This window comes from Cyprinus carpio, chromosome A21 (assembly GCF_018340385.1).
Source record: "Cyprinus carpio isolate SPL01 chromosome A21, ASM1834038v1, whole genome shotgun sequence".
Taxonomy (NCBI): domain Eukaryota; kingdom Metazoa; phylum Chordata; class Actinopteri; order Cypriniformes; family Cyprinidae; genus Cyprinus; species Cyprinus carpio.
This window is the reverse complement of record NC_056592.1, coordinates 9697763-9841941: the sequence shown is the minus strand read 5'-3', so window position 1 is coordinate 9841941 and position 144179 is coordinate 9697763. Positions and strand designations below refer to the sequence as shown.

General features: G+C 36.6%; 9 protein-coding genes and 2 non-coding genes across 14 annotated transcripts; 3 read left to right on the top strand and 8 right to left on the bottom strand.

Moving 5' to 3' along the window:
- Positions 1–56060: 56060 nt before the first annotated feature.
- On the bottom strand, positions 56061–59381 carry LOC109091869 (homeobox protein Nkx-6.1-like). The gene is made up of 3 exons (XM_019105645.2): positions 58049–59381; positions 57758–57930; positions 56061–57095 (listed from the first exon to the last, which is right to left on the bottom strand). Exons 1-3 carry the CDS (start codon positions 58578–58580, stop codon positions 56850–56852), a joined length of 951 nt encoding a protein of 316 aa, XP_018961190.2. The 5' UTR covers positions 58581–59381; the 3' UTR covers positions 56061–56849.
- Positions 59382–60816: 1435 nt separating this feature from the next.
- Positions 60817–63717, bottom strand: LOC109091746 (60S ribosomal protein L17-like). 2 transcript variants are annotated; one of them, XM_019105532.2, is made up of 7 exons: positions 63654–63717; positions 63170–63219; positions 63051–63091; positions 61983–62117; positions 61455–61553; positions 61113–61304; positions 60817–60894 (listed from the first exon to the last, which is right to left on the bottom strand). In XM_019105532.2, exons 2-7 carry the CDS (start codon positions 63207–63209, stop codon positions 60847–60849), a joined length of 555 nt encoding a protein of 184 aa, XP_018961077.2. In that variant the 5' UTR covers positions 63210–63219; positions 63654–63717; the 3' UTR covers positions 60817–60846. The 2 variants fall into 2 exon arrangements, with proteins under 2 accessions (XP_018961077.2, XP_042634841.1); XM_042778907.1 differs by lacking the exon at positions 63654–63717 and adding an exon at positions 63624–63642.
- Positions 60986–61050, bottom strand: LOC122134815. The gene has a single exon (XR_006153111.1). It is a non-coding gene; the product is annotated as a small nucleolar RNA SNORD58 (small nucleolar RNA).
- On the bottom strand, positions 61865–61931 carry LOC122134816. Its single transcript, XR_006153112.1, has one exon. It is a non-coding gene; the product is annotated as a small nucleolar RNA SNORD58 (small nucleolar RNA).
- A 16110-nt stretch (positions 63718–79827) lies between the features above and the next one.
- On the top strand, positions 79828–85156 carry LOC109069465 (neurofilament medium polypeptide-like). The gene is made up of 3 exons (XM_042778906.1): positions 79828–81642; positions 82472–82596; positions 82996–85156. Exons 1-3 carry the CDS (start codon positions 80614–80616, stop codon positions 84350–84352), a joined length of 2511 nt encoding a protein of 836 aa, XP_042634840.1. The 5' UTR covers positions 79828–80613; the 3' UTR covers positions 84353–85156.
- A 2637-nt stretch (positions 85157–87793) lies between these two features.
- Positions 87794–90602, bottom strand: LOC109060708 (neurofilament light polypeptide-like). Its single transcript, XM_042778905.1, has 4 exons — positions 89433–90602; positions 89233–89357; positions 88829–89148; positions 87794–88731 (listed from the first exon to the last, which is right to left on the bottom strand). The coding sequence occupies exons 1-4, from the start codon at positions 90474–90476 to the stop codon at positions 88109–88111; spliced, it is 2112 nt and encodes a 703-aa protein (XP_042634839.1). The 5' UTR covers positions 90477–90602; the 3' UTR covers positions 87794–88108.
- Positions 90603–91840: 1238 nt separating this feature from the next.
- On the top strand, positions 91841–93610 carry LOC122149288 (phosphoglycerate mutase 2-like). Its single transcript, XM_042778903.1, has 3 exons — positions 91841–92373; positions 92647–92827; positions 93215–93610. Exons 1-3 carry the CDS (start codon positions 91957–91959, stop codon positions 93382–93384), a joined length of 768 nt encoding a protein of 255 aa, XP_042634837.1. The 5' UTR covers positions 91841–91956; the 3' UTR covers positions 93385–93610.
- Positions 93611–100618: 7008 nt separating this feature from the next.
- On the bottom strand, positions 100619–106730 carry LOC109060735 (crk-like protein). The gene is made up of 3 exons (XM_019077887.2): positions 105559–106730; positions 103817–104279; positions 100619–102341 (listed from the first exon to the last, which is right to left on the bottom strand). The coding sequence occupies exons 1-3, from the start codon at positions 105867–105869 to the stop codon at positions 102207–102209; spliced, it is 909 nt and encodes a 302-aa protein (XP_018933432.2). The 5' UTR covers positions 105870–106730; the 3' UTR covers positions 100619–102206.
- A 4015-nt stretch (positions 106731–110745) lies between these two features.
- Positions 110746–127899, top strand: med15 (mediator complex subunit 15). The gene is made up of 18 exons (XM_042778902.1): positions 110746–110913; positions 112568–112655; positions 112760–112811; positions 112913–112936; positions 113036–113200; positions 113296–113525; positions 114540–115049; positions 115211–115369; positions 124468–124575; positions 125033–125151; positions 125229–125362; positions 125895–126029; positions 126118–126181; positions 126267–126333; positions 126416–126576; positions 127075–127241; positions 127334–127432; positions 127582–127899. The coding sequence occupies exons 1-18, from the start codon at positions 110846–110848 to the stop codon at positions 127716–127718; spliced, it is 2487 nt and encodes an 828-aa protein (XP_042634836.1). The 5' UTR covers positions 110746–110845; the 3' UTR covers positions 127719–127899.
- Positions 127900–127961: 62 nt separating this feature from the next.
- On the bottom strand, positions 127962–132085 carry LOC109054398 (coiled-coil domain-containing protein 74B-like). 2 transcript variants are annotated; one of them, XM_042778900.1, is made up of 7 exons: positions 131499–132085; positions 130225–130272; positions 130011–130128; positions 129657–129867; positions 129488–129588; positions 128219–128275; positions 127962–128100 (listed from the first exon to the last, which is right to left on the bottom strand). In XM_042778900.1, exons 1-7 carry the CDS (start codon positions 131701–131703, stop codon positions 127968–127970), a joined length of 873 nt encoding a protein of 290 aa, XP_042634834.1. In that variant the 5' UTR covers positions 131704–132085; the 3' UTR covers positions 127962–127967. The 2 variants fall into 2 exon arrangements, with proteins under 2 accessions (XP_042634834.1, XP_042634835.1); XM_042778901.1 differs by having other exon boundaries at positions 129657–129864.
- A 44-nt stretch (positions 132086–132129) lies between these two features.
- On the bottom strand, positions 132130–141808 carry smpd4 (sphingomyelin phosphodiesterase 4). 2 transcript variants are annotated; one of them, XM_042778898.1, is made up of 20 exons: positions 141688–141808; positions 141247–141321; positions 141077–141163; positions 140429–140565; positions 139534–139609; positions 139332–139428; positions 139149–139201; positions 138860–139011; positions 138646–138778; positions 138483–138554; positions 136077–136166; positions 135087–135235; positions 134806–134896; positions 134565–134665; positions 134038–134201; positions 133759–133964; positions 133408–133638; positions 132954–133085; positions 132736–132864; positions 132130–132605 (listed from the first exon to the last, which is right to left on the bottom strand). In XM_042778898.1, the coding sequence occupies exons 2-20, from the start codon at positions 141283–141285 to the stop codon at positions 132282–132284; spliced, it is 2463 nt and encodes an 820-aa protein (XP_042634832.1). In that variant the 5' UTR covers positions 141286–141321; positions 141688–141808; the 3' UTR covers positions 132130–132281. The 2 variants fall into 2 exon arrangements, with proteins under 2 accessions (XP_042634832.1, XP_042634833.1); XM_042778899.1 differs by lacking the exon at positions 136077–136166.
- Positions 141809–144179: the final 2371 nt, after the last annotated feature.

The window sequence follows — 144179 nt, the reverse complement described above, 5'->3', positions numbered from 1 at the left end:
ACACCGAAGTCAGAATAAGACTGTAAGTTAATTCTTCAACTGTCTGATGAAGAAAGCAAAAATTCCAATGAGGAAATAATGAAGTTGCTTAATGCTCATCAAGTTTGTATAATATTACTGGCCTTCATTCATCTTTGTCTTCTCTTTCTGAACTGACATTAATTATGTTATCTAGATGCTCTACACTACAGCAGGCACCAAAACCAGTAGAATACAGCATGGGAGCCTGTCACAGACATATTCAACACATAAAGATTCATTTGAAACATCAGTCAAGCTGAATTTGAAAGTAATCAACAAATGAACCATCATAGTTGCAATGAAGATGTCTGTTGACTGTCCTTTAGTTTCCAGGGAGCTGACGTCTTGGCCTCCGTGGTTGGTTTTATTTAAATGAAAGCTCATCTGTCAACTGTCAAGACCTTTACAATGTAGATTTCCCATAATGCATCACTCTTCTAACAATTTCCTCATCTCATTTTGGTTGGCATATTCTTATTTTAGTAGGTCTGGAACACTGGGAAATGGTTGCACAATAGCTATAGGATGGCAATGCATTACTTGCAAAATGCAAAGTTAACTTCCTTAGACTGGTACAACTGCTGACATTTTCTGTGCCATTATCTAAAACCAAATGGCTGCACATTTCTTTCCAATGGTTATCTACACCTTTGAGCACCTGACCTGTGCATCAGCCTGGCAGAAATGTTTATCACACTTTGGGCATTTATAAACTGAGGGAGTGCATTAAATAGAGGAGGGTGTCACTGCATGCTGATGGAGGGAACTGCTTTGTTTTCTAAGCTGTATGTAGATCGGCAATGGGGTCAGCCAGCCTATACACTCTCCTGGACACATGGTACATACTAATACAGGGCACGGAATAAAACACATATAAGACCTGCACTGAAACAGGCATTAAAATATGCTTTGGAATTCATTTAAATTGCTATAATGTCTATTTCTTGAGGGACAACAGAATTACTTGATGATGCTCTTACATTTTTAATTAGTAAATTATTATAAAGCGTATATATATATACTCAAGCTATGAATAAAAAATAATCAAGGTGATTTGCAGATTACCATTTTTCCCCTCAAATCTTAATTTTCTCCACAGAGCAGCTGGAGACCTTCATATATGGCAGTCCATAATTCCATAATTGTTCAGTACAAAGAGTTAATATACACAGTGATGCTAATGAAGTGAAACTCACCGGCCCCTTGGCAGGAGGAGACCTGCTGTTTAATTACCTTTTAAAAAGTCGTTTGATAGTTGCATGTGGGGAGTCGCTTTTTCAAAGAGAACAATGATGAGCCTGTTGAGAGCAGGGGTTTGTCTTTCAATTCAAACTCCAGTCGAAGTCTTTTGGGACCGAGGAAAACATGTGTAAAGACTTTCTGAGCAGCGTGAGTCGGGTTGGCCGTAACCTTTTCTTGTTCTCTCCCTCTCTCGGTGATCTTTGCGGGTCACATTTAATGCTTCCAATTAAAAAGGATAAACTCCAGGTTGGAATTAAATATGAATCTGAAAGGAACGATCATAATGAAGCACTTAGAGGGCCATTGGCATAATCGGACAAAAACTAGATCCCATTTCCATCCGTGACCTCCAGACACTGACACTTATTTATAATAATGGCCGCCACACGGGGTGATGACATAATAAACCTGTGACCCTGTGGCCGGGTTTGTCACGGATGTGTCCTTTAATGGCAAGTACACTCTCTAATTGGTTTCTCTACCTCGATAGTTCCCCAAAAGAAATGGCGAGACATGGTTTGTCCCGAACTGATGGGTGCACTCACGTCCTTCCAGGGATGGTGACAGAGATATATCTTCCTCATGTGCCCCATGGGGGTGTCTGATGGCTTAAAAGCAAGGTACGAACACAAGAACCCCATCGACCTCAGGACGGGAGATGGGAGCATATGTGATGGGACTCCAAGGAGGTGGAGGGGAGAAACGAGTAATGGATGGGGAATGGTGTAGGTGAGGCGCCCGGAGCTGTCTGAACAGTCCTGACAGCGGATCCCTCCGAGGGCCTTTTCGCAATGACTGTTGCTTTAATTAAGGGCAGTGCAAAGAGAGGTACTCTCCTACCTTAGCGCTTTCAGAAAACGGCACTATGTGCTTGTCTGCAGTCATGTAAGTGTTTGTATTTTCGATAAAGCGCGCAGAGCACAGTCTAGCATATTTGCTTCAGTTCTAGCTCCCTCGCTGTGGAGGAAAGACTCAGCTGGTGCAGGCATGTTTGTGGAGCGCTCAAAAGAAGCTTGTAGCTGTGTGATAATGTCAACGCTAATGTTATGATTACTTGGGCCGGGAGCCTTTGATGACACGGTTAATGAGAAGTCTCGGGGTCCGACCCAGCAGGGTGAAGTTAAGACCTCCCACATCAAACAGTCATACTGCTGGCCAGCCATCCACCCACATCTTCCATCTCAGTGGAGTACTCTGGAAAAATCACATTTCTCTGGAGAAATTCCCTCCCTCCCTCAAGCCATTTAGGCCCCTATTATAGGGGATTCATACCAGTGGAGGTTCATGGTTGGTTTTGCACATAACATACTTTAGTATTTATCATGTGAAACGATTCGTTTGGTTTAGCGGATTTTGTTTTGTTTTGTTGATTTGGGATTGAATTGTTATTTTGGAGTGAATGTTTATTTTGGGATTAAATTATTATTACTAACTTGAAACTTAAGTTGTATTTTTTTTTTACTAACTTGAAACTTAAGTTGTTATAAAGTGTGTTTTATCTCTACAGGTGCAATCCATTTTATGAACTTAATGTTAATAATTTTATAGAGAAAACTGTATGTTATTTTGTATAAATTAAATGAAGCACAAAAAACTTAACGTAATCATTGGGCATTATTGGTATTGGTTTTTATGTGATATTGGGAATTTTTTGGGAATTATAATTAAATAAAATGAAAGTGATTTTGTGAAGATTATATTTAACGATATTAATAAATCATTTGATATACCCTCATGCACAATTAAATATGAAATAAATAAATAAATTGCCACATAACCAATATGGCACTACAGACTTCCCAAAATGTCATTTTTACATTGGTGCGGTGTCTGCATTCAAACCAACTACTGGTAACACCTCTAGTTGGCGTTATGGGGTAATTGTTGTTGAGCTATCACCTATACAATAAAGCAATGCAGATTGATTTCAAAGTACTTGGTCATTCCGATGAGTGTCTTGGCTTCTAAACACATCTGTTAAATTTTTTTTTCATTAAACGTTATTCATAAAATGCCCTCTTTTCACACAATATAAAATTTGATCATGGCAAGACTAGCAACTATTAAACTTAACATATTTCACATAATTTTGAAAATCCCATGTTTAGTTGATCCTGATAAGCGCTCATTGTCACAGTTGTAAAAACTTAACATATTTCAAATAATTTTGAAAGTCTTGTTTTAATTCAACCAATCCGATCAAGACTTTGAAACTCCTGAAGTGTTTCTAATTTTGTGTGCCGTGTATATCTATACACACACAAACAAAAAATATATATATAGTTGTATGATGTTATATTATAAAGCACTGTTATATTCTAATATGTTTATTATACTAATTTTATTGTCATATATAATATCAATATATATTAATTCTAAAACACTATTATAACAAGGTAATATTTATTTTATTCTAATATATTTATTACCTCAAATAAGAAAGGCATTAGGTTAATCAACCTGAGAGTTTAGGGTACATGTGACCGTAAGTTAACCTTGCTTTCTGGTAGAAGCCCCAGAATACTCTATTCCAACAAGCAAAGTTTAGATATCACTACAGAGCCATTTCTACTAAATCAACCTACAAATGGCATTCTTTAAAAATGACACTCTTCAGCTGTTATAGACACACAAGAGTTTAGTATATGTGAACTGATGTGATTCCACACTACCAAAAATGATTGTGTGACATTCCTCCAAGGTGTTGTATGACATAATGATCATGCTACTAATTGCATCTATAATTGCATTTAACTCACAGCTGTCCCTGCTGATGACAAAGATGCTCTATCTCATGGGGCCGGTTAGGAGAGTGAGCAAAAGCGTGTTCGTCTTGTCACTCTGATGTGTGCCTCACGTGTCCCCTTCCTGGAGCAGTACACCTCCTGGGATGCGCTAAGCTCCACATAGGGATTCATCCCACTGAAGGCAAGAAAGTCAAGGAGCGCAAATAATGTGGGTGGGAAGAGGTGGAGGCAGAACAAATGTCCGAGCCTAACCGTGATCTAAGCCCCTAGATGAGCCTCTACAGATAAGCAATGCCATGTCACTGCCGCAGCACTGTCAAGAGGGTCTCTCAAACACACACACACATACACACACATTCAAACACACACTCTGACGGAGATCGTGCCCTTTTGTTATGTCTTTTGTTTTTATCCAACCTCCTCTACGAAAAAGTTTACTCAGCTTTGGATTCACATCTCGCAGATGGCCGCTCCATGCAGGAAAGAACCATCATCGCACAGGGAAAATATTATTGCAGGCCTGACCTCCGCTTGAAAGTGTTCCCATTGAGTGTTTTTATGATTCCCGGAGAAGTACACCCCTCCCTGAGAAATTATCATCTTCATCAAAGTCCATGATCTTCAATGGCCATGCTGAGTAAACATGCTCTTAGTCGCTCATCGCACTTCTACAATAATCAACATGACACATTTCGTCCCATATACATAATAAACAAATGCACAAAATGAACAGATTTTTTCGTCACGTGCGTCTCTTGGGATTCAAAAGTGACCCGCTTTTGACATTCACTGATAAATGAACTGCCTTATTTGAAGACATAAAAGGCCCTACAATATTTGCTCAGAGACGAAAATGTCCTCTGTTGTTTGCTTTAGACGGTGCTCAAGTGATGAACATCCGTCCACAAATTTACATCAAAGTCAGTTTTCAAATGGCGTGGCTTGGGATGTCTATTTGAATACCCAGTATGACAATCCCGTCTCCCTCTGAACTGAACCACACAGGGGGGCGTCTCTGTTTGGGCCTTCCTCACTTTTTATTACCGAGTTCTGCTCCACATTTGTGACTGAAACCAGACAGAGAGACAGAATAAATATAGGATTTTCTCTGTGGTGTGGGTGATAGGACTGCTGGCTAAGATTACGCGGCTGATCTGTCTTTGCGTTATGTCTCTTGACGGCTCTGGAGGCAAAGGTGTGCTTGAAAACAGCAAATATCTCTTTAAATGCCTGGCCTGAAGAGGATAAAATTGCTTCACATGTTACATAATGTCTGGTGCAAGTGCTGATCTTATAACAAGGTAGGAGTTTAAATTACCACAGACAATTTAGACAATTTGCATCTTACCCTGACAAAATAAACAAATAGATAAATAGATAAATAGATAAATAAATAAATAAATAAATAAATAAATAAATAAATACAAATAATAATAATTATTATTTGGAAAAAAACTGAATGTGTTTATGAAAATGTGTTACTTATATTATTATTATTATTATTAATAATAATAATCAATAAAATATTTTATTATGTTGTTAATATAATAATAATAATAATAATAATAATAATAATAATAAATTTTATTTTCCAGAATATAAATCAATAATGAAATCTTGTAACAGTACCAAAAGCAATCAATTATCCAAATATAAAACATAATAATAATCATTTCTACAATGCTAACATCCTAAATACTTCACTAGAGTTCTGTATTAGGCTTTGTCTCTCATGATTGCATGCACAACATGAAAATGTCATGCAACAGTCAATATGTTAATTCCTTGAGTGACTCAGCTTCCCAAAGAAACAGTCTGAAGTGCTCTGTAAGGAATTTACTTTCAAAGACAACACTGGCTAATCGCCTGACCTGCCCTCAGGGGCTCAATTGATTTACACAGATCAAACCTTAAATCACGCAATTTAGTCTGCTGTCACATGGCATAAACTTATGACATTTTAAAATGAAAAACACACAACTGAGGAGGTTCAATGACAACATCTGCCATACACAGATTTACCACTCAAGAAGAAAAAACTAATTTAGTTTGCTCTTTTAGAATCTTCAAATGTTGAAGAAATATTTGGACAAACAGTATCCAGTAAGCTATAATGGACTATTCAATTAAGTTTCTATACAATAATAACAATAACACAATGTAGTATTATAGCTAATATTTGTATATTTATGTATTACACTTTTCTTAGACATTTTATTCTTAATAAATAAAGTAGTTGCAAACACATTTTTTAGGATTTAACTAAATTAAAGTGATTTTATTGTAACTGCATTCTGATTGACAAATATGATCAAAATGCATTCATTCTGTACAGAATCATAATGTCAGGAAAAATCAGCTTGTAATTTCCTCTGTAAACTACAGATGGCAGTGTAAGGAACGTAAACTGTTTATTCCACCACAATCTGAGATTGTACTGGGTGCATATTCTGTATTTTGGCACAATGTCAAGATAAATGCACAGATTTCATATGCCATTACAAAAAACACCATAGCAAATTATCTCAAATGGTATTTACTGACTGACCAAAAATAAACATATTGGCTCATAATGACATCAGTCCAGGAAAATACAAGTGCTCAAACCCAAAACCGACATAAGATTTTAAAAACATAAAATAAAATTAAATTAAATTAAACAAAAATTAAAAAAACAATAAAATTAATTTAATATAAAATTATTAAAAATAAAATTATACAATTATCAAATTTTTTTTTTTTATGTTATTGATTGTGATGATAATAATTATAATAACAGTAATAATAATAAATCACAAAATGCCATATGTTACTGATCTGATTTTGCATGTTTTATTATTTTTATTATTTATTTATTTATTAATTAATTAACTATAACCATAAAATATGGTCACGCAATCTGTCAGAAACTGACTAAACATAAACAGCCTGCTAGTCTATTATTTTAAATCAGTAACAAATGTGTTTTGGGATACATATTTCACTGCATATTTTACTCTGAAAAGCATATATGCTGCATTTGGTGCTCTTGGTTAAACAACCTGCATTTGAAGACACATTTTGTGGGGGCCTATTAACCTCCATTTAAATTCTTTTTACCCTCCCCTTTGAAAAGCCTCATGCAATTGATTTAACTCCCATGCATGCAGTGCTTGTCCCCCCCAGTTAAATAAATGGCAAACAGTTTAAGTCTTAATTGATTTTCCTCTTCTGCCTTACACTCATCAGTCGCCTGGCACTGTATGTAAATCCTGTTTCAGAAAATGTAATAAATTAATTAAAGCGCAAGGTGACTTATAAGATTTTAAGTGTCTGACCAAAATGAGACTTGGTATAATTAGTTGAATGTTTAGGCTAATGATATTAAGGACAATCCATCAGGAGGACGTGGAGGGGAGGTATGAATGGGCAAGAGGGTGATATGTATGGGGAGGGTGAGCAGCTGCCATGCCATGGCTTGACTTAACCTCTGTCACTTTGATGGCCTTTGTGTTTGGCTGCCACGCCAAAGGAAGAGCAGATGTCCCCAAGCCCCCTCCACACCCACTCACACAGCTCTGATTTTATAATAAAATTAAAGAGAGCGGACACTCTAATGTATGTATGCACAGTCATGAACCCACATCCAACAACCTCTGTACAATATGCTCAGGATTACGGAGAAACCGGAGTGCAGCAGGTCTATCGATACAGCCTTTTAAATGAAGTCTGGGTTGTCTGGTGGCCGCAGATATTGTATGTTATTTCTTTGGCTGAATTAAGACAGTGTAATGAATGGGACACATTAAACTGTCCTTTTTTCTCTCCGCCCCTCTGCCCTCCCCATCCCCTTCACCCATCAATGAAAAAGAAATCCTGTGGTAATGAATGTTAACCAGTCATGAAATTATAGTATCTAAACAGTGGCTTTAACAAGAGCTGGATCATGTGGAGGTCCACTCATGCAAATCATAATTTGACCAAAATAATTTTTAGTAACTCATTGGATTTGCCTTAATGAATAAGGTGTACGCATGTGCCAGCTTAAATTTCCGCACAGGCTGTTGAATGCAAACAAGAAAAAACAACAATTTTTTTTTTGATTTTACTTTTTAATTTCTTATTTATTAATTAAATAAAAATACAATAAAATAAAATAAACTTAAACATCAGTCTGGTTTTCTTTTCTATTTTAAAGAAATATCTCATCTATCATTTATTCTTCTCAATAATAAAAATAATGCAAAAAAATAAATGCATACAAAAATGACAAGAAAATAAAATAAAAAATGAGTCGTTTCAGAATTATTATTTTTTTTTGTAATGTTTTTATTTTTTTCCCTATTTCTCATGTATTTACTTTTTAATAATAAAAATAATAGTAAAAAAAAATCAATAATTACAATAAATAATAAAATATAAGTCTGATATTTCAGGATTATATTTTTAATGTGAAAAATAATAATGAATGTTAAATAATACTATAAAAAATACTTTCAATAAAAAAAATGGCAGATGTTTTTTTTTTTTGTTTTTTGTTTTTTGTCATGTAAAAAATAGAAATTGACTAATTAAAATCCATATACTTTTTTGAAATCAACCTATTTAACATTTCAGAAAGTTTAAATTCATTTTTAGCATTGCAAGAGAAAAAATGTAACTAAATGAAATGAAGCCACAACATACTCAGTCCTAAAAAAAGAGTCCTGAAAGCCCTATTCTAAAACCTCTAGCTACGGCTTTTAACCAAAAGGGTTGTCCAAATAAAACACCTCTCTCCAAACTCTGGCAGAGGTTCAGAAGTCAATTTTTATTCAACTACTAGAGGAAGGATGAGCTGACTTAATGGAATATGTTAATACTTCTGATAGTGGATCACAAGTGCCTCTCTTATTATTCTAAACTAGACAACAATGATGGTCCTAGAGTCCAGTCAAGCTGCTCCAGATAGTGTGAACTTCTGAACCCCAGACAATGCCACTGTACCTGCCTCCGAGGCCCTCTTGGGTGGTCCATGTGCAGGGAGGGCACATAGAGGGGGTTGCCTCAGAGACAAAAGAGGTGGAAGCATTCATTAAGTAAATTAGCCTTACAGTGCAGACATTTGAAGAGATCCACCATCTCTTTTTTTCTCTCTCTGCCACACAAAATGAGGACGAATTGTTGCATCTTCTCATTGCAGTCATATAATTTCCTGCAAGCCTTTGGTCATTCAGCTCACTCAGTGGTCAGTGTTATTCTCCCGGGTGATGTCCCTGAGCTTTCAGTCAGGAATGCTGTGCTGTGGATTGAGTGTGCTGCCTGGCCATTGGCTTGTAAATGATTTCAGCTGAGAAGAGAGCAATGATAATTTGCAACTCTGAGTGCTATGATGGATTCAATTGTGTGGTGTAATGACCTGTGCTTGGATTTGGGATCACAGAATATCATACTCTTTAGAGCTCACACTACCAACTTATACACTATGGTCAAACATTTGAGGTTCATATTGACATACTGGTAGACAATGTTTCATTCTAATGTCAAATAGAAGTACATAAAATGTATCATTTAACTTACAATATACGAAGGAGTGGAAAAATGTGTTCAAATTCTTTGTCAAAATGTCTTATTAAATAAATAAGCTTTTTTCACAAAATGTGCCATTTCTTCTGGTGATAAAGGGTTAATACAAGACTTCTTATCTTATAGAAATGGGTGTCAAAAAAAGGACATGCACATCATTTTTTTTTTTTTTGTGAGAACAATTTCAAAGTGGGCAGCCAAGTTAAACCAAATATTATTGTTCATTCTGTTGCCTTTTTGTCCTTCTTATGGATACAACAAATAGTTCACTCTGGCTTTACACTGACATAACCTGCACAGCATGTGACAATATTAAATGATAAATTACATGGCTGCCACATTTGATTAATCGTGGGTTTAACAAACATGTTAAATGCAACAATAAAAGAGCCCATTATTCACTTTTCCGTTGCAACCCTCATAAAACCATCCAGCGTATAAATCCTCATAGGAAACCCATTTGAATTGAAATCAATTACTTTCCTCACCGGGAAGAGATCCCTTAGATGCCCACAGAGCGATACAGCTGATCCACTGAGTTTAACACAAGAGTCGTGTCATCACGTATCCCCGATATGAGCCTCTGTCGTTGGTTGTTTTATTGACCCCCGTTCCCCACCCCCTCATGAAAAGCTAAAGTAAATGACAGCATTTTAAATAATCTGTGAAATTGCTGCATTAAGATAATTAAAGCCTTTAGAGGAGTTTATCCAGCTTTAAATGTCTTGAGAGGGCTTTGCTGTTTGCAGAGCGAAGTTGGCAGGGCATTTTGCTAAAGTGGCCCTATAAAAATTACCATGTTAAAAGAACCAAGACAAAATCTTGAACGGAGGGAGGAAAAGGATTCCATTATTGTGCATGGGGGCTCAGTGTTTATAACAAGAAACTTTTTTTTGTATTTATTTATTTGTATTTTAATTGTATTTTTAGCCTTTTTTGTTTTTCAAATAAATTATATAACATGTTTGTAGTATGCATCAAAGGTTTGGGGTCTTTTTACATTATAAAAATATATATATATTCTGAACAATTTAATATAACCTTACTGATTAAAAGTGACAAATAAAGAATTACATTGTTACAAAAGATTTCTATTTCAAATAAATGCTGTTTTTTAAATTTTCTATTCATCAAAGTATACTAAAAATATATCATGGTTTCCACAAAAATATTAAGCAGCACAACTGTTTTCAATGCTGATAATACTGAGAAATGTTTCTTGAGCACAAAATCTGATTTCTGAAGGATCTGGAGACTGGAGTAATTTAACATAACTATTTAAACATAGCAAACAGTTATTTTATGTTTTAAATATATTTTAAATATTACTGTTTTTTATTTACTTTTATTTACATTTTTAAAAATCTTACTGTCCTCAAAATTTGAAATCGTAGTGTATAATTTTTTATAGGTTTTAATTGTAATGCTAAAAAGCACAACCAACTGGAGAAAAAACAACAAAAACACTTTCTGCATATTTCTTATTTTTGCACTTTTATAACCACAAAGTTCAAACTCATTTTTGTTTCTCAGCGTGCACTCCCACAGTCTCAGGGTTACTCTATCATCTTATCAAAACAGAGATGAAAAACAAGGAATGACTCAACAATCTGACACCTCATTAAAATACCAAACACTCACAATTATAAACTCTTCAGTTTGTGTTAGTTGATAAGGCTCAAAAGGTTGGAATAGCCCCTCTTACTACTTGAACTAATATTATTGTAATATGACGTGTTCGTATGGGCTAAGATGGTAACAGAATATGCATTTGTGGTAAAGCATCACCATAATGTGTCTATTATGAAGATGGCATGCATTATAGACACTGATAAATATCACTAAATCAGATATCACTAAATATTTATATCAAATATTATTTTGTGACTGTACACCAGAGAGACTTAGATTTAATAAGCACATTTATTCATGCATTTTATGCATAATAGAATTGCACATTTTTACACTGCGGGAGTCTCATAAAACCTGACAAAAATGATCTACTGCCTCTCATTGTGAAATTACACTCTTTGATCATTTGTAAAAGGAAGTGCTAAAGTGAAATGACTCAATTAGGTTACAATATACAGATTTCAGCAGCTGGGGAATTAATTGCCTAAGTGCTCATTAGGCATTCAGTTTAGGCAATTAGATTCCTTTTAGTCTGACAGAATAAATGACTTCCCAGTAATTGGACTTGCAGACAGCTAGCACCTGAAATGAACTGTATTGCAAAGTCTTATTAAAATAAAAACATCAAATAAAAATTAAATGGAAAATAAATGAGCTGGAAGTGTGCAATAGGTATTGTGAGGTTGTTGCTCTCTTTTATTTGCAATTTTCTCTTTCTTTGTCTTCCACTTTTCTTTGTGAGAACATTTCATTTACAAATACAAGTTTATGCTGATAATATGCTGATTATTACTGGTTGCGTTGGTTAAAAAACAAAAGTCCCGCCCCATTGGATGAGTTCCTGTGTCATTCGAAAATAAATAGTTTGATAGTCAACTTACAAATGGCTGGGAGAAAGTATTTTAATGCTGAAAAAAATCTTTAAGCTTTAAAGGATGGACAGACAGATTAATTGGACACTGCTAAAGATCATTTGATAGAGGGTAAAACCCTCCCTCTTTTACCTTGAACTATGTAAAAGAATGTGTGCTTGAAACATTTTTCCCGGAACTGATAGTGAACTGATTTATGGCCCTTATGGTTCGGTATAATTAATTTTATGCATATGACTTCTGTTACAATTACCATGTAGGGCGATTTTAGAAGTTCACTGCTTATATGAAACCATCGATAATTGTGGATTCATCACTGAGAGGTCTTCTCATCTGGATGGAGAGAGATAAAATCTTTTCTCAGGACAGGACAATTGTCTCAGGTTGACTAAATCCCTTAAAGAACTGAGAGTCAAAAATTTGAAGGATATTGTAAAAATATGTGAGCAAGCAGAGGATGGAGCTGAACTGCTGAACTTTCTTAACTTTCTTTTTCTGGTGTGATTATGTCCATCATTAGTTTCTTCTTGAGAATTTAAAAAAGTTTTCTCAATCAATGACACAAAAAATACATTAGGAATACATGGTATTTATAGTCAACTAAACATCAAAAAGCATATTTATTGACCTTGGATACATCTAAGTTTAAACATTGAATTATGATCGTGAAATGTACAGAATAACTTAAAAGCTATTAAAAGTTGACTCAACAATTTAGCCTAAAAGTTGAGTAAATAAATATAATAAATAATTAAAATAATATTTGGACTTGGCTCTGCATGTTAAAAGAAATACTGAATTGAAACATATTGAATTATAATCAAAAGCACACAATAAATTAGCTGTTATAATAAATAAAATGATTTTGAAATTAAAATATTTGAATAATTAGATCTATAATTTTAAAAATATAGAATTGTGTTAAAAGTACACAAGAACTTAAAACTGTTAAAATGTGATACAGTAATTTACTATAAAGTTGAGTAAATAAATATAACAAATAATACAAATAATATTTAAATTATTTAAACTACACGTTAAAATAGTATGATTGAATTTAAAAATACTGAATTATAATAAAAAGTAGTTAAAAGATAATACAACAATCTACCCTAAAAATATAATATAAATAATTTTAATTACTATTATTTTAATTTTTAATGTATCTTTCTGTCTATCAATCTATCTTTGTTATTATTATTATTATTATTATTATTATTATTATTTTTTTGTAATGGTATTGGATGTAATCAAAAGCAATGCTGCAATAGTACAGTTCTAAATTTTTTTGTTATGGTATTGGATGTATTTAAGTGATATGTTGCTTTTAGTCTTTAAATGTCAATGTTACTACTGTCAACAATTGAATCCATTTCAAGCTACTTTTAAGGACGAAATGACACCTGTAATTGTGTGGGGAAAGGCTTTTGGTCCCACAGGAGTGAAAGAAAGAAACAGAGACAGGGCGACTCAGTCAGTGGACAGGTGAGACTGACACGCTGAGTTTCTCCCTTCAGGTGTCTGTCATGCTTACGGGCCAGATAATTGGATCAGAAACACATCACAACCAGAGCGCGAGGAGCACAGTCAGGACCAATTCTGGGCTTGTTTTACTAAGTGACTGATGACCAAACTGGGGTCAGGAGTAATGAAGACTACAGACGTTGCTGGAGATCTGCAGGACACTTGTCCAGCAGGGAGGGGAGCGGCTCAGTCTGTAGGGAGATAAATTCAGCGGGGGCAAAGAGGACGAAAAGAGCTGACAGAATCCCACTCTGACACCAGGAGTAGATTCACAGAGATCTATTAAGCTCCGGGGCATAGGGCTGGATGACATGAATGACGCGCATGGGAACCTGAACCGGCAAGTCGGAAAACACATTTGCCTCCCACCCGTTAACACCATAATGATCTAATCTATTTCCTCCTCAGAAATTCATAGTTCCCAGTTATTTGCTCACATGTTAAAAATCAAGGTGTCAGTAACAGAGTTTATTCCCCCTACAGAAACATCTTGATCTACCGGGGAACGTCAACAGCTATATTTATGTGGCAATGAAGATAAGGAACGATGGCACACTGCCTGGGATTTACGTGCACTATCTTTGCTTTTAAAGTCTTAATCAATTCCACCACATAGAGAGAGAGAATATTCAGCCAGAGACAATAAATTACCCACACAATCTAACCGTTTTAAAGTAAAACAAACATTTATAGTATAACATAGTTTTTTTTAATACTTCCATGTCTATTCAAATGACATACTCTATGTTGAACCATTAAACTTTGTTTATTATCCCGTTACATTGATCTAACTCACAGGTTCGAATTGCCATCACCTCACATTACACCCGATTTAAACGATTCACCCCATTAGACATCATCTCTTTGCAAATAAGTCCTCTACCCAACTGCTTTCATTCATGTCTATCAAACGTAACCGAAACCTCTTAGGGTCTTTCTCTACTCAACAACCGTCACCTCGTGTGTTTGCAAAACAAAGACGTATGCAGTGTATCCACATATCGATGTCAACACAACCACAGATCATTTAGAAACAGCTCTGGCGTGCTCTGTATTACAGTGAAATGAAGGTTAGAGGAAAAGCCCCTGTTAGATGCACGACCTCCATCACAGAACACATTTTGACTGAATTGATCTGGATGATATGAATAATTTAGGAGACACCAAAGGAGGCAATATAAATGCACACATATATTCTAATCTCTCAAACTGTGTTGCGTAAATGCTCTGTTTTCTTGGAGCCATGGAGAACTGCTGCCTGCCCCTGGTCTAAATGAATCCCGAAATGGATCCTCCTCCTTTATTCCACATTCAGAGTTATTCACACACAGGTGCATAATCATTATTCTGAGATTAAACTCAGGAAGGTATTTGTTTCTGGTCTCTATATTTGGGGTGCAATGAAAAAAAGTCAACTTTCTGTCTTAATCCCACTGACACCAGAAACTTTTTGTTAAATACAGCTACAAATGTTTTCCTGGGAAATAATTTTTTTTTTTGGCAGACCCCACATGACACTCAGAAATGGAGAAATAATTCTACAAAACAGGTGCCTTTTGTGTCCCTCAAATACAGATATCTCTAAAACTTTAACAATAAATAGAAATTAATAAGAACATTTTTCTAATAATAATAATAATAAAGTGAAGATGATAATGGGGGGAAAACTCATTAAAACATTAAATTTACTTCTAATTCATACTTTTGACAAGAAGTGAAGAATTCAAAACTAATCATTTTTCACTTTTTTTTTAACACCCATCATCATATTATATTTGTCAGTAAAGGATCAGCTTAGAGATAATTCATCCAAAAATTAAATTGCTCTAACCATGTCACAAAATCTGCTAAATAAAAAGTGGACATTTGTAGAAATATCAGCATTAGATTCTCAAAGAATCTTGAAGTTGCAAAACCCAAGCACGAGGCTTATTATACCGCCAACATCAACATGGTAGAAAATCAACATATATTAAAATGTATTAATGATTTTTTTTAATAGCAATACAATTTAGCAACACATAAAACACATTATTTGTCTAGTAGAACATTTTAAATGTAATAATAATGTACATTAAAAATCAGCTTATCAGTTTTATGGAATGATCCTTTTCATTACAGCTATACTGAATTGTTCCTTTGAATCTATTTACCATAATATGACAATACGGCACATCCTGCAGCAATCATAACTGTACGTTTAGTAAACTATTAACAGTGGAGCATGGTCTGGAGAACATTAAATCTGTAATGACTCTATGGTGATGAGGAGATGGAGCCAAGCCATGCATGGTTCAGCAGTTTCAGCAGTCTGAGGAGAAAATAGATTGGACCCAAGTAACAGATGGCCCATAGAAGTGTGTTCATCTGGACACAAACAAAGACCCTAGGAATGATTTAATGAACATTTTGGACCTTAGTAATGATTTAATGATCATTCTGGCCTCACCTATTATTTATATGGACATACAATCAACTGAAAAACCATATTTCAACTGAACAACGAATGTCAAATACAGACCTCGTCAGTCATGAAACCCTGTCAACAACAATCCCGACCAATCATTTATTCCCACTGAGACAGTTTGTTTGTATACCGTGCTCCTTCTCTAATATTTACAAATGCAGCTGTTTTACTAATACATCCATAACAGGAAACTGTATCTCTATTGAAATGTTTTAAATCAAAATCCTCATAAAAATGACATGTAGCTGCTGTAATGTAAATTACACACATAATTTGCATGGCTCATTAGACTCTTTTGATAAATATTAGCACAATAATGCATTCACTGAATCATGTTTACACCTGTTTGTGGTAAACAAGGGAGGATGAAAATTAAAACGGTTAAATTGGAAGTTAATGAGTGGCGTGAGTGTCACACGCGCCGCGGGCCGTGACGCGTAAAGTGAATTCCGGGGGGGTGGAGGGGATTGTGGGGTGACCGAGACCGCAGGTTAATTAATGGACTGAATCACGCGTAGATAGGAAAGCACAAGGCTCAAGTTTAACTAGAGCAGCAGGGTATAACACTGACAGATGCCCTATTACAATGTTAATGATATCAGAACCCTGGACAAATAATTACATTCAAAGCTTTCCCTTGTAAAGCCACAATGAGCAGCACACCAAAGATGACTTTCTTGATGAGAGGGCAACGCAGCTGGGGACATATGTGGCACGAGTCTGGGGATTCCCTCAGCAACACCTCAAGAGCCATTGTCTGACATCCGGCGTGCGCTCGGGGCCGCTGTGCCTCATGAAGAGGCTGTTTTAGGCCCTGATAAGGGAGAGACTGCTCCATTTAGCTGTGCCATGTGGTCTCATCAAAGGATCATTGCAAACCTTTTAATTTACCTCTGGCCCTGATTGTCCTACTCCTCCCATTGTTCTGCGCTGGATAGGCTTGCCCTCAATCTGTGGTAACAGGTGCTGTGTTCATCAACATCAGCGTGGTATTGCACAGGCATCTGAACTGGATTTTTGTAAACATCAGTGTAATTTAATGCCAATGGAAGAGTGCATTGGATATCAAAGCAAAATGTGTTTTATACATTTGTATTTTTATGCATTTAGCAGGTGCTAAAAACAAAACATAATATTAAGTTTTAATATTAACTCTTGCACTGACAAAAATATATCGGTGTTATTGTTTTGTCTCAAGATGCACACTAGTAATGTTTTATTTTTATTTTCTAAGTCACGTTATAAAAAAAGATACTTATATGTCTTAATTGAACTATGTGCTATTTTCTATGTGTACCTTGTAAAGCACTTTGGGCAACTTTGTTGTATAACTAGTGCTATATAAATAAATACAAAATAAATAAAAAAATAAAAACTATGACCTAATCCTGGCTTAACCATAAACCCTGTCTATGAAACCAGGCACAAAAGAAGATATTTTGAAAAATTATTTAGTGTTTTGTTTTTGTTCCATATAAGTCAGTTGTTGTAGAGCCCACTAGCTTTAACTGCATGGATAGATAAAAAAAAATAAATAAATAAAAAAAAGGGGTGTTTTCTACAGAAGAAAGGAAGCTTGGCATGAAATGAGGGTGAGTAAAAAAAAAATTTCATTATTATTTGAACTATCCCATCAAGAATTTTAGTACTATGTGTATATTAGTACCTTAGGTTACTAATGTGGCCGCTTTAGGAGAAGATAAGGTAATGTGTGAGAGGGTTATGAAAGAGCTGCAACTTTAGTTTAAAATAAATCAGTCTGGCTACATACTTTTTAAATCAGAAGTGAGTGCTCTAAACCATATTTCTGTCTGTGAATACAAGAGTCTCTCCAAGAACTGCAATTGTATAATGTGATAAACCATCATAGGTGATGTTTGGCAGCTCGCTGCTTTGAAAATGACACACAGAGGAACATATTTGTGAAGGAATTAGGATATTAAAAAGATGCATTAACATCTAGTTGTTCAGTTCAGTTGTGTACACATCATGTGGATTTGATGCCATTTTTGCGCCTTTTCGACAGAGCAGCTTTTCCACTGTCATCTCAACATATTTTCTATACTGTTACATGTCAAATGCAGGAATAATTTCACATTATCTGACCCGTCCCGTGTGATGTAGACATACATCATACAGGCATCAAGACAGAAGCAGCAGACAGACATCAGGAGGCTGATCAGAGAAAAGCGCTTCACATGTAGATCACAAGATCAGTGCTTTGGGTCACCTTTGAAAGGCTGCCGTCATAATTCATCTGACCTCCACGTACCGTCGCTTCACATCCTGCAAGAACTAATCAACAAAAGGTAAAGAATGGGGTGGGGAGGCCAATGGCGTAAGATGTGGAAAAATGAAGAGAGCAGAGAAAACCAAAGAGCCAGAACATGAGTGAAATTTATTTTTTAACCCCTGTCCATACGGCGTATTAATCTTCTCGTGACCTCCTGTTCAGTGAAGTGTCATAGAGTGATTTTCTCCATCTCAGGCCTCTCACTCTCCACACTCTTCCGAAACATTAAATATCACCTGCCATGATTAATCCAAACTTAATTAAATCGATCAGCGAAACAATGGCAAGGCAATGAGGTATGTAATCATTGAAATAGTAAATTAAATGATGTAAGGGGCCACAGTTTGCCTTATTGACAGTGATGGAGAGGAAACGGGGGGTCCTGGGAAGGCTGTGCTGTCCGTTCCGGCTGACCACATTGGCACGGCCCCCTTCAGCAAGCTGGGGAACTTTCCAATCTGCGCCGCCACGCCGGACACATTTGAATTAATCAGAGCCCTCTGCTGGCCCTCCCCAATGGCCCCTGGTTTCTTATGGATGACTTCCATTTAAAAGCTGTTACTAGAGTGTGAAGAGCATATCTGTGTCACTGAGCTAACCACATGGATACTATACACATGTGCCACAGATAATTTTCCAAATCTGAGATTTATGTGTAAAGTGTGTACATCATGTTCATGAGATATTCCAAGTGAAAACCATGTAATGTGTGAACCTGTGATTCATTAATAGATGTAAAAAAAACACAATGCCAGAGATAATAATAATGTAATGTACTTTATTTCACCAAAACTCATAAGTAAAAATTCATGAAGGACCTTGTGCTTGAAATCCACTGGTGAATAAGCAGCTCAAACTGAGCTGGATTTTGTAAACAAATGAGAATAAATATGATAAATAAACAACTGTAATTCCTTAATGGTTTTATTAAGAGTTATTTCAGTTCTTTAAAGGAATAAATATTAGGGGAAAAAGAAATGGAAAACAATATTTGTGTAACATACTATTGATTCACTAAAACTGAACCAACCTTTCAGGAAATGGTCTCAGAGAACAGTGGTTGCACTATATGTTTCTGATTTACCAAAAATAACCTACTCATTAAAATCATTTAATCAGTAATCAAACTCAAAGTCATTCATTGGGAAATCAAACAACACCGTTTGTAATATATATATTTTTTGGATAAAAAAAAAAAAAGAACTGACTCATTAGAATCACTTGATCTGGAATCAGACTACATTGGTTGTGTTGTTGGTTGCAAATTCACTACAAAGAACTAACTTTGGAGTCATTCATTCAAGAAACGGACTACGTTGTATGTTTTTGATTCCTAAAAAGAACCAGCTGCATGGACTGCATGTTATAGATTCAAGCTCTAGATTCAGTCACAGTTTTTCGCTGTTGTTATTTTGCTTCAAAATCTCGACCACCATTCACTGCCATTATAAAGCTTGGAAGAGAAGTCAATTCTGATTGTATTCGTCTGAAAAAATAAAGTCATATACACCTAGGATGGCTTGAGGGTGAGTAAATCATGGGGTCATTTTTATTTGTGGGTGAACTATCCCTTTAATAAGACTAAGATACTCTGGTATCCAAACCTGTCTCAAGCCTGGAACCGCAAAGGATTAACAGATGTTTAAGGGTGAATGACTAGTAGGTGATGCAATCAAATGCTTGAGAGAAGTATGTGTGCACTTCCTATTACTACAAAAGCAAGTACAAACATTTTGTCATAATGGGCAAACATTAGCCACAGCTGGGATGTTAATGCTTGCAAATAAGATTATCACCAGAAAGGATTTCTCTTCTAAGCATTTACCTCTAATTAGATTTCATCCCAGAAATGAATTGCCTTTTAGCAACGAAAGCTGTCATGGAGGGAGCATTTAGCTCCTTATAACGGAGTTAAATGAATAATACTAATACAATCGTAGGGGTCCTTCATGAAAGTAAAGTAAATATGGATCACAAACAGTTGGGGAAAGTTAAGTGGTTAAATTCAGGGCACTTTTGGAGCCTGCGGTTTCAGGTTTCTCACTGAAAAGGCACATTATTTTTAAAAACCGAACAGAATATAACATAGCATGAAAAAAATGACATTATATCAAGGGTAAAGAAAAAACTCATGGCAGAGAAATGACAATTAATGTGCAGTGAGGATAAACCAATCTCTGTGAAAGTCAACCGGCTGGTTTAAGTAATCAGGGTTGGGTTAGGAAGAGCAAGGCCATGCAGGCCTCAGCTGGCATGAGGACATCTTAGAGAGGAGCAAGCGAGACGTGGGTGAGTATGGATCCTCTTGCCGTGCCTCCCCGGTCCATTCATCACCCAACTGCCGCTGACAGTGACGGATGGGTCAGACCCAAGACTGGCACCGCACCAGCGGCAGAATCATACGGCCCGCGAGCCCACTGACAGCTGGAGCACTGTGTCAAGTGGCAGAGAGACGGCGGCCATTAATAATCCCCATCACGTGATCCGAACGGCGTACGGGAGAGGGGCCGCGAGTCAGAGGGTGGCCTGGAAGGGAGATGTCACATTGAGTAGAGTGACAGTCATGCAGGCCTGCTCTTTAATCAAGTGTATGGAGATTGGATAATAACTATATCTCAGCCAAATTGGAGGAGGGCAGGGGACAGGGTTTTAAAAGAAGAGCTGTTTTTAATAGCTCAGGTTTGGTATAAGGTTTAGGGAAACACCATACAATTGCCTTTTCGTCAATAAGAATAAAGTATGTTGTTAAAACACGCAGTGGAAAAATGGATTTTCACCAACGAGGCAAAAAGCAAAAAAACTCAAGATGAAACAACTTTATTTTCATTGTAATTAAAATTAGCAATTTTTTGTGTTTGCCTTTAATTTAGCTAAATAAAATTCAATAAAACATGCTGGTTTAATCAAAGTCTGTCAAGTTAATTTTTTTGGTTTATAAAGTCTAGTCTCCTTACAAAATAAAAAAAAACTGTCACTAGACTAGCATATTTTAAAGTAAAAAAAAAAATAAAAAGAAATGAATTAAGTCTTTAAAAGGTGTGTTTTTCTGTAGAAATATGTCTGGTGCCCCCTCAGGTACATGACTAGCCATCCAATGTAATATTTCAAACACCAGTGAATATTAAAAATTACTTCTGTGATACATACAATATGAGCCTCAATATGCTTTAAATATGACCAGACATCATGGCATCTGAGATATCATGTGTGTTCCACTTAAAGTGTTCTCTTCACATGACAGGGATTTAATTGTCTTTCAATTCTCCTTGCCCAGAACTATGTAAACCATGTGGTAGAGTTGCATGTGCTTAAGCCATTTACTTTCATGCACTGTTTAGAACCCCAGATCTCTTAATCCAATTTACCACTGCAATCAAAAAGCCACATTTAATGCATATAATAACCAAACCTGTAACGCTGTCAACCATTTTGCATATCATTACAGAGAGTTTTGCCATAATTAAGTTGCTTTTAATGGGATTCCAAAAAAAAAAAAAAACCCAAGTATACATGCATACTAATTTGGTTAAAAAATATATTCAGACCAAAGACAATCACACACCAGAAAGAGTGAACTAGATTTGTCCTCTAAGACAAGGACTCTAATTTCAACCTTGGGCAGTGGCTCCCTTATTTGAGTGGGGAGGAAAATATAATTACCTATTTCTCTGTGATTAAAGGGATACTCCACCCCAAAATGAAAATTTTGTCATTAATCACTTACCCCCAGTCGTTCCAAACCCGTAAAAGCTCCGTTCGTCTTTGGAACACAATTTAAGATATTTTGGATGAAAACCGAGAGGCCTGTGACTGTCCCATAGACTGCCAAGTAAATAACAGTGTCAAGGTCCATAAAAGGTATGAAAGTCGTCTTCAGAATACTCCATCTGCCATCAGACGTGCAATCTGGGTTATATGCAGTGACAGGAACACTTTTTATAAGCGAAGAAAACAAAAATAACGACTTTATTCATTAATTCCTTTGTCAACGGTCTCCTCTGTGTCTATTCCTATCACTGTATGCTGTGTGTGCTTTTCTGTATCATCCGACACAAGGATGCACTCTTTCTACATGTATTTAGCTTTGATTTGAAATAAAACAGCGCATCCTTGTGGCGCGGATGACACAAAAGAGCATACACAGCATACAGTGATAGGAATAGACACAGAGGAGACCGTTGACAAAGGAATTATTGAATAGTTGTTATTTTTGTTTTCTTCGCTTACAAAAAGTGTTCCTGTCACTTCATATAACCCAGATTGCATGTCTGATGGCAGATGGAGTATTCTGAAGACGACTTTCATACCTTTTATGGACCTTGACACTGTTATTTACTTGGCAGTCTATGGGACAGTCACAGTCCTCCCGGTTTTCATCCAAAATATCTTAAATTGTGTTCTCGAAGATGAATGGAGCTTTTACGGGTTTGGAACGACATGGGGTTAGTGATTAATGACAAAATTTTCATTTTGGGGTGGAGTATCCCTTTATGGCAGAAAGCCACCTGGCCAAATGCAGTGATTTACTTGAACGTCCTCCACAGCCTTATAAATGCAAATTTGGCAGATATCAATAGAGACAGAAGACCTAAAGTCATATTGCTAGAATTACACACTCTATGATGTTATTTAATTAACTACTAATAATATTAATGAATTAAAATATTAAGTCTTTGCTAAAAAAAAAAAGAAAAGAAAAAAAGAAGTCACAATGGAACTACAAGCTTAAAGCAAAAAAAAGTTATAAAAAAACTATGAATGAAACACAAAATGAATATAATCAGTAACATACAAGAATATAAAACCATTGTTTTAAACAATAATAAATAAATATTATGTTCAATAAACTGTATATATATTGTCTAAAACACGACAACCCAAGAATATAAAACCACTGTTTTAAACAAAAAAAGTAATGATTTTTGCTAGCATGGTTTTATTATGCTAACTTGTTTATCCGAAAGCTGTTTCTCTGTTAAATTTCCATTTTTTAATCTTTGAGACAGAGACAAAATTTATCCTGCCCTTGATGAGCATGAAAAAGATGAATATTGTTTAACCAGAGCTAAAGGGAGACAGACTAGTTTTAACTGGCGGTAAATGTTATTTACCATTTTTATGAAAAAATTACAGATCTATAGATCTAGATCTGCTTCCATAATTAATTACAGTGGAATAGCGGCTTGATAGATTGGGTTCATCAAGTTAGAAAGAGAGCAGGAATGTGCTCAAGAAGGATGCATAAATTGCACTTGATGGACCAAGTTTTTAATCCATTAGTTATGATTATTAGTCTGCAAATTATAAGGTCCTCGGTTATAAAAGTGAAAAACATAAGGCTTTTTGATTTGGAAGCTGAAAATAAACATTAATATTCCAGTTCATATTAATATTCTGGAGGCAAATAGAATTTAAATCAAATATGGATTCAGGAGGAGCGATGGAACACTTGTGAGAAATTAAATCTAACTCAGAAAAAGCAATAACTAAATTACTGCAATATAAGCCTCTCTAAGTCTCAACACCTGAGATCAGCCTTTACGTGGCATCAACACCACAGCTTTCACACGTCTTATGCATATCTGGAGGATAATTCCATGGTGAGAGATTACACAGATGAAAAAGTCATTTCTGAATGAATGGTCTGCACAAAGTCCTATCGTCTCACAAGCCAGAAAAGCACTTGAGGAATCTCAATAGGCAGAAAGTGAACAGGTTCAATTCTAAAGGAATTCCGTCTATTCCAAATCACTTAAAGTACCACACATGTATGTGATTTACACCCAGATCATGTGACAGAATTTTTAACAGCAGTTTTAACTAACAGACACTCTTTTTACAATTAAATTTCCCAATAAAATTAAATAATTTAAATAAATGAAATAAAAATTCCTTTGCCCTCAAATTAGTATTAAGGTCTTTGTGGTTTTTTTAGGAATGCATGATATTAAAATTCTGGTTGATATTGTCAATTATGTTAATTAATTTAAGGATAATTAATGTTAATTATTTTCATCCTCTGGCCATTAAACGGCTAAATGATATCAAAATTTTTGCAATTAAATGATAAATAATATAAAACAATATTATAATAATATAATAAAATTAACAGTTTGAATATTACTTTAATGTATAATAGATATTCATTTTGAAATCTGCTAAAGATTTTTAACCATGGTTATTAAATGATTAATGGTGTACACAACAAAGGTGAACTATATAAAAGTATAATATACAAATATTAAACTATATTTATAAAAAAAAAATACAAATACACAAACATAGCCATGCACAACAAAATATTTCATATAAACTGGTACTGATACAAAACTGACTTGGTACCGATATATTGTGCAGCCCTATTTTATTGTTATATATAAATTAAAAAATGCCTTCACTAGTAACAAAACTATCTTGACTAAACCAAGTGGCTCATGTTACTCCATTTTTTATTGTGCCACGGGACACCTGCGGGGGCAGACAGCCAAATCGGTGGGATGGTTGAGGGGATTTGGGGGCGGAATTCTCCTTAGCTTAGGAACACTGAGCTCTTTTTTCCCCATGACTCCCATCTGTTGAGTGGTCATTGTCTGTAAAGTGTTACAGCTGCAAAGGACCAGTCCTACATTCTCCTGTGAAAAGGCTTTTTAACATATTCAAAACCTCCACAACCCATTATGCCAGTACTGTTACCGAGCCCTGATTTATTCATTGACTTTGCCTCAAAACCAGGCATTTGCACCCTGTTTAAAAACTTCACCCCCTACCCCTCCGACGGATTGGCTCCTCCTCTGGCCATCAACTCATTCAGCATTCGCCCTCTGCCTCTCTCTCTTTTGCACAGCCTCGTAGGAGAGTCCTAAACCCGTCCCTTCCAGGTAGAGATGACATATGTTTTTTCGCTGCCGCCCAGTTATTCTGTGATCACATCCTGCTTGGGAATTGTTCATCCGTTCACTCAGCTTTTGTGGCCGATTTCATGCCATGTAAGAGTCTGTGTTCTTGTCCTTCATGAAGCTGTCAGCCACATAAAAGTGGCCTGACTGGGGTCGTGCCACAAGTGGTGGGAATGGGACATCACCACAGCTTCTTGGAGGAAGCCCACCCACAGTTCTTTGCTCCGCGGAGCTTTAATTTGACTTCGATTTTTATTATGCAGGCCCCCTGAGGAGAGAACACTTTTACAAGCCTCCATAAAGCCCTTTTTAATAATGGGCTGAAGGGGTGAAGAATGGGCCCGCCACTGCTGTTTGACCACTCATGGCATGCTCCAATAAAGTGTGCTATTCATCCCCGCTCCCTTTCACTGAGTCACTATGGGGGGAATTTAGGCTGGGTTCTTATGCATGGAGTACCAAGGAAAGCTGGTGAAATAGATTTAATGGATCTCTACAATTCATGCACACACAGACTGAAGGTGGCCTTTTTCTCTTCACTTCCTTTGCCTCCCAGCTCTGTGCTTTTGTGAGAGACCAAGGGGTGGTGAAGCTTATAAGCGAAACAAGGGTCTACTTTCAAACGAATTGCAAGTGACCAACAGAGAAAGGAGACATTGAAAATGTACATCAAAGATTGAGTGAGCAAATCTGTTTAGTCTGTATTATTTAGCATTTCTCTTTTGCATTTCAAGATGTAGAAAAAATGGGATGAGTGAAAACGAAACTAGTCTTATTTTTTAAGCAAATTGCAAGCGACCATCAGAGGAAGGACACAGTGAAAATTTAAAAAATGGAATGAGGAAATTTGTTTAGTCTGTATGGTCTCGTATTTCTTTTACATTTCAAACTGTAGCAAAAAAAAAAAAAAAAAAAGAGAGACGCAGCAATAGTAAAATTCAATATAAGCCAATAACTATTTTACTGTTCTGGCCAATAGCCAATAAATAGCTGACAGTAAAGCTATTTTGCCTGAATTTAAAAGAAAATAGAACACTTGAAGTGTGTTTAGGCATCACAACATTATAATGTACAGTATGAAAATGGATATTCTTTTTAAAATTTCCTAAAGATTATGTTTAACAATGCTATTAAATTAATGTTTTTAAAGATTAACATTAAATGATCATTACATGATGGTAAGGGTAATCTAAATGTGAAAATGAGCATGCATGATTATATATCCAATATCGAACAATACCATTTATGCAAAAAATATATATATAATAGCTGAACAGCACATTAATGGGAATGTATTTGTATTTATACAAATAAATAAATAAATAAATAAATAATTTTGGTCATACACAAAGAAATGCAAAATATAAATTGACAACTGCAGATTTTTAACCACTAAGCTAAGTCACCCATAACTAATCATTTAACGGAATTATGAATAATTAACTGTTAACCAGTTCCATTTCAGAGTTTCACTATATTCTGCACACACAGAAAATGAAGTGACTTTACTATGGCATATCAAAAGGTACTTATGCATCATCAAGCCAGTCTAATGCCTCTTTGATTGTACCACGCATTGGATTTTAAATAATGACAAATGATGCACTTTTACAAACTGCCTGAGGAGCATTTTTAGAGAAGCGAGCCCATCTTAATGCCACGAGGTGTTAATGGATTGATTCTCCTAATCTGTTCAGCTACACCGCTTGTCAGTGTGGGGCAGCTGAATTGTCTTAAGAAAGCCTGGTGTGCTGTGTGTTAACCAATTTCACGGCCATCTGTCACGCACAGTTAAACTTTGTGCTGCCGTGTTGAGGGGAGGGAGAGCCCTGCAAAAACAGGAGGAGGAGAGGAAGGCAAGGGAAAGCCGCTCTGTCGCTGAGGCCGGGCAGAATGGATCATACAGCAGGGCTGTGTAGCTGTCCTCAAGTTCATTCAGAGCACTGCAACCAGACCAGTGACTTTTCTTCCCAGCTAATTATGTGGAAACTGCAAAGACAATAAAGCATCTGGTGGTCTTTCTTCCTGGTTTCAATTTTTCTCAATATTGTGACAGGCTAATGCATTGTGTCTGACTCAGCCATCCCAGCAGGGGATTGAGTGAAAGGCAGGGTCAGGAGAGAGCAAATAGATGAATTTATAACTTTGCCTTTTCACATTAAAGTAGCGAGATTGTTTCACTGGGACCCACTCCACCCCCTCTCGCTGTCCCTCCACAGAGACCGAGACTCTCTCTGAAAACATGTTTTGTCTGTACCACCCAAACTGAGTCTGGCCTTCCCCTTTCTGAGAGGCCTGGGTCACCACTGTTGGCCAACCTCCCCTATTCCTGCAAAACCTCCTAACACAGAGCCGGTGAAAAGAGAAGAGACCCGGTTCAGACATATCTGTGCTGAAGAAAGAGAATGGGTGAGGAGACAGAGAAAATACTTTTCTTTGGAATCTTCTTATTGCACTGATTATAAACAAAAGTAATGCATTATGTTGTACAATGTACAAAGCATTATACAGAAATGTTGATGAATGTTTATTTCAGCAATTCCCTAAATTATTGCCTTCAAAATGGCATATTTTGCTGCAGACAAGTTTGCATGCAACAACTACACCCCTAGATGTCACACCACTTGAAATGTAGACAGCTTTCTAGACTATAATGGAAGCATTCTTGTTTTGTTGCGTCACTCATGTGTTACGTGCGCTGCGTAGACCCTTGTGACTATGTTATGAAGAAGAGAGGTTTTCAGTAGTACCTGTCAATCAAAAATCCCAGTAAATCCATTACATAAATATAAAAATTATTTGAAAAAAGTAAAAAAAAAAAGCAATAAGTATGGTTAGTGATATGTGGCCAATGTGAGAGAAGTTTGAGTCATGTGACTGAAGTATAACTACATTTAAGTTCATTCATAACGTGCATGTATTTCAATGCCATGGAAATCTAGGTTTTTGCGATGTTATTTAAAAGCTGCTGTGAATTCTGTTAAAAATGACATCAAAGTAATGTAATGTGTTGTTATTATTATGCTGATGCAAATTTAAAAAGTAACAGGTTACCTTTAGAAAAAAAAATTTAAGCAATAGAAATACAAATACTAAAAGTAATAGAATAGAAGTTATTGGCAACATCCAACACTTGTTAATATTATTAAATAACAATCTTCTGAATTTGTCAAAACGTAACACCAGTGATTCGACAGCAATCGTTGTTTGCCAGAAAACTCATAGGGGGCTCAGCAGGCAATAGCAGGACACCCTTCTGACTGTGAGAGAATCTTCCACCCTGTACACCCGTGCATCCTCAGGTCACTGCTCATCTTCAAGAACCCTCCATTCCCCCTTTTTCCGCCTTAATTAAATGTGCACTTCATTAATGTAAATTGAGGGGCTTTAATGCCCTTGTTGAAATTCTGAAGAAAGTTCTGTGGCCTCGCGAAATGCTCAGGCATCATTGCAAATTAGATTAGGGACCAAGAAAGGCAGTAAAATTAGAATGATAATGGTTGATATGGCTGCCTGACAGGCATGACTATTCAAGGATCAATGGGACGTAGAATGCCTAGCGAAAGCCCACTCTCAAAGGCTTGGACCCACGTCAGCCTACAGATGTGCCTTTTGGAAGCACTTTAAATTAGTTTAATTTGGTAAATGGTAGGGATTTAGATGCTCTTAGCCTGCCTATAACAAGACAGGAATACACTGAAATGCTTTGCTATTCTTTTAGCATTAGCATAAAATAGGATTGAGGGTGATTTGCATTCCCAACAAGTCTACTTTTTTTGTTCATTTACCTTTTTTTTTTTAAATAGCATTTTCATCCATATCTCATGCCTGAACTTTAGAATGAACCCTTTTCCCAAGCTGCTTTTCATTCTATTTAATCCTGTTAAGAACGGGAATGGGGGTTGATTTTATTCAAACTAATCTCATCAAACACACCAATTACAAGGTCATTTTGATTAAAAACCAATGGCTGAAGAGCTAAAGATGTTTCCTTCTAACTTAAGATTAATAGCTGTTTGGGAGATCTCAGCCTATCCCTGTCAAAAGCTGTTAAAGCATTACCTCCAACCTGAAGTTCATGGTTTTAAATATATAAACAGTGGCACAAACCCACTAACACGTCTGAAAGCAAACTGTCACTGATTCAATGAGGAGGAAAAAAAAAAACTCTGGAAGCTGGCCACATTGGGCCGCTTTGTGCATAAGGACTGCTGCTTTCAATTCGACCCCAATTCTTTTCCATAATCTGACATCACTGACTTACTTTGTTTACTCTCTTGGTAAACAGCAGCAGTGCTGTGGTGTGCTGTTGAAAAGAGAGAAGCCATGCTTGAGCTGATGGGGGCTGGGTCAGAGGAAGTGACTTTTAACTAGTTTGGTCTTTAGCCACTTAGGAAAGAGAGGGATTACACAGAGATCTGCTGCATTGTTAGGCAGTGGAAGAGGCACTTTGCCTAAACAGTGACTATACTGCACCAACTCAAATGCATGCATGCAAAAAAATTAAAAAATAAATAAAAATTCAAGCAGTATATTAAAATGGGGTGAATGAGCAGTACTGTTTAACAACTGTAATATTGTGTTTTGATAGCATTCTGTTGATTGTGATAAGTGGCTGAATATATTTTTGTAATATAAAAGTGATGTAAAGGTGATTATGCACCTCATTTTTAACATAAGAGTGGACACAGCCATTAGCTTGGTATGCTGCCTGATATTGCAAACCAGAAGAATTAATAGCTGTGGTGATGTATTATCTTCTAAATGTTGAACAATACAAAACTTAATTTAAAAAAATCAAATAAAAAAATCGAAAATCAAATAATTTTTTAAAATAATAATTGCTAATAAAAAAGTAATTTATATTTGTATAAAAATTATGGAAACAAAATATAAACACAAAATATTTTCAACATTATATATGTGTGTGCGTGTGTTGAAAATAATATAAGTGTGTGTGTGTGTGTGTGATGCAGACATCCCAAGTCTCCCGGAAGTCCCGGGAGTCTCCCGCATATTGATAGCGGCTCCCTGATGCCCGCAAATTAGTTAGAATCTCCCGGAATCTAGAGCGAGCGAGCAAGAGCGCGCAAAGAAGAGACTGTGTTTCAAAATCGTGTAGCGCGCGCACGGCAGAGAGGGAGAGGGAGCGAGAGACCTTGCGTGTGTGTGCTAGGTGTGCGTGTGTGCGAAGCGCACGTAAGACAGAGAGCATCCTGATTGGCCTGTTTCGGCAAATCAACCAATCAATTGTCAGTGTGGGCGGGCTTTTATCTCTTCTCCCGAACCAAATTAATCAGTTATGTCTATCTAGAAAACAGGAGCACAATGGCAGACGGAGAGTGCAATGGAAAATAAATAAAAGCAGTTTACATAAATAGTATAAGCAGCTTATATAAATAGTAAAAGTAATCTACATATTTATAATTAACGAATAATTGCACAGGCCTATAGCTTATAGAAAATAATATTTATGCTTTTATATTTTTTAGTAAAGTATGTTCTGTGGTGAAATGTCATATCCTTGTCCTCCTTCCCCCCTTTTTTTTGGGGGGGGGGGTCCTCCTTCGGGTTGGCTTCGGGGATACCTCCCTGAAATGACTTTTTGCAGGTTGGGATGTCTGTGTGTGTATATATATATTATTTTGAGTTTGAATTATGAAAAGTTTGGCTGAATAGGGATATTTTGTTTTTGATTTTTATATAAATATAATTTACTTTAATATTAAAAAACACAACTAAATCTCTTTGTAGGCATAATATTAAGCAAACACCGATTTCTACAAATGTAGATAAGGCCTATTAATGCCATAGACAGTAAAAGAAATGGACACAGCGACCCCATTGGAACTCAATTGAGACAAGTGAAGCCCGTTTTTAGCGATTTTTAGAACTTCCGTTTCTGACGCGCAGACTCAAACTAAGCTTGATTACGTCAGCAACCTGTCTGACAGATGTAAACATTCTAGTAGCTGTGCGTGCAAACTGCCATCGTTAATCTTGCAGAGACAGCGAGCTTGAGCGGGGAGTTCTTTGGCGTGAGTGAGCAGGAGTAAGTATTCTGATTAATTATTTTGTATAGTATTTTAAAATGTAACGCCAGTACGCCAATCTCTTGACGTCTCCCCCGATTGCCTGCGAGCTTCTCCTCCTGTCTGTACGGTAATTTCTCTACTGTGCGACAGAGAGTCGAGTGGTTATGACGCAATCGTTAGCCTATTTTTTACAAAAACTGTTTCTATGGGGCCATAATGTAACATAGAAGGTAATGGAGCCCTTTATACATTGTCGTGTATCTTTAGAAATAAATAATGGACAAATGGAGTCTTTAAACGCCTCAGATGTAAAAGTTATTCACTGTCAAAGTGACGCAAAAATGCAAGGGAGGTCAATGGGATGCTAACGCAAGTGAAGTTCTGCTACAAGATGGCGGCACGCGGCCGACTTCAACTTCCGGTCGACTTCCTTGCCCCGAGGTTAATGCAGGCCTTACAGTTTTACGTCACCTGACGGCAAATCCCCAACCGAATCCGTCTTTACAAAGAGAGCAACAAATGCCCAGAGAATCCCGATTAATATTCCCAGTGTCACCCCACAGAGGGAGGTCTTCATGAACAAAGCAAGCTCATTTATCGGGCAGCAGGTCAGCACACGAGATAGAATACACGCTATAGTATAGAATGCTCACGAGCAGAGGATAAACACAGGTGTCAAAACCACCTGTAGACAACCCTGAAATACCAAACTGACCTTAAAAATGCAATTCATGTCAAACATGAATCTCGGGATGAGCTAGTTAATGTGATCATACAAACCGATGCTTACCTCACTACCGTCACAGTTCTTTCACCTCCATCTTCCTCTTCACCTCCATTATATAAACATACGAACTCGTGAGCCAAACAAAATAGGCGACGCTACTTAACTACAAAACTCACAGTGTTCCCAATAACTAACAGTGTAGTATTATCGAGCGAAGTCATTATCAAACACACTTTCTCCCTCGAGTGAAATCGGTCTGTTCGGACGGTGCATTTAAAGGAACAGATTCAAAAAATGATTCTCCAATGTATGTCTTATTTTTAGTAGCGATATATTTACATAATGTGTAGCCTATATAATTAAGTTTTTTGGTTCAGATATAAAAATCCGTTCTGATTAAAAGATAAAATATATATAATCAAAACAGCTGTAGTATTCAAGAAATAAATTTAATTTAAATGTAAAAATACCCTCTGAAAGGTATTGTGTTAGTTACCTACTTTTTGTGAGTTTGCTAGTTGCAGTTTCAAAGTAGGTTCTCTAGTATCATTTTTTAAGACAATAAACAAATTTATTCTGAAAATGCAATGAGCAGATCTTATCATATTTATTAAGTAAAATGATTTTATCCACCCTATTATTCAATGCGGAAGTAAGCTGTTTCTGTGAATGTGCGAGACTTCCGCTTCATTAGCCGCGGTACAGAAATAACGAGAAGAATAAAGCACAGTAACCGGTGAAATTGTTTTTGCTACAACCCAGTGTGTTTATAAGACAATAGATTGAAATAATATGGTAAGAAACACCAGTCTGCGATATGAAGCATTAAAAGGAGTTGTTTTGTAGTACAGCTAAAAATAGCTGGAGGCAGATGACACCTGAAGCCAGACATAGGCCTATTAAATTTACAAATGGCCGTGCCCACTCTAATGGGAAAAATATGGGGGATAGAGTCTGGGAACGTGATGTCAGCAACGCAATGCATGTTAGGACTTTAGGATACAGAAGCTGCAGTCGATACTGTGTTGGATTTCAAATAGACACTTTAGTTTACATTATACAGCTATAAATATTTTACAATATTGAAGTCATGTTGTGTAATTAAAAAAAAAGTTATAAACGAAACACATCAAATTATTTTGTTGTTACCGCTAGCAATGCAAACATAGCGTGGAGTTGCTACGCTAACCTTAGCAACTCACGCTAACACTAGTAACTTTGAATAACTACTTAAAATAAATTTGGCCTTTTATTTTTAGGCAAACTATTTAAATTAAAATGTTACCTATGCACAACAGCATATCCTTCATTATCAGTGTTATGCATATTGCATACCACCTGTTACAATAATATTTTTTTTTTCTACCGCAACTTTGTTTCCTTGAGCTTTTCTCTGTATGGAATCTTGTATTTGATCTTCATTCTGTCCATTGTTGCTCCTGTTTATTATCGCTGTGTACTAATATCCTGATGGCTGATGAGCGTATCCTAAAACATGGTGCCGACTACCCAGAATGCAATGCGTAGTGACATAGTTTCCCATGCTCTATAGCCTGGCTGGTCTAAAAGGGCAGCAGAAAGCTAATGAGGCTCCTATAGGAAGTGAAGCCCCTGTGGCTGACTCTGTAATTAATCAGCTTCCCCTCTGATTATGGTGTCCATCAACAAGAGACACACTGCTGTTTTCTTCAACAGGCAGAGGCTTGGAATTGAACACGTAATTGAAGTCTTCAGTTGATGTTTCCAGTGCTGGAAGCATTGAATCACTACAGGTAAAGGCAGGTCTTTGCAGTTGTAATTGTAATCGGAACTATTATGTGAATAATGGATGAAATAAAATAATGATAAATAAAAATGAATGTTTGACGGAAAAAAAAAAATCTTTGATTTTCAAGCCTTTTGATTGCCCATACAGTCATTCCTTTATTGCATCTTGGCCATCCCTGACCCATCCCCCTATAGGACTCTCTTCAGCAAGGATGCATGTCCTCCATGGGCTGGGATCAATGTTAAAATGTGGAATTAGTCATTCTAAATCATGCAGCAGTGGTCGAAGGGATGGCCTCCGAAAATCATTAGACAATCATGTATTCCTATTGATTTATTTAAAGTACCTGGACTGAAAGCAGATTAAACAGCAAGTTAAAGGAAGCTAATGCTGATTAAATGGCAGTGGGATGGGAGGTCCTTGGGGTATGTTTTTGTCCTAATCAGTAGGAAACAATACTGCTGCAATCACAGGTCTATTAAGGGCACTTTACCTGACATATTTATGTATTTCAAATACTGGAGTGCACATTAAATTGAGTTTATTCACAGCACCTTTAAAAAAAAATCATATATCATTATCACAATACGGCATTTTTTCCTAATGCAGTATGTTTTGAGACATCTGTTTCCATTTGAAACAGTAAGAATTCAGAGTGCATCAAATAATCAATTTTCAAAAGGTTTTGTATTAATAAATTTTTATACTAAGCATCAACACACAAAAAGCAGAGATGGAAATATTAAATAAAAGGTCCAAGTAATGTTAATACTAACAATATACATTATAAGAGATAATATAGTATAATAACACTAAAATTCTATAGAATAAGACTAAATTTTGTCATAATAATTGGACATGAATATGAAAAGGCTGGTCTAGTCGGAATGCAGACCGGTGCAGAGCAGTGGTTGAAAAATGGTAAGAAATTTTTGTGATGACAGTAATTGAGTTACAGTTTCAGTCTTCATTTAACAGCACTGTATTGGGCTGAAGTTCAGGCATAATGTAACACCCCTAGAAGTGAAGCAGGTGTATTTAAACAGCTGTGAGTCAACAGTGTCTTCTTTCTTGTATTGGTTCTGTCCTCTACACTGTTTAACCACAGCCTCCAAACCACACATCTTTGTCTGAGCCAAACAGAGCAAGTATGGTCTTGTCTGAACATTTTCTTTCCTCCAGTTCTTTTCTTTTGACACATCTTAAAATATAAGTTCAGTTATTGGTTGACTTTTATAATAAGTTTTTACTATATATTTCTGACATTAGTTGTGCAAAATATACATGCAAGATAATATGTCAATATTGCATCAAAACAAGATGTCTTTGGAGAAGTATCAAAACACAGATGTCACCACAGAAGTACATAGAAATACACACACATATATATATATATATACATACACATATATACCCATACACACATATATATATATATATATATATATATATATATATATACAAATAATGCAAATAAATAATCCAAATAAAATGTTAATTGATTAATGTATATAAAAAAAATAAGTGAAGTTTAGTTCTATAAAGCACGTTGTGACCCAAAACTGAGTTAAATGGTTGCAGACAGCAAGAAAAATAATGCTGGATGCACATAATAAAATGCAACTTACCATATTATGCATTTTGTTGGGTTCATGGTAATTAAAAAAAAAAAAAATCTGATTTTGAGCACATTTCTGTTACTGTCTTTTATTGACAATTTTGCCACTATCTTAGGTTGCCACTTGATGTCCATTGTAAAATCTCGATCATAAAGCAAATCTAGCTGCGATCCACTGCCATAAAATCAGTATGCTGTCTGAGGATAATTTCAGGTAACGTAGTTTAGCATTGAGCTCAGTTAAAGTCATACAATCTGAAAAGTCATTTGTCTGTTTTTCCCACAAAATGGATCTCCACAGGCAAGTCGACCATGACAAAACCAGAACAAAGCAAAAAGTCAGTTTAGCCTGAATGAAACCTGAGGTAACAAAGAAAAATCACGTCATTTTGAGAGAAAGAGAGAGAGGGTCTGTACACAGAGGGGCTATAGCAGGATTTGATATAGCATGGTTATGCTTGAAATCGACTCTGAAGCACAGCCTGCTTGTGTCAAGCCATTGCACAAAGATCAATACTTGTTCAGTACAAACATACAAAATAAAAGCCTGTTCATGGGCCGCTTTTCTCGTACCTTGAGGATCTACATTGACAGGAGAACTGAGGACTTGGTGGGCTTCACGTGGAGGGTAATCAATGAGGCAAAGGGTTGAGATCTACTGATTTACTCCTTCTGTGGGTTGATTAGGCTTTAGGGACATTTGAAGCAAGCAGAAATCACTACAGCAGAATGCGTAATCCATAACAACATCAGCTCCAGAAAGATTTGGATGTGATTTGACTGGTGCATATGCATAAATCACCATGTGAGCTGAAGGAATTCGGCTTGTACTGTTTGTAAAGTAAGCTGAATTAAGATGGAACATTTGATGGATTTGAGCTGGTTCAGTTTCAAGCCATGTAATGTAATACAATTATTGTAATTTTATTAAATTATTTAAGACTTAAGAAGTGAGAGAGGCCGAAGAATGCACAGAGAATGGAAGATCATTCCATAGTCTAGGGGCCACAACTGAAAATGCTCAATTACCTCTACACTTAAGACATGTACGTGGAACCTTGAACATAATCTGAGAGTTAGATCTTAGCGATTTTATGGATGATTTTGCACAGAGAATCAGAGATTTAGATATTAGCTATTTTGTGTAGGTTTTTTTTAATCCAAGTTGTTGGCTTGACTCTCTGATTTTAATTTGCCTTCTATGCCCTTTTGTTGACAAAGGTAAACTGATGACAGTTTAGAAAAGCCAGCACTCAGCCATGTGAAAAAAAAAAGAAAAAAAAAAGATGTGTCAACCCTTCCTAGATTGAGTTTAGCACAAGGCTGGATAGCTGCAGTTGCAGACATGATGGATTATTGTAATGACCACCTCCACGGCCTTTTTGTCATGTTTAAATGGCAATAAATTTAAGCAGAAAGCACAAACCACGTGTTTGATGTGTAAGTAAAATGCACTTCATCAACCATGCGCACATTAAAGTATTGCCAAATTGCAGAATTGGGTAGGCTTATGTTTAATCTCAATTAATGTTTATTCAGTGTTAAGTAAAAAACATTATAAAAAAAAATAATTTCTAACCTGTTAATTCAGTCATATTACATAATATATTTACCTCAAATAAAATCAGTTCATTTAGTTATCACAACATGAAATATATTTTTTCAGGTTACCTCCCAAAATATTTTTTTACAGTGAATGGTCAGGTTGCTTTTACCCACTAATGAATATTGAAAGGGCCTAATGAGATAACTAAAGCATGAGGAAGACATCAGCTTTAGTTTAGCTTTAACGCAGTGTTTGCTAATGGATGATTTTTCATGCGGATGAGGAGCTGATACCGAGCGTCTTTCTGTGAGAAGCACTGCATTTGCTGTCGTTTAAGAATCTCCTGGTCGATACGTTTGGGAGCGCAGAGGTATGAGTCTCTGCTGGCCTTATCTTCTGCCCTCCTCCCTCTTAACACCGGTGATTGAGTGCTGGATATTAGACCCTCAGGCCACCACATACACACACATCACACTCTCACACACACACATACACACAGACATGTTACACATATATTACCCAGGTTGAGAGTGATGGCCAGTTCCCACATAACTCATCATGAGAAACTAGAAACAGAAAGAGGGAACATCTGGTTTTGAGACAATCACATAAAGTTTGTTATTAAACTTATTAAACCACATATTTTTCTATTTTTGGTCTATGAATGTTTCAAGTAAAGTCAAGGATATCCGTTTCTTTAATAAATAACAGCAATTAAATAAATGTAACACATAAAGTTTAAAGCTTCACCATTGTACAAAAGCAGGATGACAGGGGGATGCAACAAAAGAGACAAGTTCATCTATTTGGTGATGGACAGAGTGCCCAGGCAGGGGCAAACAGTCTATAACAGCATGTAAATGAAGTAGCCTGTGCCAACACACCAGCTCTGTCTCTTTATCATGAATAAATATTGGTGGTTCTCACCAGCCAACTTGGGTGCTTGCTGTCTGACAAAGCCTTGTGCAACACCGCATTCCAAGCATCCTGTTGCTACACTGGATGTTTTTATAAAGGTGGAAAAACCCTGTGATCACTTTATCAAAGAACAGGTTAGATGGTAAACACAGAGTCATTAACCATTGACCCTAATGAATTTTAGGCCAGGAGAACACCACCTGACCATCTGATTGTTTGGGAAAGGGATTTCCAGGAGCTTCAGTCAGGTCAAGAAAAAACATTCTTATTTATTAAACTTTACTTTTCTTTATAAAAAAAAAAAAAAAAAACACATTTATAATGTTACAAAATGTATTGCACATTTCAAATATTCTTTTGATTCTTTTTTTAATTCATCAGGTAATCAAGAAAAATATTAAGCAGCAAAATTATTTTCAACATGGATATTAATACAAAAATGTTTCTTGCACTAAATAACCATATTAGAATGATTTCTGAAGGATCATATGACACTAAAGACTGGAGTAATGATTTTTAGCTTTGCTATCACAGGAATAAATAAAATATATTAAAATAGAAAACACTTTACAATAAGGCCACATTATTTAACATTAGTTAGCTTCATTAGTTGACATGAACTAACAATAAAACTTATTCTAAAGCATTTATTAATTTCAGTTAATGTTACTTTTTATATTTACTAATAGATTGCTGAAATAAAAAGTTGCGTCTGCTAACATTTTTCAATGGAAGTGAGTTGACATTAACTAAAATTGATTAACAAATACTGTGACAAATGAGTTGCTCATTGATAGTTGATGTTAGTTAACACATTAAGTAACAATAACTATATCTAATGTGACCTTATTTTAAAGTGTTAACCAGTTATTTAAATTGTAATAATATTTCACAATATTACTGTTTTTACTGTATTCTTAATCAAATAAATGCAGCCTTGGTGAGCATAAAAGACTTATACTATTTTATGTTAATACTTTTGCATATAGTTTGGCTTAGGCAATCCATTGTAATATTAATAAAAGTACATTTAGTTTTTAATGACATTACTTTTTTAATTAACATTAAAAAAAAATATTTATTTATTTGTACAATTGCCATTTTGGTACTATATTAGATCGCCACTTGATATCCAAAATCAAATCTGTGTCCTAAAGGAAAACCAGTTGAAAACCACTGCACTTTAACCATATTATATTTTATGAGGCTTGGCAACACAAAATCTTTTAAAATAAAGAGGCAACGGACTAGGGGAGCCCTATAAGGACTAGCAAGATTGCTAAATGTGACCTAAACAGGCAGCCATCTCCAGACCTGATTTGAAGAAGTGTCTCTAGTGACGGAGCGCTGTCTCCTTCATGCTCTGTTATAAATGGTTCCACTGTCAGGGAGAATGGGTGGAATAAACTTCACTCTCCAATCCCCTGGCCCATTTAAACAGCAGATGAAAAGGTGGAGGGACAGGCAATACATGTTACTCCTCTTTCATTCGCCGCTCGGCAGCTGATAAACAAAACAGCGAATATCCAGTGCATTTTCAGACAGCCACTTTTCACCTGTCACTCCACATAAAGAGACAAGCTGGGATTCGCACATGGAACTTTCTCTATTGCTGTCATTCACACAGCAGCCTGCCAAATGAGGCTGTATTTATCATCTTGCAAGCCCCTCTTGCTCTCTCTTTCTCACTTTCTGTCTCTCTCTTTCTATGTCTACGATGGCATAGTGACACAAGATTAATTCCAGTCAGCTGCTGAAAATAATTATTGCATTATGGGAACAGTGATCATTATTTAGAACATGATTAAATATGTCTGCATCTATTGACTCGAGGCCCCGTGATTTATGTATTTATTTAGTCAATAGTCTAATGTAAATGATGTAATTAATTATAGATAGTGGTGTCGGGTCGTTGGTGAGAGGAACCAGGCATGCCACTTTGTGCCGCTTGCTCTGACAGATGTGAGAGGAGGTTTCGGAGCAGTTTAGGGAATTCCTCAGCCCCCAGATCTATTTCTTTATCTGTCGTACCTCCGCCCTGTATATAGGCTCTACATCTCTCTTTCTTTTCACGGCTGCCATTACAACTGATATACTTCTGACAATACACTCAGTCCTCATTCATTCTTCAAACTGAGATTAGTATAGGGTACAGTTTAGCTCCCTGAACAGTGTTACAAGACAAGGCTGTGGGATGGAGAAACAGGCTGAGTGTCAAAAGGGACATGTTCTCATTTGCAGCTGGGTAAAAATGATTTTTTTTCAAATGAAGCTAGATGAGCATGAGTAGATCAGGCTGTTCCGAGAGCTTTTTTTTCTCTGGTGTTTAATCTTAAAGGTAGAAATTGTTCTTGAAGGCTGTCACCATGAACATTTATAGGTGGACTTCTACTAAGGGGATCTTGAAGAACAGGAAGTGTAGATGATATGACATATTTTAAAAACGTCAACAAAAAATAGTAATGTATTCCATTATATAAAGTATTCCATTATACTGTGTGTGTGTGTGTGTGTGTGTGTGTGTGTGTGTGTGTGTGTGTGTGTGTGTGTGTGTGTGTGTGTGTGTGTGTGTGTAAATATATATAGTGTGTGTGTGATTTATATAAATATATTTATTTAAATATATTTTATAAATATATACAATCTTATAAATATATAAATTTTTTTCTAAATTCTATATTCAACTTAACTATAACAGATCAACAAAAAAATATAGTAACTGTAATGTATCACTATATTTTTACATCTATACACACACACATACACACACAATATAAATATGCATCATACATTATATTTTGAATATTAAACATTGCATTGAATGAAAAAAAGTAAAATCCAACTATAACAGTTTAACCTTGTAACCCTTCTGAAGCATAACTTTATATTAGCCTACTTTATTACAATAAATTCAAAATAACTCAAAATAGAAAAGGCACCCATTTCGTAGAATGGCCCAGAAGGACGACTGATTTGTTTACTCCCCCTGAAGAAAATCTTTCTCCTCCGCACGATCTGTTCCCCCTCTCCCTGCGGAGCGCTTCATGACTACCTCCTTCCCAGAAGGATCATTCGGTCAGCCGCCAGTCTCACTGGGATGCCGGGGGTCACGTAGTGTCCCTTGCCATGCCCGAGTGAAGTGATTTCCATTTTAATGTCACACTTCTAATCTCTCAAAGATGCAATGTACAAGACACAAAGGCTTTAAGTGGTCTTCATATATCACTCATTCCCAGTGCTTTCACTCAGGTAATCATCACGATTGCTCTCCATATCGCAATATCTGCAATAAGAGTCCTGCCCGGCCATGGCTTACAGCCTCAGAGGAGACTAAAATTTGTAGGACATCATCCAGTCCCCCCGCCACGTGCGTTTCATGCCACATGGGGACTGAAATAAGTGAACCCCATCCATTTAGCTGTGTCAATATTCTGCTCATTTGGGATTCCTTTAATGGATCCATATCCTGCTAAGATGTTATTCACTGACCCTAATGATAATGACACTCTGACTGCAATAATCATAAAAAACTTTGGCAATAAAAACTCATATTTTAAATCCTTTGTGATATCCAAAGGTAAAAGCCCAGAATGTATTCATAAACAAAATAAAATGTCTCAAATTAATCAACCCTGTTAAACCTCAACATGCATCTTCATGCATTTCCTCCTATCCTATCAAAAAGTAATCTAAGATGATATGCAGAGTATATGTTTGCAGTAAAGCCAGCATAGTAGAAAACCACCACAAGCCCATCTGGAGCACACTCAAGCTGTGTGGCTATACACACTGTGTCCGGGTGACTGCTCATCTGGCACATGGCACACCATCATTTTTCCCTGTCACGGACAGAGGGGGAGGAATTTGCGGAGGAACCCCACCGTGGAATGTTTATATTTCATAAACAAAATGATGTTTTCACCATTGGCTGGGACGGGTGGTTCCAGTTGCTGAATTTCTCCTATGCCTGACGCAGATTATTAATGCGCTTGAGTAACTGTTAATTTCACTTTGGGGGAATGATTTATGGGCAGCCTAAGAAGAGAAGCATAATCTAATTGAGATCAGAATAGCTGTTTCTCCCGTAGCCACGGCAGTCCCATCCAGATGGGGCACTATGATTAATGCCTAATGAGCAAATAATCCATGAAATTAATATAAAACCATTTTTTAACAACATGGCTCACTTTAGGAGGGAATAAATAAATAAATTGAGGCTGAAGTGTTTCTTTCTTCTTTGTGAGTGAGTGGTTGTAATCAAACCGTGGAAAAGGTTTTCATTCGGTTAAGAGATTGGATTGTTTGCTTGCCCGGTTTACAAAGAAAAAAAACAAAACAAGAAAAGTGAGATTTGATGGTAGTGCAGATCTTAAATGCGATGGCTGGAACAATTACATACGCATTTAAATATCAATATGCCAAACATTATTACAGCCAAGTAGAAAATAATCACAACAAAATTACTGGTGGTGAAACAAATTATTTTGTGTGAATGTATGCCAATGGCTGCGTTTGAATTGAAAAAGACACTTTGCGTGACACTGGGGTTTTAACTTGAAAATGGATCCAATTACATTAAACGCCTTAACAGAGGTTTCAGATTAAAAGTATGGGGAATAATATGCAATAAGAGCCACAGATAAACGGCTTATTTAAGTTAAAATGCTGAATACAGTCTGCAAAATTAAACTTAGAACCAACTATGACGCATTCGATTGCACTTTAAAAAGATTTATGTATATCTAAAAGAGTATTATAATGATGGAACAGATCCTGGATCAGAAATATCTGATGCTTATGTCAGAAAGATCCATATTAATAAATGCTGACACCTTTCTTAGCTATTGTCCATATTGATTTTTCATGATGGTTTCATTGGTGAGCACTATAACATACTTAAGCAGTACCTTTGGCTGGGCAGCTTGACCAAAAATCATTGAAAGTCCTTTTTTAATGCTTCATTACAGAAATGGCCTGCTCGCATCATTCAACCGAGTTGCTAATGAGGTGAAGTGTGAATTTAGGTCAACAAAAAAGACCCCCTTTTGCAATTACATCAGGTTATTTATTTGCCTAACAGCAGTTTAACCCGTGCTGACCGGCACTGTTTATATTTCATATGCAGTTTTTCCCATTTATGCAGCTGGATTGTTGCATTTTAGGACTGAGGTGTGAGTTTCCAAGAGTCTCGCATTTGATTTTGTGGTTCATTTAGTGTTATTTTCTACAAATGTTTGAAAAATAATTATAATTTTAAATTTATTTACTTTTTGATTTAATCATACAAAACGTAAAGCATAATTGTTTGCATAATCACAAGTGATTTAATTGTCCACCTGTCCAAGCTGGCATCAATCTGAAACGCAATATAATTTTATTCAGGTGAGCAGCATCCAGAAAAGAAAGACTTCAATTCATTCTGAGAGCTGGGCTGCACTTTCCACTCCATAAGAATTAGATTGGACACACTTTAACTCATTGGCTGTAAATTGGTGAGACTTTGAGGTCACCCGACTTTACTGAGCTATTATAATGTGCAAGTGACTGACCTCTTTGAGAAACATATATATAACAAGACAACTTGCCTGTTGCATTGTTGAGGGTGAGGAATTGTACAGCACAAACACCCCTGCCTATATTATTCACAACAGATAATTCAGGAAAACTGAATTATTAAAACACTTTATCGCTTTTAGGGTCAGATATATTGAGCCTGCCAGGGTGTGTGTGGGTGGAAGCAGAGATTGATTGTCTTCTTCACAGTGGTTTTACATTTCTGCATGCTCTTAAGTGTTTTCTCTGTCTCTTATTGGTTGCTTAAGGATTCTGTCATGTAAAAACTAATAGGGAGGGTTTTCTCCTCCGGATCAATCAAATGTGCATGAACCTGCTGAAAATGTGTACTGTGGCTGGCTGTTAATATTGCAATATATCAAATAATACACCGTTTAGTGGATTACAAGTATCCTGAGATCCTGCATGCATGTGTGCTTGGTAAGATTTTACAGAATAATCTGTTAAATCAGGATTTTAGTGCTAACTTAATTTGCCCCCATCTGCTGTTTAGAATTTAAAATTCTTTAGCTAATGGTAACCTCATTACTGATCTTCAGTCTCCAAATCTACCCAGTGCATCAGCACTGCTCTCCTCACTTTCTGCTTATATCAGTCTCTGGAATTAGGTTGAGAGCCATAAACGCGACTGCTGTAAAAGAGGTAAAACAAATAAAAGCTGATTTGCCAAGAAAATAAAGTAAAGGCACATTTCAGAACATGCTTGACAAGATTGAGCTGCTGACTTTTTTCTATGCCTTTTATTTTCATTTTAGGGTGTGCCTATTTCAATTTTAATTTTAATTTCAATTTAATGAACAGTTCAAATGAATGGAAATGTCATGAAACTTTTCATTCATTCATATTATATTATATTATATTATATTATATTATATTATATTATATTATATTATATTAATTCTTTAAAATGTTGTTATTGTTATGTCTCCCAATAGGAATATAAAGTCTTGGCTGCTTGGGTGGGGAGTGGATCAGGGTTCTTTTAAGTGGTTGGGCTGCTGTGAGACAAATTGCTACAAATTGTGAATTTTCCATTTTAGAGGATTACAAAGAGGCCCCATTGAGCCGCTCTCTACAGCACACACACAAGAGCAGCAGGAAACCAGAGCAAAGCTTAATGAACAATGAAGCTGAGGGAATTATCTGAGTGACAGCCAGCTTCTTTTCAGCATTAGATCTCAAGAAAACTCTTAAGATACTGATCCTTTTTAAGAAGAATGTTTGGGAGATTTTTTTTTTTTTTTTTTTTTATGAACAATCTTTGTTTTTCAAAAAATAAATTAATAAATTACATATTTGCCACTAAGTGAAAATCATTTAAAATTTTAAATAAATTAATTAAAAAATTATGATTTTTTTTTTAACAGTTTAGTGTTTAATTTTTTTTTCAGTTGCACTTTCATGTGGTTTCACGGCTAAGGTCCAGATATAAAACAGTAAATAAACTATTAACTTACCACTCAACAAAATCCTGATTTATGAACCAGCTCCAGGCTGATTTTTCAAATTTGTTTGTGCTTTGGTCCAGAGAAGGTTAATATTTACTCTCACAGTTGTCCCACAGGCCTTCAAGACCTGACCTTGCTTGAGAACAGACACAACTTATGTTGTCTACAAGTGAGAGGTGAGAGAGAGGCAAGACCCATGAGAGCTTGATTTATGGCTGTGCTCCCCAGAAAATGGTCTTTTATGTACCTAATCCTGCCTGGGAAAGTTGGTATACATGATAGAAAGTTGTCAGTTCCATCAGATAGGGTGAGCAAAACAAGGCTCAAATTGTTCTTTTTTTCTCCTTGTCAATTTGCTCCGGGGCTATAATGCTATTTTCCCATGCTTGCCAAGGCCCTGTCATTTGTTTAGCAATGTCACAACTGGGTGTTAATGCCTCTTTAGTTATGTCACCCCTGTCTGTTGAGGAGCAGGAGAGGCGCCTCTGCATTTCCTCTCTCAATCCTGGACTGTTTCAGTGAGGTCAGAAAGTGACAGTCCAGGAATCTAATGCTCTTTACACCATGACAGGGAAGAATCTGACATATCCCGTGTGGCAGCTGCTCTCTATGCCTTGTAAGTGGTCGGCACATCAGGATGCTTGGCCTATATTATTATCACTTTTGCAATAATGACAGACTGACTGTACATCATCCCTGTAAATATTACATGGCTACACATTGAATAATTAAACATGTGGACATGAAGTATTGTTTTGAGTTAAATTCTTTTATAATTTTACCTGTAGGTTACACTAAAGAAAAATAAAGTTGTTCCAAACCTGTGGGAGTTTCTTTCTTCTGTTGAACACAAAAGAAGGTATTTTAAAGAATGTTGGTAACCAAATAGCCACTGACTTCTATATATGGGGAAAAAAAATACTTTGGAAGTCAATGGGGGTTTGTGTTTGTGTCCAACCGAAGAGAGAAATTCATACAGATTTGCAACAACATGAGGGTAAGTAAATGAGGAGAAAATTGTAATTTTTGGGTATCCCTTTAATACTACTTAAGACCTCTGAAGTCATTTTCAGGACAAACGATAACTGAGGTGCAAGATGATGGCAGTGGTGTTTATATGAAATAAGAGAGAGCGCTATACAGTACTATACTGAAAAATAAAAATTGGCATAGAAACAAATTTCACTCAGAAATTACTAGTAAATTTCACAATTACAACAATATGTCAAGTAACACATTACATTAAACATTAAATTTTGAATTAGAAAGACTGATATAGTATTTTAAAAAAATTTTAACCACCCCAAACCGAAACATCAATAAGCAAATTATACAAAAATGTCTGAATAAAATTGTACTAGTTGTTACAGGGAAGTGATTTTTCATAAATAATCTATGGCTTTTTTTGGCTCAGAAGCTTGACACAGCCTTTCGAATCTAAACTTTTGACGCCTGGCTGCTGTGGTATAGCTGATGGTGTTTGAGGAGAACGTAATAGGGCTCATTTCAGATGGAATCATTCCAAGTGTAAACAATGATTCTGATGCCTCATCCAGATTCTCCTCACACACTTAGAGGAAGGAGATCCTGGCCTCATTACTGCAGCCAGTGTGACGATCATGTCCAGAGCCAGAGGGACTTGATATTTTGCCCTCTTCCACGAAGAGAACTTCTTACTATTGTCTTTAATATAGAAGTCATCCAGTCAATATTTTGACATTGGTGCATTAGATAACTAATTGTCAAGATGATAAATATCTAAAGACTTGTGATTTGCACTTTCAAAAAGCATGTATAATTTCTTAGTATGTTTCCTATATAAGACAAAAACCATGTAGCTTTATATATATATATATATTTTTTTTTTTTTTTGTGTGTGGCAAAAAGCAAGAATGAATGTATTTATTCTATATAAACAATGGTTTTCCCTGAAATGTCTTTCTTTTGGCCTTGTTAGAATTGTCTGTTTGACCTTGCAATATCCATTGCAAACCAGCAATGTCTATTTAGCAAGAACCCATGGTTTGTGTTTGTTTTATTGACTGGCCACAGACCAGAGTTGTACCTCCTTAGAGTTAAATGGGTTTTCATTTTTTATTGGCAGGCCACTGACAGAGGTGTTTTATTGAAGCTCTTTAGAGTTTAACAGCTTGGGGCATCAATGTGTGCTAAAGAGACACCTATAAAATCAAACAAAATGAAGTAAAATAAAAATGAGAGGAGAAACACCTCAAACTTAATGGGAAGTTAAAAAATTAGAACCATTAACCTCCAGTGATTAAATTGTAGCAATGGCCTACCAGAATGCAAGAATGTTTGTCTTTTTATTTTAAATCTCACTGGTTTACAGGCTGTTTCAATATTTTCTGTCTTGGTCCTTTTAAATAGACCCAGCTAATAAAATTAATTTTGAAGAATGATTTTTATGTTACCATTATGTAAAAGTTATTTCTGAATGTTCACTTAACATTCAAAACATCCAGTTTTTTTTAATGTTTTAAAGCTTCATTTATTGGTTACGTAAAGAAAAGACTCAACTTTATAATTTTGCAAACATTATAGGAACGTTACTCTTGAATATTTTTTTTTTTTTTACATTTTGAAACAAGAGGTCACATAATTATTTTTTTTAAAGTTGCCACTATTTTAACTATGTTAAAGAGAAAAAAAAAGTCCCATGAATGATGTGTAAATAAAGTTTTTGAGTTAACATTTTGAGAACATTATAAAAGATTGAACGAACGTTCTATTAACGTTACTGAAAAAACGTTTGTTTAAAACCTAGCCAGAATGTTAGCCACAAGTCATGTTTCCTGTTAGCTGGGGAGCCTGTGGATAAGCATTTCTCTCAAAAGGTTATTGATCGCACTAATCTGAACAGGATTTAAGTGCACAAAACTCAAATTTTTAGTTTTCAAGAACAGCATTTATATACTGCTTCCAATATTCAGTGACAGCAATAGTGACAAATGTATCTATGAAAAATAAAGAGGCACAAATAGGATCATAGCCTGCTGAACTTGAGGTCCCGTCATTATTGATTATGGAAATATGCCTGACTATGACCCAGGGATTTTATGAGCCTTAAACATTGATTAAATACACACCAAAACATCTTTGGCAGTAAAATCATCAGTCCATTCAATTAGTGCCCACCCCTCTCCCCCGTCTTAAATTCTTTCTCTTTAAAAGCATTTCATTCTTTTATGCATTTACTCCATTGTCCAAATATTAAATTAAGCTCGGGCCAAACTGATGGCGAATGACCTTATGTGGAACATTTGACCTCCGACTTTTGACAGAGAGGATCGTCTGGGGCTCTGGTCATGTGGTGAATCAGAGGGAAGGGGTCAGAGCAATGCACTTAAGTTTTTCTCTGCCCATGGTTCTCCATCCGTTTGCATGAGGCTACAGCCTCAGATCTGGCATTCAGATCAATAGATTCTCAAAGACTGACTTCATAAGTAGGTCATAAGAAGCATTTTAGATATTAGCGCCGGTCAGCAAGAGGCTGGGCAGAGTTCATGCTCTGGTCTCTCACTTAAGCTCTCACCCTAGCAATAAAACTGAGAAACATATACATGAATCATCTAAATTCAATAGGCAGAAGGAGAAAGAAAAAGGCTGGATAATAGTCTTCTCCGACAGATGATAGACAGTTTAACAACTCAGTTTTTGAGTTAAAATATTTTCATTTGTTGTTTTGGTTTTTGTTTTTTGGGCTTAGCTTTTTTTCTTTGCTTTGCTTTGTTGATGTTTTTTGATTGAGTTTTTGAGTTAAACTATTTACATTTTTTAGTTTTTCCCATTTGCTTTGTTGATGTTTTTTGTATTTTTGCTTTGTGCTTGGATTTGATTTTTTTTTTTTTTTTTTTTTTTTTTTTTATGTTTATTGATTTGTTTGTTGTTATAGTTAATAATAAATGATAATAATTCCTTACATTTATATAGCGCTTTTCTGGGCACTTAAAGTTGTTATTCGTTTGGTTTATGGAAGTTTACAGATGTTGTCTTTAATATCATTTTAAATAGCGTTAAATTGTAAATTGGTCCGTCCTTCATAATTAAATTGTTTCTGATATTTTTGTTTGCATTATTAACTTTAAATGCGTAATATTTTAATATACCATCTGTTTTAAAAAAAAATGATATTAACATTATTGTCTCAAATATTTAGTGTCGACCACTAGCATATGTTTAAGTTGCCCTCATCAGTGTTTCTGCAATGATAACACATCGCAGCATCATTACCTAATCTAGTACATATAATTTTGAACCACTAGCTAAAAAATATGAAAGGCATCTTGAGACAAATGATAGAAAGATACGCCCGAGCTCATCAATGAAATTCACGCTGCGAGTTAGTTTAAAATTCCATATTTCAAAAACCGAGCACGTGGGACAGAAGAATACCACCCCAGAGCTGCGGGATAATATAATTTCCATGTTCACTTTTTCATCATTTTTCATCAGACCCAATATTTAATGCTGTTAGCCAGAACGCACCGGCGGTCACAATGAAAAGCTTGTCAATGGCCGCATGTGTCAGACAAACAGCCGCTATTGAGTGAGCTGTCTCTGTAATGGAGTGACGAGTCTGGCGAGAGACACCCCCTGAAACACATTTGGGTAATATGCCAGGGCAGTTCCTGTTTATCATGTGATTCATTCACGGACGGGCACGGTACATTATGTACATAATTCACTGCTTACATTTGTCAAAACATGGGGTTTGTATGAGAGCTAATGATCCGCGTTAAATTAATGGCACCATAAAGGAGAAAAATCCACTGTTCACGCAGGCATGACAGGATCCACTGGCCCTGCTAAAGCATTAAACTTATAAGGGGGTAATCAGGCCCTGAAAACACAACATCCAGCCAAACACAACACGGCAAACGGCGAGGGAATGTACCGTACTCACTATACTGTGTGCGGTTCAAAAAAACATTTTTCTAGCCGCTAACCTCCTCGCGTTTTGTACAGGTTTCCTCGGAGGCGTATGAGAAAAAAACATTTCTTTTTTCATTCATACTTTATACACGTACAATATAATTGATAGATTGGAGAAATCCATTTTTAAAAAAGTATTTTTATTATTATTATTATTAATAATTTTATATAAAATATGTAATATGACTATATATGTCATATAATCAAATTCTATATACACACACACATATATATATATTACTAGTATATTACAAATTCATATATAATAATATAAATTACTTAAAAAAGGAATCCATTTAAAAATAAATAATTTTACTAGTTTTTAACAATTTTATGTTAAACAAGTATATATATATATATATATATATATATATATATATATATATATATATAATATATATATAATCATATATATAATAATCTCTCTATATATCTCTCTCTCTCTCTCTCTCTCTCTCTCTCTCTCTCTCTCTCTCTCTATATATATATATATATATATATATACACATATATATATGTTTGGAGCTGAACAACACTTGTTTGGCTTCATCTCTCCTCCAATAACAGGAAGTACACTATCAGCTGATTCCTGCTCTACCCATAATCCCATCTCTCTCGCTCTCTCTCTCGCTCTCTCTCTCTCTCGCTCAGTGTCACTATTGCTGAATGATACAAGACGTGACAGAGCTTCTACACAACTTTAATTTCATTAAAAGATATAATACATTCGGGGTGCACTTTATCACCTTTTTATTGTCTTTTTAATTCATCGCACTGGTCCTCTTTGTGTCGGCCATAACTTTTCTCCCTGCAAGCGAAGGCTACACATCTTGCCACACAATACAGCCCTAAATGCATGTATAATAAGGCTTTGATTTCAGTGGCATGCTGGGTCTCCTCAGCCAGCCAGGGAGAAATCTATTACTCCGCTGCCATTTTCCTAAGTGTTTGTACCCTACTATGACCCTGCTACTTTATCTGTTGGTTTTTATTTTCAGAGTGCATGCTGTCCATATGTTACTCTAATAGTTGCTATAATTCTTGGCCAATAGGGCTCATGTTTTATTGGGAGTGAGATAGAAAAAAAAAGAAGACAAAAAAAAAGAAAAAAGGACAAGGCAAGAATGCATTTTAATAAAAATAACCTCTTTAGCAATACACTAATGGGCTGACATTGATGTATTTGCATAGAGATGAATTATACAGGCCTGGCTTGACGTGACTTTTAAAATATGATTGAGGAGGGTTATTATTGCTGCACTATGCTACGTGTTAGCAGGTTATTTTAGCATGGCTAGTGCTAATAAAATGCAGGATTCAGGACTTGGCCGATGAGGGCAGTTTATTCATGGCCTGAGCCGTCTATTAAAGGTGCTCATTTTGCCATTATTCCCCCTAGACCCCCACCACTATAAACATCAAACAAAATGCCAACAGCTTGCTTTATGGTTTTTGAATAAGATTATGTATATCACAGTTTCCACAAAAATGTTGACCAGAGCAACTGTTTAAACTGTGATAATAATAAAAAACTGTTACTTGAGCATCAAATGTGACCCTGAAGAATGAAGTTCAGGTTAAAATACATTAAAATAGAAAATGTGATAAAATTTCACAACATTACTATTTAGACAGTTTTTTTTTTTAAATCAAATAAAGACTTGGTTGGTGTGTGATAGGAGACTCAAAAGCATTAAAAATCTTACTAACCACAAACTTATGAGTGATATTTTATATGAGACGTAGAATAATGTACATATCAAATAAGTTTCACTATTTACTGCATGAAACAAAACCTGCCCCTTTTCCACATTGTTTGAGTCTTTCCATCAGATTAGTTTAAATGTGCTTATCTTAGGTTGTTTACCACCATCTGATTGTGAATCGAGATTTGCTTGTAAGCCACTGCAACTAGGGGCTTTGACAGATTATGAGAACATCATTAGACAAGATTACAGGATATTATAAACACTAGAGTGTGTTCATACCACCCATGATGCCCTCCGAAAACCTCAGCTCCTGGTTAACAATACAAATATACTCAAGAGACCAAACATCAACCTCAAACCCAAACCAAGCACCTGCACCTCTACGAGTACATGAGCAATGATTAACCAAACAGTTAATTTGCTTATTTGAAACAGATAATGTATAAATACAACTTTAATGTAACATGAGAGAAGATTAACATGTATTATTATAGACACAACGTAATCATAAGGGGAGAATTAAATGGCAAAATAAGAGAAAATCTTTCATGCATTGAAAATATCGCAGGAAGCTCATTGCTCTGTGACAAGCACCCGGGGTATTCATAATAGGGGATCCCAAGGTGCTCTTTATCAGGACTCTCCAAATGGTTGGGAAATAGATAAGGCCTGAGGCGCATGTAAGCCAGCGTTCATTCTCTACGCCTGCAGCCTCTTGTGACAGTCTTGTATGTAATCTCTTGTAGTACATGTTTAACTGAGAGCACATCAATGGGGTTCTTTATCCAAAACACACAGTTATCAGCAAAATTAGTCACATCACTAAATGTCAAAACACATCTTACCAAATGTCACAGATGAAGACATGCAGAGAAAAATGCATGGGAACTGCAGTACAGCTGAGATCCAATGTAGCCAGAGATGTTTGCAGGAGTAAAAGAAAAATAAAAAAAACTGAGTTGTGCAACATTCATAACTGAAAAATATAAACTGACTTCTTTTCAATTAATGAGCCAGGATTTTAATTTTAATTTAATTTAAAATGTAAATTTTTTAATTAAAACCTTCCTCCACAGGAAGGTGAACTGCAAAAACAGGAGGAGGAATTGACATTGCAGTTTAAAGAAATTCTGCACATGTAATCCATTCTAGAAAATGAAGTTCCACCCTGGTCCAAAAAAGTTTGTCTGTTACATATGATTTAAACTGAACACAAATTTCTAGGTCAAATTCTATCGATCTCTTTTTTGTTACGTTTTTAAGTTTAATTTGTTTGTTTGCATTTCAGAACTTTCAAGCAAGGCAATATTAGTTAAAATATCAGTTAAAATATAAAATTTGTAGTTATATTAATTTCTTTGAATTTCAGTTCATTTTAATTCTACTTGCATTCAAATTCAAACTACAGTTCTGCATCTTGTTTGCAGCTAAATACAATTTGCAGTTACATTAATTATTTTGAATTGCAGTTTATTTTAATTTGATATCCTTACATTCAAATTACAATTCTGCTTCTTGTTTGACTCTCAATAAAATTTGCAGGTCTGTGAATTTATTTACATTTAAATTCTTTTTTAAAACGTTATGTCCTTACATTCAAATTACAATTCAGCATCCTGTTTGCAGCACAATAAAATGTGCAGTTCTACAAATTTCTTTAAATTTCAATGAATTTTAATTCTACCTCCTTACATTCAAATAAAAATTCTGCATCCTGTTTCCAGCTTCATTCAAATTCAGGAATTTAAAGGGCATTTCTGATTTGTGCACTAAAAAAAGGTAATAAACTGCCTAATCCAGAGATGCATGTCTCTCAGGTAAAGGCTGTGGAAAGCAACTGCTATTTCTCAACTAATTAACCTCACTTCCAACAAGTGTCTGATGGGAGGGCAGCAGTGACCCGGGATCATGTGGCCAGCTGCAGCCCCAGCACTACATCAGCAGGCACTCAGCAGATGCTAAGATATCTCCCCTGAGGAACACATGCCATGTTCACCACACCTGGACCACACTGATGGATCATAATTCTACCCAGATCAGGAGAACGAGCAAGCCAGCAAAACCAGATCTTTCCTGCCTATGACTGGTCCACCTGCTCTGCCTTCTTATCTTGCTCAAATGCACTGTAAATAATTTAAGAACATTATATGCAAGTGTCTGCAAGAGTTTAAAATTTGTCTATAAAATCTACAATGATGTTAAAATGAAATGTTATTGTTTAATTAGTCTTCGCTTCAAAGGCAAGGAATTTGTTTAGCTCAGTTTGTCAGTTTAGCCTTTCTTATACTTAATCAATATTGCAAAACCTTTATTATTTGATTTATTATTTTCCATTTAGTGTTGTAAATACATATTGGTGTGTTTAAAATCATTTGCTTTCCCTAATTTTCAGTCGCCATTCAGCATTCTTAGTTCTTTTGTATTAGCTTATTTCATGATGTCCTCTTTGAAATAGCTTTGTACAGTAAGAGAGTTAATGAGCATATTCATGAATGTATTTTAATTTGAAGCAATCAGAGATTAATTATTGCAGATGCGAGTTCATTAAGCTCTCACTCAACAGTAATTTGATACCTTATTGACATCAGGTCATTGGCCTACACATGTAGCCAAATAAAGATAGATTCATTAAAGTTTGACATGCTGAAATCGTCAGTGCTTAAGCCTAAGATAATAATATGTAATGCAATGAAAGCAATACTGATGGTTTTGTAAAAGGCACTGTTGAACGGATATAGAAAACAAGAAAAAATAAAAAAAAAAAAAACATATTAGAATATATATATATATATATATATATATATATATATATATATATATATATATATATATATATATATATATATATATATAGGCTATATATATATAAGCCTATATATGCTAGTGAAGTCTTCATATTGAAAAAGTTCTCAAATTTCTGTTTATTAAAGCCATTTGATAGACGCCATCAAAGAATAAAAGAAAAAATGGTTGTAAACTGAAAAAGGACTCATTGTAAAAAAAATACTGAAATGAAAAAAAAAAATCATTGCACAATTGGGGGTAGGGGGAGGTTAAACTTGAGCATGTGCTCAGAAAGACTGTCATGTTTTATTTTATTAATACGGCCAATCAAACGTTCAATAGTTGTGAATTGGTCAAACGCTGGCACGCTTAAATGTTTTTGTCTAAACTGGCTTGAAGATAATAGCTGAAACAAGTTTGTTCTCAGGTGTCCTAATTTACACGCTACGGGTATAAATTACAAAATTATTAAGGGAATGGAAATGATCATTTTCTTTTACGGTTTAATTTGTGCAAAGAAATCTAATTCGAAAAATTTTAAAATGGCATTATATCACAGAACCGTGACAATTTTAATTCTGTGATGCACTTAATCATCAGGCATTCTGCTTCTTGAGATGCTTTAAATTAAATATATTTTCTTTGATTAGTACAACATTAATTTTCCAGTTATTAATTTATTCTAAAATATTGCATTACAAACACGATTTGCACCGAGCCACACATCCAAGTGCATGAGGCAGAATAAGTTTGTCGTGCTTTATTTGGTTTTTTGTAAATTGATTAGATAACGTGTTAAATGATGTGGATTTATACCTCATGTGGTATATAATAATATTTAATATTTTTTTTTTTTTAAGATTAATAACAGTTTAAAATCATATCGTTTATTTGGCAACTATGGACCCTTAATGTTATCATCTAAGTTCATCAAAATCTAAATAAATAAATGTGTAAAAATATTAAATGCGTGCAAATGAAATTTAGAATGTTTCGAAATGAATAAATATTTTAGGTTAACTGGAGGTCTGTCTGACTCTGCAATGATAAATGTAGACAATGCTGCTTCCAAAAAGTGACTCATTTGGGTTGAGTAACCTGTGGAGAAGCACTGGACCTGTTGTTCTTCAAAAATACCCGCTCAAAATATTTTCTGATAGTACAATTGTGCGTGATAGCCTACATCATCTCACCTCATGAATTACATTTCTCTGCTGGTTTGTTGAGAACAAATCGTTTGAGTGATTTCCAATTTCCAAAAAATATGATCAAATAGCGCGAATCAGCTGACATATATTGAAACTGTGACGCGATCAGCTGAAGACCGCCAAAAAACGCTTTCTACCTTCACTATCCCGCCTCCCTTTTTCATTGACATTTCTCAGTGATCGAAATTTTTGCGAAAATTTAGCAAATTTAAATGTGAGTGTGCAGAGTAATGGCGTCTTTATAATAAAAAAAAAATATGTGCTCTCACAGAGCAATAAGGGAGAACATGATTATTCATATACTGAATTGGGCTGTTAAAAGCGAATAATTGGCTAATAATAATAAGAAGAAGAAGAATACAAAATATTAAAATGTCTTTGAATAAGCGTTGCCATGTTGATAACTCTTAAAACGTGAGACAGCTTCTAACCGAAGCGAAAGACACTTTCAAAACTAACTGATCAACCATCAGCAAGCCTATTTATTAACGCTTGAAAACGTTGCTGTACCTAGGCTAATTTATACACAATATATTTATATTCGATTTAATAATAACAAAAAGAAAAATATCCCATATGCTTAACATTTTATTAAATAAAAGTGCAATACACACGAACCTGCAAGGCACATTTTGCAGGATTCAAACACTATTACAAACTTAAAATATTATAAATTAATCATGAAAAAAAATAAAAGAAACATCCTAACATTGGGAAACGAACACTATGCATTATATTACAAATATATGGTTAGGTGTTTGTTTATTTACACGTGTTATGGCCAGACCAATCTCTTGACTGAGCCTCAATTTAGGCTGTCGCTCAGATGTATTTTACCTTTAGTGGTAAATTCTGAAAATTATTCTCCATTGGTGATTATTTTTAAGAATCAATGAGCTGAGGCCACTTACACCCATAGAAAAAAAAATAAAAATAACTCAGGGTGATCAGCACCTAGCCCTATACAAATTAATGATATGAAAATGCAAATCACAAAGCCTAAACCAAAAATTAAACTGAAGCGAAATGAACGAATTCTGGCATGTTTACTATTCAAAATATTTTACACATAAATATTCACAGTAATATAATTCCTATGCGATACAACTCACGCCGTTAATTTACAAAAAAAGTACCGTTGTCTATATGTTGAAACGTGTCTATTGCAGACACAGATGCACCTTCAGCTCCACCAATAGTGCATATTCCTCTGATTTGCATCCTTCCTCTCAAACCAGAGCCCAAACTTGGTGAAAAAACAGTAGCCTACATTATTTTTTGACATTTCTTGAAGGCTTTGACAACCCATTTTCCGTTTCCATTTTACGAGCTCTCGTTTTCCGACGTGTGAATGATAAGAGCTGAATTTGGTTTGTGTTTTTTCAGTAACTGCGTTATTTTTTCATCGTCCGAGTTTGGATCTAAAGGTTTGTTGTAGTCGTCGTCGTCCTCTTCATTTTCCGAAGCCCCTTTCAGCCTTTCGGTCTCTGAATCTTGTTTTTTCTTCGCCGAGGCCATTTCAGCCGCGTGCCGTTTTCTCCATTTTGTTCTTCGGTTTTGAAACCACACCTTTACAATGAAAATGAGATAAAAACGTATTTTAATCCATACAGAAATAAGGGGTTATCTCCATCAAAAAGTCGGCATAACAAATGGGAATTAATACAAATTTCGCCCAGAAACATTTAACAATGTCAAACAAATGAAACCGATTTTTCATGCCTAACTTGAAAAAGCTAATAAATAGCTAAATAAATAACTTGAGTTATTTATTGAAGAGTTTAAGAGTTAAATATCTGTAGGCTAACCTGCAGTCTATTTTAACAGAAATAAAAATCGAACAGGTTTCTGTAGCCTATGCAATTCAAATATTTTATTGCAATAATTGCAATAAACAATTACAGTGGTGTTGCAATTTTTCAAACAAAATCTAATAACTTTAAATTAATGTTATGCGTTAATAACTTTGAAATGGATGAAAACAATAGACTTAGCCTACATTAAATCGCATTTGGTCGTTGCGTTAAATTTGAATAACCTGATGTAGAGAAATAAATTGTAGGCTATATAAAAGCTGCAAATTAAAGAGATATATTGGAAGGTTTGAATAGGCTAAACACATCGCACACCTTATTCTCTTTATAGGCTACATTCCATTTATTAATGATAATGAAGAATCGAGTCAGTCAAGATTGTTCCTCTTCATACACAAACTATTAGGACTGTCTTACCTTGACTTGGCTCTCTGTCATTCCTAAAGAGTAGGCCAACCGCGCTCTCTCAGGTCCAGCTAAATATTTCGTTTGCTCAAATGTTTTTTCCAGGGCAAATATTTGCTGCCCAGAAAACGTTGGTCGCGTGTGTTTCCTTTTCCCATCTTTGTCCAGGAGCACTGAGTTTTGATCTATGAGGGGCAAGATTGAAAATTCAGCTAATTTTATTATTACATCCTATTTATGTGTGTGCTTATCCTAATATTTTGGATCGCTAACAGCCTTCAAGAAAGTTAATCGTGCACTTACGTGGCGAACATGCGAATCTGGCGTCTCTCCAGTGTGGGCTTTGCATAACTCCAGGCCAGAATATCGGGGTTCTGCCTGGAAGGTCTGTCAGAGGTTTCGGATAGCGAGCCACCGCCACGGCCGCGGCACTGGGGCTGAAATACAGCCCTGGAGGCGGCGGAGGACTCAGGCTGCTGAAACGGGGCAGTCCAGACAAGATTCCAGCGGGAGAAGATGCCGCCGCCGCTCCGGTGACCACCGAGGGTCGACTGAGGATGTCGTTTATTCCGTGAGGTGTGGCGATTGAGTACTGAGCACCGAGAGTCGAAAGTGCAGTGGATGTTTTGATCCCCGGGGACGAGACCGGGATACCACCTGGATTCGGAGAGGTAGCTGTCGGTGAAGTGGAGGATGCTGGTCCAGTGGAAGATAACGGGTAGGCTGGGTAAAGTGGAGTCTTCATTTCGGTCATACTGTGTAGAGCAGCCAAAGGTGGGGTATTGAGTAGAAAAGCGCTCTGGCGAGACCCGTCCATTTGCCCCACCGCTAACATTACCAAGAATCTAAAACTTTAATTAAATATTGCGCAAGAAGCAAGACGGTGGAGACCCGAGCAAAACGTAAAAACAAATGTAGAAGAGTGAATGACGGAGAGAAAGGGGGGAAAATACTCAAGCCTTGAGAAAAACAATCTTTTCTCTAAAAAAAATCCCAGTCAGGTATACCGAAGCTTCATACCCATCTCCTCTGGCAAAATCCATTCCCTTCTTTCAGTTCTTGCAAGTATGGCATTATACAACAGAGCGGAGTCCTTTCAATGAGAATGTTTTTGAAATCTATATATAAAAAGAGAGACTTTCTGGGTAGTTCACATGAAGATCTGGAAGATAATAAAACATTTTCATCAACCTGCTGTCTTTTGCTGCAAAAAGTCAAAACTTTGAGAGCGTGCCTGGGAAAGTGGAGGGGCTCGGTGGGATGTGATTGGCTAAAGCCGGCAGTGACGTGGCCCTTGTCAGCTGAGTGTCTGAACTGAATTTAGGAGTCTGTCCTCATTGGTTCTCATTTGCACATTAAAAGAGCTGCCATCCGACCCGCTATTAAATACAAAAAGGGGACAAAATCAATCTAGTCAATTTGAGATCCATTTCTTAAATAAAGGGACATCTGCATGCGTGCCGGTCATGTGAGGCAGTCGGATATCTTATGAGCTTAAAAGTCTCTGTGGACAGGGTTTAAACACTCCACAGATGAATCACAATACAATCACAGAATGATGGAGCTTGAATAAACCCTAAATTTTACTTCAACTTCGAGATCTAAGGTGAATATGTTTTCTACCTCCTCATCAAAACCCTTTCTGCCACTTTTCTCAAATGTATTGGTTTTTGTATTGTTTGGTTTCGTCTGAATAAACTAAATGCCAATTGAATAAATATGAAATATTAGAAACTCTGCATTCTTAAAGGTTCTGTGTTCTGCCTATTTATGGCAGTATAATGCAGTTTTTTGAGTGTGTTTGGGATATTTGGTTTACCTAATTTAAATTGAATAAGTTGTTTAGTCAGTTTAGTAAGTTGATGATTTGAAGTTACAGAATATTATATATACAAAAAAGTTATGCAAGACAATAAAATGTAAACTATTTTTGTGTTAGTGTATCCTTTTTTATAGAATGTAAACTATTTTTGTGTTAGTGTATAAAAAAACCGGCCTTACGCAAAGTGATGCAGCACCTGGTGGTCAGAAAGTGAAATATCATAATTTGTGCAACTAAGGTCCTTGTTGCATTAGAAATAAATAAAAATAAATGCAATATATACATACATACACACACACGCATATATACAGTAGTCAACATTTGAAGTGGATCAAAACCGTTCATCAAAGTTGTCCTAAAACCAAAACAATACCCGTTCTTGTCTTAGACACACACATATAGCATATATATATATATATAATATATATATATATATATATATATATATATATATATGAGCACATATTTAATGTATACATAATGCATTCACAATCACACATTTTACAAAATTTATACTATTAATATTAGAAATGATACTACCAAATTCCTTGAGTAGTATAAATAACCCCAGAAACGGCAAAAACATGCACCAAGAACCTGTAAGACGAGGAGCAGATTCGCAGTGCTACATTGCCCTCTACTGGTGAATCTAACACTGAATACTCTGGAAATAAAATGCTTGGAGGGGCAAACCTTAAACACCAAATCAGTTTATAATGGCCAAATTCTAATTTTACCCAGCCTCCTAAAAATTGTGTATGCATTATATTTTCTACACACATACAGAGTGAATTTTTATTTTATATAATATGTATTACCATCAATATACCTTATGTATTCTCTGGTTGACTTTGCTGTTTGCATAGTTTGTCAACATATTTAATTGGAAAAGAATGAAGATCATAAATTAGACTCCCTTTAGTAACTACCTAGACTCTAGGTCATCACAAACTCTGATCTTTAACCACCAAGCCAAACACCATGAGACATCTTTCTGTCAGAGCACTCAAAAAGTTCTCAATGATAGCATCACAGACTGTAAAGAGTCTGTTTTTTAAAGCAAATAAAGCAACCACTTTTGTACTGCTTATTAGACCCATTAGTAAATAGATTTCTATTTTCTGACATTTCTGTTCTACCAAATTCTCTTTTAAATGACTGTTTTTTTAAGCACAAGCTTACTTGTCATCTTTAAGATAATATACCCAAGTCAATAAATAAATTGAAAAAAAAAGGAGCAGAGTCATTCTGTAGTACGAATGTTGGACTTTATTTACATTTACTCCCGAGCCATAAGTTTCTGCTTCTTCAGTTTCTTCTGAGAAACCTGTGAAGACAAAAAAAAATGTTTGGTTAATGAGCACTCACCAACAGCAGCTACTAAGATATCAAGTCCTCCATGCATTTAATGCACAACGGCTGCTCAGAAAACAATTCTTTTCATCATTAATCCAAAGGTGTCCTAAGATTGTCATCACTACAGCCAAGTCTACAGTTTGTCATTTTTTTTTTTTTTTTACTTCAGAAGAACATTAATGTTCATACCTTTTTCTTCTGAGAAACCTCTTCCTCTGGTTTGGGAACGATCTGCTCCTTCTCAGTGAGGATCATTTCGATGTGGCATGGGGAGCTCATGTAGGGGTTGATGCGTCCGTGTGCACGGTAAGTACGCCTGCGCATCTTTGGAGCCTTGTTCACCTGGATGTGCTCAATCACCAGAGAGTCCACATCCAAACCCTACAAGATTACAATGTGGGATGAAATAAAGCCTGTACGGTAGTGAAAGCTGCATTCATGCAAGCTAGTTTTAAATCATACACTGAGGCAATAATGCTGTCTAAGTCTAACAGATATTTATTCATAGTGTAATGGCTTATACAGTCTTACCTTGAGCTCAGCATTGCTTTCTGCGTTCTTCAGCATGTGGAGCAGGAACTCAGCACTTTTCTTAGGCCAGCGTCCCTGAGTCCAGTCATGCTGTTTGGCCTAAAAATGAAAAACATCACAAGTAAGCTTAAGCTATCTTAATTTGAGTAACACATTGAGCTACACTATCGTTCTAAAGTTTAGGGTCAGTAAGTTAAGAAATTAATACTTTTCAACAAGAATGTATTAAAATGATCAATAGAGACAATAAAGACTCTAAACTAAAAATTGTTCTAAATTGAAAATGTTTGAGCAAATCTTTTAACTAATAATTTCACAATATTGTCGTTTTACTGTATTTTTGATCAAATAACTGCAGCTTGGTGAGCATGAATTTAACCAAACCCAAACTTTTGAACAATAGAGTACATGTTGCTCAGACTAAGAGGTGTTTTCATGGTGAATTCCAAAGGTGTCCTAAGATGGTCATCACAGCAACATTGACAGAACGGTTTTAAAAGGCAGCTTTAAAACAGGACAAAAGCCCACCTGAGCACAACGGCCAACACCACCGTTGTAACGACGGAAGGGCACACACTGGTGCTTAACCATCACATCCTTCAGGTACTTGTTAGCCTTGCGGATGTGCATGCCTTTGATGGCCTGGGCGGTCTCACGGGTGTTCTGAGGACCAAACATTAAGACAACACTTAACAGATTACAAAGTAAACCAGCCTCCAACACTTCACAAACTAGAAATGTGGCTACTCAAAATACTATATCCTTTTCACAAATACTTAAAAGGTGACCTGGTTAAGTAAGTTGGTTATTATTGCTGCCACAATGCACATTTGCAACATCTGCTTATCCTATAAGTAATTCTATCCAGATATAGAGTGCAGAAGGTGAGTACCATTAAATAAAAACCTCATTCATTCACTCCATGAGTTCTGAGGTTAAATGACGACAAACCATAAGTGTGTGATTGCAAAAAAAATTATATTTAATTCCCAGTGAAGAATTACACTTCCATAATTAAACTATTGGAGTTTAACAACAAACAGCATCATGTGATCACTGAATCTGCACTATTATAAAGCACTGCAAAGGACGCAAATCAAGTCAACCTCAATACAACACTTGCAAATAATATAGATCGATTTATGTACTTATTGCATACATTTAAACAAATGTCTGGAAACTAATAGTTTTTGGTGCATAATTCCCTCAAAACCCAAAATATAACTTTTTTTTTTCCTCCAAAACAAAGCTTCTAAATTGATTAATCTCAGAATTAGTTAGTTTGATCATGAATCACAAGTGGGAATTTTTACATTTCTATGAAGAAAATGAATTCAGTAAATGTCAGCATCTTGACAAGCCTTTAGACCAGGGGTGTCCAAACTCGGTTCTGGAGGGCCCTGTCCTGCAGAGATTAGCTCTGACCCCAGTTAAACACACCTGGCTGAAAGTTTCTAATACACCTGGTGAGACGACCTTGATTAGCTGGGTCAGGTGTGTTTAAGTTCTCAGGTAAACTCTGCGGATCAGTGGCCCTCCAGGAGCAGGACTGGACATCCCTGCTCTAGACTATAGCATGAGCGGGTTCAATCTTACCTTGAAGTGCACGCGAAGGTTGGAGCCCCTCGACTTGCATGCTGTAGAACACAAAAACAATTACTACACAGGTTCAATACCGAGCAGACGTATGGTTAAAAACATAGCTGCCAACTCACATTTAGTCGGGTTCTCTGGGTCGAGTGAGTAGCGGACCATTTTCAGAGATCTACAGTGAGAATGAATGACACCAGATGGTTAGAACAGGCGTAGCGTTAGAATACATGAAACTCAAACAAAACAACTGTTGAGAACAAAAATAAAACATTCTGACATTAGCATAAATATCACGGCCGCCGCATGACAATACATAGACACTGACACGTCTGGCTACAATTTATATCTCATGTCTTTAATTCAGTTTTTCATTGGTAAACTCGCACATGCAACATTCATCTGGTCCCTATTGAAATCCTGAGAGCGGGCGACCGTCGAATAACATTAGAAATTTCGCTTAAACGACGAGTCATATTCTCTGAAAACGTTAAACATAATCTAAGTAAATATGTCGATGTGTTATTTCGACATAAAAACTTGTGATGATGGTGATATAAAAGGGATTATTTCACACATCGTTGCAATGGGATGCTTGTGGGCACTTACGTTCTCAGGCCGCAGAAGGGAAGAGGAAGTGAAAGGCATTCTGGGAGATCAAATCCGTTCTTGCTTCTTCGTGGAACGTCATCTGTAGAAACGTGCGCTTTGATAAATTAGTAGCGCCGCCCAGTGGATCAGGGATCAGTAATTGCAGGCAAGTGAGAAGATTGCGTGGAATAAATAAATATAATAAAAATAATATTAAACTAACTAAACTAAACTAAATAAATTAGAATAACGTCACTTCAAATAATACAAATATAATGTATGATAAAATAGTTTCAAAAATCATATTAAAAATGATTTAAATAAATAATACATATATCTAATTATTATTAATATTTTACGCATATTTATAATATTATGGTTTAGCCCTGTATAATTACAAAATATGTATAAATTGTCTATAAAACTATTTATTGAAGAACAGTAAAATATGACATAAAAGTATAGGGGTTATTTTAAGATATAATAAAAAAGAATTATTATTTAATTAACGATAAAAAATATTTTCTCATATTAGGAATTTAATAATAATGCTTTCACCGCTAGAGGGCAGCACAGGACAAAAATACGAATAGTGGAAGCTGAATGGTCTGTTATTAAACTTTCTTCTCCGCGTGTCAGTGAACAGGCTTAAACATGACACTTGACTTTATTTCGAATGAAATTATCTAATTCTCCAAATTTGGATTTCGTTCTTATTATACAAATAAAACAATGACCATTTTAAAGAAACATAACGTCAGTAATTAACATTTTGGTGCATCTAATTAATCTAGTGCATATTTTTAATCTAATTAAGAGCATATAATTGGAGCATCATCGTTAACATTTATTGTATTAATAATAAATATAATCAGGAATCCATTATGAGAAATAAAATCATTATAAGTGAGTTACATGTAAGTTTACAGCTGCTGTCTGTGACAAATAAGGACAGAAATGTGTTAAGAGACACAATTGTCATTTGTATCATGATGAAATTGCCTGTTGTCATAAGTAATAATTTGGAAAATGAGACTATGCAGCAGTAAACCCATGGCATCAGTCAAAGCATTCATTTGGCACAAAACACTTTATGAGACTTGCAGCCAGAGTCAAAAACTCAATATTGCAACCACATTTCCTGTCAAGAGGAATCATTTCCTTTTGTGTGTAAAAAGCTGCTGAGATGAATACTGCTGCTGCATCAGCCAGACATTTTCGTCTTTGCTTCCTTTGTTTCTCCTTAATGCAGTGCTTTTGCTCTTGGAGTGAGAGACGGTGGATGTGAACTGTCTGTCACTGGCACACGCTTTAGAATTTCATGTCGTTCCCATTAAGATGCTTCTGTTTTTGCTGACTCTTACCTGCACAGAGCTAATGTATCCAGAGTGTTTTGAGCCTCCCAATCCGCTGTACCGAACCGATTCTCTTGTGTCCTGCTCGGAAATCTGCTGAAGCCCACATGCAGGTTAAATTACGACGCCCCTTGAGAACAACTGCGAATGGTCGACGTGTACCCAGCATTACATTACAGCAGATTTGTTAGCCTTGCATGGGCTTGTTCAACAATATATTGATCCATTAAACCTGTAGACCTCTGTTATAAAGCCTTTCACATACTGAGCTCATCAAATATCTTATTTTTCTACTATAAATATAGTATTTTGCTTATTGGACGTTTATTGAATGTTGTTGACACTGCATTAGTTTCTGCTCGGTCATATCCTCATGGTTCCTTGTCCTACTTGTTCAAGCATTTTTCTGAATGCTCCTGTAGGAAACCTCATATAATCTATAACCTTTAATCTAATACAGTTGTCTTTGTCAGGTAGGAGTTTCTAAGAATTGCACAATCTATTCTAATCACATCTCTAGAAATATCTTGAGCGATTTTCCATTCCACTGAAGGCTCTTTATTTTGGTGATTGAATTTAGGCCCAGTCTGAAAGAGGTCCTTAGTTACTCACCAGTTCAGTGCATCCCAGGTTGGACTGATAATATGGTGTTTTCTAGAACTTGTAGGCCACTTGTCAAAACTACTATGTGTGAAAAGTAAATGAAGTCAGTAAAATCAAAAAATAAAGGGATTTAAATGTGTCCTACTGAGTTTGACAATTTAAGTGCAATCGCCAAGCAGGATTTGGTTACTATACATTGAAATATTTCCTCTTATTTCCAGAACATTCACATATTTGGATGAGTGCTGTTTTTTTGTTCACTAAAACTATTATCTATGTAATATACAAAAAAACGTTGTTTAATTATTAAAATTAAAATTAGTAAAATTACTAAAACCAAACAAAATCTAAAAAGCTTTTTTTTTTTAAATTCATATCATGAACAAATACTGTAATAGTGTATGACTGATACTAAAATAATTGGTTCTATATGTAAAAAATGTAAATGTTTTGTCATATAATATAACAAAATGATATATCAGTTATATAAAGATTATATCTTTTGACATTATATAAATAAATTATATCATATAAATAATTTGCATCAAGATGCAATTCAGCCTCGTTTAAAGTTTTATGTAACTTTATGCTTCAATAAATCAAAGAAATCAAGGCATTCTTCTTGAACCATATGGGGTAGAATTATTGAAAATATTATTTGAGGCAAAGGGCAGTTTAGCCTTGTTTAATGTTTTATGCAAGTTAGTAAGGATTAGATCAGGCCAAACTGTTGTGATGTCCCAAGAGTTTTTTTGGGAGTATTTTTTTATTTTTTTATCCCATCCTAGGTCTTTCTGTTTCTCCTGTGAGAGGGCAGTGGGTCAGAGAGCTCTGATTAATGAAAGGCCTGAGGGAGGACAGTCATGCAAGAAAGAGAGAGAGAGAGCATGTGAGTTATGAATTGCATTCCTGTGTAAATGTACAAGACTCTAAGAGCCTGAGTGACTGTTGGTAGAATGAATTGTGATGAACTGCCAGACTGTTGCTGTGATCCTTGGGTGTGTTGCAGCAGCATGAGTCGTGAGGTGTGCTCTTCCTCTCGGCATCTCTCTTTCTCTCCCTCCTCCTCACTGCAGATAACTACAGAGTGATCAAGAGGAGGGGTGAGACTTTTGGAAAAGGAGAGACTGCAGTACTGCAGAAGCTGGGCGTTGGCTGGGAATTTGAGGAGAGGGAGTAATGCAAGTGAACAAATGAGGACCAGTGGAACGACTGAAAGTAAGAGAGGAGATAAAACGGGAAAGATTAAATGCTAGAAGGAGTGAGAAAGAGAGAGAGCTAAGAAGATGTTGTATTAACACTTTAGTACTGCCTGTCAAAAGACTGCAAGTGACATCTTTAAGTCAACCGTTAATGAGCTTTTAATTGCTTATTGATGGTTTTCAGTGACCTCTTTCACCTTTGTGGAATCAGTTAACCATTTACATACAATACTAGACTGATGCATGTAATAAATAAAATATATGAAGAAGTAAATCAATAGCCAAATTATCACATTTATGAATAATTACAATAAGCATGGCATGGAGGAATTGTACATGGCAAATTGTTTTTGAAAAAGTGAATGAATGTAGTTTATTATTAATCAGTAAAAAGTTTACAATGGGAAACTGTCTCGGATGAACATTATGATTAATCAGAAAGAAATATATTTATGATTGCAAAATGCATAAACAACTGTTAGCATGACACTGAAGACTTAGTGACAAATGATTGAAAATCGCATGAATAAGCACTTTACTTTAAATATACTATTATTATTAATAATATAATAATATTAATATTATTATGGGATATTTTATGGGATATTTTGATTTGTTTTGTTGTGAAGAACGTAAATACTACATGATCAGGGAAAAACATGATTGTATCTCTAACAAGAAACATTTACAATAACAACAACAACAACAACAAAAAACATGGATTTAGATAAACTGCACCTAATAGCACAATTTACGTTTTAATTATATCTTTAAATATGATTTCATAAAGCATCAAAAATGTGTTTTTTTTTATAAGTCTGAGGGGTGAAATTATAGAGTTAAATTCAACAAGAATAAGTGGAAGACACAAAAGAGACTTTTGACTAAGAATTCAATTCAAGTTTATTTGTATAGCGCTTTTTATGATACAAATTATTGCAAAGCAACATTACAAAAAAATTATTTTCTACTATATTTAGTAGTAGCTTATCAGTGGTGACTCAGTTTATGTACATATGGCAGAAATGTACGGAAAAATCAATTAAAGACGTACTCTAACAGATGATGAACCCTGTTAACAGCAATTATTATATGATTCAATCAAACTGAATTAAGAAAAAGATACAAAATGAACAATAAATTCAAGATAATTCATTGTAAAAAAAAAATATATATATATATTTTTTTTTATGGTCAAAAGGAAGATACTGCAGCATCATCAATAAATGTGGACGGAGTCAAATAATAAGGAAACGCCTTCAGATGCAGTTACACCTAGCAATGAACATGATTAAATATAATTCAAACAAAGCTCCCAAACAAAATGTGATTTTTGTTTTAATTATGTGTCCAAGTGATGCAATAGTGCTTCTATGTGGCATGAAATTTTGAAAGTTACTGCAACACTGCTGGAGTTTTATCAGCACAGGGGTTTGGTAAGAGAAACAGGAAGCTTTACAAATAACTGGATTTAGAGTTTTAAATATTTAATGAGAAGAATCTGCAGAGACCAAACTAGATGCCTGCATTCATCACACTGCAGGAGCTGCTTGGGGACATTCACAAAGGGCTTTCCATCAAGGTCTTGGGCCGATCTCAAGAGGTTCAGTCAAATGCGCCATGACTAAAAGAGGCACACACAGTTCTTCACTACCACAGCATTCAGAGGAGGAGCACAAAGCTCACATCTCCCCAGGAGAGAGAAGTGCTCTGTGGTCTGTGATACTGCCGTGTCTTTGATCTCAAAGCAATGCAGGGTGAATTAAACAGCAGTCAAACTATGTGGGATGAAAGCAAAAAAGTTTTCCCATTGGAAAAAACTCCTCCTTAGAATGGAGCCCCTACTTATGTCGTTATATTTCTTTGGTGATGCAATATAAAGGCTAAATATTAAATATTATGCACTACTGTATGTGTCAAGGTCACTAAACTGTTGTTGTTGTTATAATTATTATTCTGTCTCAGATGAACACTATGATGCCAGATGTTGTCACACCCTCATGTTTTGCACTGTTTCCCATTCCTTTTTAGTTGTCAGTGTTATTCATTTGATTTCATCATTATGTTCAGGTGTGTGTGTCTCATTATCTTCACTATTTAAGTTCTGTTCAGTTTGAGTTCAGTGTTGGGTCTTAAGTTCTTGTGGAGTAGTGTTAGATTGGTTTTTTTTTTTGGGATTATTAAAATCTGTCGGTTCTTCACCGTCGTGTGTTGGATTGCCAAACAAATTCATGACAGAAGACCTGACCTAAAAGAAGTAGAGGCGTGCCTAAATCTTGTTTTATTTTCCGTTTTTCAGTGTTTTGTTTGTTTTTGTCTATGAATCACTTTGCTGCCCTTAACCTGCTCTGCCTAGAGGTCTCGCACATCAGACCACCTTCCTGGATGACTGCCTTTGCTCGTTCCTGCACACTGGCCTGAATAGCACCACACAAGCGCAGTTGTCTGTAGAACACCAGCTCCACTCCCAACCCGGAGCCCGTCTGACCAGGTGTGTGAGCCAGCAACACTGCACATGCCGGAGGTAGTAGTAGTGCAGTACGAGGGAATGGAAAGAAGCCCCGCCCACAACCTCAGACAGCACCATCCTGGAGCCTTATCTTGCCCGGGGGGTTCCAGTCTCCAGCTCTGCATTGGCTTGAAGATCTGTCTCCGCCTTCAGCCTCCGAGTCCTGGACTCCACCTCGGCCCTTTGACCCAGTGGCTCCGCCTTGGCTCCTAGCACCCTCATCTCCACCGTGGCCCATCATCCCACCTGCTCACTGCCTTATGAATTCAATTTCAATTCAATTCAAGTTTTTTGTATGCGCTTTTTACGATACAAATCATTACAAAGCAACTTTACAGAAAATTACGTTTCTACATATATTTAGTAGTTTTATACAGTAGCTTAGTCATTCAGTGGTGACTGTCAGTTCATGTGCATATGGCAGAAATGTTCCGAAAAAAATCAATAAAAAGACGTAAACAAACAGACGATTAACACTATTAACAGCAATTATGCAATCAAACTTATAGCAAAATGTGGTAGTTCTGTATGTTGTCTCTGGGTTAGCATCATCTGAGGTCCTCTGAGAGGCTGGCATCATCTCTTCTCAGGTGTTCTGGATCCAGACTGGAGCTTGTGTAAATCCTAGTTACCACGGGATGTAAATCCCGTGGCAAAGCAGAGAAACAAATAGAGACATTATTAGCGTAGCTGCTGTTCCAGCCAAGTAAAATTAATTAGTTTAACCCAAGTTAAAGAATAATAATGCACATTTGATCAGATATAACTGCAGTCCAAAATTATGAGATTTTATTTGAATGCGGCAAAGAGGTGTGTTTTTAATCTAGATTTAAACAGAGAGAGTGTGTCTGAGCCCCGAACATTATCAGGAAGGCTATTCCAGAGTTTGGGAGCCAAATGCGAAAAAGCTCTACCTCCTTTAGTGGACTTTGCTATCCTAGGTACTATCAAAAGTCCAGCGTTTTGTGACCTTAGGGAGCGTGAACTGTTTTGTTTGCCGCTCCTTTTATAGTTATTCATTTGATTTCATCTTCAGGTGTCATTTATCTTTACTATTTAAGTTCTGTTCAGTTTGAGTTCAGTGAGTTGTGTTGGACTTGTTCTCTTTGTAGATTCTGCCTTGTGCATTATTAAAGTCTGTTGGAACTTTATCTTCATCGTGCGTTTGATTACCAAACACTCCTGACGGATGTCTTATTTTGTTTGAGAACTGCATAAACAAGTATCATGGCATAAAAGGATAACTAAATTTAAATCAAAAATTTCTACACAACCAGAAATAAAAGGTCATTTGTTATTTATAAAAACCTAAATTATAATTTATTATTCTCGTAGCTTATTATAACTCTAAGTCTCAGACATTTAGACCCCACTATAGATGAAGTCAGTGGTTTTGTGGTACTTCAAATTATTTTTATATTTGGTTAAAGCTCTTGTGACATTCTTGTGGTGCTAAATATTTGACATTTTCCTAAGACCTGAAGTTAATCACCTGAAGTTATACTAATTATTTAGTTCTAAATCAATTTCTAAAAGCACCAAAATAGCCCAGAATTAATTTTTCCATATTTTTTCTCTCTTCAAAAAAGAAAAGAAAAAGAATGGCTGTACCTCCATATTGAGTATAAAAGCAAGGAGATAGAACAACACAAATAACAACACTTAATAATCACTTAATAGCTTTGTCTTATTCTCTCTTACTCTTCTCCCTCTCCCTCCCATTTCCTCTCAGTTTCTCACGTTTTCCACTAAGCAATATTCCTCCCTCTGTCCATTCTTCCACAGCATGCATTTTACCAAGGTCACCTCAAATCATCTCATAGCCCATGGACAGCTCTAGCTATGGCTCTTATGTGAAATATGCATATATGTATTGAGAAACAATTTTGAAGATGAAGCCAGTATGCTCTCTTCTTATGCAGCTGTCTCAGCAGAATTTTTCAAGTATGCAAGTCAGCACTAGTGGACCTGTGTTCTCGCTATCCAACAGATGGCAGCATTATCTGTAGCTGAATGTACACCAGCACCACCAAAACAAAATCTCACAAACACATGCTTAGATGAACACACAGGAAGTAAAGCAGCTCTGCAGTGCAGAAAAGAGGCTGCACCATTATCAATTATCCCTCCATCTCACATCAGATATCAGCTAGCAGGCCTGCGGACGCAGCACATTTCCCCCACCCCAGACCGGCCCAGTCCAGAGCCAACAGCAGCAGAAACCTTAGCTGGGTTCCCATTCATAGGGTCCCTAAGGGGATTTCTGCAGTGCTTCAATACACTTTACAAAATGTGTTTATTTGGAACAACAATAAAACACTTAACAATAATAACATATATACATATAACATATAATATATATAGCATATTTTATTCCCTATATATATTCCCCTACATTGACTGATAAAGTAATAAAATATCAGAACAACAATTTTCTTATTTGTACAATGTAATTTGGCATATTTTCAGGCATGCAGTGGCTGGTTATTGTAGAGTTGATATGTGCTTTATTGTTGCAGCATGACTTGCATCAATATAAAATCATATTATGTTTCCTTGATTCTATTGTTCTTTAATTTGCATGTTATTGTGGGCCGGCTGGGTTTTCTGGGTGTGACTCAGGGCTGCAGTGAGACAGGCTGGCTGCCCCATGCTGCCATAAAACTAATCACATCAATAAATGTCCCTAACCCCGCGAGGTGAGACAGCATTGCATTACAGTTTTTGATTAAATATCAGATACTGCGCCTGCAGGAAGGAGAAAGAGAATGTAAATATCATGTCCAGTGGCATCACCCTATGGAAAATTTGATGTCTCCACCCTCTGCAGTGATCTAATTCACACATACTCCTCCTGCTCCCCAGGAAATACTGCAAAATTATATTTTGTACACAAATATGAGTATGTTTTGAATTCTGACATCATTTTTAAGTAATAGAGGAAGAGGTAGTTGAAGAAAACAGTCCAAGATCATTTCAGAAACTCCTGGCATGTTGAGCTTGTCTGTGTAAACATTCATTATCTCTATAAGACAAAAACTAATTACCGAGATGAAAGTGGGGAGATCTGTTTGTTCTGTTACATACTGTTAGATGCTGCTTGCAGGCAGAGAGCCCATACAAGAGCCTAAAAAAACACAGACATACTAGACATGTAAAAGGTAATAATATGTATACTTTAAGTAACAATAAGTATCTATAAGGTACTAATATGAATCTTTTAAGGATAAATAAGGCACAAAGCTTTTAAAAGTGTACTGTCCCAATGACAATTTTTTTTTATTTTATTTTTTCTGAGAATGTATGAGACAATGAAGCCACCTCTTTAACAATTACAAGAAAAGCCAGCACAGCAGAGTTAAGCACAGGATGGTATAGCACAGCACAATATAATACATACAGAAAGTGCAACCCAGCTCAATACAATCCAGGACATCATAAATCTGCATAGCACATGGGGTGAACAATAAATGCAATGCAATTAAACCATCATAAGTTTTTGGACATGTTAGACATATTTAAAATGTACGAATGCCAGTGCATTAACTAATAATATTATGCCGTGATATAATATTATCCTGCTTATACAGTTGAGCAAGTTTGATTTCTTCCATATAAAGGTATGACAATACAATATATGTTTTTATATATATATATATAAAAGAAATATGTTTAAATAATGAAGGCCAATGAAGAATGCAGAAAAATTTAACGCCTACCATCACATTTAATTTGATAGCAGTTCATAAAGACTTGGATTCAATCTGATTCTTTGCACTCTCAGAAAAAAGGTACAAAATATGACAGCTTTTGCAGTTTTTTTATGCATTCGGTCTACATTTCAATGTATATGAGTCTTTTATGAATACATCAAGTATGGATCACACACCCTCTAACTACTAACATCGTAAACAATCGTGGTATAAAGAATAATTTATATGCATGTGGCTTAAGGAATTGATTATCTTGTGTTTTATTGTGTAGATTGTCTGCTTTAGACTCAAATATATATTTAAATCTGCTTACAGTCAGTGGAGTCATTGGACCCCCAGCTGTTTAAAACAAGAGAGTAAAAGATTTATGACCCCCACCCTTTTCATTTGTTTTTAATTGCCCTTCCTTGGGGTTTCTTAAAGAGATGAACAAAATAATTATATAATCAATAGTTTATCCCTCTTCTCAGTGTAATTAATTATTAATCTTATTAGTTTCACATGCAGTCTGGTATGTAATTGATGGTGTGGGCGAGTCATGCTTCTTGGCATTTCTAAGACGGTGTTTGACTTTGACTACGCTAGGACAAATGTATTGAACTTGATCCTGGTATGGACCGCAGCTCTGACAAGCAGGTGAAGCAATTGCTATCTGTGGACCTTCTCTAGTTGCACTATTTCATGGGTTATTTGATGCAAAATAAATAAAACATGGCCTCCTATTACAGTTACAATGAATAGTATGCCAACACTCAAACATTGAAATGAACACTTTCAGCTCTTTTTCAGCATATTTTGAATAGTTGCAGTACAAATCTTGATTCCTTGGTGTAAATTTACCTTTTTTGTGCCAGATGCAGCTTCTGCCTCCATTGTAGTGTAAAACTTTTGCTTATTTTATATGTAAATAACTCCTGTTTATTGCTAAACTGATTTTTTAAAACTATAATGGCCGAAATATATAAATGGACACTAAAACACACTATCGATCAAAAGCTTAGGGTCAGTTAGTTTTTCTTTTTGAATGAAATTAATACTTCAGCAAGGATGTGTTAAACTGATCGAAGGTCATAGTAAAGACATTTACATTGTTACAAAAAAAATCTATTTTAAATAAATGCTGCTTTTTGTAATTTTATCTTCATCAAAGAATCCTGAAAAAGATGTACCACTGGTTTTACAAAAATATAAAGCAGCAACTGTTTCAACATTGATAATAATAAGAAATGTTTCTTCAGCATTTTAGAATGATTTCTGAAAAAATCATGTGACTGAAGACTGGAGTAATGACTTTCTATTTTTATGATCAAATACATGCAGTCTTGAAGAGATTTCTTTCAAAAAATAAAAACCAATAAAAGTTATTTAGAAAATAGTAATAATATTAAAATGCATTTGCAAGAGAGAAAAGCCTTGAAAGCAAAACTGCAAAGCAAATGATGCAACAAATTCATCTTTCAGATCTATATTTATAGTACAGAGAACTAAGAACTAGCTCTGCATAACAAAATACCCAAAAGAATTGGCTCATGGTTCAAGTAGGAATAACTTCACACACAAACACACAGCCACAGCAATGGGCCCAAAAGCAGCATGTGTGACAGAATGTGATTCCAAGGCTAGACGTCTCAGAGCACAGAGACTTTCTCTCTCTCATTTATCATGCTTTCTTGCTATCATTTGTTTTTGTCTGCTGGATAATCAAAAAGTAAAGCAAGCCTTCCACATTCTTATGACACGATGACTGATCATTGCACATGTTTAGCCTCTGAAACTGCAGTCGTATGGAGACAACTATTTAGAGATGTGCAATTTAAAAAGAACTTAGTTACAGCATCTTTTAGATAGTTGCACATACATCAAGACAGCAAGAGTCCATACAAGTGTGTTTGTGTGCACGCATGCATGTATCCCAATCCTTTTCTGCTGAAAGTCATCTCTTGTTGGCTAATCTAATCTATGAAGGGTAAGCGGTCTCCTTTCCTGTCCCCTGAGAGGGACAATTTGTCGACACAGACATCAGTGATGCGATGACACTCCTCGAACGCTCTCACCTGATGAAGGACTCAAGTTTGGATTGGTTAGTTAGGTCACATGACAGAGGGGTCCACCCACAGAGCAGGCTAACTTTAAGACACAAATAAAATGCCTAACTCCGCCCGGTTTGCAGATGTAATATAAATATATGCCAAATTTCTAGGAAAATATTAAATGCACAATAGTGGCATGTATTGCATTATCAATAGCTTAAGTATGATAATCAGAAAGAAAGGAAGGGGAGAAGGTATAAAGGAGAGGAAGCTGCTGATGCATTGCAGATAAACCGTGTATCCTGGGCAACCCCTCCCTTTTCTATGCCCCCTCCACCCCCACCCCCCTCACTATATGACATCATCACATCACATCCTCCAACCTGATGATGCCCAGGAGAGGGGAGATGTGACTCAGCTTACAGACTAATGCCTTTGCCCCCCTGTGTGAGATCTGCAAACCCTAAAATACAGCTAACCTAACCTCTTCTCCTCTGCCTTGGTGTCTGCTGTGAAAGTATAAAAATGTTGTGAAAATGAGAAAGTAAAGATGACAGCTGACTCATTGAGACTTTAAAAAACAAGACAAAATGAATCCATAGTTTTGACAGTGCTTAGCAAACTCTTTTTTTTTTTGTTACAATCATTTCTGTACTTTCAGGGAGTGGATTTGTGCTACTTGTGCTCTCAGGGAGTGCATTCAATAACTTGAGGAAAACGACAAGTCATTCACGCTCCTGGGGTGAGCTAAATGAACACATAGTTTCTCCTGTCATCATTTTATCCAATAGAAAGCCCTCTCCTGTGAAGTTTGAGCAAGCATTCAGATCTAACAAATATGTTTGGCTTTGTGACACCCAAGTGCAAGAGAGAGTGAGTGAGTGAGTTGATCTAGCATTTATGTTTGGCTTTTTTGTTTGGATTTGTGAGAGAGAGTTGGTGGGTGGGTTGGGGTAATAATGGCTGTTAATAATGGCTGTCAGAATCTCTGTCTGCTTTGTTTAAATGTATAGTTCACCTATAAATGAAAACTGTGTCATCATTTAGTCATCCTCATGTTGTTCCAAACCAGTATGCTGCTATTTTTTTTCTTCTATAGAACACAAAAGGGGATTTTTTGAAGTATATCCAAATCAGATTATTTTTCCATACACTGACAGTGACTGCAGTAAACATAGCGGGAAAAAGTACTATAAAAGTATGAAAGTGGTCCTGTACTTGGTCTTCTGAAGTGAAATTCAGCTTTATATACTCCAAGTCTTCTGAGGCCATATGGTAGTTTTATGTAAAGAGCAGACTGAAACATAACTCCTTATTTTTGTCATTATTTGGATGTCTTCTTTATCTGATATAAGTCATTTCAGGTACTAAATCTCTGCTACTTAGCTGATGAGTTAAATCAGGTGTGTTTGATTAGGAAGTCCAGGACCAGGGCAGAGAAACATATGTAGCATCACAAAAAGCTATCATATGGCTTCAGAATGCTTATATAATGCATTATTCACCAGGAGGCCACAGTGGAGTGCTAGGGGGTATGTAAAAATGTTTAGAGAAAAAGCATTTAAATTTGTTAAATTATATATATATATATATATATATATATATATATATATATATATATATATATATATATACAATACTGGGTCTTTATTCAAAAAACCATATAGATGCCTTTTAAATTTTAGGATAGGGGCCCTTGCTTAAGTATGGTCATATTTGGGTGTCCTTGTCATTTACAAATTGAAAACCCTACAAAAAAAAAAATAAATTGCTTTGATAAGGCTTTTTTTTTTTTGGTCCATTTTTGCAGCTTGACTGTTGCACTGTTGTTAAATGGAAAAATGTTTGAAAATGATCTTTAGGTGTTCCACAGAAAGAAAGAAAAAACAATATATCAACAATTTCCCTATGGGTGAACTATTTCTTTAAATCTCTAGCATCCGTCCTATATTCTCAACAAAAAAACTCCTTGGCCTATGAGACAGACTGCACAGACCTTTACCATTCAACAGTTTGCGGTCAGTAAAATTCTCCAAGGCTGCATTTATTTGAAAACAGTTACAGTAAAAACAGTAATATTGTAAAATAAGTATTACAGTTTAAAGTAAATCAATAAATCTTTTCTATTTGAATATTTTAACATGTAATTTATTCCTGTGATGGCAAAGGTGAATTTTCAGCAGTCATTACTCCAGTCTTCAGTGTCACATGATCCTTTAGAAATCATTCTAATATGTACGGACAGAAATTTTAATAGAACAGCATTTGTAACATTATAAATGTCTTTGCTGGCACTTTTGAGCCACTTAATGCATCCTTTATTGCTGAATAAAAGTATTAGTTTCTTTCAAAAGAAAATTAAACAGTATTAGCGTATAATATGCTATTATCACTCTCATGGATTTACAGAATTTTACTCATGATCCTTATAACATCTACTGCAGTTATGTTATATGGAGATGTGATGTTGAAGCACTTTTTTTTTTTGTTTCACCAACTCACAAGTGCATGGACTGCATGGGTATATACACATGTTAAAGGTGTGTCTAATGAGGGTTGGATTTTGTCCATGACATAGATCGTTATGATGCTGCTCTCTGCTTCCACATCGATATGCTGATTCCCAACATCTTTGTTCTGCTAACCACCTCAAGGGGCTGATGAGAATAAGGCCATAAATCACAGCTAAAAAGAGACCAGCAGGGGTCTCTCCATCACTTACACACTTTTTCAGTGCCAACACACACATTAACCCTTTCTCGAACTCTCATGAATAAAAACATGACTCGCAGAAAAACACATTGAGAGGGAGAGGAATGAAAAATGTTTAGTTGATGTTAGCTGGGACCTTGAATGAGTCATGAAATACCCAGATCAATGTATTTCCAAATGCTTTCAGACATAAAGCAATTTTCACATTGTCTACCCATTAGTGCTGAGTCATCCGGTCTCGTCAGGAGAAGGAACCGAGCAAAAGAATCAGCATCAACTATATTTCCTGCACCACTACTCTGCATTTGCACCAGAGTTTATCTTGCAATCTAATCCTTTTTTTTAAGGTTTTGCACCAAATATGTTCACATGACAAGGCCCCATTTGATCCCATCCGTTAACATTTTTGTTCATCTCACTCCACTAATGCACCACATACCTCCTTCCAGCATTGTTAATTAATAAATCACAGGCTTCTCTGCGTACGTGCCTCATCGCTGTCATACCATAATGTAGTCACATTATAGCTGGATCTCTAATAGTGTATCACAGTAGGCTGGTACTGTAAGGGCGTGCTCTGCAGCATTACTGGTGGCCTGCATTGAATTTTAAACTGCACTGCTCTGTACGGCCACAAAAGCACATTGAGTGACAGGTGCCAGCTCCTCAGGGATGATTTGCACATTTTGAAGGGATGTTCATCAATCGGGGCTGGACAGTAGAGAAATAGGGTCACTGAGTTCAGGAGCTCTTCTTCTGCTGCTCTGAATGATTGCACACAGGCTAAATCTGGCTTCACATTAATGCTCGGATACAAATCCAATGACAAAGCAAATAGAATAAGTTCTATAATTTATTGGAAATATCTAATTTTAGTCCACTCAGGGGGACAAATTCATCGTCTTCTCATGGTTCAATAGGAATGGTTTGGAACATTGCGATGAATCATTTAGAATTTTCGGTGATACAATTAAAATCTGTGCTGAGCAAATGAGAAATACAGGAAATTAGTGGTTGCTAATGCTAGATGTCTGTATAAAGTCAAAACGACTTTCAACACTGCATAGTTCCAAATGGTTGAATTATCTACAGCAACTGCAGTTCTGGATCAATCAATTACCATCTCAACACTCTTTCTCAACTGAAGCATGTATGCTCAAATAGATAATAATTACATTAAAACTTTAAAATGTTTTTGAAAAGCACTGTGCATCCTTGGTATTTCTGAATATTATAACCCTATTTATAGCCATCTAACTCATTTTCCTCAGGTTTCATTAGAAAGAGGGAGATCATATAAGCATATAGTTTATCATATATATTAAAAGCCTGGCCATGTGATGCAAATAATGGTAAGAAGCAGAGTGCTTTCCATGCAGGTGTTATTTTGAGACAGTCAGCACTATCTGACATGTCCCAGTCCAACATGACATGTATTTTTTGTCTATTGTGAAAAGGCAGGATTCTTTTTTTATAGAAAAAAGTAATTCATCAACCAGCACAAAAAGCCAAAGTTACACAAATAATGGTTTGCAGCAGACCAGAACGGTGCTACAGAAAGTACTTGGAATTCCTACAAACTACAAAGATCATACAATAAAAGTAATATAATGTAACTAAAATATACATCATGGCTGAATTATTTGAATAATTCTCAGTGTTAAGACATAATTTAATTTAATTATGACTGCATGTTATTGTCCGTTTGAAATATGTTTTATATGAATAAAACAATGTAAAAAACGATACTAAATAATTTAAATAATGTATTTACTGGATTATTGTATTTTTTTTTTATTTATTTTTTTTCGGTTTGATTTTGTAGTTTTTTGTTAATTTACCATATTACTTACTGACTTACTAATTTCTAGCAATTCACAACTTTCAGGAATAGCATGGCATCTTAACATTTTAAATTCAGTCAAGACATTTCTTTTAAATAAATGAGTTCTACAGACATCTTTTTTTACAGTGCAAGGCACATTGAAAAACAAACCCCTGTTCAGTTATTCCTTGTAAGAAATAAAATTAAGTATCATTCAATTTCATATACTCAGCAATGTCAAATTGTAAAAAGAAAATAGTGTCATTGCATAGAAAGATTAGCACACCACAGTCCAGCCAAACGCCCTTGAATGTGTCTGATACGGGCCGCTGTCCTTGGTGCTGAATGTAGACGCCCAGTCAGTGACGGGCTGCGTGCTCAGACTCTGTCTGACTGAGGGACTCCAAATGAGTACCAATGATGTCACGTCGACTGTACATGTAGCCCTATAACCATATTGCATTTCTATCCAAACCAACATTGCTATATTTTGTAAGAAATTGTACTTTAACGCGTTTCATATCCACCCATGTCTCGAATAATGAAGCTTTAGGGTGTATAAACAGAAAAGGTTGGTCAGGGAGCGTCTTAAAATTGCATATTCATTTTACATAAAAGTGTATACATTTTGACTGCGTTTATAAACATTTGATGGCTGATAAACCATAAGTAGGCCTACTTATTATGTATCATTTTATTATAGACCTAGATTAAACAGCACAAACTTTTAGTGTCCTTTCGATTACAAACAGAAAATATATTTGAAAGTTATTTTATTTAAATCACTGAATATATCGCATACTGGATTAGCCACCCAAGCACACGTTATGTGTCCATGAAGCTGAAACAGCGATAAAAATAAGTGTAGCAAGCAGGACCCTCCCACATCGAGCTTTTCGCAATAGCGACTGGAGTATATAAATGCAGGTAGAACGGCTATCCACCGCTGAGAGAGCCACATACTCTACACCTATACACTACTTTACCTCACACTTCTTTTCATCTGCACGTTAACACCCGTCCGTCCGGATGAGTTATCCGATAGATACTATAGGAAGCCCTTACCGGAGGGTGATGGAAACCAGGACGAGCTATTCGAGCCCCTCCAGCGGGTTCCGCTCCCAGACCTGGTCGCGGGCAAGCCCGAGTTCCTCTTCGTACAAGAGGACCTTCAACGTCCCGGTGGCGCGAGCTTATGGCTCAACAGTTCTGAGCTCCACCGACAGCCTTGATTTCACTCAGACCTCCATCCTCAATGGAGACTACAAGCGCTCTAATGAAAAGGAACAACTCCAGGGACTCAACGACCGCTTTGCCGGCTACATCGACAAGGTGCACTTTCTGGAGCAGCAGAACAAGCAGATCGACGCGGAGATCCAGGCACTGCGGCAGAAGCAGGTGTCGCAGTCTCAGCTGGGCGAACTTTACGACCAAGAGCTGCAGGAGTTGCGCTCCATGCTGGAGCAGATCCATCACGAGAAGGCGCAGATCCAACTGGACACCGATCACATTGAAGAAGACATCCAGCGCCTCAGGGACCGCTTCGATGAGGAAGCCCGCATTAGGGAAGAGACAGAAGCGATCGTCCGTGCCCTGAAGAAGGACATGGGTGACTCAGCACTCGTCAAAGCAGAGATGGAGAAGAAAGTGCAGTCCTTGCAGGACGAGATCGCGTTTATCCGCAACAACCACCAAGAGGAGATGAGCGATCTGTTGGCTCAGGTGCAGGCGTCGCAGATCACCGTGGAGAAGAGGGACTACCAGAAGGCGGATATCACCGAAGCGCTGCGCGAGATTCGCTCGCAGCTGGAGGGCCACTCGACGCAAAACCTCCAGCAGGTGGAAGACTGGTTCGTGTGCCGCTACGCGAAACTCTCGGAGGCCGCCGAGCAAAATAAAAGCGCCATCAAATCCGCACGGGACGAGATCGCAGATTATCGCCGCCAGTTACAGTCCAAAACCATCGAGTTGGAGTCTGTCCGAGGAACCAAAGAGTCTCTGGAGAGGCAGCTGCACGACATAGAGGACCGACACAACAATGACGCTGCCAGCCTTCAGGTACATAATCGCATGCTGTAAACATTAAGCATAACATTTGTTTTTGCCATTTAAACAAACGTGCCATTTTCCAAACTTGCATTTTATAAGTGTTTTGAAAGTTGAAAAACAATAGTATCAAAGTTACTATATTTAATAATGTATACTTTTGTATATTTTTGGTTGAAAATCAAAATAATGTTCCTCAATCCCAGTTGAAAACTCATATTGGTAGAGTACTACTCTGAATACTGTGGTGAACAATGGTTGCAGCCTTGCTGCAGTTGTACTGGTGATGCATCATAAATCAGTTCGGCTTTTAAAATGTGCTGCAGCTATCATCAATAATGAAATCAAGAAACAGTTAAGTCTTCATGGCTGTGTGATGCTATTTTTTCAGAGCTCACTATGGAAAGCAGAGAAACAGACTGGTCATTCACAAGAGGATTTGCATATGATGCTTCATTACATCATAGGTGCAGCGGTACATCATAGGTGCAGTGGAATGGTTTTAGAAAGGGTTAAGGCGAGGCAGACACCCACAATGCAGTCTCTCCCCGCTCTTTGCTGAGTCAGAGCAGAGGCAGGGTTTGCTCATTGGCTGTGTCCTGGAATCACCTCATACACAGACTGAATACACCTAATGGTTGCCCTTGAAGCCATACAGTGATACTGTGAATTGTAATTTAATCGGCACTGTGAGAGCATTAGCATCATAGACACAAGAAGCTCCTTGTATAATGCCAGGAATACACACACACACACACACACACACACACAACAGTTTTTCCTGTCTTCGGAAACAGATTTATTTGACTAAACTGTCACAATATTGTGTCTGACGCACCAGGAAACCATTCACCAGATGGAGAATGAACTCAAGAGCACGAAATGGGAGATGGCAAGGCATCTTCGTGAATACCAGGACCTCCTGAATGTCAAAATGGCACTAGATATAGAGATTGCTGCATATAGGTAAGAGTGGTATATATTTTGCATAAAAGTATATGGTGTAAATACCTTTTATTTTTAGCTATTAATATTATAATTTATTATTAAAAATAATCAGATGTATTGTTATTATTACATTGCTTATTTTATATTTCATATTTATTAACAATTAACATGTAATATATTATTATAAAAATATTTATTAATGCAAACATGAGAATGAGAATATATTTTATTTTATGCAAAAAAAAAAAAAAAAAAAAAAAAAACAGCATTTCTTTAACACTTAATTATCTGTATTTTGGCAAACTATATAGCCATACATATTTCAGAGAAATGTCTACGTTATCGTTACATGTAATTTTAATAAAATCCTAAATAGCAATTGTATCTTCTTCTTCTGTGCCTTTTCTCTTTATGTAGAAAACTTCTTGAAGGAGAGGAGAGCCACTTTAGCACTTTCCCATATCGCCAGGCCGTCCCAAAAGGCCCCAAGGTCAAAAGTGAGCCTCCAAAGCTTAAAGTGCAGCACAAGTTTGTAGAGGAGATCATAGAGGAGACCAGAGTGGAGGATGAGAAGTCTGAGATGGATGAGGCTTTGGCTGAGATGGCAGAAGAGTTGTCAGCTGCCAAGGGAAAAGAAGAAGGAGAGGAGGAGGGAGAGGCTGAGGGTAAGGATGAAGAAGGTGGTGAGGAGGAAGGAGAGAAAGGAGAGGAAGGTGAAGGTAAGGAGGAAGGAGAAGGAGAGGAGGAGGTGGTTGCCTCTACCCAAGCCAAAGTAGCCTCTGGAGCCCCTGCTGAGGATGAAGAGGAGGGAGAGAAAGAGGGAGGTGAAGAAGAAGAAGAAGAAAAAGAAGAAGCTGGAAAGGGTGATGAAGAGGAAGAGAAAGGAGAGGAGGGTGACGATGAAAAGAAAGAGGATGATGCAGAGGAGGAAGCCGAGGAAACTAAATCACCCGAAGCAAAGGCCTCTCCTGAGAGTGAGAAAGCAGAGGAGAAGCAGACCAGTGGAGGAGAAAAAGAAGGCGAGGAAGAGGGTGATGAGAAAGACGAGGCAGATGCAGGTAGCGACAAAGGATCAACAGGTGAAAAAGAACCAGAAGCAAAGGAGCAGCCTAAGAAAGTAGAAGCAGAAGCGGCAAAGGGAGACAAGAAGGGAAAAGAGGAGAAGGAGGAGCCCAAATCTGAGATAGAAACAGCAACTGTGACGGAAACCAAGACAGAGACTCCTAAATCAGAATCTCCAAAGAGTGAGAGTCCAAAAAGTGAAAGCCCGAAGAAGGAATCACCTAAGACAGAGGCTCCAAAACAGGAAGCCCCCAAAAGTGAGTCTCCCAAGACTGAGAGTCCTAAGGCAGAACCATCCAAGAAAGAGACCCCAAAGTCAGAGCCACCGAAAGCAGAAACTAAAGAAGATTCCCCAAAGCCAGCAGATGAGAAAGCCACTAAAAAGAGTGAACCAGAAAAAGAGCCTGAAGATAAAAAGAAAGAGGCAACTGTGAACGGAGACACGGGCAAGAAAGACGAGAAGAAAGAGTCTGATAAGAAGGAGGTGATCTCCAACGGAGTGGATGAGAGCCCAACCAAAGATGAAACAAGCCAGAGGGTGGTGATCACCAAGACAGTGGAGACCATCACCACTGGGGAAGGTGGAGTCAAGCAAGTCACAAAAACTGTTACCGTCACTGAGAAAGGAGATGTGGTGGAGGAAACCGTCCAGGAGAAGGTGGTCTCCAAAGCCGTGGAGAAGCAGGAAGTGAAGGCCACTGAAGCAGATTAGACCATTGCGTCCAGCTCTAACCAACTGAAGAGGAACCGGGGAGGAAGCATATCAAGCAATCAACACAACACTAACATAATAAAGAAATCATAAAGCTCAAAAGATGTATTCCATTAACCACACTGAAACAAAAACAAGCATAGAGAGAAGCCATGCATAAGATGCGGCTAGAAGCTAAAAAATGCATGTTGAGTGACAGCTTTAAATGGGTTCTGCTGCATATGCGGTCCGGGACGCCGGGGACTCACTTCACTTTCGTTCAAACTGCAATACCTGGGGGAGGGGGGCGGTCACTTGAATGTGGCATCTGCATGCCAGCTCAGGGGGGAATATGCTCCTCGTTTTTTGAGATAGAAAAATAACCACCCTATGTATGACAGTAATATTAAATACTCACAGAGTGGTGGGGAATGACATGTACTTTGATTTTGAGCAATGAGGGGTGTAGAGACATGTGTTCTGACAAAAGTAGCCTTATAAATATTATCACGAGGACACCAAATGAGCCAAAAATGTAAAAAAGGACAAAGATGATGGTGAAAATAGCCCATGGTCATATACACTAAAGCAACTAAGAAACTCTTAGCCTTAAACATGCTTTTTACCGTTGTCAGTTGTGTTTACCTGAGTGCATTTGAAAATAAACCTGTAAGTGTGCACACACATTCATGTATGCATAGAATTGACTTGAATTTAATTACTTACCGTTAAAGAGGTGCTACCGTTTGCAGTCCCATGACTTTGTTCACCTGAATGAATTTCTCAGCAGCATTTGCTCAATAAACACCATATTAAAATACACTATTTACTTTGTCATGTCTTTTTCCTCAGGTGTTTGGTGTTTATTGGTGTGCATGGATTTTTATGTACATTATTTGTGAGTGTGGTTTACATATTTGCATACTTGGTTAGTGATGAAAAATATTAAAGTACAGCAATTTAGTTTAGGTTTTGAGTGATTTCACATGGAAAATAAAAATGTCTTTAAGTTTGTGCTACAAATTACAGTCAAGTTCTAAATATCTTTCAAAAAAGTCAGTCCATTTAGGAGAAGTAAAAATAGCCACCTCACTTCCTTTAGACACGTCCTTTAACTGTTGGACAGGTCAGATGACTAAAATGTGACAGTAATGCTGACTTTTCACAAAACAGGTAATATACTGTTTGTTGTTTGTTCAACTTTAAATATTTATTTAAAAAACCTTGGTATTGAGATTCATCACATTTTTGTTCTTAACGATAAGCAACTTATAGATCTGCCTAAAATGATTTACATCAGTATATGTAATTTATTTTTATTGAATATATATATATATATATACTGTGAGACATCTTCCGAATGCAATTACACGACAGTAATTGCCCATACAAGCAGCTGTATATGAGAATTTATTGAGAAAATGTTGCTGCATTGCAGGCTGAGATTGCACCATCAGAGATATACAACAAATACTCATAAATACCACAAAACTTTCATAATGGACATTCATAACGGACTGCCATTAAATATGATAAATAATTTAAAAACTAAAGTGATGAAACTACATTAATCAAAGTGTTTGTGTCTTTCCTGTCTATTCAAAAACATTTTCAGAATTATTTTTGTTGGTTTTGATTGGTTCTGTTGTCCTCATTTGTTTGGATAAAAGCATCTGCTAAATGACTACATGTAAATGTAATTATTTATATATTCAGCCCAGGGCTTTGTTCCCTGATACTGCTATTGTTACAAAGGACTCATCAAAAATTGCACCTCAAGTTCTGTGAATTATTTGTGCAACACAAGTTGTGGACTATTTACTTTGTCATGTCTTTTTCCTCAGGTGTTTGGTGTTTATTGGTGTGCATGGATTTTTATGTACATTATTTTTGAGTGTGGTTTACATATGTGCATACTTGGTTAGTGATGAAAAATATTAAAATACAGCAATTTAGTTTAGGTTTTGAGTGATTTCACATGGAAAATAAAAATGTCTTTAAGTTTGTGCTACCAAATTACAGTCAAGTTCTAAATATCTTTCAAAAAAGTCAGTCCATTTAGGAGAAGTAAAAATAGCCACCCCACTTCCTTTAGACACGTCCTTTAACTGTTGGACAGGTCAGATGACTAAAATGTGACAGTAATGCTGACTTTTCACAAAACAGGTAATATACTGTTTGTTGTTTGTTCAACTTTAAATATATATTTAAAAAACCTTGGTATTGAGATTCATCACATTTTTGTTCTTAACGATAAGCAACTTATAGATCTGCCTAAAATGATTTACATCAGTATATGTAATTTATTTTTATTGAGAATATATATATATATATATATATATATATATACTGTGAGACATCTTCCGAATGCAATTACACGACAGTAATTGCCCATACAAGCAGCTGTATATGAGAATTTATTGAGAAAATGTTGCTGCATTGCAGGCTGAGATTGCACCATCAGAGATATACAACAAATACTCATAAATACCACACAACTTTCATAATGGACATTCATAACGGACTGCCATTAAATATGATAAATAATTTAAAAACTAAAGTGATGAAACTACATTAATCAAAGTGTTTGTGTCTTTCCTGTCTATTCAAAAACATTTTCAGAATTATTTTTGTTGGTTTTGATTGGTTCTGTTGTCCTCATTTGTAAGTTGCTTTGGATAAAAGCATCTGCTAAAAGACTAAATGTAAATGTAATTATTTATATATTCAGCCCAGGGCTTTGTTCCCTGATACTGCTATTGTTACAAAGGACTCATCAAAAATTGCACCTCAAGTTCTGTGAATTATTTGTGCAGCACAAGTTGTGCAATTTGGGCACAGCAATATGGAAATATATGCAGATTCAATAGTAATTTGCGTGTAGTTTGTATTATATTGTACTGTATCTAATGTACTGCTGATAAATAAAATTCTGAAAAGTTTTTTCAAAGGAAATATCCTAAATCTAACAGACAGTAATGACAGTCTATTTTACATTGAACAGCAGCATGACCCAAGTTTCCATCTGACACTTTGGTTTGTGTGTACTCTTATTTTATTCTCATACTGTCAATTGTAACTCCTGATGTATGTGCATGTGCACATATGTTTTCTGTACAGAACATTTTAAAATGATTCTATATAAATAAAGGTTTACTTTTTTAGAGGTACCTTTTAAAATGTGAATACAGCAACATTTTAAGTAAAGGTCACATGATGAATAAAGCTTTTAATAAATGTCTCACTGGCATCCTGCATTTCTTTAAATAAAATTCACAACCTTTTTTTGTATAACACTTAAAAATATTGCAGATTTATACCTTTCTTATATTTGCTTTAAATTTCTAAAGGCATCCATTAAATTAAGCAGACATTAGAGAACTTCTGAGTAAGGAAACTATTAAAAGTTATTACACCCACAAATAATATATATATATATATATATAAAACAATCACCAAATCTTTTTGATCATCAAGAAGCATGTTTTTATTGCACTTGCAGCAAAGATTAAATTTTTACAATTGCAAGACCAATGCGTCATTCAAAAATATAATCTACTACACAAGCATACATTCACTCAGATATGTAGATCATCAACAGCAACATCAGACAATCGTTATGTTTTAAACGCTGATAAAGTTGGCTGTGGTTTCAAACATTGTATTGCAGTTTGCTCTGAGCACCATTGATCAAGGCATGTAGATAGTTACAGACTTAAGGAGAACTAGAGAAGCAGGTCAGGCTACTGATATTTGTGCTGTTAAAGATCAGACTCATTACTTCTTCCCCTTGGGTTTCTCAGTCTCCTCCTTTCCCTTTTCCTGCTTTACGCTTTCCTTTTTCTTACTATTGTTTTTTTTATCATTTTTATTTTTTCTTTTGGGCTTTTCTGGCTCTGCCTTTTCTTTAGCTTTGGGTTTCTCTGGCTCTTCCTTCCCTTTATCCTTTGACTCTGGTTCAGGTTCAGGTTCACTTTTCTCCTTGGCTTTCTCTTTGGCTGGTTCAGGTTCGACTTCCTCTTTGGCTTTTTCAGCCTTAGGCTCAACTTTTGCCTTCTCGGTTTCCTTCTCTACCTTGTCTTTTTCTGTTTTACTCTCTTCCTTGTCTGTCTCTGTATCCTCTTTGGCCTTATCAGCACTTGTGTCAGCTTTCTCCTCACTTTTCTCTGCCTCAGTATCCTCCTCTGCAGCCACTTCCTCCTCCTCACCTTTCTCTCCCTCTTCCTCCTCTCCCTCTTTCTGCTCACCCTCTTCACCTTCTCCCTCTTTTTCATCTCCTTCTTCTTCTTCCCCTTTAACATCATCTTTTTCTTCAGTCTCCTCTTCCTTGTCTCCTTTTTCTTCTTCCTCTGCTGCAGCTTCCTCTTCCTCTGCTCCAGCTTCCTCTTCCTGTTCAGCACCTGTTTAAAACAGTAATTTAGTAATGCACTTCTTGTCAGTATTTAGAATCATATAATATTATTATTCTTAATTACGACAACAGCATCTAAATCTTACCTTCCTCTTCCTCCTTTGTTTCTTCTTCTTCCTCCTTCTCTTCCGCTTCCTCTTCCTTTACTTCCTCCTCTTCCTCTTTCTCCTCTTCTTCTTCTTCCTTGGTAGGACTGGCAGCAGCTTCTTGAGCTTGACTGGATGTGATGGCCTCATCGGCCGAGAGGGATGCACTAACCAGGCGAGATCCAAACAGGTAGGGGGCACCAGAGCTCAGAGTTGACAGTGAGAACATGGGTCGGGAGTAGACGGGACCAACAGAGTAGGCACCGACCAAACCTCCCACACCCACATTGAAGCGAGACTCTTCCCCCTCAAGCAACTTCCTGCAAAAAAACAGAAAAGATCATGTGATGAATCTAAAGCATTGACATGAATCCAAAAATCTGACCTTATATTAGTGGTTCTACCTGTAAGCAGCTATTTCAATATCAAGGGCCATCTTGACATTAAGAAGATCCTGGTACTCTCTAAGGTATCTCGCCATTTCACTCTTAGTGGCTCGAAGTTCATCCTCAAGGTCACTGATTGCATCCTTTGGGGAAGGATGGATGTCAATATAATGATTTGAGAACTCCAATTACCCAAAATTGTGGTTACTAAAACTAACCTGCATGGCAGAAATCTCTGCACTCTGCTTGTCCTCCATCTCCCTGAGCTGCTTCTCCAGAGACCCATTCAGGCCCTTGCAGGCATCAATCTCAAGGACACATGCCTGAAGTTGGCGGCGATACTCTCCCGCTTCATCCTTGGAGTTCCTCACTGCGTCAGTGTGGTGCGCCACGCTCTCTGTCAGGTGGCCCATCTTTCCACGGAACCATTCTTCAGCTGACTGGATGTTCTTGGCTGCTAACTTCTCATACTGGGCTCTGATGTCGCGTAGGGCACTGGACAGATCGGGTTTGGCGGTCTCCGCCTCAATGGCAATCTGGGCTCCATATTGAATCTGGGCCTGCAGCTCTGAGATTTCACCCTCGTGGACCTTCTTCAGGAACGCCAACTCATTTAGCAACGTATCAACCCTTTTCTCCAGCTCCACCTGAGCCAGAGCGCCATCATCGGCCTCCTTGCGGGCCTCCAGAAGCCTGCCTTCGGTGTCCTCGCGGGCAACCACCTCTTCCTCGTAACTGGCCTGCAGGCTCCGCAAGGCATTTTCCATACTCTCCCGATGGCTCAGCGCAGCCTGCCTCTCCATGCGTGCTTCCTCGACAGCGGCACTCAGAGCGCGGACCTCCTGCTCGTACAGGCCCCTCAGGCGGGAAGGCTCCACATGCCTCTGCCTCAGCAGGAGCAGCTCAGCCTCCAGGGCACGGTTCTGCTGTTCTAGTTCATGGACACGCTCAATGTAACCTGCGAAGCGGTCGTTGAGATCTTGCAGCTGGGCCCTCTCCTGAGTTCGCACTGCCCGGACTTCGGAGCTTACCTGGGCAGCGTGGCTGATGTCCATGTCCACTGAGCGGCCAGGGCTGCTCAGCAGCAGACCGGCGGAGGTCCGACTGGGGGAAGCATAGTGGAGGCGGCTTGAGGAGAGAGAAGGAGGATGGGCAGAGAACGTGGTGCGAGAACGACCACGCTGAGAAACCCGGGGGCTGCTCTCCACATACCAGCGCTTGTAAGAGGACGAGTAGTAGGGGTCAAACCCGACGGCACTCATGGCTCCAAGGACAAGCTGCTCTGTGCCTCAGTACCACAGTCAGCTCGATCAGCTTTCAAACACTGATCTGCTGCTCCTACCGCAGTCACTGCAGCTTATATAGCCAGAAAGGAGCTCTGACGCAAGTGATTTTCTAAACTCTGACAATGCAGTATCAATAGCAGAGGGAGAGAGAGAGAGAGAGAGAGAGAGAGAGAGAGAGAGAGAGAGCTATGTGCAGTTGAATGTGCATGTCAAGGAATATAATATAATTTTGTTAAGAAATTATGAAATTTTTACTCTTTTTAAATATATATATAACAAAATGCTAAATTTATACATTCATACACTCTATAAAGGGCATTATTTGCATAGGAAGCTAAAATTATGCTTTGTATTGTGCCTTGTCACATTATTTTAACATATTATTTAATTATGAAACTATTTATGGTATGTAAATGGCTCAAATATATACATACCACACGCAGCTTCCACTGCAGATACAGAGATGAAAGCTGGAGGAAGAGAGGAAGAGGGGAGGAGGTGGGGGTGGGGTTGGTAAAGAAGTGAAGAATGGTTACAGCTCTATTTTCAGTGCTTTACCTATGGAAACACACCATCGCCTCTGCTGGATATGAGAGGTAGTACATAGAATTTGACATGAAGGAAAAGTGAATGTTTTCCTTTATGCAGACTGTTTGTGCGTGTGTGTGTGTGTGTGTGTGTGTGTGTGTGTGTGTGTGTGTGTGTGTGTGTGTGTGTGTGTGTGTATGTAAATTAGGATTTAAATAGTGTTTAAATACCATTAATACTTTAATAACTAGCGATAATACACTTCAAAATATAACATGATTAATGATTTTTTTAATTAGATCATGGTATTTTTTATTGTAAACAGACATTCACATATAAATGCTACATAAACACATATGTTAATTTCTTTAATAAAACATTATATACACAATACTTTATGACATTAAGAAGTTCATTATAGCTAGCTATTAAAAGATTAACAGGATACTTAAATCCTCAGCCTGGAAACTCCTGATGTACTCTACATTATGGCCTCAACATTCTCTCTCTCTACATTTGAGCTACAGTGTTTACTGATGGCCTCTTACTAGCCTCTGAGATCTAAGGCTTACTCTGATCTTTGCACTTTTATTCCACACTTCTCAGTTTAAAAGTCATGTTGCTATTTTGAATCTGTTCACGACCTCTGCCCTTCGAGCAGTAGATAGATATCCGGCCCGCCCCCTTACACATGAGAGTCAATGGGTAAGTTCAACTGTCATTCTGAAAGTGGAACACTGTGATTGGTTCAAAACTGAATAGATATGACATATATGACAGGCCACATACCAGAATGCTATAAAAAGAGCATAGCATAGGCACGCAGGGCTCACTGTCTGTCACAGAGTGTGTGCACAACAGCTAGGAGGGCTGTGTTTGGTGGGTTTAGTCTGGAAAATACTGTAGTGAAAACCCAATTTCTTTCAGAATGGCTGCTGCTCATCGTCTAGTGATTGTACGCCATGGTGAGAGCTCCTGGAACCAGGAGAACCGTTTCTGTGGCTGGTTTGATGCAGACCTCAGTGAAAAGGGTCTGGAGGAAGCAAAGCGTGGTGCTCAAGCCATCAAAGATGCAGGCATGAAGTTTGATGTGTGTTACACCTCCGTTCTGAAGCGTGCTATCAAGACTCTGTGGACAATCATGGAGATCACAGACCAGATGTGGCTGCCTGTAGTGCGCACCTGGCGTCTGAATGAACGTCACTACGGTGGTCTGACTGGTCTGAACAAGGCAGAGACGGCAGCCAAGCATGGAGAGGAGCAGGTCAAGATCTGGCGCAGATCATTCGATATTCCCCCTCCTCCTATGGATAAGGACCATCCATACAACAAGATCATCAGTGAGGTAAGAGAAATATGTTAAAGATAAATATTAAATATAAAAAATAGTATAAGTAAATTTGACATAAATGTGTATATATATATATATATATATATATATATATATATTTATATTTATTTATATTCAATGTTAAACTATTTATATATAAATCTATTCATACCTTTAATTCTGACATAATTCCTTCAAGCATGTGACACTTTGCTTTTACGTCACTCATGTAAACACTGATAGTGGCATGGCTGCAAGTTCGATCATGTTCCATTCTTCTTTTACCAGTCAAGACGATATAAGGGTCTGAAAGAGGGTGAGCTTCCCATCTGCGAGAGCTTGAAGGACACCATCGCTCGTGCCCTGCCTTTCTGGAATGAGGTTATTGTACCTGAGATCAAGGCCGGCAAAAACGTCATAATCGCAGCCCACGGCAACAGCCTCCGTGGTATTGTCAAGCACTTAGAGAGTGAGTATCATCCCACCAAGCGTTTAGCTTAAAGACTATTTAGGGACTCAAGCAGGAGAATGATGTGTTATGTAATATAACTGCAAGTTAGCTGAGCATGTCCAGGAACAAGACAGGAACAGAAATGTATAGCATTCAGACACACAGAACGCGTCTGACCACCATGCTTCAATGATCCCAGATGATATGAGACTATTTATAGCCCTCATTCATACATAGAAGAGATGAGGAGGTTCCTGTTACAGGCACAACCTTTCAGCAGAAAGGTTCTGCATTCTCCCTAGAGAGTGATGCACTGTAATAAGAAGTAAAGGTCAAAGGGGTCAAGGAAAGGTCAAGGGTTTGAAAACTCAGCGTATGTGACAAGATGTTCACCGGTGTTTACAGGCATGTCAGATGCAGCCATCATGGAGCTGAACCTGCCCACAGGCATTCCCATCGTCTATGAGCTGGACAAGGACCTGAAGCCCATCAAACCCATGCAGTTCCTGGGAGACGAGGAAACAGTGCGCAAAGCCATGGAGGCTGTGGCCGCCCAGGGCAAGGTCAAAAAGTGAAGAGCTGACACAACCCAGAGACTGAAATACCTAAAAGAAAGGGGCGCACTATTGGACCCAAGTCTGTTTGAAGAACACCAAATGAATGAAAGTGAACACATGACATGGACAGGACTGTCACACCTCCCCCCCAAACATTCTCACATTTCATCACCATTTGTAAACCCCCTTGTGTTGGACTGGCCCACTCTGACACAGCAAATAAAAGTGAGCACCATTTTGTGTACCTCCTTTTTTGCTTGAGTCATTCCTCCCCCTCTTCTTCCCTCTCTGCATTAATTCAGGGATTTCAGCAGAATGGTGCACTGCTGTGTAAGCTGACCCAAAGGGCAAACCAAAGAGGTTGCTGAGTTCATTTTGGCAGCTGTCCACACTGTGGTGCAGTGGTGGCTCATCTAGCCATAGTTCTCTACGAGAGCCTGCTGCACAGACGGCCCGTAATGGATACGGCATCCTGCCAGCACCACAAATAGCAGCAGCTCAGGTTTCCTGGTGACAAAAGGACAGGGGTGTGTGTGGATGTGCATGTGTGACCGTCTATGATTGGAAAAGGACAAAGTCAGAACTAGACAGTCACAGCTCCCCAAAATTGCTCAGGGACTAATTCATTATGTAGGAAGACTAATTTTAGGTTGAGCCTTCAGTATTGACAGCATAGGGTAACATTATTTGAATCTATTATTTAAGCATTGATCCAAAAAGAAAAACTTATACTTCTAATTACATGACTAAAAAATGTATATATACATAATAGTGTATACAGACAGACAGATAGAGCAATTTTATTTTAATCTATTATTTAAGCATTCATCAAAAAATTTAAACTTATCCAAAATAAAATAAAATAATAAAAACTATATTCAAATTAAGCAAAGGATTAGTAGCTTCTATATGTGTTATTATCAATGTATACATATTTAAAATTATATTTATATAATCTAAATTATATATATATATATATATATATATATATATATATATATATATATATATATATATATATATATATATATATGCGTGTGTGTATGTGATTTGTATATATAAATAATATAATATAATTTAATTGCTTTTTACATATATATACATGATTTGCTTCTGGTTTGGTGCTGGTCTTACTGATCAATGGTATTGCCATGTTCAATATTAAATTCAGTAATTAAAATGGTCTTTCAAAAAAAGCTGGGTGTCCAGCTAAGTAGTCTGGAAGGCCTGCCAGCATATCAGAATCCTAAACACAATTTAGGATATGACATAAGACACAAATAAGATATTAGCGAGCCATCAAATTTTAAATGCAGCACTTTTAAAGGTAGTGCTACAAAGGGCAAAAGTATGCAAAGCAAATGAGCATTTTAGAGTAAACTATACTGTTATAATAACGTTAAACAGTGACATTGTGCATTGACACACCATATCTAAGAGAATGGGTGAGTATCCAAACTGCTTTACTAAATCAACCCAATAATGCCATCTAATGTTTAACCTACAGCATTACATAATATTCTGGTCCGTCATAGAAAGTACAAAATACTGGGAGTAAGTTTGTTTTAAATTTTATACAAGTTTTATTCCAAGAGGACCATCATGAACCTGAGAATACTGGCAAATAACGGTTAACTGGTAAGCAACAAAAATTGGCATCTACCCAATTACAATAAATGTCTTTAAAAATAAACTTTTTATGCCTGTTTATAGGTTTCAGTCTTAAAAAACGAGATTTGTTTGGCCAAAAAAAAAAAAAAAAAAGGATTGAACTAGTAGGCTAAATTCATACAGTAGGCTAAAGCATGTGAGTCCATCACAGTGAGGATGGTTCACACAGAAAACCACAAAAGTTCTTACTTCCTCTTAGTAAATTCTTACTTCCACAGTTAGTTCTGGCCAAAATGTCTCACCATTCTTGATAGATGGTGTCATTATTGTTTCTCTCCTCAGGTACAGAGTGAATTCTCTGGGTTAGGTTGACTTCAGGAGTGGTGAGATGTTTCTACACGTCGCTCTGGAGAGCGGATTCTTGGAACTCACTTGCTGTGATGTATCTGGCTTGGTTTCCTCAGATTCGTTGTATTTTAGTCCTGTGTGAAAGTCAGATATTTTAGTGACTATTATGCAAGACCAAATGTCTATGCTGGTTATGGCCCTGGTAGCATTCCCAATCTATATTAGTTTGTCTCTAAACTATGTGTGCATTAATAATATGTAGGCTACTTAGGTATTTTTTACCCTGTAAATTTTTTTGTCCTGCACTATTTAAGACGGTAGTTTATTTCCCTCCATTTAATATCAAGATTATGAAAACAAGACCACCATCTGAAAAACAGATTCACTGTATCCTGTTCTAATACTGTGCTGTTCGAGAGACTGTTGTTCACTCCAATATAAATTAATTAAATAAATGAATAACCAGGATTGCTTACCATAACAGAGAAGGGTAGGATGAGGTGGAACAACAGAATTGAAAGTACAATATATAAACAGATCTCTAAACATAATAGCTTGTATAAAATAATTGTTAACTGGATGTAGCACAAAATTATTATGAGTGTTAGAGATCTTACTCGTTTAAAGAGAAATTCTCTTTGCAGCACTGGTAATAACAGAGGGCAATAGCCGTGTAATTATTGATTGGTTATTGATTGATTATGCCTGTGGGGCACTGGGCGCGCTGTGGATGATTATTTGTGTCTGGGTGCAGGATTGAAAAGAGAAGTGTTGAAAATAAAGTACCTCATTCCGTCACGCTCGATTATTATTATTATTATTATTTAACGTTTCTTCTGACGAAACAACTCTTAAAAATATGTAAAATAAGTTAAGATAACAGATGTGGTGCGAGATGTTTTGAGTTGTGTCCAACTGGAACATTTTCTTTCACCAGCAGATGGCAATATTTCTAAAAGATTAGTCATGTAGTAGCAATATCGCGAGAAGTTTACTCGTGAGTTGGAAAAATAATGTTTTCTATTAAAAATAGCTTGAAACCTTAATGTCTATGTCTCTATAAAACGAGTGAAAAAACGGTTGCCTTAAACACTAGAGTACAAAAATAAGACGTTAGTGTATTCATCTACTGCTTCAGTATGTCTTCAGCTGTCTCAATTTTAAAGTGTCCTTGAGCTATCGAAATGCGTTTATAAATTAAACTATCAATTGTTATTATCTCCACCTCTTGTGATATTTAATAACCCAGGCTTGGTGTTTAAATGCTATGTTTAGATTAAGACTTTTTTACAAGTCTAAAGATGCTGTAAATTATTATACCACAGATGATTGACTTTTCAGTCATCAGAATCCCATCTGGGCCTGTTATAGCTCACATTGGATACATTGTATAACACTGACGTTCAGTGTTCACTAAGGTTACTGGCTATTTATATATTGTATTGAATATTACCAGGCTGCAGATTATGTATTATTATAATGGTGCTTGAACCCTGCTGATTGTAAAACATTATCCTCATTTTAGTTTCTTATTAGGTGAGGGCACAGGGTATAGAGAGAGAAGCAGAAATCAAAATCTCAGGGGTTTGAATTAAGCCCCGGTTCTGGCTCTATATCTGACCCAGATCCCATGGAGAGCCAATGGGATGTCATAACTCAACATGGCCTCATTTCCACAGCAGAAGGCAGTGGCGTATGTCCTGTAAATGTTTAATCATCAGCACTCCCAAATGGGGCGTGAAGATTCCGGAAGGGATCAGGATTGATTTAGACAACACAAACAGAAAGACAACATTCTGGTAACATAACAGAAGCAGGGGTGATGATTAAATATACTGTCCAAAAGGGTCTCATCACGTGTCAGAGTAGCCAAAGAAGTGAATTATGATTGTTTAGCATTACCAACAGAATTGCAAACAATTTCTATTAATTTGGTATTTTAAAAGTATTTTAACAGAAACATAATCAAATTGATTAAAAATAATAATACATGCATACTTTACACATTTTTCAAGCTTCTACTGTAATTTCAGTACAGTTCAAATAAGATGATACTAAGAAACATACTTTTTTGGTTGTTCCGATTAAAATGTTCTTAATAATTACATTGCACAGATGTGGTGAAGGTTCAGCTGACTGAGACTAATCAAAGACTAAATATAGGACATCAGTGCTTCCGCTGTTCTGTGCACACAGATTATTTTTGCACAGATTGTCTGTTAGATGAGGTTAACCTTGCAGCATATTAACAGAAAAGAGAAATTGAGATGCAAACTGATTATAGAACACATCTTTATGTTATATTTTCCCATATTTCGAATGTGCCATTTTATGCTGATATTGGGGCTGTCTCTTTAAGAGTGAGTCAGCCACTCATTATGGTAAGGTTCAATCTATAGCAGCAGAATTATCCTTGGGACAGACTGGTTAATGGGCTAAAATGGGCCTTCATCGACCACTATTTCAGTAGCCCAGTGATGGTTATCAAAAAGAATCCATTTCCATCTATTCTGATGAGTGATATCACATTTAATTATGCACAAGAAACTTGCAGATGAAGAGGGCTCAGAGTAAAACACATCTGTTATGTGTTATGGTCTCACTGAATATGCTTTTAAAATATGCTTTCTAAACACAGCGAGTATGAGGGTGTTGGTATGTTTAGTTAAAATAACCATATACGATTTCTAAAAAAAAAAAAAAAAAAAAAAAAAAAATCACTATGCATCCACTCAACAGCATGCTCAAGTGAAAAACATTTCAGTTTGGACAGACTTTTTATGGAAGATATGCTGAACTGTTGATTTTATTCAATTGATGTTTCCATTCCATGTCATGCATTACATAACCAAGTGGTGTCAAAATACACAACCAGTGTTTTCCAAATATAATCAACTATAAATCTTCCTTTAAAGTAATAGTTTTGGCAAAAATACAAGTGCTTAATCCATAATAACACTTTGTCCAGTCCTTTTACATCTACTGACATATCTGTTTAGAACTGTATTGGACTGCTTCTTTTGTAAACAGTGCTTGATCTGTGCATATTTTTCACCTGATTCAGACAAGGCCACTTTTTCACTGCAGAAAGGAATATTATGAATAGAGGACTTGTATTTTAGCCGGAAGCAACAGTATGAGATTAAAAATAGATTAATTTAACATAAACAAGCAACTTTTCACTTCACTCGAGTCATTTTGATTACTTGTGGAATATTGTGATGTTTTTATCAGGTGTTTGGACTCTCATTTTCACGGCACCCATTCACTGCAGAGGATCCATTGTTGAGCAAATGATGTAATGCAAAATTTCTCCAGATCTGTTCTCATCTACATCTGAGGGCCTGAGAGTGAGTACATTTATTTTTCATTTTTGGGTAAATTATAATCTATATATTAATTCATATATGTAATAAATCTGGAGAACATTTTCTCAAATAACATTACTTTTACTTTTGTATCTCTGATTCAACTGGCATTAAATCCACATCTCCTTCTACATGCTCCCTAAAATATATATCAGTAAATAAATATGGAAGCCCAGCAACAATTACGCAATTTGCTTTATTTTTAGCTCCTCCATTGCAGTGTCTGTCAGACTTCCAAAATAGAAACACAGTCCTGGGGTAATGGTTTTATGCTGTCAAGCTTATCTGTACTTGTTTGTGAGAATCTTTAGACCAACACAATCATCTAAAAGCCATGAGCAAAGGCCCTGCAAATAACAATTAGAGTGACTGTATTCTCACTATTTTTCAAAAGTAGGTTATATAATTTTAAATTAATTTTTAGGACTGATTACAGGTTTAAACAAAGAGATCTCTTTTAAGGTGAAGCGAGTAATTTCTACATCACCGTAACAGAATTTAATTCCTTCTACCTTTAATCATTCACACTGAATCAACAAATGTTGTTATGTCCTATTAGTCACTCTTTTGACTATTGACAAACTAGTCTGGTCCAGTTTGCAGCTTATTCTGGCTAGGAACCACCCATTTTGTATGGGAAATACCAGATTTGTAATCTACTAAGCTGTTAATGTGACTCATCACACTAGAGCCTTAGGAAAATGATAGAGCTGCTCAAACAGATTGGAGACTCATTTGCTGCTGTTATAACAGCAAAGAAATTACACATTTTACCTTTAAATAATCCTTACCTTGCCTCCAGGCTGTTGTCTATAGACTTTCCCATAAAAATTCCTTTGTCAACAGTTGTTAAATGGGGCCCTCAAATAGCTGAAAAGAACCTGAGCAATGAAAAACCCATTTTAAATAACTCATTTGTTTGAAATGTTGTGTTGATGTTGATGCATACATCAAGGTCATAAGACATATATATTCAAAAAGAAGGGATCCTGATTTACTGAAGAAAAAAAAAGCAAAGCTTGGCCTTCATAACTTTCTCTAGGTCACCATACCACAGGATTTCTTTTTTTGGACACTTCATTAAAATTCTTTAATTATGTCTTGTCTCCAGGGCACAGTCACAATCACAACTGCTAATAAAAAAATTCAAGTGAGATGGAGTAACCAACCTCTTGTTCCAGATACTGAACACTGTCTCTAAACAGGCTGTTACGTCACCATCTGGGTGAAGAAAATATCTGTAGAAACAGAAGCTTTGAAACGACCCACTTCAGGACTCTGGAGAAGTCTCCAGAAAGATATCTAAACTTCTGTTTACAAGGTTCACATTAAGAGATTGTTCACCCAAGAATGAAAATTCTGCCATCATTTACTCACCTCAAGTCATTCCAAACCTGTTTGAGTTTATTTTTTATGCTGAAAAAGCCAATATTTTAAAGTATGTTGGAAAAATAGGTGATGGTAGCCACCGACTTCCACTGTTTGGTTATCAACATTTTTCAAAGTTTCATCTCGTGTGTTCAACAGCTGAGATAAATTCATTAAGATTTGAAACAACTTGAGGGTGAGTAAATGATGACAGATTTTTCAATGTTCGATGAGCTATCCCTTCAACTACTTCATTTAAAAATCTTTTCATGAGCAGCCATTTGTGATTACTATTTTTTTAGGATTCAATGTAGCAGAAACTGCTGGGATGGATATTCATTTGTATGTCTGGTACCAATCTTTAAAATTAGGATGTAAACAATAACACATTACAACTAGAAAACAATTGTATTCACTATGTAAATGTCCAAAATGTTTTAAAATTGTATTAAATTCTATGATATTTCCATTTTTAAAAATCACAATTTTACACTCCCCTAATATTTCCAGGTTTTAATTGGCAAGTCCATAAACACAAAGTTGGTCATACACTCACAGAGAAGTAGACATAAATTTTATTTACTCGTTCTGTACATAATGGGTAATACCAGCACGGGTGTTAACCATGGGAAATATTATTAACATGTAAATGTAAGAAAATAAAAGGCACAAATTTTCATTTTAAACGAATGAGAAACATGGATATTTTGTAATGTGAAACAAAAAACAGTAATACTGTTAAAGCCTTAGAAAAAAGGAAAAACTTATTTGAAACCTTAAATTATTTGAGCTCTTCTAAAAGTTATTAGTTGGTCTATTAGCCTTAAATTGATGCTAGGGATGTATACCAGACAAAGGTGAATTAATTTCAAAAAGGAAAAATAAAGAAAATCACCAGACAGAAATAAAAGACATGACATGAAGCAGCATTTAACCTAAGAGGGAAATCCCTCTTGGCCAGAAGGTCATGCACAGAGGCCACCAGCAGGCTTTTTAAATCCCTTTTTAGAAAACGCCAGTTTATTTCAACACACAGTAAATGCTTGATTCAACACCTGGCTAATAAAAGAAACTGAATACAGATGGACAAAACCTAAAAGTTGTGTTTATGTCAGGTAACTGAGTCAAAATTGGGCAGAAACCGTCAAAGCTATAGCAGAGACCTTGTGATGTGCAGTAACAGTCAAGAAATGGAGCAACATCCAGATTTTACTGACACCTTTACTGAATGGGAGAATCAGACACTTAAATCCAGTCCACTAGAGATGAGCTCATGATTGCACAGGTAACATTTCCAGCTTGTCCAATGGAAAAGATGAGGTGCGTTTTTACTCTCCCCAGACCCAATCTGGCATCTAAGGAATCACAACCAGATGCAAAAAGATCCACAGACAAGCCCTTCACCATTCAAAAGATCCCCCGAGAGTTTAGCCACAACCATATAGCTACACTACTAATGCAATTTACAGATAAGTTATTATGGCACAAATAAAAAAGGCTACAGTAGACTAGTCCCACATACTAGTTGAGAAAAAAAAAAAAACTTTAACTGGTGAGTCTGTTTCTAAGGTCAATCAGGAGTGGTGCAGTTGTTGCTACTCTAAGAACCTGCCACTGCAATACACTACCTTTATCTTCAAGTCATGGCTGTTATCAAAGGTCAGTATCACTAAGATTCTGTGTAACAAAATGTAACAAAAGACAAAATAAAAGTTCAATTTTAAGTGAACAGTTGGCAATCAAACCAGAGGGTATAATGATCCCCATTTCCCTTTTTTAACAACATACTAAAGCTAGCAAAAGTTAAAGTTAAAGACAGAAAACTGCATGAGAGTGGCAAGAAGGCTCAGGTCATGTTGGAGGACTCATTTTAACCTTGTCACAGGTTCAGATGGCCGATGTGTGGAAATAACAGAATATTAAGGGCAGAAACAAACAAAAAAAAAAATACTGATTTTTCCTGTAACCAGGTGAGGGGGATTAAGAACCGTTTGATTTCGGAGCTGTAAACAGTCAGAAGCCACGCAAATGGTTTGCTTGAGAAATGCGCCACGGCTGAGCCCCAAGGCAGGCAAGCGTAATACCGGTGGTGACTTGATGGGGCGGCCAGCGAGCTGACGGGGTGCTGACAGCGCATGGCCCAGATCATTCGCTCTCATCTGGGTTTTGGGGGTCCAATATTTTCACATGGGTGAAAGGGAATAAACCTCTCCGGCCATTTACCTCCCCTTCCCACTGACCATTGATGTTCATCCTAGTCACTTTCACAATGTCGCCCACCTGTGAGGAAAAAAACAGGATGAATGAAAAAAACAAACAACGTACAGGTCTTTTAAAGCATTTAAGATTGAGAGTATGGTATTCACATTATTAAGTATGACAGAAAAAGTCTATTGGGTTCTTAAAAAGCGCTGTGAAAGCTCTGAGATTTCATAAAACCCTAATCTATTATAAAACTCAGGGAAAGCCTGGGGAAAAGATTATGTCCTACCCACCACAAATCACATCTAAGGGACAAAATATTTTTCAAAGATATGCAAATCCTCTGAGTGCATAAAGCAGCACAGCGTTATCAGTTTACACCTATTAAAACACTGATGAAAACATCATTCTCATCCTAAATCATTATTGAAGCATGTTAAGCATTATAAAAACCATTATAAAATTATCCTTTTGACACCAATTTTACAGGACTCTGCATATTAACCAACATGCTTCATTTACTCAAAATGCTTCAAATAGCTGTTCTAAATCAGACCCTTTTGCTTTAGGCCATAATAAACCATCATAATCCTTGCTTCCATATGCAAGCTGCACTCATATGTAAAATACAGCAGACAGATTAAAAATAGGACCAAATGACAATGTAAACATGAATCCATGAGTTTCTCCACCTTTTTCCTGCACCTTCCTGAATCAACTGGTACATTCTCAGGCTGACTAAGACATAGCTTATGTAATGTTTTCTACAACTGAACAAGGCCTTGCATGTAGAAATGATAGAGGAGTGCTGGAACTTGCCAGGTATGATGACCAAGTATGGAATTTCATTCTAGACACTGAACAAACCAACACTAAATTCTATACTGGTTTAGAGAAAAAAATAAAGCCTCCCCACTCAAAAATGATCAGTAACTGAGCCTCTGTGCTACAGTTCTTAGAGATGTGCAGCCCATGCAAATTGTAAACTATGAAAAGTAGAAGTAAATGAAAATGGTTTAATGCATTAAAAACCTATTCTAAGACAGTGAGCACAGGAACAAACGCTTTGGATATTAAGCTTTATTTTTCACTAAAAAGTCGATAGCGCTGTGTAAGGAAAGTCCCTCAAAAACATAGAACTGAGCTGACAAACGTGTCATCAAGAGAAAATATTGGTCATTTCACATTTCCATTTTATCAGCACCATCTGACCAAAAGTAATGGAGGGTAAAATCCCTTTAAATGTGTAAAAGCTGCACCAGTTAAATCTTATAAACCATAGAGAAATAGCTTCATTACGTGTCTATGACACCCAGTACTGCATCTTGTATTGCTATAAATCAACCAATCGATTAGCCAGCAAAATTCTATACTTACTGAATAACCTTTGGTAATTAGTAAACTGAAGGAAAGAAATGAAGGTATGGGTTTTAGTGGGCATAAGGCTGCTCATATTATCCCTCATCAATAAAACAATAGAAACTTGCAGATTCACCTCAGGTGGTGCCAAATGCAAATTTTGGTTTATGGAAATCCATAGTTTAGTTACCTACCTCTAGTGCTAAGGCAGTCTTGTCATATGCACATGGCACTCGTTTCTGGATCGCCTTCGCCATTACTGGCCCATTTTGCACAGAAGGCAGTGGGTTGATGACAGCGCCGGGTGTAATGGGTGATGGAGTCTGAGGCTGAGCATAGGCGTGTGCTGGCTCAGGGATGCCATAGCTATTGGAATTGCGTGAACCATGGCCAGGCTGACCGGGATGAGGCAAAGGCCTCACCAGCTTTTCTACGTAAGGAACAGGAATCATGCCTACTCGGCCTTCTTTGTTCTTGGCACTCCACCACTGCTCCTCAGGCTTGTCTAGAATAATTAGGATTTCACCCTTCTTGAAAGGAAGGTCTTCAGCATCGCTACCAGTAAAGTCATAAAGAGTCCGCACATACTCCTGGTTCTCATCTCCGAGTCCCCCGGACGGCTGAATAGAAACACTGGGCAGAGGGGTACTGGGGTACCTGTAATACAATGATGAAAGTATTTTTAGAATTGAATAATCAACAACAAAATGATGATTTTAAACAGCACATCAAAGGGGAAATGCCTAAATCCACTTCTTGCTAGGCGGTTAGTCTTTTGTAATATCCAATCCACTACTGAATGTGCACTTTCACATGTACAGTTAACTTCCTGGTATCTTGAAAAGGGATGACTGAATTTCTTTTTAATGCACTGCTCAATGAGAACATTTTAAAACAAACAGGAAGGAAATTCAGGGGATTTACAGTTATGTTCAACTGACCACTTTCATCTTGACAATAATGAGGATAAGAATCAATGTGAAGAACAACCAGTAAAGCTACGACTAGCTGTTTTAACAGTTACTCATTAAAACCAGTAACACCTATATTATGTTACTAGTATTTAATAATAACTAGTACGTAAGACAATATTGATCAGCACCTTTTTTACCATTTACAGTAAGCATATTAGCTGGCGAAGATTTCTTATGATGCCAATTTTGGATGACCATACAAAACTGCCAAATATAATTCTCATGCTATAATACATAAGATCACGAGACGTAATAGTTTTGCATTTTGTCTGTTAAACTGATTACATGGCTTTAACTTACTACGGGACTTGTATCAACATAAAAATATATTATTGCCATATGGACATTTTCTTAATTGTAACATTGAATCTGCAGTTTCTGTGAAGCTAAGCTAACCGTTTTTGTTAGTTACAAATTGCTGCCATTTCAGTTTCACTAGTACTAATTCATAAGATACCAATACTTACAAGAAACGAGCAGCTTTTTCCAATTGTAACTAGTAATATTTCTTACCTCACTAATTACAAATTATTTCTTGTCATATTTAATAATTTATAAAGTGGACATTTTGATTGTTTAATAAAATATATATATATATATATATATATAAATTGTCAGCAGTTGTAATAATACACTAGTACTAAGCAACTTTGTTACTAGCAGTTCCCGCACCTAAGAACTACTTGTTACTATTGACACAGTGACTAGTTTAAGCTAGCATCAGTGCTATTATGAATCAGCACAAGTACCTAACAAATAGTCACTTGTGAAATTGAGAGATGCTAATCTATTAAATTAAAATAAAAAGGAGAACTGGTGATATAAAAGAGATCCTAGTTTGTTTTAATGAATGAATGTTTAAACGGCTTGCCATAGCAAATAAAGGGAGGGAAATGTACATTAGTGAGAAGGGAGGGGAGGGGGGGTGATGTGACAATGTCAAAACGAAATGAAGCTCTTACCTTGGTGCTGGCTCTATCAGGGTGGTCGTATCCAGATAATGTATTTTATAGAACTCCAAAAGGCCTGGTAGATTATCAAACTCTTGGTCGCCTATCTTGAATCTCTTGTTTGGCAAAGAGTTGATGATATAGTGAGAAACTTTGGAGTTTTCTGACACTGAAAGTACATAATCACCAGGACAGGTGGACGAATCTCGCACCAAAAACATCCCGTGTCTCTGTCCCTGTAGTCTATTCTGCGCCTCCTGTCTCGAAACCGGCCCGAAATACCAGCTGGCTCGGTCCGAGGAGTCGAACCGTGCAGACGACATGTTTGCTCAAAATACAACTGTAGCTGATGAATTCGAAAATGTAAACAGAAATAAGCAATAAATTAAAACAACAAACGCCTGTTCTTGCAATCGACCAAACACCTTTTGATCCGACAGTCCTACTGAACCGCAACCTGACGCTTGACCAGACAGGTTGCGACTGGCGTCAAGCAACTCTGATGCATCGCTAAATTTCCACCAACACAAGAATCCCGACGGGCTAAGAGCAGGTTTAAACAACCCCAAAAGTTCGCAAAGAACCCCCTCCCCCCAAAAAAACAACAACGCGTGTTTAGAATTAAAGTTCCCCTTTACGCTCCCTCTTCCGTGAAAGCAGCTGCAGCTTATGAGACAATATAACGCGTTAGCCAGCTAGCCGTCTTCGGTCACCGTCCGCTCACGATGAGGCAAATGACGCCATAATATGTTAATAAATCGCTCTGCATGACGATTCAAGACGACATATGTCGGTCGCGTCCAACAACGAGTCCTTCTTCGTTATTACACCAAAGTATGGAAGCGTTTTGTCTCTTATTTAGACTCCCAACAGACTTCGAAGGCTGTAACAAAAAATGGCGGCCCGCAACACGTCTTCACACACAACGAATTCTGAAATAATCTCGCAACAGAAAGTTTCCCTCCTTGCGCGGCGTTTCCCTACATGAGGCACGATGCTGCCACGCGACAAGACGACCAAGATTATTATTATTTTTTTAATTCCGTTTGTTGTGTTTTCTGTTCCTTCTCGGGATTGGTGTAAAAGCTGCTTCAGCTCCCCACACCGTCCGAGAAATGGCGTCTGGAGGGCGGTTCTGCGCGCGCTCCCGGTCTGTCTGATCACCCGTCACGAACGCCTAGAGCGGCTGTTACTTAAACGGAAGAATAAAGATGAGTGGTGTGCAGACACGCGGCATTTCAAAAGCTCTGAACCGCGGATAATGAGGAATATAAGGCACTGACTGAGTAGGAGATAGTATAGCTAGTGTGAATAATAATGTGAAAGTTGTAATGTGCTATTATAGTTGTGGTCGAATTTTGTATGGCCCACATCTCATCTGGAGAATAAACAGAATGTTATTGTGTTGGTGCAGACACTAAGTTATCATTATTACGGTGTGAACAGGCCTTTATTCAGAAAGTTTACACCTCTGGATATGAACAAATGGATTATTATGTTGCATTTCCTACATTTCTGGATAACATTTCCTTAGTCATCCTAAATACAAAAAAAGAAACAGCAATTATACTGAAATCATTTTACAAGAATGCTAAATAAAGAGATTGCTAATCACAAAGATCAAACAAAACCAAAAATGCCTTAAACCTAGTGAACCTACACTGGTTAAGGACCTATAAAAACTGAATAGCTATTGCATGAATTAACACAAATTTCTGAATATTACACACACCCTCAATGCATCTTCAAATTCCTTTCAAAACCAGAGGATAGTGAATCATCAGTAACACTGTTACACTTCTTTATTACATCACATCCTTTTCAAAGACGTGCTCATTGTTTAGGCAAGAACAACAGTCAATACAATATATATATATATAATTTTTTTAGTTATTATATCTTATACTGATATCATATACTGATCCATCAGTCTCCCTGGCAACTTGTGCTCACTTAAAGTTGCAGCAGTTTGTCAAGAATATGACCAAAATGTAGTGTATTTGTCACACAACTGTACATCTTAAAGTACAATTGTCAACCAAAGTTACAGGGCCCTGATGCAATAAGGAATAGCCTAAATGACACGCTACTCAAATTCTGTCAGCAAGGACTTGAATGGTAAATTGCCTGCCATCAACATTCAGTATTACTGATCATGGCCACCAAATGAAAAATAATAATAGCAAGTGAAAATACAGTGAACTTTGGGCTAGAAGCCAACATTCAACCAATGTGTGAAAAATGCGGAAGGAAGTTTTTTTTTTTTTTCATTTGACATGTCACCCATGAATTGTCTGCCTAATAACCACACCCCATAGCTAACACATATCTGAAAATGAAAATAAAAGTAATTCAATGATTAACTACATTGTGCTACTAAGTTCATGTCAGAGTTATAGTTAACTAAAAAAAACTAAAACCAGAAAATACACTTTTGTTACTTGAGATGTGTAAAATATAATGAAATGTAAACATGTAAAACATTTAAACTTATTTTATTAGTTGCCAAGGCAGCATTTCTTGTTTCCTTTTAGTTTGTCTTAATAAAAGATAACTTCCTAAAATAACTACTGACAAAAAAATTTAAAAACTACATACTGAAAAATAAAAAAATATAAATGACAAAAACACAACAAATTATTAATATTGTCACTAAAATTAAAATGGACTATACAAAACTAAATCAAAATACTAATAAAAGCTAATATTTCGCAGTGATACTAAATCAACACAGATTCATTAATGAAGAAATCTAAATAATCTTTAGTCATGATATAAATTAGGGATAAATAATTTGACACATGCCACGGGTTATGGTGAGAACCAGCTTATTAAGGGGCTGCAAATACTGTAATGTAAACCATATAACTCATTTAAAGTTGTATTAGTCACGTACAACTGTACATAGGCAATGAAGTGAATCTAATTATTGACGTTAATTGATGACTTCACTGTGCTAATACACACATTACTTGAAAAAAATATCTATCTATCTATCTATCTATCTATCTATCTATCTATCTATCTATCTATCTATCTATCTATCTATCTATCTATCTATCTATCTATCTATCTATCTATCTATCTATCTATCTATCTATCTATCTATCTATCTATCTATCTATCTATCTATCTATCTATCTATCTATCTATCTATCTATCTAAAGAACTATAGATCGGACTTTGAGAATATCCGCAGCAGCACTCTCCGTTCATCAGTAGTTGTAGGTGTTGCCTACTTGTTTTAAGGAAGCCAGGCCCATTTCTGCGAATCGGTTCTTTCGAACAGATAATTTCAAAGAACCGTTCCATAGCAATCACGTCACTCGCAAACCAGGGGCAAGTTTAAGCCAAAACCGGTGCGCAACGTTTTGCTACGGTTTCCGGATTGAATGACATGTTTCCTGGAAACGGTGTGCAACGGGGTTTGAGATACGTTTTCTCTTGTTTGGTGGGTGTGTCAAAACTGTCAGCCCAATCAGCAGCAACATGTATTAAAGAGAAATATGAACACAATGTATTTAAGTAAACCACGCAGTATGAAAGAGCTCACACAATGTAATTAATGTTTATTTACATTAAAGGCAAAATAACTGAAATAATAAGAGGACAAGAATAGATCTGGAACTTCAAGTCTGTCTAAATATCATTTAGTAATTGCAATGTCTTCTGGTCCATATCCTTTCCTTGGGAAGGTGTGCTAGACACTGATTAATGTAACATAAAAATGCTATACATATTTACATATTTTGCTATTGTATTGTGGAGTGACACTTTCATAAACGTTTCTGATTATATAATGGTAAATATTACAATCTCATAGCACAACAACAGTGATCAGCAATAATGATAAGCCTAATACTCACAATAAAAATAATAAGGTCATAAAGATCATAACACAGTCTGAAATGTTTGTCTTTCTTTTCATCCTGAAATGTGAAGCAAATGTTGGATCACAATAATTAGGAACCACAGTTTCCACAAATCCCTTCATTCAACTGGGGTGTTCTCTTTTATTTTCTGTTGCCCCTCACTGCAGAACACAGATCCAGGGGGCGTGGTTGGATCCCCATCTAGAGGATGGAGATTGGTAGGTTAAGGGGTGGAGATGGGTGGGTTTAGGGATCAGGGGTTGGAGACGGGTAGGTTTAGGGGTGGAGAAAGGTGGGTTTAGGGATCAGGGGGTGGAGAAGGGTAGGCTTAGGTATATCTAAGGTGGGAGGAGTTGGATCTGGATCCAACCACGCCCCCTGGATCTTGTGTTCTGCAGTGAGGACCATCTCTTTATTCTGGACGGCAAGGGCTGTGACTGTTTTTTTTTTTTTTTTTTTTTTTTATTAGAACAATATCAATTAAGGGCCGTTACTGTAACATCGAGCAGATTTTGCAGTATTAAACAGTATTTATACCGATTTCATCAGGCTCTGAAAATTCTGCCTTCTCAGCTGCCAACGGTAGTGCGCTGAACACCCTGTTCTGATGACGCAAGAGTTGCAACTATGGCAGCTGAGAAGGCCATTCTTTGTGTTCTTTTTGAAAAAAATTTCGGAGACTGATGAAATCAGTATAAATAAGTGTTTATACTGCAAAATACGCTCGAAAGCCTTATGAAAGTGTCACTCCACAATACAATAGAAAAATATATAAATATGTATAGTATTTTTATGTAACATTGTTGCTGCTGATTGGGCTGACATTTTTGACACACCCACCAAACAAGTTGCACACCGTTGCACACCGTTTCCAGTAAACATGTTGTTCAAACCGGAAACCGTAGCAAAACGTTGCGCACCGGTTTGAGCTTGAACTTGCCCCAATTGTGTCACTTTAAGGCAATCAAATAGTGCTGTTTTTGATATAGTTGTTCTTTTTTAAAGAGTGTTTATATAACTATTAGGCCTACACATTTATTGTGTATTAGTTCACTTTGTTTTAGACAGCTCAGATAAATAAAGTATTTAGAACCTACAGAATTTGCATTTACATAAAAACGGCAATTCATTTGTATCTCTACCTAAAAAAACGTTTAATAAAATAAAGTTTTTACAACGGGCTCTGCTGTGTTTTTAATAAAACTTATAAACAATTAGGCCAAAAAAAAAGCATTCAGTTCGACGGATCATTCAGTTACGGTACGATTCTTGAGCGAATCGTTCAGACGATATCTCGTTTTGTGAGCGGCTTCAACCGATTCATTGAAAAGATCCGAGTCAGTAAGGTGATACACTCACGATTCGGACATCGCTAACACAAACTGGAAGCAGTTTGTTCAGTTCAACGTTGTTCGGCATTATCAGTTATGGATGTCACAGGTACTGATAGTGATTGGAGGAGCACAGCCTTTCGACAGAAAGTAGTGGCCCAAATGTGAGTATACAAATATTTTTTTGTGTAACGTTATGTATCGCATTCTGGAAATAACAGCTAACTAGTTAGCTGCTAACTAACAGATGCTCGGACATGGTACCAGCACATCTATTAAACAGTCGAAAACATTAAAACACTGTATGTGTATTTATATATGGTATCAGTCTGATCACGTTATTATGTTCCTTTAAGGAGATTACATTTTTGAGGTTGTTTGGAGCATGTTTAGCTATGCGGCTAGCTAATGTAAAGTTAGCCTCATTAAATATTAGTCCAAATATGTAACGTTACGAGCTAAACAGTCTGCAATTATAAAAACTGTTCAACATGTCGTGGGCAAAAGAAAACGTGATTTATTAAGTTTCTTCTTGTAATAAGCTCTTCTAATCGTGGCCTAATGGTTAGAGAATCGGAGTTGTGACCCAGTGGTCGCAGGGTTCGAGTCTTGGTACCGGCAGGGATTGTGGGTGGCGGAAGTGAATGACCAGCGCTCTCTTCCACCATCAGTACCACGATTGAGGTGCCCTTGGGCGACGTAAAGTTACCGAACCCCCAAATCACCGGCCACCGCAGCAAAAATGGCTACCCTGCTCCGGTGTTCACTAACGTTACTCACTACTGTGTGGGTGCACTTGGATGGGATAATTGCAGAGCACAAGTGACTTCGCTTCTTAGTCACTCAAATGTTCGTTTTGTCATCACTTTGAAGAAATTACTAGTGCTGACAATTAATCGCGTCCATAATATTTTTTGTTTACATGATATATGTAGGTATACTGTGTATATGTATTATGTATATATAAATACACACACATACAGTACATATTTGAAAATATATGTATTATGAATATATAAATACACACACATACAGTACATATTTGAAAATATTTACATGTATGTACATTTATATACTTATATTTTATATTATATATTTAATATACAAACATAAAATATTTTTCTTAAATATATACATGCATGTGTTTATATTTATATATACAGAAATAAAAAATGTGTTTTTGGTGACTTTGAAAATAGAGGGTTTTCATGTTAAAGGGATTATTCTTCCAAAATACTGTAAGTTATGTCGTCATTTATGCACTTGTTCCAAACCTGTATGATTTTTCTTTCTGCTGAACACAAAAATATTTTTAATAATGTTGGTAGCCAAACAGTTGACTGTAGCCATTGACTTCTATAGTATTCCATTTATGAAATCCATTTATTTCATACTATGGAAGTCAATGGCTACTATCAAATGTAAAATATCAAAATATCACATTTTTGGCTGAGCTATACCTGTAGGTTTATAATTATTTTATTACAAAATGTTATAAATACAGCTAAAGATGTTGATAATATATTTAATTTATTTGAAGAACTTAAAAGCTTGTAAGACTATTCTATGGAGTAATACTTCTAAGATAACAATAGACTTAATTTTAGAATTCATGTATTGAAATCTCTCATAGAATGGTAATCTTTTTGCTAGTAAATGTATCATTGTTGCAATAACTAAATGAAAAACAGCTCTTCTAATAGTGCTTATGTTCATGATAATTCTTAAATGATTGATAGTCATTAAACAATAGGTAACATTTCTTGATTGTCATGCATCAGTTGTGATAAAACAGACTTCTGCTTTATTATATTGCAGTGATGAAGCCATGAGAAAAGCAGGAACTGCTCACACAAAGTCCAGTACTGACATGGAAAACCATGTTTTTATCAAGGCAAAGACCAGAGTAAGTATTACTTTTAAATGTGCATGCTACACTCTCAACAGAACAGATTTGTTAGTATGCGATTGTTAAAAGTGCAATAAATATACTATCCTTTTTTTGAACAGGAGGAGTATTTGTCTTTAGTTGCGAGACTGATAATTCATTTTAGAGACATTCGTAAGTAGCCAATATACTATGTTTTCATTGTTAACATTTTTTCTTTTAGCTGTGATGTTTGTATGTTTACTGTATATTGATCAGTTTATTTTTCATTGCAGATAAAAAGTCACAAGGTGGGCCTGGTAAATTTAAAGAGCTATTTTAAATCTTCTTAAATCTTCCACTATTAAACTGTAAGAATTCATTTTCTGCCAAATTTCAAAATTTCTGTTTATTTTTAGACCCCATGAATGCCCTGCAAATTTTACCAGGAGTGGGTGGAGGTGGTCCTGGAGTTATTGGCATTGGACCACGGCCCCCTGGTGCACAAATGGGTGGTATGGGGCAAATACACATGCAAATGGGTCAACATGCCATGCAGGGAGTAGCGGGAGGCCAGCAGGCTGGTAAGTTCAACAGCTGTCAGCTGATTGGAGAAACTGTGTTTACTAATCTTATTTTTAATTCCCATACATTGCCTGTGATGCAATATCAATCTCAGCAGGGTCTGCTGGGCAGATGCCGATGATGCAGCAGCAGCAACAGCAGCCGTCCATTCAGTTTCAGCAGTTCCAGTCTCAGCAACAGGCAGGCATGCAGCCTCAGCAGCCAGCAGCTATGCAGACTGCCATGCAATTCCAACAGATAAGGCAGCACCATCAGAATCCACAAATGCAGCATCAAAATCAACAACAGCAGCAGGCGCAGACTCAGCAGCAACAACAGAACCAGGTAATGGAGAATGGAAAGATTAATGTGATGATTGTTTGAATACTGCATGAGTGTCTTTTGAATAAAAGGGTTTGTTTACTTAGAACAGAAAAATATCTAATAATTTGTCATAATTTTACAACTTTTTTTTATTTTATTTATTTTTTGCTAGTTACAATTTTTTTATTTTTTGATAAAATTTATAATTTAAATTGGTTTTGGGAGAAAGACATTTAAGATCTAGTCTAATAATCTGTGAAAACTAGGGCTGGGTTGAAAATAAAAACTTGTCTTGCTTAATTTATGTTTGAATAAACGACAACATCACTAGCATATTCTGTATATTCCATATTCCATGTTCTGTAAAACAGGATGTTCGACATATACCCTACTGAGTTTGGAGGGTTTTGTTATTTTAACCTTTAAAGGTGCTGTATGTAAATTTTTCACTCTACTAAAGCATAAAAATACCATAATATGTTTGCAGATATTTAAGAAATATGCTAAGTTAACATACTTGTTTATCTGAAAAACAATGGTACAGTCAGTTATTCTCCTTTGAAAATGTGCATTCCAGAATGTCGGTCTCTGTTTTGGTTTGTGAAACCCGCCCACTGCCAGTTTACCCAATTGTATTTTGGCACCCCGGGTTGCCAGTTGGCAGAAAACACAGTGTATTTCATTTCATTCATTGTCAAGTGCGCTCATTCCTGTTGGTGTTATCAGTCTGACAACCTGAAAAACCCTCTCCAATATTTTGAATTTGGAGTGCAATACCTAGTTCAACCACTAGGTTATGTCAATCCTACATACAGCACCTTTAATATTGTAGTAATGTACCAAATCTCACGATTCCTTGTATAGTTTGTGCTAATGGTAGAATTGAATCAAGAGTTTGTGAATTGGAATCAAATGGATTAATATTATCTGTCAATACCCAGCCCTAGTGGAAGCTGAGTTCCTTTAGTGATTTCTTTCATTCATTCATTCATTCATTCATTCATTCATTCAATTTTTTAATGGCTTTGACTCCAGTTGCACCAAACAAGAATGCAGCAGCAGCAGTTAGCACAAATGCAGCAACTGCAACAACACCACCAACAACAACAGCAGCAGCAGCAGCAGCAGCAACTGCACCAACAACAGGTCCATGCACAGGCTCAGGCTCAAGCTCAGGCTCAGGCTCAGGCCAACAGGTCCATGCACAGGCTGGGTCTGGGTCTGGATCTGGGTCAAGGTCTAGGTCAGGCTCAGGCTCAAGCTCAAGCTCAGGCTCAGGCTCAAGCTCAAGCCCAGGCCCAAATGCAGCAGCAGCAACAGCATCTTCAAGCCCAGGTCCAGGCTCAGGTCCAGGCTCAGGTCCAAGCTCAAGGTCAAGCCCAGGTACAGGCTCAGGGAGTAGCGGGTCAGATGCCCCCTCACTCACAGCAGCAGCAAGTCATGGTGCCCCAGTCATTAGCACAGATGGCTCCCGGACAGCATCAACCCATCAGCTCACTCAGCCAACAACAGCAGCAACATCTGAAACTCCAGCAGGCAATACAGGTAAAGCTCAATTGCCATATCAGAATGCAATCATAATGCAAAATGGATAATAAACACTTTTTACACCTATTATTGACATCTGTCTTATTGGACATCTGTCTTGATTATTGACATCTGTCTTGATTTGTTTGGTTTTATGAAATGATTAGTGAGTATTATAGTCTCAGCAGCAGCAGCAGCAACAGCAACAACAACAACAACAACAACAACAACAGCAGCAGCAACAACAGCAGCAGCAGCAGCAGCAGCAACAGCAGCAGCAGCAGCAGCAGGTTCAACAGGTCCAGCAGGCAGGCCAGCTCACTGCAGTCCCTGGCCAGGTAAGCCCAGTGCAAGCCATGGTGAGGATTGAGATAAGAGACCGAGCGTGGTGGAGTGATTGCATGCTACCAAAATCAACACTTGAACTTCTTTTTTTATCTCAAAACTCTTTATCCCTTGCCTGGTGATGTGCCATAGTGTAATGCACATGCCCTAATAACAACAGAAGGGTTATACATCAATATTATTTTTCAACAGAGGTTTAGTTGTGGGCCACAGCGGTGATCCTCATTCTCTGATCGATCTATCTATCTATCTATCTATCTATCTATCTATCTATCTATCTTTCTATCTATCTATCTATCTATCTATCTATCTATCTATCTATCTATCTATCTATCTATATCTATCTATCTATGTGTGTATATATCTATGTGTATATATCTATGTGTGTGTATATATGTGTATATATGTGTGTATATATGTGTATATATGTGTATATATGTGTATATATATATGTGTATATATGTGTATATATATATATATATATATATGTGTATATATATATATGTGTATATATATATATATATATATGTATGTATATATATATATATATATGTGTATATATATGTGTATATATATATGTATATATATAATATATATATATATATATATATATATGTATATGTGTTGTGATGTGTGTATGTGTGTGTGTGTGTATGTATTAGGGATGCACTGAAATCAAACTCTGATCCGAAGGCTGAATACCAAACACGGTTTTTCACATTTTTTCCCCATGTTGGCCTATTTTTTAATTAAATTGCCAAAATGTGCTTTTTACTGTTTTGTCCTGCTTTTCAAAAAAATTAAAAAAATAAATCAATCAATTACAAACTATTTATTTATATTTATTTAATTATGAATTATTTTTTTTTTTTCTAGCAGACATTATACCAACAAAACACATATTCTAATATTTTTAATATTTTAACAAACAATATTTTTGGGCATTTTTGAGACTTGAATCAGGCATGTATTTTTTACTGTACAAATAAAGGCAGCCTTGCTGAGCAGAAGAGACTTCTTTTAAAACGTTAGAATATATTACAGATCCCAATTTGAACACTGTTAATGTTATGAAACATGTATTAATAGAGCTGTTGTAGGGTAATTATTTTTGTCATTATTATGGTCTTTTTTTATTTTATTTTACAGAACGACAGTAAAATTACAATACTATAATTTATGAATATCGATGGAGTTGTTGCTTTTTCTTGGCTATTATTTTGGCAGAAACCCGCAGGAAGATCTCAGTGCTTTTTTTGTTGACAACAGCATGCAGAATTATAAATGATTCTCATTACGAATTTGGGAAGATGTTTGTCGCACGTATCACATTGTCACAAGCCAAGTTCAGTGCAGATTTTCCTCGCGTAATAGATAGATTATTGTGTTAGATGATTAATGGTTTTAATAATTTTTTGTTCTTTTCTCTGATAGTTTTAAATACTTTCACACTGCCGACATGTCTGCTGCATTAGTTCGTGCCTCTATTTGATTGCGTTAGTCATTGTTCAGTACATACTATTTGGCCTTTTCGCTTATTCGGCTGAACACCGAAAGAGTTTTTTTTGCCTTTTTCAGCTGAATAATTTCGGTTGCCGAAAATTTGGTGCACATTTTATTTATATATATATATATACAGGTCCTTCTCAAAAAATTAGCATATTGTGAAAAAGTTCATTATTTTCCATAATGTAATGATAAAAATTAAACTTTCATATATTTTAGATTCATTGCACACCAACTGAAAATATTTCAGGTCTTTTTATTGTTTTAATACTGATGATTTTGGCATACAGCTCATTAAAAACCCAAAATTCCTATCTCAAAAAATTAGCATATTTCATCCGACCAATAAAAGAAAAGTGTTTTTAATACAAAAAAAGTCAACCTTCAAATAATTATGTTCAGTTATGCACTCAATACTTGGTCGGGAATCCTTTTGCAGAAATGACTGCTTCAATGCGGCGTGGCACTGCTGAGCCTGTGGCACTGCTGAGGTGTTATGGAGGCCCAGGATGCTTCGATAGCGGCCTTAAGCTCATCCAGAGTGTTGGGTCTTGCGTCTCTCAACTTTCTCTTCACAATATCCCACAGATTCTCTATGGGGTTCAGGTCAGGAGAGTTGGCAGGCCAATTGAGCACAGTAATACCATGGTCAGTAAAAACCATTTACCAGTGGTTTTGGCACTGTGAGCAGGTGCCAGGTCGTGCTGAAAAACGAAATCTTCATCTCCATAAAGCTTTTCAGCAGATGGAAGCATGAAGTGCTCCAAAATCTCCTGATAGCTAGCTGCATTGACCCTGCCCTTGATAAAACACAGTGGACCAACACCAGCAGCTGACATGGCACCCCAGACCATCACTGACTGTGGGTACTTGACACTGGACTTTGCATTGACCAGCATTTCCTTCTCCCCAGTCTTTCCTCCAGACTCTGGGCACCTTGAGTTTCCGAATGACATTGCAAAATTGCTTTTCATCCGAAAAAAAGTACTTCGGACCACTCTGAGCAACAGTCCACTGCTGCTTCTTCTCTGTAGCCCAGGTCAGGCGCTTCTGCCGCTGTTTCTGGTTCAAAAGCACACACGCCTGTGCACGTGGCTCTGGATGTTTTCTACTCCAGACTCAGTCCACTGCTTCCGCAGCAGGTCCCCCAAGGTCTGGAATCGGTCCTTCTTCCACAATCTTCCTCAGGGTCTGGTCAACCTCTTCTCGTTGTGCAGCGTTTTTGCCACACTTTTTTCTTCCCACAGACTTCCCACTGAGGTGCCTTGATACAGCACTCTGGGAACAGCATATTCGTTCAGAAATTTCTTTCTGTGTCTTACCCTCTCGCTTGAGGGTGTTCAATTGATGGCCTTCTGGACAGCAGTCAGGTCGGCAGTCTTACCCATGATTGCGGTTTTGAGTAATGAACCAGGCTGGGAGTTTTTAAAAGCCTCAGGAATCTTTTGCAGGGTGTTTAGAGTTATTAGTTTGATTCAGATGATTAGGTTAATAGCTTGTTTAGAGAAACTTTTCATGATATGCTAATTTTTTGAGAATTTTGGGTTTTCATGAGCTATATGCCAAAATCATCAGTATTAAAACAATAAAAGACCTGAAATATTTCAGTTGGTGTGCAATGAATCTAAAATATATGAAAGTTTAATTTTTATCATTACATTATGGAAAATAATGAACTTTTTCACAATATGCTAATTTTTTGAGAAGAGCCTGTAGATATATATATTAGGGGCTGTCCAAATGATTAATCACGATTAATCACATCCAAAATAAAAGTTTTGTTTACATAATATAATGTGTGTATACTGTTTATATTTATTATGTATATATAAATACACACACATGCATGTATATATTTAAGGAGAATATGTTATGTTTATATATTAATATATTTATATATAATATAAAATATAAGAAATATAAAATATATAAATGTATATACATGTAAATATTTTCTAAATATATAATTTATGTGTGTGTATTTATATATACATAATAAATATTACCCTGTACACATACATATATTATGTAAACAAAACTTTTATTTTGGATGTGATTAATCATTTGACAGCCCTAATATATATATATAATATATATATAATATATATATATATATATATATATATATATATATATATAATATCACACACACAAAATACTGGTTTTCAGGCATCAAAAATATAAGTTGAACACAACTTTTTATCTGAGTAAAAAATAATGACTATTGTACATTTTTACTACGATTTACATAAGACACCCACTAAAATGTAGTTCTTATAACCAAAAAAATCTCATCAGGCATATTTAGAAAAAGAATCATTAGATGATATTAAAATACTCTTTAAGGATCACAGTGCAGCCTTCAAAAACTAATGAATTGTAATTTTAAATCTTTAACAATTTTTGCCTCTACCCTTCAAACCACTATGATTTACCCATTTTTCAGCAAGTAGTTTTTAATAATTTTAAATTAAAATACTAATAAATAATAACATTTAGTTTCACTTTTTCTTTTATTTTATATATATAAAATCACTTTTATGAATTTAATTTGATGTGGACATCAAAATGGGATGTCTCATCTTTGACCCCTATCTATCTATCTATCTATCTATCTATCTATCTATCTATCTATCTGTCTATCTGTCTGTCTGTCTGTCTGTCTGTTTGTCTATCTGTCTATCTATATGTATAGTGTGTGTGTGCGTGTTTAAAGGGGTCATATGATGGGATTTCAGGTTTTCCTTTCTCTTTGGAGTGTTCGTGAATTTTTGAGCTGTTTGTGAATAGATAACATCCCTAAAGTTGCAAAGGCTAAAGTCTCAAACCCAAAGAGATATTCTTTATAAAAGTTAAAGGGTTAGTTCACCCAAAAATGAAAATTAGCCCATAAATTACTCACCCTCAAGTCATCATAGGTGTATATGAATTTCTTCTTTCAGATAAATCCAGTTGGAGTTATATTAAAAACTGTCTTTGATCTTTCAAGCTGTTTCATGGCACTCAGCGGGTGTTGCAGTGCTTCAGTCCAAAAGAAGTGAAATAAAAAGCTCCCATCAATAAAAAAAAAAAAGTGTCTCACACGGCTTCGGGGGGTGAACAAAGTCCTCCTGTAGCGAATCGATGCGTTTTTGTAAGAAAATATCCATATTTAAAACATAATAATCAATTTAATCTAGCTTGCGCTCACTGTTGTACATGGAAGCAGTTCTGGGCGAATGACGCATGACCTCGGATTTGTGCATGCACTGCTCAGAAGTGACGAACGTTGAAGCCCAGGGGAGAGTTTAAAACAAAACAACGGTCACTAATTAGAAGTACAGATATAAGCCAAGAGGAGGCTGGTTTTCCTTTGCTAAAGTAAGGAGACTTTTCTTCCTTTGCTCCTGTAAACAAACGTTGGTTTTCACGAGACTCACTAACACCGCCCAAATGTTCACACAAAGAAAGAAGGCGTAACATTTATTCTTTCTGTAATATTGTTGCTGGCTCCGCCATGTTCTTGGATACAGTGTTAATTTCGTTAACGAAGACGACGACGAAAAATATTCGTTAACGAACATTTTTTTTTTGTGACGAAGACGAGACGTTGACGAGCTAAAAATAATATCCGATGACGAAATTATGACGAAATTTATGCCGAGTTTTCGTTAACTAGACGAGACTGGACTATAATGTTATTTTGAGGACTACCAGACATTCAAAATGCATCCTATAGGCTTTTGTCTTTCAAAATGTGCGTCCCTGTCATTGGATTGCGATCAGATAAGGGGCGTTTGCATATCTAGTCAGTAGCAGCCGCAGTGGATGGATAGACTACAAAAACGCGAACTAGCGATTGGCTCAGCACCCGAAGGAGTATGGATAAGGTAACCAGATGTCCTGTTTTTCCCGGGAGTCACAATTCGTTGTCGATTAACCTGTGAAGGCGGGATAGGCGAAATCACGCTGATTAGAACTCTCTGTCGCGCGCACGCTCCACTTCCTCAGTTCTCATATACAGCGCGCAATCGTTCTGCTCAAAATACACACACAGCAGTCCAAATGTTTATCGTGTAGAGTATCTCACGTAAATACAGTAGGTAAGGATTAAGTGAACGTGAACAGGTGGGTGAAAACTGAACGTGTGTCAGTATTTCATGCATGCCTTCCGTCTTAAAAGGACAGCTTTCAAATTAAATACCTATCTGTCTCACGTATACAGTTAAGTAAAACCTACAGTATCTGAAAAAATGAGTTAAATTTGTATCTCTATTGTATTTGTCTTATTGTGGATATATATATAAATCATATAATATACTATATATATATCTTTATATATATATATGTATATATATTTATATATACTATTTTTATAAGTTTGCTCCTTTTTCAGTTAAAGAGAAAGTTCACCCAAAAATGAAAAATGTCATAATTTATTCAAGATTTTCCAATTCAGTCCTTGATTCAAATTTCTTTGATTTGGTCTGAATTTCGCACAAGAATTACTGATTATTTTATATTAATGATACATTTGAAAACTACATATAAAATGGTTACCAAATAAATTCTGGTTACAGTTTGGCTAAAACTACTGTTTCCATGACTTTTTCGACGAAAACTAGACTAAAACTATGAAAGACTCAAATGACTACAATGTGACTAGAACTATTACGCATTTTGTCTCAAGACGACTAAGACTAAATCAAAAAGACTAAATCAAAAACGCCTGCCAAAATTAACACTGCTTGGATATGGTGTGTGTTTCGTTGTTAAATCGAAACTGCTTTGTTTGGCCTTCCAAAAGAGGACACAACTAGAAATCAGTGGTTAAGTTGTATTTACAACACTGTTCCAGAACAGTTCAAACCAAACATTCAGATGTGTGCAATGCATTTTACGGTGGACGAGGACTGTTTCCTGGGAGAGTAGTCTACAATGCCAGTGTTCTGACAAATAATGCTGACTCACAGCCTGTAAGTACGTTTTCATATGTAAAGGATTTGCCACTGAGGATTCAAAAGCGAGTTTTGAGCAATGTAGAGTAGTGCTTGTTGTTTATTGTTTCTCCGATCACAAATGCAGACATGGTTTTATGTTTACGCGGTGCGACGCAACACAACACGGTTGTAAGTCATAATTATAATCAGTAATTATGTCCCAGCTGGATGCTACAAATGCCTCATTGTAATGGGTTTTATTGATTTTGTCTCGTTGCACTGGGACACGGCATCACAGTACGGTAAGGGCATAACATTTCTGTCACACGCTTGAGGTATTCGGCCAATCACAACGCACTGGATAACTGGCCAATCAGCATACAACTCGCTTTTCAGAGCGTTGAGCTTTGTAAAAATCAACGTGTTTCAGAAAGGCGGGAAAAAATTATGTTCTTTTTTTAGCAACGTCATATGACCCCTTTAAATTAAAATATACAGGTTGATACTGATTCTGAAAAAAAAAATCTCTGCTTGAAAGGGTAGTTAGCTAATATTACTTAATAAATGTCACACTTTTTGCTACAAATGCATTCTGGAGGATATTTATGACTTGCCATTAGCAGGTATATATAAAGCATATCCTGTTTTTACCTATATATAAGCTAAACTAGCGGCCTGTCTGAATTTCTCAAATACATTTAGTCAGATCTCCCTCTCAAGGATGACCCTCCCATCTGTGAGCATTCCGTGGATGATAACATTTTGCTTCATGTTGCTTTCATTCACCTTTTCCCATATATGTGGCCATAGTTTATTCTTAATCAAGAGATGAAAATCTTTATTTTATTGTAGAGCTGTAAAATCCAAAAAAGTTTGAGTAGCATTAGTTTTAAATCTCATTTGCATTTTGTGTGTATGTGCAGCTAACAGCCTGACTGCATGCTTGCTATTTTGAACCCACAAGCACTTTCTGCATGCCCCTGACAAGAAATGCATTCCTTTTTTAGGTTAGCCTACACAAAGCTGTGTAAACAGTTCGCAATGAATGTATTTGAAGGACAGTATTGATAGTTGCATAGGAACCACACATCGTTTGACCGCACTGAAAGCCATTAGTAGATGGCAAGCTCAACCACAGCTTTAATTTACAGTCGAAAGGCCTGTTGGAGATGCATAAGTACCCATTGCATATTTTCTTGCCTTGCATGGTTCTGGTACATGAAAAGACAGCATGAAATCCATTGGCCTGTGGCTTGACTTGTCTTGACAGCCAGTGTTGTTAAAGGAACATTCAAGGTTCAGTATAATTTAAGCTCAATTGGCATAATTTTGGTTATCACAAAAAATAATTTCAACTATTTATCGTGAGCCTTTTACAGCAACAGTAAATGGGGGGCCTTTTTTTGGAGTATTTAAAAGCAAAAATATAATTAATTAATTCTTTGAAAGCACATAAATTAATTATTCTGTTAAAACCTATGTGTTATTTGAGCTGTACAGTTATTCTTGTTGTTTTTTACAACCATTTTAGGTGTTATGTTTAGGTGTAACTTTACCCAGAAAAGTAAGCAACTTTTTTTCACACTATGTTAATATCCTACATCGATTGGCCCATTCACTTCTGTTGTAAGTAAAAGTAAATTTTTTTGTAGTAGCAATCATTGTCACAAATGCTGTCAATTGAGCTTAAAGGGATAGTTCACCCAAAAATGAAAATTTGATGTTTATCTGCTTACCCCCAGGACATCCAAGATGTAGGTGACTTTGTTCCTTCAATAGAACACAAAGATTTTTAACCCAAACCGTCAGTCATATAATGGAAGTGAATGGGAATCATGGTTTTGAGAGTCAAAAAAATATACACAAACAAAAACAAATTAAACCCTGCGGCTTGTGACTATACATTGATGTGTAAAGACACAAAACGATCGGTCTGTGCAGGAAACTTAACAGTATTTATAGTTTTTTTTTACCTCTGATTCACCACAATATCTGAACTGTCCTGAGCGCGTTCTCATCAGCTGGTGCGTGACGTGTCTTCTTCTTGTTGTTTTACGACGGATTGCAGACTTATAAGTGCATTACCGCCACCTATCTCTCAAATGGACCATTGACACTCCTAATTGAGATTGTAGATAGTGTCAATGGTCCACTTGTGAGATAGGTGGTGGTAATACACTTAAGTCTGCGATCGTTTTGGGTCTTTACACATCAATGTATCACCACGAGCCGCAGGTTTAATTTGATTTTGTTTGTGTATGTTTTTTTTTTTTTACTCTCAAAGCCGTGATTCCCATTCACTTCCATTATCAGACTGCAATGGTTTGAGTTAAAAATCTATGTTTGTGTTCTACTGAAGAAACAAAGTCACCTACATCTTGGATGCCCTGGGGGTAAGCAAATAAACATAAAATTAACTTGTATTGAAGCCAGGATATTCTTTTACATGTTCGAGAGAAACGAGAGGAAGCTCACTGCCACATCTTTTTATTTTTGGAGAGCCTTGTTCTGCGTAATTGAATGTGACCGTATGTGCATCTGTGCTTGCAGACCTGTCGAATCTGTTTCTGTTTGCATTCTTGCATGTGCTTCCTCATGTCCGCTGATGCACTGCATTTATTGTTTTGCTTGTGACATGTCTGTTGTCCCCTCTGTCCTCCTCAAAGATGATGCCCCGTCCTGGGATGCAAATTCCACCCCGGTTGCCCCGCGCCACCCCGAACTCTGCCATTCCTCAAAACCCTGTTGCCATTGGAGGACAGCAAATGCCACAGGTATTTACTGCAGGGCTGACTGCTGGGTCTCAGCGCTGCAACCCAGTGGGTCCGTACGTCTGTGGCTTTCCACTAGAGCGAAGGCTGTCCATAATCCACACTCATCTGCCTCTCTTTACCCCTCACTCTCACCCCCCAACTAGTTTCACAATCAGAAACATTTAGTCAGAAATGACCCAGAGGCACTTAGGCAGCGTAAAATTGAAATGAAAAGTGTGTGGCACAGGTAAGTGGACTGGAGTTTGTTATTCTCTCAAAGTGACATGCTAGGAAGCTAATAGGAAACAACCATCTACTGGTTATATAGCTCCATCTACTGGTGCTGTACAGTCCAAGCAAGCTGATCTTGACTGCATGTATGTCTGTTATCCCTAGGTAAATGGCTTCACCAGTGCAGTGCCAGCTTTCCTCCACTTGTGGTTATTTTAACCTGTTTTCATTTTCCTTCTCCCCAAAGGGTCAGCAAATGATGTCATCACCCTCCCCAGTTCAGGTGCAGACGCCCCAGCCGATGCCACCTCCCCCCCAGCCTCAACCGTCCCCCCAACCTCCTTCCTCTCAGCCCAACTCTGTCAGGTATACTGAAATAGTGTGGTTTTTCTACTATTTATTGACATAACTACAAATGGTTAATTAAACCTTTTTCCCTCTAGCTCTGGTCCGACCCCTTCTCCGGGAGGTTTCCAACCCAGTCCCTCTCCTCAGCCATCCCAGAGTCCTGCATCTTCACGCACCCCCCAGAGTTACCCCCTCCAGGTACCTTCCCCTGGACCTCTCAATACACCAGGTACAGAACAGCTTTCTTGTTATACTCACAGAATTTTTTTTTTTTCTATTATGATTCCTTGTTGCCGTGAAATCTGGTGTGTGTGTGTGTGTGTGTATATATATATATATATATATATATACATATAAACATACTCACACACACACACAATATTATATATTTGTTAATATAATAAAACAGTAATAATATAATTATTGTGCATACTTGTTTTTTTTTTACATCTATTTTTCACTTAAAGTTTATCTTTAAAAACTGATCAATTTAATAACACTTTTAAATGTAAGTTTTAGCAAATCTCAAAGTGAAACTTACATTTTCATACTTCACATTATAATTTTGTGACGCCTAAATTCAGTTAAAGCATTTAAAATGACTGATTTTAGTTTTCATTATAATGTTTTAATTTAATTAAACATTTTAGCCATTTATTGGTTATCGGCCATGACATAAAAATAATTATCTGCTTATCAAAGATGGCCAGAATTTTAATTTTGTTGCAACCATAATTATTCGATTGATTGATTGATTACAGGCAATCCAAGCTCTGTGATGAGCCCAGCAGGGGCCTCACAATCTGAGGACCAGCTTTACATGGACAAACTGAAGCAGCTGTCAAAATACATTGAGCCGCTACGAAGGATGATTAACAAAATAGACAAAAATGAAGGTACTGGAGTTTTTTCACTTGATGCTGATTTATACCCCCCTCCCCCCATTTGATCTTAAAGATCATGGTTTATGTTTGGTCTTTACAGATAGAAAGAAAGATTTGAGCAAAATGAAAAGTTTGCTGAACATTTTGACTGACCCCAACACAAGGTAAGAAAGCAGACATGTTGAACATTGTCTCAGTGTCAGATCTTTGGCTTGTGATTAAGGTTGCATTATTGCTGTCCTCCACTAGATGTCCACTTAAAACACTACAAAAGTGCGAAATAGCATTGGAGAAACTAAAGAATGACATGGCAGTGGTAAGTAACTTCAAGATAGGGAGTCAAAGTTAAGTTGCATTGTTCAGCCAGTTTCTACAATGACCTCTGACTTGGGTTGCAGCCGACTCCTCCCCCTCCTCCAGTGCCCTGTACCAAAAAGCAATACCTATGTCAGCCGCTGCTGGATGCTGTCTTGGCCAACATCCGCTCCCCAGTTTTCAACCATTCACTTTACCGCACGTTTGCTCCTGCTATGACAGCAATTCATGGACCCCCAATCATGTAAGATCGAAAGCCGAGAAAAAAAAAGAAAAGAAAAAGATTCTCTCATTTAAGTCAGTTATCTTCCTCAGTGAATCATTGCTTTTGTGGTATATAATGAACAGTACATTTCAGATGTTTTTGAATGTTTATTTTATTTGATCAAAAATACAGTAAAACAGCAATATTGTGAAATTATCAACATTTAAAATAACTTTTCTATTTTGCTATATTTTGAAATGTAATTTATTGCTTTGACAAAGCTGAATTTTCACCAGTCATTATTCAGTCTTCAGTGTCACATGACCCTTCAGAAATCATTCTAATATGCAGATTTGATGCTTGAGAAACATTTCTAATTATTATCATTAATGTTGAAAGCAGCTGAGTTTTGTATAATTTTTGTAGAAACTGATAGTTTTACAAGGATTCTTTGAAAAATAAAAGCAATATATGGCATATTCCACCCAGCCTTAATTTCTAAAGTTAAACATTAAAATGCATATTCTTTAATTTCAGGGGCCCCTCAATTCCTTTCCGTAAGCGGAAGCTGGAAGAGGACGAGCGCCAGACCATCCCTAACATACTTCAAGGGGAGGTAGCTCGGCTTAATTCCAAATTTTTGGTCAATCTGGACCCGTCCTTTTGCAGCAACAATGGAACGGTGCATCTCATATGTAAACTAGGTCAGTTCAGACCCCCTGCCTACTAAATGTGCCCTTTCCATATATATAATATATAAAATGGACTATTCACTCCTGCCATTGTCTCCATCTAGATGATAAAAATCTTCCAAGTGTTCCCCCTCTTCAGCTGAGCATTCCAGCAGACTACCCCGATCAAAGCCCTCACTGGGAAGATGACGGTCAGCAGTATGGTGAGTCTAAGCCTGATTTGTGCATTAAATGTCAGCATGCTATCTTAGGCTGCCTTTTACTCTATTAAGCTCCCAGTTTAAATGAAAATCCATAGGCTGTGAAACGTATTAACTCATCACTTCCCTTAACTTCCTCTCTCTGTTTTCAGAGGCCAACCTCTTTTTGCAAACTGTGCATAAGAACATGACCTCTAAACTCCTTCAGCTTCCCGACAAGCACTCGGTGACAGCGCTGCTGAACACCTGGGCTCAAAGCGTGAGACAGGCTTGCCTTTCAGCTGCTTAGAAATGTATTCCCATCAGCCCTAGCAGCCCAATATAATCCTTGCACCTCTATGGAATGATGGCAATATATTAATACTTTCTTCGTCTTTATTTACATTAATTATCATCTACTTTGTTTAGTTTAGTACACTAAGGCCTTAACTGTTTGTGCATTGTTCCATTAATAAAGACATTTAAACTGCTGTTTCAGTCTGAAATGTGTGGCACAGAAGTCATATACAATTAGTCATGTAACCACATGACCGGTCCTTCAGCGCATTGTCCTCTGTAGACGATTTCTCTGCACAGCCTGAGTCCTCCTGTTTCTATCTGCTATGTTATTGAGGGTCTGTTTGAGGGCAGGGAGGATCACTTTCTCTGCTTTACTAGCCTGAGACACAGGTCTGTTCAAATAGTAACAGAGCAAACGTTGATATCTCCAAAGCTGAACTGTTTATGTCAGGCAGCTTGGAAACAGAATATAAATATATCATATACAGATATTTACAAGCAATGACTTACAGTCCTTTAGGCAGTGTTTGGAGGGAAAGCTGAGGAAATGTGTCTGATGTGTCAGCTCTGCCAAAAAATAAAATTAAGGTAAAGGGTCAAAAGCCATCTGGATATATCTCAGAAAATTTGCTCCAGTTTTTGTTAAGTCATTCTCGATATACATTAAGTATGTATATTGTTGTGTTTTTTTTGTTTGTAATTTAAAGTAATTATATATAAAAATTATATTTAATAATGTTTACAATAATATGTAAAATCATCAATAGAAAATAATGTGACTAGTGGTGTGTGTGTGTGTATGTATGTATATATACACTACCATTCAAAAGTTTGGGATCAGAACGATTTTTAATGTTTTTTAAAGGAGTTTCTAAAGCTTGTGAAGGCTGCATTTATTTGATCAAAAATCTGTAATATTACAAAATGTTATTACAATATAAAATAATGGTTTCTATTTTAATATCCTTTACAATATAATTTATTTCTGTGATGCAAAGCTGAATTTAAATGAGCCATTACTCAAGTATAAAGTGTCACATGATCCTTAAGAAATCATTCTGATATGCTGATTTATTAGTAGAATTATCAATGTTGGCAACAGTTGTGCTGCCAAATATTTTTTTGGAAACTGCAATACTTTTTTTTGGATTCTTTGATATTTTTTAAGTTTTATTTGATGGATTTTATTTTAAAATATAAATCTTTTCTAACAATATAAATCTTTGCTATCTCTTCTTATCAATTTAACACATCAAATAAAATAAAAATGTACTGACCCCAAACTTTTGAACGGTAGTGTATATTGTTAGAAAAGACCTCTATTTTAAATAAATGTTCTTCTTTTTAACTTTTTATTCATCAAAGAATGAATAAAAAATGAAAAGTATTGCAGGTTCCAAAAAATATTAAGCTGCAGAACAGTTTCCAGCACTGATAATAAATCAGCATATTAGAATGATTTCTAAAGGATGATGTGACACTGAAGACTGGAGTAATGTTGCTGAAAATTCAGCTTTGCATCACAGGAATAAATTCAATTTTAATGTGTATTAAAATAAAAAATGTTATTTTACATCGTAATGATATTTCACAATATTATATTTTTTCCTGTATTTTTGATCAGATAAATGCTCATTGATGAGCATAAGAAAATCCTTTAAAAAACATTAAAAATCATTCTGATCCCAAACTTTTGAATGGTAATATATATATAAAATCAAAGGAAATGGTGAAATGGTGACATTGTCTTGTCAGGCTTTCTAACAATGAAGAAATTACCTTTTACCATCGGCAAGATAAGCCTTTGTCAAAATGTAATTTTCTGCAGTTATTTTCTTGTTGAATACAATGTCTTTGAGAACAGCTTTCACGCGTAGGAGCTGAGAGGAGACAAATTAAAATGGATTATATAATACACTGAGAGACATTAAGAAATATATGATCTCACCTCCTGGGACTGCAGGCTGTTAGCGTTGTATAGCTGGCGTATGATGACTTCACATTCCTGTAGGGTGGGAGGTCGAGGAGCCCGAGATGGACTACACTGAATCATGAGAGGCTGTAGAGAAGTGATGAAACCTGCTTTGGCTTCTGAAGGACCTTCTGTTCTGTCGGCTGTGAAGGAATTTGATCTGGTTTCTCTACATTGTAAATGACTGCTGTAGGAGAAGAATGTTACTAATCTATGTATCCCCTTTCTTCTTTATAATAATAATATTATTGAATAATAATTATATAAAACAATTACAAATTAAAATAATATTAATTAATAATAACATCTTGTATGCAGTTTTGCAAGCACCTAATCTCTGTGGCTTGTGGTGAGCAGATTTCCTCTAAAGTCTGTTCCAAATAGTTCCTTCTGTCTCTCTGGAACTTGTTGCTCTCTGTATGGTGCTTACAGATTCTACGGCTGGATCCTGTTGTGGAATTTTGGTGCAAGTTAAACATGTCCCAATATATCTGTCCAGTGGTTTTGTTTGAGAAGATGTGAGAGATCAGAAGTGTCACTCAACCTTTACTGCTCGACTTTGGAAGGTCCATTATCAGCTTATACTGCAACTCTGTAACCACATAATTACATAAAAGATACATAATTGAGAATGATGTTTAATTGATGATATATAAAATTGCATGTATGTATGTGTCACATTAGAAGACCAGGACTAGACGTCACATTTTTTTCTTTTGTCGAATATTTCTCACAACAGATTTATTTTGAAAGTCACTAGCCTCATTTCTCAAAGAATTGACAGCCAGAAACCTAAGTAACTATTTCAACTTATGCACAGGACACAGTCACTTTTTGTGACAATGTGCCCCATTATATGGGCCAAGTTGTTAAAATGGGAAAACGTTTAAAGATGCTGATTTGATTTATATTTTAAAATTATGGCATTTTCAGAAGCATATCAATATAAAAAAAATACCTTATGGCATATTTAATGGCTTTTCAGGAAAATATCAACAGTAAAACAATACAGTTATTATATTATATCACATTTATATATATTATAGTATTGAGGAAAAATATATATATATATATATCGCTTCCATATCACGTTACATTAAAATCATATATATATATATATATATATATATATAATAAAATTGAAAATGTCAAACAAAATATCAGACTATTTTGTTCAACAGAAAACAGTAAAATATCACAACTGATTAAACATTTGACAGAAACAAAACACCAAAAAGGTTTGTCTGTGTAATCTAATACTTTGCCCCCCACAGAGGTTTCAAACGCCATTCTTCCATTTTCCTCATTCAGCAACTCGACGTCACCAGGCAACCTGCACTACAGTATCAGCTCTGATACACCTGGCAGCATGCATTCTGTCATCATTTACTCACCCTCGTGTTGCTCCAAACCTGCACGACTTTCTTTCGCAGAAAAAAAGGATGATTACAGGCAGCCTCAATCTCCATTCACTTTCACTGCAACTTCCCTTACAGTGAAAGTCATTCCGCCTACAGGTTTTAACAACACGAGTGCGAGTAAATGATAACAGAATGAGCCCTAACTGATACATTTAAGCAAGCAGAGAGATAACAGCAAAACCGGCAACATTATTAATCTTATCACATTTTCAGTAAAATGCAAAAAGAATGATAAAGCTTGTTATAAGTGTACGGGAAAATTATTTCTATAAAACACAAGAAAATATACAATAGTTGCACACTAGTCTATATATAAACAAACTAATTATCCCATTAGTGTAGTTCAAGGCCAAAACATTATTTCTGTAACATGTAGAAGGAAATGTAACAAATGTACCTTTATTTTCCCGTTTTAAACTATCTATTTCACCGTGTAATTTCTCCAGAGTTTCTCCGTGCTGCTTTTGTAAGAAGTTAATATTCATCTGCAGTAAAGCGACGCGCGTCCATTCCGCTTCTCTCGTTTCCCGCACTGACGTCACATGCTTCAACTCGCGCGGATGACGTATCACTACCATAACTCGTGTTTTAGCCAAAATCATAAACCTGCCTTAACACGTTGTCACGCGTATTTAGGGAGAGCGCGGATTTGTTTACAATGTTGTCCACTCCTTCTCTCCCACTGGAACTTTAATATTGTAGTGGCTGCTATGATAACAGCACTACTTCCTCTAATACTGCTGGGATATAACAGATTTAAGTCAATTCAGTAATTCATTCAGTGTAAAATTACCTGGAGATCTGATACACATCCGTGCTTCTATAGCTAACTAAATCAAGTACACAAATTAGACATTCATTATGTCCTTTTAATGAGTTAAGTGCAAACTTTGGACTTTTCTGACAGTTACATTGGCAAAAAATATACCATTATAAATGAACTTAATGACTGAAAAGCTGGCTTAACCACCACTCATAGATTTAAAAAAAGATGGATAATTCACCTCTTATTGATAAGTTGGATTAACCGTTAAATTTTTGTCATTAAATGTAGCGATACACTTGCAGTGCAAATACTGTATATAAAAACCTTCATGCACCTTGGAGAACAAGTTGCTAGAAGTTTAGTATTGACATTAAAAAAATACATATATATAAAAAAGGCATCATAAATCTTCATTTACGGAGTCTTTAGTTTTTCATGAACAAAGTTCAACAGGAGCTCATATAGAAAGCTGACGAGGAGAATGAGTCCAGTGCTGGAGAGAACACCGAATGACAGTAGTGCTAACAGCATGTAGAGCAGGAGGAGGATGAGGAGGGTGCGATAGCTGGCCAACACCCGCAGGCTGAGACGGGCTCGCTGAGGACGTTCCCTCATCTGCCGTGTCACTGGACTCTTCCGCCGATGCTCTGCCACTTTTGAGGAACTTCTCAGGTAGTGTCGTCCTATACTGCCCAGGAGGTCCTGTCGAGCACACAGCGTCTCCATGTGGTCTCCAAACTATAGGACACAACCAATACGGTCACATTGAAGTGAAATGCATGTGCACCATTGCTGCATCAACACATATATTAATAACCATAATGAAGATTAACTTTGGATGAAACTCTAGGCTAAGCAATATTCTTACTCTTGCATTAATAAAGGATGAGATCTGGAACATCAGTCGAACCAAAAAAGCACTTTCGTAGCTCCTGATAGGCTGAAGCTCTGGATCTCCTTGATATTCGATTTCAAATCTGCGAAGACCATTGATGATCTGTAAAATATTAAATCAAATTTGTAGTAAAATTGATATGACTGACAAAATTAATATATGTTGAAGAAGATCGCCACACTAAAACTCACCTGCAACCTGCCCAGGTCTGTTAATAAAAGCCCGTTTTCACTCGGGATGCAGTCTGGCAGTTGTTTAGATGCCCCTTCATCATCTACAGCTGCCACATTGACTATCAGCTGAGACAGCTGCCCTGCATTCAACTGTACAACATATGAAACTAAATTAAAGTTGAAGGAGTGAACTATGTATATAAAAATACACATTACCATTCAAATACTGAGATCTGAAAGATTTATTGTTTTGAAAGAAAATTAATTCAGCAAAGATGCATTAAATTGATCAAAAGTGACTGTAAAGACTATTTTTATTGTATTACTATTTGTATTGTATATTGATCAAATAATTGTAGCTTTGGTGAACATAAGAGACTTTCAAAAACATTTTCAAAAATTTCAACCGACCCCAAACTTTTGAACAGTAGCTTATGACACACATTTTAAATAACAGCAGTTATAGACTGACCCGGAATATCTGACAGAGGTAATCCAGTGCTTTGTCCAAGAACTCATGAGTTTTCTTCACACCCTCTCCCATATCATCCATCTCTCCTCCGTTAAAGGTGTGGTTCTGATCCGAGGAGCCAATGCTAAACCATGAGAGAAAAGAGTTGTTTGCAGCCATTTCCGTGGAATGATCTGATATCTGTTTAGCCGTCTGTCGGGCTTGGCCGATAATCTGGATGAGCTTTAGCACCTGGAATTGACAGAAGCAACCATGGTCTATAATATCCTCCGTATTATATCACCATTCATGATCACACGACTGCTCATCACATGCATCCAACATTTATATTAGCATTTACTGTCAGCTTACATTCTTCCGTAGATCAGGACCAAACATCAGGTTGTACTGGCAGTCCTGCCCTTCCAGGCTGTAAACATGACTTTTGACTTTGAAGACGCTGTCTGTCCCGATTGGCTGGCGGGAAGAAAGGAAGCTGCCACCATGTGAAGGTGTCAGGAAGACACGGTTCTGTCGCTGCAGGATGGCATGCTCTGGCTCCAAGAACAACTGCTCAGCTGGAGATACAAATTCTCAATTATTTGCTCATAGTAAAGTAATAAATCATACAGCAAATTCTTTCTCACATACCCTTCTGGATCATCTCTGACAGGTTTGGTTGAACAAAGACTTTGGCGACCCTAAAGACCATCAGGGCGTTTTTGGCATTGACCAAGTCTGTGCGCATGGCTCGATTCAAGAAGCCCTGGAAAAGCTTTGTGTACATAAGCAGATTCTCCTGCACGAATGAAGCCCTGTAAATGACAAAGACCCAGCTGGTAAGCACTGATCTCAACATCACAAACTGCCCAAACAAGCTCAACACTACCATTAAAATGTTTGGAAATAGGTTTTTTATTTTTATGTTAACCAAGGCTGAATTTATTTGATCAATACAGCACAGTTAAAAATATATATATTTTTTATTTTAACAGCATTTATTTGAAACTGAAACATTTTGTCAAATTCTAAATGTTTGTACTGTCACTTTTGATCAATTTAATGTATCCTTGATGAATAAAAGTATTAATTTCTATATGTAAATAGATCTCACCAACCCCAAACTTTTGAACAGTAGTGTATGTAATCTTTTAACATGCACCCAATATATAAACTACCATTTATCAGGAACAGTTCTGTTCTGTCCGTCTGCTTGGGTGTTGTTTTTTTCTCCAGTGTATCTCCAGGGCTGGATGTAACTAAGCCATGTCTCTAGTACCTAAACGACAAAAACACATTAATTTTAAAAACATCCACTAAGCATCATATCCCTCACTATGTTTTGAACAGTGCATAATGTTTACTGAAAATGTATAAAAAGTAGGCTCCAAACATCAGTGTGCACTCAAGGACATTTACCGCTCTGAATGAGGCGTCCAAAGGCCAGTGACCAAAGCAGTGTTGTAGGAAGACATACAGCTTTTGCTGAACAAACCTCTGTACCACCACACTAAGGAAGACAGAGAGTGGAGGCTTATTGACAGAGCAGTAAAACAGAAGACAGCTCAATCAAGTCCCTGGCGCCTGATCGGGCGAATAGCTCTTCTTTATGATATGCCAGATTAGATTTACAGATGTTTTAGTTCTAAAGCCTGATTATCTGGATGAGTTGACAGAGGCTTGCAGGCTGTAAAACCCACCGCTTGAGCTCTTCCAGAGGACTGCTGTGGGAGTGGGGAGAGGGTGAGGAGAAGATCGCCTCCTGCTTCTGGCTGCTGGAAAAGGCGTGCAGGTGCTTGACCAGAAGACGCACAACAAGGACGTGCTCCTCCGAAGGCATGAAGGGCTCCTAAGACATCATCCAAACACAAGTCAGATTTTTACCATCTGAGACCCCATTTCTACCTGGTATAAACCGGTTTGTTTGACATTTACATGCAGTAACAAACAGAAAGGTTCATTTAAGGAGCTTGATTAAATCCATTAATTTCTATAGAGTAGTACTGGTAATTCTCAATGTTCTTAAACATTTACAAACAACTTGTTCAAATAAAATCTCACAAAAGAAAAAGAAAAACAGAAGTGGCCACACTAAATGCATTCATGACCTCGGTTACTACGAGGTGTAAATGTCATCTGTCTCATCAATCCACTTTTGATGGGATCATCTGAGATGGATTTTAATACCAGGTGTAAACAGGCAGCATATACTGACTGATAACAACACTTTACATGGCATCCACAGTGTAATACGTTATCAAAACTATCTTTCTTGGGGTTTCACATATATAGTTGAAACAAGGTATTTTTGAAACAAAAAACAACAGATGTCTGAGCAATTTGGTCTGGATATTCTGTGCAGTGTAGTGTAGTAGTGTTTGCTTAGTTCAAGGCACAAGAACAATCAACCCAAAAAGATAAAGATACTTAAAAATAGACATGCTTAAAAAAACAAAAAGGACATCACACATTTACAAGCTCTCAACATCACTATATATCCTAATAATTTAGTAAATCACAAGACTAATTATTAGTCGCATTAATTCAATCACACATTATAATCAGACCAAATCTCCCAACCTAAGACTGGCCTTAACCATTAATGTTAAAATCAACCCCTAGTCTAACTCCTATCTAGTCTTAGGTTACCTCCAGGAAGCCCGTGGAACTGAATGAAAAAGTAAAAGTACTTGGTATGTGTGGAGGGTCCCAGAGCCTGGTGGGGCGGGGGGTTGGCACAGCATGCTGGACATACTGAGGCGGTACTGCAACAACGCCAGCTGAAGGACCCATCACAAACGGGTGGAGGGGAGGGGTGGGGTGGGGTAGAGGGAAGAGAGGAACACAGTGGGGAAAGGAAGAAAAGGGGAGAGGAGCAGGGCAGTGAACATGAGAATAGAAAGGAAAAAAGGACAGAGTGCAATCCACGAAAAATAGTTGGACATCAGGACAGAAATGGGGGTGTACAAAAGCAAAGAAAGAGACAAATCGATATTGACCACAAAAGAGAAATGCAATGAACATGAAGATGATGCAGTTGTCCTTTTCGCAACAATTGCAAACTCTAGTGTAATGTTGAGTGATGTGGTTTGATTTCCTAACTGAAATATCACCAGATATATTCTTAAAAGGGTTAGCAAAACAAATTTGCTAACTAGAGTACAAACTACAGAAAACTGTAGAACTGATTGCCTCAGGAAGCCTGAAAAATGTAGTCAAGGCAACCAAGGAACGTAATTTGTAATCTGGCCCTTGATTTTCAAGTAAAGTGTATTTCTGATAAACTAGATTACCTTCTGCTTCGCAATTTTATTTAATCTTTATGATTTAAAATAAAACCAAATAGAGCTTATGAAAGCAGAAAAGGAGACACTGCATCTTTAAAGTTTTCACCATGAAACACTGATACTAGTCACCAATTTACTCTTTTTTCTTTTTCTCTCAGACAAATTACAGATTTTTGCTAAATAAATTCAGTCCATGCAAATGGCTTTATTTTCCATCCCTTGAATTTAACAGTTTACCGCCCCCCCCGCCCCAAAATGGTCTACTGTGTATGTGTGAGAAAACTGCTATATTTAATGAAAATTTTTTTTCTTTTCTTTTGGTGTTAAAATAAAATAACAGCATAAAGCTTCAGAATAACATGAGGGTGATTAAATGATTGAATTTTTATTTTTTGGTTGAACTATTTCTATAATTCTTGGTAAACTGGTGACTTCCAGTTCATAATCTCCACCACAAAGATGTTAAATAAATGATGCCAGACTTAATATGCTCTGGGCTGATTGGAGGGAGACTTGCACTGATATACTGACTGTAAATAACACACGGACAGGGAAATAGAATCAGAAGCCAGACACACCAAAATCTTACATACACCCCACAGCCAAAGAACAAAGACGGAAGGAGCCAGCGGGCTGCATCATGCAGACTCAAACATTAAGCAATAACTCAATCACTTCAATCACATGCCCAGTGTGTACTATGCTTATTCTTCCCAAATCATCAAACAACAGAGAACAAAGTAAATAAGAATTAAAAGGCTGTATTTCTCTTTTATCCATTTCTATGTATAGCAACTTAAATGACGTTGGGTTGATTTTAACTGTAAGTCCTTGAGCACAGAGGGAATAAAATTTCATGGGAAATTCATGTCCTACACAAATAGTTCTCAACTGCAGGAGTCTGAAACCACTAGGGGGCCTCAGTAAACTTCAAGATGACTAAAATCACATGAAATACACCAGCAATACAGTTAAAATGCATTACTGCTGCATTGAGAGGATTAAGTACCCACAACCAGCTACAAAAGACATTAGTGTTCAGTCACATTTAAAATCAAGAGCTTGGACAATCTGAAATGAAGCTGATAACTGGATTAGTTAGAAAACTACCAAAATTATATTCACGATATGGTAATATAAAAATTTAAGAAAATCTTCCTTTAGAAGGGAAGCAGAAGTGTATATATTGGATAATATACTTTAACCAATCTGTTTGTAGTATATGATGTAGTATATGTTATATTCATGTAATGCACAAGAAAATTAAGTTTGTTTGTAAATTTTGCAACAAAACAATTTTTCAAAGAATGAAATGATTATTTTTTATCAAAATATTTTATATGAACAATAATTTAATGACAAAAATAGTTATAAATAGTTATTTCATGTTGAATTAATAGCTTAAAATGAAAAAAAAAAAATCCTATTAATTTTAAGTCACATACAGAACATTAGCAGTGTAACAGCACTAGCAGTAACACATTTGTGGAAATGTGGAGGACTAGTTCAGATTCAGTCCCAGCTTTACATTGAGGCCAGCTATATTAGCATAGTCCAACAATTAAATTCCAATATTTTCAATTCCCATCATAAAAAAAGCTTAACGCAAAAATGTGAATATTGACACTCTAGATACGAATGACAAAGGGTATGTGTGTTTCATTCACAGAGGGAGAGGAAGTGCATAAGTCAGGGTGGGTGTCGTGCAGCAGTGCCTATGCAGTGCGGGGGTGAAGGGTTGGAGCCAGCCAGCCGTGCACAGACGAGGAAGGGAGTGTGTAGGTCTGAGGGCCCTTATCACATTCTTACCTTCACCTGAGGAGACTGCAGCTTCTGGTACATCTCCAGAGAATAGTGATGGAGCCACATCTCCACAAACACCTTTAGAAACACACACAACCATGAAGGTAATGCCAAAAAATGAAGTAAACATCACAAATTACAATGAAGAATAATTAACATCTGTTCCGACCTGCAGAAGCGTCTCTGACCTCCAGATCTCTTGAGCGGCAGGGTCAGCGTTGACTGAGGGCTGATGTGTAATATGACGCTTCAACAAACTGGTGCTGTGACCACCATATCCAACATAAGGCACACTGGGAGACCTGAGACAGGAAGAACATAAAAGCATATAAAACTGGAACTTATTTGCTGAGAAAAGGCGCTTTTAAATGACACCATGATACCTTGGAGCAGGAGAAGCCACGGTTCCCCTGGTGTCTGAGAAAGGTGATGGAGGCACATTGCCCTCTGTAGGGAGAAAGTACTTGAGATAGGTGTTGACAAGCACAAAGTATGCGCTATCTGAGCAACTCCCATGCTGCCCTGGAGGGTAGTTCTGAAAAGGTTATTAAACAACATTTAAATGAACTTATAATGAGCCAATAAAATCCTGTAACCCTGTTAAATAACCATCAGGGTGTCAAAATCAAGTCAAAATCAAATCAAGCAAAGTGACAGCAGAAGAGCTCCTACCTTTGGCGCAATGAGACTGGAGGCAAAGTTGAACATATAATATTCAAAAGGATCTGCAAAAGATTAAAAACATATCTATATGAGAGAAAGACAGTGATGAAATAGCCTTGTAACAGTTATAATAAGTTATATAATACAATTTATAGCATAACATAAAAGTTGGTGTAAAGAGCCTAGACATACTGAGTAATAGAAGGCCTGACATGGGGAACTGGATTTTATTGTGAAACAGAGGGCAGTCTGGCAGAACCCCAGCCTGAATGGATGACTTTATAGGACCCTGTGCAAACAAAATACAAATTAATGTAGACACGGTTAATAATGCCATTTCCACTTTGAAATTAATCGGGGACGATGCACCAAAAACCTAAATGAATACACTTACTGGCAGATAACTGACTGGAAACTCATACTTGTATTCCTCAGCTTGTAGTTTGTACACCAATTTCATCATAGGACCACTGTTGAATAAATATTTACAATTTGATTACAACAGAGCAACAGTGCAATTTCTACACTACCTTTCAAAAGTTTGGGTCGGGAAGATTTCTTATGCTCACCAAGGCTGCAACCATTTTATTCTCTATTATCTCTATTATTTATCTCTATTATGATATTCTTAAAACATTTCTATTTTAATGTCATTTATTCCTGTGATTACAAAGCTGAATTGTCAGCAGCCATTACTCCAGTCTTCAGTGTTGCATGTTTTTAGGATTCTTAGATAAACAGAAAGTTTTAAAGAACAGCATTTATTTGAAAGAGACATCTTTTGTAACATTACAAATGTCTTAATTGTCACTTTTAGCCAATTTAACGCATCATTAGTCGCATCATTAGCCGCATCATTAGCCAGGAAGTCGTGGCCTAGTAGTTAGAGTTTGACTCCTAACCCTAAGGTTGTGGGTTCGAGTCTCGGGCCGGCAATACCACGACTGAGGTGCCCTTGAGCAAGGCACCGAACCCCCAACTGCTCCCCGGGTGCCGCAGCATAAATGGCTGTCCACTGCTCCGGGTGTGTGTTCACTGCTGTGTGTGTGTTCACTGCTCTGTGTGTGCACTTTGGATGGGTTAAATGCAGAGCACGAATTCTGAGTATGGGTCACCATACTTGGCTGTATGTCACTTTCACTTTTTTCATTAATGAAAGCATGCATTTAAAAAAGAAAATATAATTTTGAACTGTAGTATATATCAGACTTGTACTCTGAAAAACAGCAGTAACACTAGTCACACATACAAATACAAAATAACACAAAATAATACAAATTAAAAAGAACCTTGGGTCCAGGAAGTCCATGGCGATGTTGTACTCTGCCATGCGAGCCTGCAGATACCGCAGGTTCCAGCCACCAAGGATTCCATCCAGGCTCCCAAACACACTCTCCACCAACCAGGGAAACATTGCATGCAGCTCCTAATATCATATAAACACAAACCAGACTTTTCATGAACTTTTTTGATACAAAGATTAGGGGTACATTCATGCCATCCACTAATCAATCCAAGTAAACATAGGCCTCACAAGTGAATTATGACATAAGTGCCAACAAATGAAGCAAAAGAACAGGCATGTGGCACCCGCACAAACGCTCAAATTAATCTTCAGCACTAAATAAACATCATTCATTCAGACAGCATAGACTTGAGTCAGGGTGAAGGGAAAGTGGCGCCAGCAGGACATCAGCTGGTTCAGTGCCGTGTGCCAAGCAGATGACAATGCATTTAATCTCTTAAAACATGGGCAATGGCAGAGTTGCCTCAACAGATTTCTCAGATGAATCTAATAAAAAGCTGCCTGTGTTGGGTGCAAAAATAAGGACGTTTATAAAGCCGCAATGGATCCTACATGTTAGGCTCATAAAGCACTGTAATCATAAATGTACTAATAAAGAAAAGTATTTCTATATTCAATCAGAGAACCGTACCTTTGCAGGGTATTCATCTATAATTTTGCTCAACTCGTGACATTTTTGATGAAAAGGTTTAATGGTCCAGTCTGCCTTTAAATTGGCCTGCAGACATAAAGACACAACGGTTAGAAAGAGAAATAAACATAAGTAGACATAATATATAAACAGGTGAATCTAGTACTAACCAGAAGATAACTGGGCTGTTGCAGGGCAGGTGCAGCCATGAAAACTCAATCAACGACCACAGATCAACGCCAAACCTGGAATTAAAGTCAGTAATATTATCCACTCACATTTCAAACCATTCAGCAGCGTCACTAGTGAGGTACTTCTAGCACTCCAGTACCAGTCAACGTTAGCAATGAAAAATTAGCCTATGTTAGGCTTGATAAACTAACCACTATCAGTCTACCTTAAACATTTTTAATTTGCCTAAATATATTTTTCTGCAATACTGCCGCTTAGAGGTTAGCCAGCTAGCTCCACTATCAGCTAACTTTGTAGCCTGCACACTGTAGCCTGTTTTTTTTTTTTTGCTCTGTAAAAGAACGAACGCTTAGTCGGTTTCATGTTCACTTAAAAACATATTAAACACGCCAGATAAGTTCTTGGGTATATTACCTCACCTGCAAGAAAAACAATATTTCTAATAAAATCCAATAGACCGCGCTTAGATCCAACAAAAGTCAAATGCGTTGGTTATGATGTCATGTCCGCCTAGCACTGCGTAACAGCGCCGTCTATAGGCTGAGGGCGAGGGTGACGTCACGAACACAAATAAACTTCCTAATGTAGTTATTAAGAGATGTCCTATAGACAAACAATTTTTTATTCCAAGATTGGCTCTTTTATATTTGATGCCACCAGTGTTACACACTCTTTTAGCTTTAAAAACCTTATTTTCATTATAATGATATTAAAAGTAAACTCCTATTGCAACAATTTTTTGTTCTATATGCTTTTTTTTTCATTCATAAGTAATTCTTAGCCCATTTTCTCTCTTTCTTAAAACTGAATTAGACTCACTTCTAAAATTAATTTGCTTTAAAAAGAACAATCCCTTAGATATATATTATGAAACCCTTACCCCATAATCTTAAATATTATGAAGAAATATTTAGGTGCTTTCCCCTGTGAATGTATGTTTGTGTTTGGCATGTTAATGTAGTAGTTTGTTTAAGTTATGTTTTTTGTAAAACTCTTTTTCTCTCTTCAAGATATCATTCTTCCGATTTTTTAGGGGTTCAAGAAAACCCTATTGTAAACCCTACTGAAACCCTATTGTAATTGTAAGGATTATTATTATTATTATTATTATTATGCAGACCAAACCGTAAGTACTAGAGACTTGAAACTTGGCCAGATGATGGGTCTCAATTTGGGGAGACACTGGCAAAGAGTAACACCAATCGGTCAATAGGGGGCGCTACAGCGATCGAAAATGCGAAATATAATCACTAGACCAGAGGTGTCAAACTCAGTTCCTGGAGGGCCGGGGCCTTCAGATTTTATATTCAACACTAATTATACACACCTGATCCAACTAATCAAGTCCTTCAGGCTTATTTGAAAACAAGCTTACATGTTACCGTTACGGTCTCTCCTGTTGCGTCGGTGACTCCTTTTTACTCTGATATTTGTTTACATTCGTGGAGCTGCATGAACCAAAGGTGCTTCAACCCACCATAAAGGGGTGGAGCAGACCGCTGTCTAAGTCGTCTCTGATCGCCATTTCGTCAGAATTTAAAAAAAAATTAAAAAAATTCTTGATTTAAATAAATATATCAAATAAAATAATATAACCTCTTAGTATAAATATAAATATAAAAAAACTTACTGTTCTACAGATATATCACTTCCAATTAAGATTAATTATAGGACAGGAAAACACAAGTTATTTTTATAAAATGTTATTTGTGCCATTTGTTGTGTCAAATTGTCTGGAAATTCTAGTTGCACATAGCTGTTGTTGTCAGAGATTAATAATTTCAGTATGACCAAATTTTAGTGCGAACTATACTGGTAATTATGTAATCTTTTATTAAGATCAAAGTTATGACAAAATATGTCAAATGACTGATAAATTACTACTTACTTTACATTAAATTCCTGCTTTCTGTTGCACTCACACCTCAATCTAGTAGTTACTGATGAATATTTAAAATATGTATAGGCCTACATAAAAAATAAATACTCTTAACTTTTGAACTAAAGGTGGCAGAATGTTCCAGCTCAGTTTAACCCCTAGTTATTACACATGTCAGCTTTGACCCTGTGTTGTTAATATTCTAGTGAAGATACCTCTTGAAAATACTGTTCTTCTACTCCCAAAGTTTGATGTGAATTATGCATCTCCCATAAACTACGAATTTGTAAAATCTTAAATCTTTTATTAGGTTTATCTGAGTAAAATGTGCCGGATGAACCACAGGCCTAACTGTGGGAGGATTCAGAGGAACATCAGACTATATTAGTCATGAAACCCCCAAATTTGGATGCAAATTAATATATAATCTATATGATGATACAAAATTCAAAGAGTAATAAAGGCAAGTCTATTGGAAAACATTTGTCAAACTGGATGGACAAAAAGAACCTGAGGCAGAATCGAACCGATAGCAAAGACAAAGCAGCATCCTAATGTAATAAGAATGTTTTATGAACAACAGCTTTAAGGGTTGTGTAGATATTTCGGCGCCTCCTAGTCTATCATATGTATTTATTCAGTTTGGGTAAGAATTTTGCCACTTAGCAGACACTATAGTGACAATCTGGATAAGTAACACTAATATTAGGAAATAATAATCATTTGTTTGTTTGTTTGTTTTTATCTTTAAAAATTGCTTTATATGAGCTCTCAGATTTGCTCAGTTTTTGAAATTAATGTTAATCTTGCACCAGCAACACTCAGAAATAACAAAGAGCCATGAACTTCTCATCTCTAATTCAGAAAGCAGCCATGTCTGTGCCAAGTGAAAGTAGTTAGTAATTGCTTTTATATAAGGCTAATCTTGCATTTGAACTACAGTTAAATAATGAGGTCTATATTGAAACAATGTCACTAATGTGGAGAAAATGTGAGTAGTATCTCACTCGCTATTATTGTCTGAGTCTTGAG

Coding starts and splice junctions, on each gene's coding strand:
- LOC109091869 (XM_019105645.2), bottom strand. CDS start 58,580: ATGTTAGCGGTGGGGCAAATGGACGGGTCTCGCCAGAGCGCTTTTCTA. Junction 57,931..58,048: donor CAGATTCGCATGTTCGCCAC/GTAAGTGCACGA, acceptor TGCCCCTCATAG/ATCAAAACTCAGTGCTCCTG. Junction 57,096..57,757: donor TGACAGAGAGCCAAGTCAAG/GTAAGACAGTCC, acceptor TTCATTGTAAAG/GTGTGGTTTCAAAACCGAAG.
- LOC109091746 (XM_019105532.2), bottom strand. CDS start 63,209: ATGGTCCGCTACTCACTCGACCCAGAGAACCCGACTAAAT. Junction 61,554..61,982: donor GTGTTGGCCGTTGTGCTCAG/GTGGGCTTTTGT, acceptor TTTCATTTTTAG/GCCAAACAGCATGACTGGAC. Junction 60,895..61,112: donor AGGTTTCTCAGAAGAAAAAG/GTATGAACATTA, acceptor TTGTCTTCACAG/GTTTCTCAGAAGAAACTGAA.
- LOC109069465 (XM_042778906.1), top strand. CDS start 80,614: ATGAGTTATCCGATAGATACTATAGGAAGCCCTTACCGGAGGGTGATG. Junction 81,643..82,471: donor ATGACGCTGCCAGCCTTCAG/GTACATAATCGC, acceptor CTGACGCACCAG/GAAACCATTCACCAGATGGA. Junction 82,597..82,995: donor ATAGAGATTGCTGCATATAG/GTAAGAGTGGTA, acceptor CTCTTTATGTAG/AAAACTTCTTGAAGGAGAGG.
- LOC109060708 (XM_042778905.1), bottom strand. CDS start 90,476: ATGAGTGCCGTCGGGTTTGACCCCTACTACTCGTCCTCTTACAAGCGC. Junction 89,358..89,432: donor CAGAGATTTCTGCCATGCAG/GTTAGTTTTAGT, acceptor CCTTCCCCAAAG/GATGCAATCAGTGACCTTGA. Junction 89,149..89,232: donor ATTGAAATAGCTGCTTACAG/GTAGAACCACTA, acceptor GTTTTTTTGCAG/GAAGTTGCTTGAGGGGGAAG.
- LOC122149288 (XM_042778903.1), top strand. CDS start 91,957: ATGGCTGCTGCTCATCGTCTAGTGATTGTACGCCATGGTGAGAGCTCC. Junction 92,374..92,646: donor ACAACAAGATCATCAGTGAG/GTAAGAGAAATA, acceptor TTCTTTTACCAG/TCAAGACGATATAAGGGTCT. Junction 92,828..93,214: donor TATTGTCAAGCACTTAGAGA/GTGAGTATCATC, acceptor CGGTGTTTACAG/GCATGTCAGATGCAGCCATC.
- LOC109060735 (XM_019077887.2), bottom strand. CDS start 105,869: ATGTCGTCTGCACGGTTCGACTCCTCGGACCGAGCCAGCTGGTATTTC. Junction 104,280..105,558: donor CTGATAGAGCCAGCACCAAG/GTAAGAGCTTCA, acceptor ATTGTATTACAG/GTACCCCAGTACCCCTCTGC. Junction 102,342..103,816: donor AGACTGCCTTAGCACTAGAG/GTAGGTAACTAA, acceptor TTTTCCTCACAG/GTGGGCGACATTGTGAAAGT.
- med15 (XM_042778902.1), top strand. CDS start 110,846: ATGGATGTCACAGGTACTGATAGTGATTGGAGGAGCACAGCCTTTCGA. Junction 115,050..115,210: donor AACTCCAGCAGGCAATACAG/GTAAAGCTCAAT, acceptor TGAGTATTATAG/TCTCAGCAGCAGCAGCAGCA. Junction 125,152..125,228: donor TCTCAGCCCAACTCTGTCAG/GTATACTGAAAT, acceptor TTTTCCCTCTAG/CTCTGGTCCGACCCCTTCTC.
- LOC109054398 (XM_042778900.1), bottom strand. CDS start 131,703: ATGATTTTGGCTAAAACACGAGTTATGGTAGTGATACGTCATCCGCGC. Junction 130,273..131,498: donor TTTAAAACGGGAAAATAAAG/GTACATTTGTTA, acceptor ATGTGGTTACAG/AGTTGCAGTATAAGCTGATA. Junction 129,589..129,656: donor ACAGCCTGCAGTCCCAGGAG/GTGAGATCATAT, acceptor GTCTCCTCTCAG/CTCCTACGCGTGAAAGCTGT.
- smpd4 (XM_042778898.1), bottom strand. CDS start 141,285: ATGGCTGCACCTGCCCTGCAACAGCCCAGTTATCTTCTG. Junction 141,164..141,246: donor AACAGCCCAGTTATCTTCTG/GTTAGTACTAGA, acceptor TTATGTCTGCAG/GCCAATTTAAAGGCAGACTG. Junction 139,429..139,533: donor TTCCAGTCAGTTATCTGCCA/GTAAGTGTATTC, acceptor TTGTTTGCACAG/GGTCCTATAAAGTCATCCAT.